This window comes from Xyrauchen texanus, chromosome 10 (genome assembly GCF_025860055.1).
Source record: "Xyrauchen texanus isolate HMW12.3.18 chromosome 10, RBS_HiC_50CHRs, whole genome shotgun sequence".
NCBI lineage: Eukaryota > Metazoa > Chordata > Actinopteri > Cypriniformes > Catostomidae > Xyrauchen > Xyrauchen texanus.
The window spans coordinates 42557624-42701802 of NC_068285.1; the positions used below are offsets into that span (position 1 = coordinate 42557624).

Sequence of the window (144179 nt, forward strand, 5' to 3'; positions counted from 1 at the left end):
GAAATATAATACGACCCAATAGATTATTGTTTCTCTAGCCTGGTCCTGCAGTATTCCAATACTGCAAATTTTGGTGGGTTCCCTTTAAGATGCACTCTTTCTTATTTATCTTGGACTTACAGTGACACCTGGCAGTGTGGATGCAGAATAATTTAAAATGAATAGTTATTAGTTACAGATGACATTGTAGAAATTATTTATTCACAGTCAACCATTATTTAATTCAAGAGTGAAAGTGTCTTATAACAGAATGGTTACTGAAATTAAGTGAGTAGCATTTCGCTGGTCATGTGATCCTAATATGGCAGCCCCCATGAAATCCCAGTAGAATAAAACTGCTTTTATAAGATAACTGACATTACTGGAGTCTTCATTTCTAGTGAGTGTTCATGATCTTTGTAAATATGTTTCAAAATTACAATTATATATATATTTTTATAGGATTTGAGTAGCCAGGCAGAAGGAAATTAAGAAGAATTAAGACAGAATTACACAAAGATGGCCTATAATTCTGGAAAATTCCTCTAAGCATTAAGAAGCTAGAAATTTGGACAGGCACCAAGGAGTCTGCACTGACATGCATCTGGCCAATGTAATTGTCACAAAACATGGGAGGGTTTCCAGAAAAACACAAATTTACCCAAAACTGGCAAGCACATTCTAGAGAAAGAACTGTGACCATGGAAGCTTGGGGTTTCCAGAAATCAAAAGAAGCTCCTTTGTTCATACGTTCATTCAGTCAGAACACACAAACTCTTAAAATTATATACTGAATGACCATCATGTGACAGTCAGCCGTTATACCATCACATGGCTAAAACTTACTGATCAAGACACAGAGATTGAACAGACACACACTGGATCTGAACCGTCGAAAGTTGCCAAGATTCATAATCGAATTTACATATAATTTCTTACATATTATTGGTGATGAATGCTGGTAGTTGTAAATATTCCCTGCCACAAAGTCACAGATTGCCTACATTTTTTAAGGAGAAAAACCTTTTAAATAGGACACCTTTAACTTACACACCCAATCCAGGTTTTGTAGTTTCTGCCAATGAGTTAATCTCAGGTGTGTTGAATAAGGGAGACATGCAAAATGTGCAGAATCTCTTTTCAGAACAGTTCATATACTAATATGCTCATTTGAAATTTGCAAGTTCTGTGTATAACTGATCAGCAGTGATCAGTGGCAGGTGCATGCCGGTTAGAAATCTGTTTGACTTTCTGTGATGTCATGGTAACATATGCCAAAAAAGACTTGTGAGAGCAAGGCACACACAGTTGTTGTAACGTATGACCTTGTCCTGTTTTACTGTTTCCCTTTTGTCTCCCATTTTGATACTTTCGTCACTCCATAGTTTTCACTTTTGAACCTTCTGTACCTCCATAGTCTTGTTAGCCATTGTGTTCATTGTTCATTGTTCTCACCTGTCCTCGTTAGTTTCCCATTGGTTTCTGTTCATCACCTCATCATGTAATTTTGAGTTCTGGTTGTTCATTGGTCCTGTCTTGTATTTATACCCTGCCCGTTTGTTCAGTCCCTGTCGATTGTTGAATGTTGGTAATGTTTGTTAAGCCTGCTCTGTGTTTCCTTCCCGAGTTCCCTGCTTATGTTTGTTTCCCCATCATGGGTTTTCCTTTGTTTGTCCATTTATTTCAATAAAGTTAAAACTGCGTTTGGATCCGCACCTCCTCGTCTGTCTTCACTCCAGCCTCATTCATAACAGTTGTAGTGATTTTAAAGTATTGCAACTGAAGAAAAAATGTACTTCAGTACAAGTACAAGAACTGATATATTTACTCTTACTTGAGTCATAATACAAGTAGTTTTCTGAAAACTACACAAGTAATTAAGTTACTTATAGTTCCTTTATGAAAATTAAATTCTATATAGTACAGTATATGCTTCCATTTTTAGAACACAAAGACATTTTTGTTCTTGAAAGAAATGTATGCTTCATTTCATAAAGGATGCATTCAATTTATCAAAATAAATAAAAAATGGTTCGCTACTATGCGGAAATCACAATAAAGCAGGTTTTCCCCCATTTGCTGAGATATTGAGTTCTTACAAGTTGCTTTACACTTTTAAGTCAAATTTTGGTTTTAAAAATAGGCAAAAAGAAACTTCCCTTGAGATTCTATTTTCTCCTAAAGGCTATTGTCTTAGAGAGATGAAGACTATTCCATGCATTACTGTTTTTTCATAAAACCCGGAAAATTCCGTGTTTGGAAGGGAAAGAGTTAATATAATTATCATTTAATTATTTTTAAACCATTAAAATCAAATTTTGTCTAAATTACACAATGATGATTAATCGACTTTATGGACGTTGCAGTTTTTGTCGTCTGTTAATGCTGATGTTCTGTGAAGCTGCTTTGAAACGATGTGTGTTGTGAAAGGCGCTATACAAATAAAATTGAATTGAATTGAAAAAAAGAATCTCTAACCAGGATAGAGAGGGAAGTGCATGGCCTGATGCACAACATAAAGACAAGAAAATCACAGTCTCTATTTGGATAAACAGACTCCTCACAGGTCCAATAGCAGCATCTAAATGCCAAAGTCCTGCATTGCTGTAAGACGATTCTTGGACTAACAGAACATTTTAATAATACAATATTTATTTAAATAGAAAAAGCCATTTGTAACATTCTAAGTGTCTCTAATCATCTCTAAACTATATAATGTTCATAGTGACTGAAACACATTCCTATTTCAGGTTTATTCTCATTCACATTTGTCAAAGTGTTTTGGCTATTATATTAACATACTGTACAAAACTAATATAACGCAAGATCATAGAGGAGGAAATGTATTCCTCTATTGCAGCAATTATCCAGATATGGAATGAGATGATTAAGCAAACTGTAATCAACTCCGTTGTATGGTGCACTGGTTGTTTAGATCAGTTTTACTTTCAGATATAACTAATAATTCATGTTTATTAATTATTAATTAATAATTCAATTCAATAATAGAATTTAACTAATTAAATTCTATCCTCGGGGCACCACTCTTTGACAAGAGAAAAATGATAGTAAGTGACTGATCAAGTCTCATAAAACTCTACCCTGAAGATATTTTGATTAATAATCAAAATAATCAAAAAGGGAAGAAGCTAGTCAAATTATTGCTGTACGAATCCAACAGTAATCTGGTTACAGTTGGCTTCTAACAACAACAATTTACAGTACTGAAGTAATACTGGAGTTCTTGACGTGGCAGAGGCTGGCTTCAACACAAATATTCAAACAAACAACCAGGAGTATTCTTATTATAATATAACAAGATTTATTATAATCAAACAGCACTGAACACCGCCAATACTATATGAATATAACACAAAAACATAACATGGAAGTCCTAACTAAATTGTGGAGCTATATGCTAGTGTATGGATGTATGTGTGTGGGTGTGTGTCTAGATTCGGTAACAAAGACACAAAATGGCGGATTAAACTCCACGTGGGGAACTAGTTTCAAAATGGAGGATCAGTTTCAACATTGAGAACTAGGTTCAAAATGACGAACTGAATTCAAAATGGAAACTAGTTCAGAATGGAGGATTATATCGTAAAGGGCGGAGCCAATGATTCTTTTAATGTGTAGGGAAAGAAAGATGGCTGGCTCAGTTCCAGAGCAACAGAGCTAATATCATGTGTGGTAATGAGCTGAATGAAACAGGCGGGAGAATTTGAAAACACCAGCCTGATTCAGACATAAACCACAGTGCTGCTCGCTCCACGAATTTCAGTGTGTGTGAGAGAGAGCGAACAAACAGGGGTTCATGCAATTTAACAGAGGATACGTGCTGGTAACAGCGTGATTGAATCGTTAGTTCAGATCACTCAATAAAATAACATTTCCCCAAAAATGAAGATCTCACAAATCAAAACATCAATCAGTGATCGTAGTTAACGTACAATTACAAACAAAACATCAAACATTCAGCAACAAAATTGATTTAGTTGTACAAGAAAAGTCACAGTTTCTAAACTAAATCTGTCCTGATATCAAGCCTTACTTGGGAAATCCTGTGTGATTTCAGCAGGGTTGTCCGTTTGAATTCCTGTTGCGTTGAGCGGTCAGGAGAAAACAATCTGGATTTGGTGCTTTGTCTTACACTCGTCAGCGAAAAGACGCGTCTCTTTTCTCGGGTCTGGTGCAGGAGGTAGTCAACGTTGATAGAAAACGATTGTGAAGGGAAGCTGGTCGCCTTTTCCATTTTCTAAATAAATTCACTGTTGTCTCGCAGTGAAAATGAACTGAACCAGTTGTAATAAGTATACTACACAACTGGCCGCTTTTGACCAATGACGTTTGAGATTGGGTCCATGGGCGGGACTTCCCATCTGGCTGTGAAGCATTCTAGGAAACCGAGTTCAATGTCTCACCTTTGATCATAGAACAAAGAGCCATGCTGTCTCCGCTGCCATTTTGAGTGGGGCAAGGCCCTACCCCTTTATGCCAACTGAAAAATTAAGGCAAAAATAAACACAGTGTTTAGTGAGAGATTTGATTGATTCAAACACTAAAAGTGGTTGTTTTGTATATGTATTATTGTATTACAGTTGTAATAATAAAATCTTAATTAGCATTATGGTTATTTAACATATTGGGATATTATTCTTAAGTACATTTTAGCATTTGGTTAAATTATGTTTTGTGATTTCTCATACCTTGTTTATATCACATCCATCCCTTGCGCTCTCTTGGCCTCTAGCAGGTGAAGCTTTTCAGACAGATAAACAGCAGAACAGGGAAAGGAAGTACAGTACAGCACTGTGAGCGAGAGTGTTACCCACTAGGACAGTTTTGAACAAGAGGGGCGAACGCTTATGGAATTTAACGCTGGAGTACAATACCGAAATTATGAGGATTGATTGAAGCAGAGAGCTCGTCTGTGCGTGTGATGGTGCGAGGAACAGGATGGTGGGAAAATAATTATGTTCAGTGAAAACTCAAAAGAAGGTCGCGATGTACGTAATTGTAACTATATCAGATATTACTAATAAAACATGGGAACTCATTGTATGGGCAATGCCCCCATATTTTGAATTTTGGGGCATTGGCATTGTATCTTTCTAAGGTATATAAAAAGTTTGTTTTAGACATATAGTAGCAATGAAACAAGATATCCCACAGGTATGTCAAACTGCATTTGACACAGTTAAAACATTGCCTACCTTAAAAACAAGTCAAGTTTGATCAGTGGTTAAACGTGTTCATACAGTTCCCTTGTACCTGAATGAATGGCTCCATTCCAGAATAATTTGAAATATGCAGAAAATCACCGTATTACAGTTCTTGTATAGTGACAGGGCAGAAAGTCTTGGAGAAACTAGAGAAGAGAGGACAGTTTATGCAAGCTGCTAATGTGCTTTTGATGCTTTTTTGTACTTTGTAATTGTGTCGAAAAATTATTGTAGTGAAACTGAATACTTCATTTTTAATCAACTCAAGTATAATTAAAAGTACTATTAATCATTTATACTTAAAAAAAGTTTAAAAAGTACTCAAGTACTGTAACAAGAGTAGTTGTAATTCAATACTTTCGATCTCTGAGGAAAAGTACATCTCTCTCAAAATATAATATTTTGAGAATATTTCATAAGTTAACATAAATGTAACATATGGTATGCATAATCTATGCTATTTTACTACATTGATGGTTGGGAAATACACAAAATGTTATAATAACAGCATGCGCCACCAGCTGAACTCAGAACAGCATGCAAAAAGGACATCTGATGAGAGAGTTTTTGTTTTCTGAGGTAAGGCACTTATTAATTCACAACAAAACTGCTCATATAAAAATGTACTACAATAATGTGTGTGTACAGTTCCTTGAGCTTTGAAAAGGCTAAGTAAAACCTGTTTGTATTATACTAGACAGTACTGGTGTCATTGGAGTTGCCATGGCAACTAACCAACCTAGAGAAGACAGCAATAGACATCTACATCTCCGTGTCTGGTCAATTATATCTGCACAAAAGTTCAACAACCACATCAGAATGGTTAAGTAAATTGACTCACATTCTAGCTGAAGTGTTGGTATTTTTGCATCTGTGACTTTCTGGCAGCTTTGTCCATCTGAAATGTCCACTAGCATTATGCCAAATGTTTAGTGTTTGTTTTGGGAGTGTATTATCAAGGATAAGCTTTTATGTAAATATATTTGATGTTATTTGTTAATATACTGTAAATGTATATATGCTTATAATATAATAGGAATGTTATATAAATGTGAAGATATTTGTATTTTTTTGCTGTTATAATAAAAAAAATATTTATTGAAAAATATTATGCAGATATTATGAAAATAATATTGTAATTTTTTCTGTCGTCGACGTTGAGTCAAATAAAGTGACACAAGGGGTCTTCCTGGGATGCCAAACGTACCTCTGAACCTGAGAAAAGGCCAATGTCAAGTTGGCAGACAGAATTTGCTTGCCCCGCCCTGGACATACGGGTTTTCCAACTACAGTTTCGCCTTCCAAAACGGTCAGAAATCTAGGGGTAACCATTGATGATGAGCTAAATTTCACAGACCACATTTCAAAAACTGCAAGATCTTGTAGATTTACACTCTACAATATCAGGAAGATAAGACCCTTCCTCTCTGTACATGCCACACAACTGCTCGTTCAGTCCCTTGTCATAACTAGACTGGACTACTGTAATGCTCTCATTGCAGGCCTTCCTGCATGTGCTATTAGACCTCTCCAAATGATCCAGAATGCAGCAGCACGTCTGGTCTTTAATGAACCTAAGAGAGCACATGTTACACCACTCTTTGTCTCTCTCCACTGGCTGCCGGTTCATGCACGTGATTAAATTCAAGGCCCTGATGCTGGCATATAAAACAGTCACTGGGTCTGCTCCAGCATACCTAAAAACATTTATGCAGAGCTACGTTCCCACCAGAAGCCTGCGGTCGGCTAAGGAACGTCGCCTTGTCGTACCAAAACAAAGAGGCACCAAAACACTTTCCCGGACTTTCAGTTTCATCATACCACGGTGGTGGAATGACCTTCCCAACTCAATCCGGAAGCTAACTCACTCTCTATCTTCAAAAAACGGCTAAAAACACATCTTTTCCAAAAGCACTTAACCGGTCAATAATAAAAAAAAATAAAAAAAAAAAAATATATATATATATATTTACATTTCTTGTTGCACTTAAATCTGTTTTGTATACTATTATGATGATAGTGAAACTTTGTAATATGGCACTTTTTGTACCACTGTCTCCCTAAGATGATTCGCTGATGTTCTTCCTCTTTTGTAAGTCGCTTTGGATAAAAGCGTCTGCCAAATGAATAAATGTAAATGTAAATGTAAATGTATATGCCCCAGCACCTGATTGGAAAGCTGAACCTGCTGGGCCTGGACACCTCCCTCTGCAACTGGATCCTGGACTTCCTGACTGGGAGACCTCAGTCAGTCCGGATCGGGAACAGCATCTCCACCACCACCACACTGAGCACTGGGGCCCCCCAGGGCTGTGTGCTCAGTCCACTGCTGTTCACTCTGCTGACTCACGACTGTGCAGCAATGCACAGCTCGAATCACATCATCAAGTTCGCTGATGACACGACCGTGGTGGGTCTCATCAGCAAGAACGACGAGTCAGCATACAGAGAGGAGGTGCAGCGGCTGACGAACTGGTGTAGAGCCAACAACCTGTCCCTGAATGTCGACAAAACAAAAGAGATGGTTGTTGACTTTAGGAGAGCACAAGGTGAACACACTCCGCTGAACATCGACGGCTCCTCTGTGGAGATCGTCAAAAGCACCAAATTCCTTGGTGTTCACTTGGCGGAGAACCTCACCTGGTCCCTCAACACCAGCTCTATCACCAAGAAAGCCCAGCAGCGTCTCTACTTTCTTCGAAGGCTGAGGAAAGCACATCTCCCAACCCCCATCCTCACTACATTCTATAGAGGGACTATTGAGAGCATCCTGAGCAGCTGCATCACTGCCTGGTTTGGGACTTGCACCGTTTCGGACCGCAAAGCCCTGCAGAGGATAGTGAGGACAGCTGAGAAGATCATTGGGGTCTCTTCCCTCCATCAAAGACATTTACAAAAAACACTGTATCCACAAAGCAACCAGCATTGTGGACGACCCCACACACCCCTCACACAAACTCTTTACCCTCCTCCCGCCTGGCAAGAGGTACCGAAGCATTCAGGCCCTCACGGCCAGACTGTGTAACAGCTTCTTCCCCAAGCCATCAGACTTCTCAATACTCAGAGTCTGGTTTGACACACACGTGTCCTGAGTTGCACTTTAATTACTGTCACTTTATAACTGTCTGCTACCTCAATAACTGCTATGTGCATAGAACATTATCTCATAGTATGTTATGTTTACATTTTTAGAAACTGTCATCTTTTTGCACTACTGAGTACTGGTCGGCGCTGCACTGTCTATTGTCCTGTTCATTGTCAGAAATTTGTTGTACTGTCCTGTACTTTTTGCACATGTTTGCACGTGCACTTTATATAGGTATATATAGGTTTTTTATATAGGTATTTTATTTCGCTGTGTTGTCTCATGTGGTCCTGTGTTGGTCCTTTGTTGTTTTTATGTAGCACCTTGGTCCTGGAGGAACATTGTCTCGTTTTGCTGTGTACTGTACTAACTGTATATGGTTGAAACGACAATAAAAACCACTTGACTTGACTTGACTATAAAGGGAAGCGGGGCAGGGAGTTCCAATCAGAATTTTTCTTCGGAGCCGAACGGTTGTGCAACAAGCAAGCTGAAGTTCACCACTGTTTCATTCACCTCTGTCAGTGAAAAGCATTGCTGTTGGATCTATGGTGCATTTCCAGCTGCCGTTCTTGCTCTGCACGCTATGCAGTCTACGCCCCTGGGTGCTTCGACAGCGCTTTTCACTGTTAAAAGAGTGTTCTCCTCCTAAAAGAGTTTTGATTTCTCTAAAAGAGTTTGAGTTTTCCACTCACAAAAGAGCAATACACAGCGGCGTTGAACGTCCTTTTCAGGACGCGTCTTTTTCAAGATGCCTTTCCGCCCCTGTGTTGTTCCTGGATGCATTCGATTTCTCTCCAAGTCCGACGTCCACAGACGCTGCCTCATGTGCCTGGGCAGCGATCACACTGAGGCAGCGTTCGTGGATGGCTCATGTACTCATTGCGAGAACATGACCATGGCAGCGTTGCGGTCACGGCTCTCCTTCCTCAACGACTTCAGCCACCCCCCGCGTCGCTCCTTCTTCCCACGGGATTGCGGACGACCCGGCTGGCGATGAAGGCGATATGGGGATAATGACGGGCTCAGTTTTGCCGGGTAAATCCCCACGAACTACCCACCCCCGACACGCTCGCTCGCTTCCGTCCAAGCTCGGGATGAGTTCGACTCGTCTCACAGCCAGCCGGCATTCTACCTTGAGCCCCTGGACTTGGATGATGACATCGGCGCTGCATCGGAGAGCGTCCAGGCGTCTGACGCGGAAGACTCGACTGGGCAGTCTGAGGAGGATGAGCAGATGGCCGACATGCTTGACCGGGCTGCTGTGAGCGTGGACTTGGACTGGAACCTTCTGTCCTCCCCACAGCCTTCACGGCTTGACGACTGGTACCTCGGCTCTGGGCGGCGCTCACAGCCACGCCCCCCCAGTACCGTTCTTCCCGGAAGTGCATGACTAGCTGACGCGGTTGTGGAGGGCAACTTTTACTGCCCGTAACCGACCCCTCTGCTCGTCCGCTCTCACTACCCTGGATGGCGGGATGGTCCACGGGTACACGGAAGTCCCACAGGTGGATAGACGGTTGCGATCCACCTGTGTCCCGAGAACGGCGCCACCTGGCGGGACCGCCCGGTACTCCCCTCCAGAGCCTGTAGGGTGACGTCATCATTGACCTACAAAGCCTACAGCACCACCGGACAGGCTGCCTCCGCCCTGCATGCCATGGCTCTCCTGAAGGTCCATCAAGCCAATGCACTTAAAGATCTGCACTTGGGTAGTCCCGACCCCGACGTGCTGCAGGATCTGCGCTCTGCCACCGACCTCGCTCTCAGAGCCACGAAGGTCACAGAGCAGGCACTCGGACGGGCAATGGCCACCCTCGTGGTCCAGGAGCACCACCTTGCGCGACGTTGACAAGTCACGATTTCTCAACGCCCCCGTCTCGGAGGTTACAACAGTAACCATGACGATCCCTGACATTGCCACAATGTCACAATGATTGACTGGCACCATCACAAAGTTGCATTGTGGCTATGAATCCAGTTACGTTGCCACAATGAAAGTTTAGTCTTCATATTATGTTATAGTTGCATAACGAATATGTAGTTAGGCTAGCAGAGACCCCCCACCCAAATTTTGTTGTTCTGAGTCTGCTAGTGTGGATCCAGGTTTACTGATCACTGAATACAGTGACTACTGCTAACTACCAATCTAAAGTGGGATCTTTCAGGACATCCTTGCAGCAATCTGAGCAATCATATTTGTACAAATCAGGGCCTCCTTTCTCAAAAGCAATTTAAACCTAAGTAGATCGTAAAAATTATTGAATGAATCATCTTAGACTTATGGACTGTTTCCCAATACTATTGAAACTTAAGTACTGCAGCACATAAAAAGTGCTTTTGAGTAATTGTAGGAAGCTAAGTGCATAGTAAAGAGACGGACTTATGCAGACACCTGCAGGCTGAATGGGTGGGTTTACCCGTCTCTTCGGCCATTTGATGAGTTAAATACATTCACTTGTAATTGTTTTAATCAAAAGGTAATCAAAGCTTTTTAATCATGTGCATTTATTCTGTTATGTTGCAGGTCATTTTTGTATTTGATCTCTGAGAGTTTTAATGTGTTTAAGTTTTAGATAATTAATTACTGACACAAATACATTCTAATTCATCACGAAAAGTATATTTCTGCATAAATTTGCTTTGTTGCATTTTGACATATTGTTCATCATGTTTGTTCCAGCTGATAAAGCCTGTGTCCCAGTGTGGTTCTTGAGAGAAATGTTCTGTCTAATGATGTCCTTGCAGTGATTGTTAATCATGTGACTAAATCAGAGGAACTGGACACCAGTTTATCTAAAGTGAAGACTCAACACTGAACCATTTCTGCTTACCAACTTGACTTAGTGTTTTAAAAATATAATTTTGAATGCATTCACGTAATTAAACAAACACTTTGGTGGCAAGATTTCTAGAATTGTCTGTACTGTTCACCTATCAGATCTCTGTACTTGTAAAAGATGATGTCAATTCATATAAATATGCCTATAACTAAAGTTAGTTTGAGGTTAGATCCTCAACTCATTTTCACTTTCTGTCTTTGCCTTTGGAAATGTGGAGAACTGTGTCTTCAGTAAACTCTCTCTCTCTCTCTCTCTCTCTCTCTCTCTTTTGATTGAACTTAATCTTTGACTCCTGTCATCATTGTTCATACTGGTCTCTTTACTGGGTTATAAATGTATTTCCTTACGAACTTTAAATATTTTTGTCACAATGCTTACAGTGGGTACAATGTGAATCAGAATTTTCTTTATTCACTTTATTTGAATTTGAACATGATAGAAATGGAAGTCTCTGCAATAGTTCCGGCAGAGGATTTGTAATAAGCATTATGTCATTCATTCAATTCAGGCATCTCATCCAATAATGATTCAGCCTCTGCCTTAATTGCTGAGCACAGCTCTCCCTCATTGCTTTCTTTCATCATATGCCTTGATAAACACCAGTTTAGGTCCCGTCCTGCCATAAGAGGTAAGCTTCTCTTCCCTGCCGTCATCACATTCCGGCAGGATCAGAAGGTTAAAGTGAGAATTGCTGAACCGTAGGATGGGGCTTGCACCAAAATATTACTATTCTTCCACTAAATGTCTGTCGTAACGTCCTTGTCGAAACGAGACGTTGTGCCGTTGTACTGACACTAGGGGTCACTCTTTGGAGCCCCAAAACACTTTCAAATCTTTTAGAAATGACCAATGAAAATTGGCGAATTGAATTTGCATGCCACTCCCCTGGACATACGCTTTTGTGCCCAGGAGCCGAGACAAGGTCCCGGACATTTCAGCGGGTAGTACGCATTGTGGCAAGAGGGACACAACGTCTTGTTCCCTCCATCATGGAACAGAGGTTACGACAGTAACCGAGATGTTCCCCTTCTGTCACTAACTCGACACTGTGTCGATGTAGTGAAACTAGGGATCCCTATACGAAACGGTGCAACAGCTGAACTGTGTTACTGCCAATGCATGTGTAAGCATGCACTCAGGTTGCACTCAGGGGGTGAGAAGTATCTAGTATGGGAGCAGGCCATACCGCTGCCTTTTCTCTCTAAGTTTTTCTCTCTACAGAGTATTAGATTTGGCTGGGGCCTTTTGTTGCTCATTAAATGTGCCGGGGAAGGTGTTCTTTTCCTTTCCTATTCTTTCAGGGGGAAAAGACCCCAAGGAGACCACACCCTGCCCCGAAGGGTGAATTAACATGTGGCAAGTACCTCATATGAGCTCCTGGTCGCACATGGAAGGGGCGCCGTGATAGGTCCAGCCTTTAGAAGGGGAGGAGCTCTATAAACACAGCGACCGGGACAGAGAGGGCTCTGCTAAAGGGAGAAGTGCAGTCTGACCTGGAAGGGTACGTGCGGTCTGACACAGCCAGTCACTTTGGCACGTAAAATACCTGCCTGCTCTTGTGTCAGCAGTACACGCACGTACACGCGGCTCAGTGCATTGCGTGATTTAAATTTGTCCCCTAGTGTCGCTTCGCACATTGTTGTTACGGATGTAATCTCCATTCCCTGATGGAGGGAACGTGACGTTGTATCCTCCCGGCCACGTCGCTGAACCGAGCCACTGTTGCGGCCGAACCTCATTGTCGGCTCCTCAGAAAAATCCTGAATGAAACAGACGCTCCTTACAATAGAAATTGTGAGCGGATACAACAAGACGTTGGATTACGATTTTAATGGTGCAGAATTTTATTCAGACAAATAATTAATTATTTGTCATTTACCTTTCTTATAATTGTTGTTGAACGCAACTAACTCCATTATAAACTTCCTACATAATAATGAAGTAGAATGAGGACAGTTACATTTATTTCCTAACACACATACTGTTCCTACATTGTGATGTCAAGTCAAGTGGTTTTTATTGTCGTTTCAACCATATACAGTTAGTACAGTACACAGCAAAAATGAGACAACGTTCCTCCAGGACCAAGGTGCTACATAAAAACAACAAAGGACCAACACAGGACCACATGAGACTACACAACTAAATAAAATACCTATATAAAAAAACCTACATATACCTATATAAAGTGCACGTGCAAACATGTGCAAAAAGTACAGGACAGTACAAGAAATTTCTGACAATGCACAGGACAATAGGCACAGTGAGAGACAGTGCCGACCAGTACTCAGTAGTGCAAAAAGATAACAGTTTCTAAAAATGTAAACATAACATACTATGAGATAATGTTCTATGCACATAGCAGTTATTGAGGTAGCAGACAGTTATAAAGTGACAGTAATTAAAGTGCAACTCAGGACACGTGTGTGTATCAGACCAGTCTCTGAGTATTGAGAAGTCTGATGGCTTGGGGGAAGAAGCTGTTACACAGTCTGGCCGTGAGGGCCCGAATGCTTCTGTGGCAAGAGAAGGTACCGCAATAGACTGGCACTAAGGCCTAACTACTTATAATAGAAAAATACAGATTTAAGAAAACGGACTACGCCACTCTGATATCACACAGCGAATAATTGGTACCTTTATCCAAAGGCACACAAGTTGGTTGCACTAGTAAGGAACAGAGACGTGAATGTTGTACAAAAATAATTCTTTATTACTAAAAACACATTAAAATAAACAGAGCGTACCAGGCAAGACACACCGCAACCGCAACATCTGCCAATAAAAACGGGTTGTTATGTTGTCAGAAGTACAGTCACTCAAAAATCAGTCACTACAAATCAAATATAATCAAACATTACACTCAGAAGCCGTTTTGGCTGAGGGCTAAAGAACAAGGAATAGTACCACACACACTTTGGAGTAAACTCTTATCACTCACACAAAATCCGTGCGTCTCACTGCACACAGCACCCAGTGTTCAAACCACCACCAACACGCGGAGAAAACCAGGGAGGATTCCTGGCTGAAGCCCTCAGCATCTAGCAAAAGTACAATTGCTCACACACACACACACACAACAAAAATCAAAATATAATTGGGTTGTAAATCAAAACAATATAACCACCAAAACAAACAATGATAACAAATCACAAAACACTATAATTCACACAGCAAATAATCTCAAAGCAAATAAACACATTAATAACAGTCATTCAACTCACATCTAATAAACCATGCATATCAAACTAAAGAACACACAAAAACGTAGGTAGTAGGACAACGGCGATTCCTCGCATTAAAGACTGGCAGAAGGCAAAGAAAGATCACGAACTCCTTAGAAGGGAAACACAATGGTTAAACGCCACGACGCATGCCCAATGTTCTCAACCCAATCAGGAAAAGACTTACCCGATGATAGAATCGCGTCAGTCTCAATCACAAACCACCGTTGCGCCGCACTGAACTGGTTTGCCTATGCCTGAAATGAGCTAAAAATCACACCCACTTTCCCAATCAATGCCTAAGGACACAGTACCCGTAACTTCCTATGATGATGACTTACCTGACAATAGAATCAGTCAATCTTTTGATCGCTTGATCTTGTTTTGATCCCGCAGCGTTGCATAAACGGATTTACATATGCCTGAAACAAGCTAAAAATCATACCCACTCGTCAGATTAATGCCCAAACACAGTTTTCTACAACTTACTGCAGTAACAGCTTACCAAAAGAAAGATTGCCGTTTCGGAAGCAAGCGAAAGCTGGTGTACAGCCGCAGTCAAATAATCCACACGTTGGGAACAAATGGGAACCCCCGGGTCAGTCGGAAATTACGCGTCTCGACAGAAATAGGAATAGGCTATTTATAGCCGATCGGAAATGACGTGTCAACGATTAAAGAAAATTTGTAGGCGGTGAGCTCTTATTAACTTAATTTATTAATAAACAACATGGGAGGAGAGCATCCGGTCACACTTCGGTACCTCTTGCCAGACGGCAGGAGGGTAAAGAGTTTGTGTGAGGGGTGTGTGGGGTCATCCACAATGCTGGTTGCTTTGCGGATACAGTGTTTTTTGTAAATGTCTATGATGGAGGGAAGAGAGACCCCAATGATCTTGTCAGCTGTCCTCACTATCCTCTGCAGGGCTTTGCGGTCCGAAACGGTGCAAGTCCCAAACCAGGCAGTGATGCAGCTGCTCAGGATGCTCTCAATAGTCCCTCTATAGAATGTAGTGAGGATGGGGGTTGGGAGATGTGTTTTAGTCATGTGGTTTCCTGTTTCCCTCATGATTCATGTGTCTTGTTCTGATTGGTCTTTGGTTTATTTGTCTTGTTCTCTTGTTATCAGTTCAGTTCTGCCATTGGTTATTATTTTATTAGTTAAGTCTTGTGATTGGTTATAATGTTACCCCAGTCTGTGTATTTAACCTGTTGATACGCAATTCCCCATATGCGGTGGTGACGTCACTCTGCTTACGTTTAATATATAATTTACCATCTATAAATGTAATGAATGTTAACAAATGATACATCTTTTCAAAGATCCAAGGGTTCAACATTGATATCCGATCTCTGTTTCACAATAGCAATGCTCCAGAAACAGCAATTTAGTTATTTGTGCCAGGAGTACAAGCAGGGCTGGACTGGTATTCTGGCATACCGGGCATTTTCCCGGTGGGCCGACACTCTTTGGGGCCGATCAGGGGCAGACTGGCCATTGGCAGAACTGAGCGGGCCAGTGGAACGTCCACGAAACGGGCCGAATGGGCCACTATAAGATAAAATGTGCCACCGCGTTATGCAGAACGGACCACAAAACGGCTCCACGTTATGCAGAAAAGGACAGCGAACACTGCCAAGTTTTGGGCCAGTTGCCATGTAAAATCCTGGGCCGATTTGTCTTCCTAGTCCAGCCTTAAGTATAAATGAAAACATGCCATATCAAAAGGGACATCATACCTTTGTTATGAAAACGCGATCGCCAGATGAATCCAGTTCGCCACACTTGGGTCAATTGTCCATCGCAAGCGTTCATTGATAAACATCCAATAGCACATTTTGTCCATAAAAGTGATACATCTGAGAAATATTCATATATTCTCCATTGTTTACGTGAGATCTTGCCTAAAAGGATTACCCTTCATCATCGTTCTTCAACAAACTATGCAATCTAAGCAGCATTCATGTTGTAAAACTGTTTATTATCTTATATATTAGAGTCTCGTAAACAAAATGAGCGTGTCTCCAAAGTCTGTTTTAAAAAATGTGGCGTAGTTTTATTCATAATAGCAGAGCAGTGCAGTCAGATTTTGTGTTGTCTTGAAAGGCGGAGCCTTAATTTTACTCTGTATGCTTCCAGCGATTTACAGAGAAAAAAGCTGCAGGAACCTCATTTTTTGTTAGATGTTAGATGCTGTTGTTCTTGTCTGGTAATTTTTGTGGTAACTTTGTAATCAAGTCTTACTCAAGTCAAGTCTTAGTGAAGTCAAAGATAAATTCATGTTTTGTTTTCACTTTGTAGTTATTTCACATTTGGATTTCACATTCTGGAATATATTCACTAAACTGCACTTGAGTTCCTCACATCATTGTCTCCTGTCTGCAATGTTACAGTTACATATTTCATTCTGATGTTTTACTAAAGACTATTAACAAGGAATCACCATTAACAACATTGTTATTGTGATAATGATTTCAGTCAGATGATAAATGCAGTAACTGCATCTGTGGCAGTGATTTGTTTGGTCTATCTGGCAGATTAGGTTAACATTTCCACATAGTGTGCAGCTATTTATTTTTTCCAGTCTGAGAGAGTGTACATAATTAAGCATTCCAACCACATAAAAAACAGAAACACGCATACTGTACATCTACATAGACAGGTGAGTTATGCATGATTGTGTATGTATGTACTGTATTGCACGTATGTATGAATATGTATTTTTATTATGCCTTCATTTATTATGAAGAATTATATTTTTTCAACAATCATAGATTGGAATTTTTATTTTTGAAAAAATAAATAGATCGTGAGTAAATTAAAAAAATACAAATAAAAAATTGTGTGCCTAGTAATAAATCACACATTATTATTATTATTAAAAACCAATGACATTTCTCTTTCAAATCATATTTTGTAACATTCCTGTTATATTCAAATTGTTTTGGGGTTGAATGTCTAATAAAAGCCATAGCTAACAAATATCATTGCTCCAAACCACCTCATTTCCAGTGAGTATTTGTGTGCTTAATTGTGCCAAGAACAATATTATTTCCTGAATAAAAAATACATAAAAATAAAGACTAATGACAATGACTATTGTTCTCATAACAGATAACTTTTTATCTTGACAAGGCCAATACAAGTGTAAACATATTGAAAAACACATCTCTATTGAAACCAAGTGCGCACATTTTTATGATTTTACTCCCTCAAATGTAATGTCAGAGAGATCAAACCATTATTTAAAGGGGTAATCGTCACAGTGTTATGGGATTAAACAGAAAGGGCAGATATTAAGACAAATGCTACATTTTCACATAAAAAGCATAAAGTATTCAATCCTGGGTAGATTACTACTAAATTGTAGTCAGGTTCTGATTAAAAATGTATAACTAAAGCAAAAGTGCATTCATTTATATTTTTGTAGCAGAAAACAAAAGCAATTCACAAAAATGGCGCTGATGCAGTTGGTTTACATTGTGAATATGAAAGTATGTGTATTTGGGCATTTTGATTGACAAAACACTTCCAAACACAGCTAATGATGAGTATCAAGTCTGTGTGCAATTTCACAACCCCCTTCCCCTCTCCCTCTCTTCTGAAAACACTATACCATAGGTAGGCTGATTTAGAGTGAAACATTTAAAAGATTTTTAAAATTATGCTGATCAATAAATTATGTACAGTTTACTGCCATTGCCTAATTAACATGTAATCATGTAATCCATAAAAAAGATTGTTGTTTGATTACGAGCATTTAAAATGTTTAATTTAATCCAATTACAAGTACTTGATTATCATAATCTGATTATGTAATCCAGAATACATGTTATCTGATACTAGCCATCGCTGAAAGTATTTTAGAAAAAAAACAGGCACTGAAATCATTATATTTTAATTTCTATAAAGCAATATTTATGTAGAATAATTGTTTTATTCTATACAGCTCAATAAAATATAACCAAGCAATTTGTTTCAATTCCAACTAAACACAAAGTTTATAAAATACAATTATTGAATTATAATTGTTTTTTAGCAATTCACACAACAAAGAGTCAAATTTCTCAAAGTTCCATATCCTATTAAAGGGATAGAAAAAAAAATACACTTCTGTCATAATTTAATCCAAACCTGTCTGACATTCTTTCTTTTGAGAACATTAAAATTAGATGTTTCAGTGAATAGCAATACAATCACAGACTCACTCACTAAGCTTACAAAAGGACTCTCAGAATGTTGTACAAACAACTCCTGGGACATATTCCAAGGCTTTTGGAGGCATATGATAGGCTTTTGGTTAGAAACAACCAAAATGTATTTATTTATTTTCAGTGAAAATGTGATGTAAATTTTACGTTCATGAGTGCTATGAAAGAAGCTTGTTCACAGCGGCATGCATGTTCACGCAAGATTATTATTATTTATTTTTTTTGCTTGTGAAAATATCGAAATATAGTACAAGCAACTCCTGGGTCATATTCCAAGACTTTTGAAGGCATATGATAGGCTTTTGGCTAGAAAAAAATATATTAGTAGTAGTTTTTTTTTTCTGTGAAAATGTGGTCAATTGCACATGAAAGAAAGAAGCTTGTTCAGAGTGGTTCACGCAAGAATTTACTTTTTTAGCTTGTGATACTTTTTTAAGTTTTAAAGTGAGTCATTATCAACTGCAATTTTATTAGAATAGACAGACTGAAATATTAACATCTCTACCACATACGACACAGTCATACAGATGGGTGTAAGACCGTGCCATTTTTTGGTGAACTATCCCTTTCATTATTTCAGTAGTAAGCCTTGGAGACACACAAATCACATAAATGGCTCTATTTCCTGCAAATGGCCCAAGGTTTGTATATGCTTTAAATAAAAAGCAGACTGAAAGGTGAAAGACTAAACATTTTTCAGTCTTTCACCATTACAAATACATACAAACAACGTGATCAAACCTCATATTAGATTCTAAACCCATGCTAGAATCCCAATCCAGTGGATGTGCTTCTAAAGGCTGGGGTTGCTGCCGTTACAGAGCAGAGTTTGTTGGTAAAGGCTGAATTAAAGTGTTGTATTGTTTCTCCCATTGCCTCAAACTGTCAGATGAAAAGAACTTGCACTGCTCCATTGCTCTGGTTATGATTAATTCCAAAGTTAAGTGCCACAATTACTAAATCGTTACTGAACAGAAAATGCTTTCATGTTACCGTGGCAGCAAAAAATGGCTTTTGAGAGGTAAATGTACAAAACAAAAACTGTGAAAGATCAATATGTAAAACAAATATAATAAATAGACTCATTAGCATGTTTGTCAATTCTTGTACATCAGGACATTAAAAAACAACAGCAGCTTGTAGGCCAATTGCTTTTGCCTCCATAGTGGTGTTGCTGATGTAAACAACGCTATTCTTATTGCTTATTTACTATTACTATTGCATCTGGTTATGGATTAAACAAATCAGTATTAAATATTAAGTAGAACTATTAAACTTCGCCAAGCAGGACAAAGCCAAACCACTTATTTCAAGTGCATGACTGTGTAAGCAGAGAGTATGGTGCTAAATGATCATGTCTGCATTCCTGATCTGTCTCCACTTGAGAATATGTGGCACATTATGAAGTGCGCGAAACGGCAACGTAGGCCCTGTACAATTGTACAGATGACGACCTGCATAATGGATGAATGGAGGAAAATCATGCTTGCTAAACTTAACAAACATGTGTTTTCAGTGCCCAAACACTTAATAAGTGTTAGAAAAACTGTGATGTTATACAGTGGTAAACAATCGACTGTCTCAAAATGTTTGGGTCGTGCTGCAATGGTCTGATTTGAAATGAGTGAATATTAACAACAACAACAACAAAACATCCATTCACATGTACAGTCAATTATCAAATAATGTGTTGTTAGAGTGCTTTCAATATGAATAGAATTACAAATCACTCTTTTTATTAGCATTTTCCATACTGTACAAACTATTTCAGAATTGAGGTTGTACTTTACCATGAGATAATGAATGTACTGTGTATGTGTTGAATGCAAAGAGATAAATCTCTGCAGTCTATGATCTGTATCAAGGTTTGCTTCATTGTTGCAATCTTATTTTTAACAGTCTAATCCACTTATATTTGTTTTTATTTACCTTGTCCACAGAGAGGTGGTCTGGGCAGTTAGCTTTGGTCTTGCGATTTCTTAGAGAAAATCAATACAATTATTCTGGAGGTCATTAAATGTGAATGCTAATGACAAGCAACATGGAGGTTAATGCAATTGCTCAATGAATTGCTCTTTAATCGCACTTGGTCAATGTTACTGAAGTCTTGAATGCATACAAGTAGTCACTTAATTGTCAGAGTCCCGTTGAGCACCATAGAGAATCTTTCTTTTTGTCAAAAAGCCCAAACTCAATCATTTTCCCTGCTACTTATGTCTCTTTTATTGGATTCTCGTTAAGTTGCTACACAGCTTAGCAACATTTTAAAAGCCTCAGAATCAAACTTTAGACATTGCACACAATGATCTCCTGGATCAAGAATATTTTGCAGTGCATATAGTGACCAAGCGGTGTTTAGGAAGGTGCTGTGGTTGTGGTTTGTGGCTAGTTAGTATATCAAAAGTGTCCTTTAACCCAGATGCCCTTAGCCCCTTTGTACCCAGACGTTTAATAAATGAACATTGTACACTGTATAGTGTTATCTTCTTACCAACCTGCCTACCTTGCATATCTAATAAACTAATATATCTACCTAATCGATCTACATTACATACTTACTAGCCTACCTACCTCCCTGCATACCTATGTCTTTCTACCTAAGATATCTAAATGACTCAGTTTCTGTAATGAGGAGAATCAGTCTGTAAACTGTATTACGTTTATGTCCAGGCAGATGACCTGTGGATTATAGGATAAACATTCCAGTTATTGCTACTTTCAACAAAATCTCTTGTACCTGAAAAAAAATCAAACGTTCATATGACACACAAACACAGGTGCATGAGCGTAAATACTCTGTCCTGCTGTGATGTGTGTTCCCAGAAGTGTGCGAGAAGTCAACTGTGGCAAATCTGTCTTGATGTTCCGTTAATCTTAACTCAGTTTGGCTGTTTGTGTGTGCTGATGGCATAAGGAACAGTCCTGGATAGCACACACTTTCTCTCTCTTATACACACACATGCGGACGCATGCGCGCACACAAACATGCACACGCACATGCGCACGCACACACAGTCCAGTACCTGAAGATATTGACATCACCCAAACCATATGAATTTTTCAATAATTGTATGTTCCATCATACATCTCTTCCCTTCAAATCTTCCACTCTCCCCAACTCTATTTTTATGCAAAAGGACATTTACACTCCGGAGCATCACGGAGTACCTTGGCAACAGTAGGTCAAAATGTAGTGCAGCCGATAGAGTTCTTAAATCATCTTCTCAGTTTCATGCAGTTATAACGGAAGCCAGCTGGTAGATAGCTGTGCAGTGTGTAAACCTCACTCTCCTGACCTCAAGAGGTGCACTAGCGACTGACGCTAAAGGCTGTAGCCTTTAGTCTCCTTGTTAGAGCACCCGCCTCCCACGCCGGAAAGTTGGTTCCCATATGGAGCGGGTAGAATAGGAGTGTCACAATGGTGCCATGACCCGGATGGGAGTGAGGTTTAGGGGGGTGAGTGTAACGGGAGCCAGCTGGTAGATAGCTGTGCAGTGTGTAAACCTCACTCTCCTGACCTCAAGAGGTGCACTAGCGACTGATGCTAGAGGTTGTAGCCTTTAGCCTCCTTGTTAGAGCACCCGCCTCCCACGCCGGAATCACACAATATCGATCTCATTTTTACTCTCTCTATTGCTTCTGTACCTCTTCTCCAATGACATCCATACTTCCAGCTACACTCCATAACTCTCTGTCCCTCTCTATGACCCGAATATTCTCTCTGTGGTCTCCAGAAGGTTCCTGCATGGCATAAGAGGTGTACTGTATGTCTTGATAAAACTGGCAGAGGTGACCATCAGTTGGATTATATCTCACCTGCACTGAGAGGGAGACAGAGTGACTAGCCCATTGCATTAATACCTTCTTATGAAGTATGTTTGTGTAATTGTTGGCTTTTTTTTTGTCAGGATAATGAAATAATGGATAGAAGATGTGGAATTATATTTTCATCTTTTGCATACTCCACCACTAGAAATTATACTTAAAGTGATGCTTTTTGTTTGATTATTTTTTTTAAAAAAAAATTTTATGGTAAAATACCTTTTATTCCATTGCTCTGTTTGTTTGAGCATCACAACCAGCCACACAGCAACAGAAATGTCACACTTTAAAATGCAGTATAATAAATTCTTTGTAATATTTTGGGGTTCTCTTACTCTTAACTCTAATCTAAAATGATCTGATGTATAGAAGCACAACAGATATATCTTGTGATGTATTTCTTATAAATATATCAATCCATTAAACCACACAATCCATAAAAACTTTAAAATGTACTCTGTGTGTGCGTGTAAAGACTGAAATCAAAGCTTGTAAAATGCAATTCTTCTGTGTATTTGTTTGAAGTTCAGTAGTAATCGATTACAGAAAGACAGTGAAAGTAAGATGGGAGTCAAGCCCTTTGCCTTAAACATCTACATTTCACAGTAGATTTGCATAAAATTGGTTTGATGTTACATTGGTAGATGGGTCGTTCTGTGAAACAGGTGCAATTGTTGGTGTAATATTTTAAACATTCTATTAAACAAAGCATATCTTGAAGTGTTAATAAATACATTGTGACATCTCAAGTTTAATAAATAAACTTGCATAGGCTGCTCATTGGGGTCATTCACGCCTTTAAAAATGTAATAGGGTTTCAGAGAGTTTTACAGTTTTAAATTGGCATTACTAGCTTTGTACAAAATGCCATAAACTTTTTATTAGAAAGATCATTTTGAATATTTCTAGAATTATCCACTTTCAATTATAAATTGTTTAGCTACTATACAACAACAGCTGACATTTTCAGATGTCTATCTGTCTGTCTATCTATCTATCTATCTATCTATCTATCTATCTATCTATCTATCTATCTATCTATCTATCTATCTATCTATCTATCTATCTATCTATCTATCTATCTATCTGTCTGTCTGTATGTCTGTCTGTCTGTTTGTGCATGTGTATTTGATAAAACAGTAAGGAGAATTTGGAAACACAGGGCTAAAAGGGCATCCTCAAGAAGAAAATACAGAAAGAACATTTGAAATAAATGATAATAAATACGTTTTTAAAGCTCTCCTATTATACCACGCAGTAAAAGCTGGCATAATCTTTTCATTGTTCAAGTCATTATTTACATGTTAATAAGGGCTGAACGCAGCCCGTTAGTCGGTCATTATGCTGCATGTTAAACATTAAATGTGACTGGTGATTACAATGACATATTTAACAGTGAATTAAATGAACAATCTCCTTTCAGACAGCTTGCCTTTATTTGTCATTAATCTCATGGGGAGATACTGTATAATTCATGTGTATGTTCGCAATCCAGATATAAGGCAGGTTGACGTGGTCGATTCTCCCCTCATCTCCACCCCCTCACATAAGAAGACAGAAGTTTCTTCAGCCTTTGAGCAGATCCGTTCAGAGAGCAGAGACACTAAGAGCTCCACCGGAGGATCGCGCCTTCATCTCACACCTGTAGATGATTCTTATTCTCTCTTACCCTTGTTGGATTAGTTGTTGTTTGTTTTTTTAATAGCGTGTAACTGTGTTTTCCTGCACAGAACTGAGCTGATATTATAGTCTACGTTTATAGTTCTCCGCTGAGATCGAAAAGTTAAACGGCGTAAAGCGCAACTTTTCAGCACCACTGTGAACGGACAGCGATCACTGACCCGATGGAGCCGTCCGTGATCCCCGGAGACGAAATGCCCGACATTTACTCCATTAACCCGTATAATATCACTTTTCCTGACGAGCTGATGGGGTTCGTTCCCGACGAGAGAAACTACACCGAGCCCAACCCGGTAAAGAGCCCCGCGGGGATCATCGTCGCCATTTCCATAACGGCCCTGTACTCTGTCATCTGCGTGGTAGGACTCCTGGGAAATATCCTGGTGATGTACGGGGTGGTCAGGTAAGCAACACTAAACCTTATAATGGAAAAATTATATGTATGAATAAGTTTCAATTGCTAATATAAAATATATCAATCTATCATCTATCTATCCATAATGATCTGTCTGTTTCTCTCTCTCTTCATGCATTCAAATCTGTCAGAGAGAACAACTGATTATTTTGAATTATATTTTTCTTATATATATATATATATATATAAGAAAAATATAATTCAAAATAATCAGTTGTTCTCTCTGACAGATTTGAATATATATATATATTGTATAATATGTCTGAATCAACTTGAGTACAAACAATTAAACCAACAAATCTACAGTAATTAAAATCAGGTAGAAATGTGCAAAATATGCTAGATCTTATATTTATATATATATAGAGCCTAGGCCTATATATAAATATTTATACAAAATATATTCAACTTTAGGCCTGTGACAGATTTGAAATGCATGTTTAAAACGAACATGCAAAGTCATTGCTAAAGAAAATGCACATTTGTGTTTAAACTTTTGTCTTAATTAATGTGATACATGTATACGTCTTTTAATTCATTTTTAGTAGTTACTAGGTTTTCTACCCTATTTTATTATTTTATGTGTCGATGTATTAAATTAAATGAATCAAGAAGCAGATATTCTAGACATTGTGAAAAATAAACTAAAAGAGCAAATCCATCACCATTTTCAATGCAACTTGCATTACCTACCTGTGAACCCAAAGGAGGGTCAATTACAGAATTTAGATCATGCATCACATTACTATTGTAATTATTTTTGGTATTAGACCCCTGGGATCAACAATCACAGGTGATTGCCTTAGTCTTCTCGTTGAACAAACTGTGATGACTGGGTGGGGTGGGGGAACAAAACGACATATCATCAGGTATGGATTGGTACTTCAGTCCCTGAGAGCATGAATTGACATTATAACAGATGTACATCTCCCCTGGTGTTAATTGGGCTGTCTGCAGATCTGATGAGTGGCTGTGCTATTGGTCATCCTGTTGAGAAGTAATCAACAGTGTTGTGGTGCTGGTGAAAACTAGAGGTTAACCCTCTGGGGTCTGAGGGTATTTTGGGCCCTGGGGAGGTTGTGACATGCCTTGACATTTGTGTTTTTAATCAGTTGCTTAAAATATATTAATGGCTAAAGTCTGATAACAATGTATTCAGCACAAACTGGGCTACAATAATGTGTACATGTTTGTATTTTTGAGAAAATAACGTTTATGCCTGGTTTTTGAAAAATCAAAAAATTTAAGTAATTGAAATAAGGCCAGATAACACATAATAAACATTTGTCCACAAGACTTTTGAGAACTGGATCTTGTAGCCTAGAATCTTTGCTACAAAATGATGTGAAAATCACCCTGATCACTCATTCATACAAAACAATATAGTAATTGAACTTTTGTAAGACACTTTTAGTGTTAGAAATTTAATGTGCGAGGAGGCGTGAACTATCACGAATATTGATGTGATTCCCTCCTGAGGAGATAAAAGACCCCTCCCCTGGGCCTATCAAAGAGGAATGTGACAGAAAGAGAATGAATGTGAGGAGACATAATGATCAAAATTATGATTTAAGTTAAAATAAGTCATCTGACTATACATTTTCATTACATGAAGACTTTTCTTAATTTTAGACCTACGCTACTGTTAAAAGAAGTCTCTTCTGCTCACCAAGGCTGCATTTATGTGATCCAAAATACAGTAAAAAACGTTGATATTGTGAACTATTTTTACAATTTAAAAGAACAGTTTTCTATTTGAATATATTGTAAAATGCAAATTGTGATCAAAGCTGAATTTTCACCATCATTACTGCAGTCTTCAGCGTCACATGATCCTTCAGAAATCATTATAATAGGCTGATTTTCTAATATGGGCATATTTAAAGTGCATTTTACTAATTTAACCTGAACACATATTTGCAAGCACAAGCTTCGTTGATGATAATGAGGCAGAATAAACACTAGATAAAATATATTCTAAACGTTCATATTATTTTTATATCATATTACATCATATTTTTATAGCTACCCCTGCTGGTAGAGGGTCAGAACTACATCAATTGCTTGGAGAAAAAAACTTTTTTCTCAATTGAAAAAGTAGCTGTGCATTCTGACGGTATTACATTTTTATGCAAGGAACTTATACTTTTGCATATATGTTATTATATTATAGTAATTGTTTTACCAGTGTTCTTAATTTAATTTTAAAAGCATGAAATTGACTAATTTTGTCCTGTCTACTGATTTTGACATCACAGTTTATTCACTAGTGAGGGGCTTGGGACTGTGCTCGTTCTTGTGATTAGTCACATGACACCTATGTCTCCAGAACTGAGTGCCCATTAGCAAAGAGGAGAGCAAGCAAGTTCTTTGAGGAGGTTCATGCATCAGCAGAGCAGCTGCCATTGAGATAAATGGGAATACGAACTGATATCTCCTTCCAGATTTTATAGATCTACTTGTGTGGAACAACTAAGCCAGTCAGAGAGAGCTAAGGCAGGCAGTGACCTCATTTTGGTACCATTTGATCAAAAAGCATTATGCATCACCAAGGATATCTCCAGAGAAGACTCATCTCATATTTGGTGCTTACCCTGATCCATTTAATTCCAGAGCTTGGCATTCAGATGTGATGAATATCTGACAGTTAGGTAATGTGCTCCACTTTTTTGAGCCTGTGAGTGGAGATGAAGAGTATGTGCCGGCTGAAATCTGGAACTTCATCATCTTCCAATAAACAATCTGTCAAACATCTCTGTAGGTCATCACTTGCATTCTAAAAAAGAATATTCCTGGTTCAATACAATTTAAACTGAATTTGTGGCATAATGTTGATTACCACAAAAAATTATTTAGACTCATCCCCATTTATTTATTTATTAAGCAAAAAATCACGGATACAGCAGGGCATTTACAATGGAAAATAATGGAGCCAATACATTCCAAATAAATACAAACTGTTGTAAAGGTAGAGCCACAAGATGTAGAAATTACTGCATGTATTAACATGAATTTAGTGTGATAAAATCGCTTACTGTAATAGCAATTTTAAAATGTTTTTAAAAAGTTGTGTAAATGTGATATACATTTACACAGAAAGCACTGAAAGTATGTTAACACTTGAAATAAAATTTGTCCTGTGGCTATGTTTTTGACAGCATATGTATTTCAATGAATTTTATGGATTGTCTCATTCACTTGTAAGTGTCTCATTATAGTATATATAATATATATATATAAATATATAAATTAAGGAAGAGTCACAAATGCAGATGCCACAAATGAGGTTGATGCTAATCTAAATTGTAATAATTTTTTTTTTCACTGAAAATATTGCCCTCTGCTGTACTATCTCTCAAATCAAATATGTTTGCAGAGACATGTGCTGCGTTTAGTAATGAGATGCACAAGAACCAATGGTGTTTGGTTGTAATTCTGTAGTCCAAACAACTTTTGTTGTTCATTTCAGAACTTCTGCAACTGGTATGTTTATGTGGTAACAATTTACAATAAGATTCAATTTGTTAAAATTAATTAAAAACATTAGTTAATTTTATTTTATTTTATTTTATTTATTTTTATTCAACCTTTATTTAACCAGGAAAGTCTAATTGAGGTTAAAAACCTCTTTTTCAAGGGAGTCCTGGCCAAGAGGCAGCAAAAACACAATCAATTACATTTATAAAGGTTATACAACACAAATAATTAAAAACATTTACAATTTAAACAAGTCATTTCAGGTTCTCTCAATCTGGACTTAAAAGCATTTAAGGAAATGAGTTCAGATAATTTCAAGTCTTTTTGCAAAAAGTTCCATGCAGAAGGAGCGGAGTAGACAAAAGCCCTTTTCCCCAGTTCTGTTTGGGCAAATGGAACAAAGAGCAGCAAGTGATCATTTGAACGCAATGAATACGAACCAACACTTCTCCATGTGATTAAACTACTGATGTAGGATGATAACAGACCAAGCATGGCCTTATAGATAAAAATATGCCAATGCCCTGATCTCCTGTTGGACAACGATGGCCATCCCACTCTGGAATATAATTCACAATGATGGGTCAAATTTTTACAATTCGTAATAAATCTCAGACACACATGATAAACAGTGTCAATCTTATGCAGACATTGTGCTGAAGCGGTCCTATACACCATGTCACCATAATCTAAGACAGATAAAAATGTTGCAGTGACTAGCTGCTTTTTTGCTTTAAAAGAAAAACAAAATTTATTTCGAAAGAAAAAAGACAGTTTAAGTTTGAGTTTCTTCACAAGGTTGTCTATATGAGGTTTAAAAGTGAGAGCATCATCAAGCCAAATGCCAAGGTACTTATAAAAATGAACCACCTCTATGACACTTCCAGTCAAAGTGAACACAGAAGGAGGAACTTTAGAAACCTTCTTAGTATTTCTAAACAGCATCAGCTTGGTCTTATCAGCATTGAGAACAAGTTTAAGCTGCATAAGCGTGTGTTGAACCGCATCAAAAGCTTTCTGCAAAGACTCAACCGCTTTAGCTGGGGACGATCCAAAACAATAAATAATCGTGTCATCAGCATAGAAATGCATATTAGCATCCGACACATTTTGGCCCAATATATTTTATTATATACATAATAAACAGGAGAGGACCCAATATTGAGCCTTGTGGTACCCCCTTGTGGACCTTCACTAATGCAGAACATAGACCATCACATTTAACACACTGAGTCCTGTCACTCAGATAATTCATGAACCATGAAACTGCACATTCAGACAATCCCAAACAAAGAAGCCTATGCTTTAAAACAGCATGGTCCACTGTGTCAAAAGCTTTCGACAGATCAAGAAAAAGTGATGCACAGAATTGCTTTCTATCAAGGGCGACAAGTATGTCATTAATAACTTTTGTAACAGCAGTGATGGTACTGTGCTTTTTCCTGAAGCCTGATTGCAGTTTAGAGAGAAGTTCATTTGAGTATATTGTTTGGTCTGAAACAAGGGATTCTAAAATTTTTGACAAAACACATAAATTAGATATAGGCCGATAGTTAGTTAAAACTGCTGGATCACCTACTTTAAACAAGTAGTAACAAAAGCTGACTTCCAAACTGATGGTATTTCATTATTTTGAATTGACAAATTAAAAAGAATTGTAAGGGGCTCAGCAACAAAATCAGCCACCGTATTCAAAAAATAAGGCTCTATTAAATCTGGTCCAGGAGGTTTTCTGAGATCTAACGCTTTAAGAGCTCCATGCACCTGCTGCACAGTAAAAGAAACAAAATTAAAAAGCTCTCCAGAAAACACTGGGGAGTATGTGCATGGAGTGACAGCGACTACTCCTGTCGACTCAGACAGAGAACCAACTGATACAAAATGCTCATTAAAGCAATTTAAAACATCAACTCTGTCGTAGACTGGAAGAGAGGTTTTTAAGACAAATTTTGGGAGGGCTTCATTACTTTTATTCACAGATAGAGACTTGATGACTTTCCAAAATGTCTGTGGATTATTGAGATTTTCACTTGTGACTGATAAATAATATTCTGATTTAGCCTTTTTAATAAGAGAGGTACATTTGTTTCTTAGTTGTCTGAAAATGGACCAGTCAGTAGCAGAATCACCATTTCTAGCTTTAGCCCATGCCACATTTCGCTGATGGATAATGTCTGACAACTCTGGAGAAAACCAAGGGTTTTCCCGTCCCTTCACTCTGTGCTTTGTCCAAGGAGCATGTTTATTTACAATATTCTCAAAATTCTCCTTAAAAAGTGTCCAGGCAAGTTCAACATCAGGCAACAGGCCAAGCTGTCCCCAGTTAATCAAAGATAAATCATGATTATAGGCTTGTTCATTAAAATTTTTTCAAATTTCTCTTTCTTTTGTGATTTACATTTGGGTATTTTACTGCCTCTCCAAGTAGCAATAACACAATGATCACTCAGATCATTACAAAAGACACCCATAGATAAAAATTTATGAGGGACATTTGTTAAAATCAAGTCAATTAAAGTAGATTTGTCAGGATTTAACATGTTAATGAACATGTTAATGAACAATTAGAAATACAGTTACAGCATTTCTTAATCTTGGTTAGTGTTCATTTCTATTTTTAAAACCAAAAGTTGAATTTGTTAATATTAGTTAATGCACTAGTATGAACTAACATGAACTAACAAGTAACAATTGTATTTTTATGAACTAGCCTTAACAAAGAATAATAAATGCTGTAAAAATGATATTGTTCATTGTTTGTTCATGATACATAATGCATTATCTAATGTTAACAAATGGAATATTTTTGTAAAGGTTATGTTTCTATCTGTTCTATTGGATTGGTGGTGGTGTAGTGGGCTAAATGCATAAAAAAAAATCTGTTACTCACACAAAGCTATGAGATGTCTTTTGAAGTCTTGGCATATATCACAATAGTCAAAATGAAATGGTCTCTATTCCCCATTTACCTTCATTGAATGGAAAACAGCAGCTAGAATACTCTTTAAAAAAATCACATTTTGTGTTGCACAAAGAGAGAAATTTTTATACAGGTGTAGAGCAAGATATTGGGTCTGTAAATTATGACGGATTTGTATTGAGAACTGTTACTTTAATTGGTTTCACTTTCTATAAAAAAAAACCACTCGACGCAAACTTTTTTGTGCAAGGTGGTACCCGTTTGTAGTTCTACCTGTAAGAGTAATTTTTCCGGTTACTGGGTTGTCTGGAAAAGGACATTGTGTGAAAAGTAACTGCACCAGCTGTGGTTGTCATTTGTTCTTTCCTCCTGGTTCTGAGGTGCTTCTTCACATACAGCTTTAATCAACATACTAATTGAGCGTTCATGCTCAGCCGCCTGTGTGTTAGCCTTTGAGTGGAGCAGCGTTAACTGAATGTGCTTCCACTTTTAATAATTAGAAAATTATAAGTTGCACATTGATCAAGGCATATTATAGTCCAGTGAATGTGTAAGCCACATCTGTGATAAACTCCTTATTAATGCATGTAATTGGTTGATTGGGGAAAACATGCTCTCCGAATTAGATCCTATCAGTGGTTACAAAGCACAATATTGTGTACATGTTAAACATAAAAACACAGAGTAATTGCATCATCTCCATAAAAACTTGGCCCAAAGCAAACTTCTTACGTCAGCAGCACGACCTGACCACCTTCTTTATGTGCTCAAACCATTAATCTTATGCCGTTGTTCACACAAAGCATCAGAAGTTATCTTTCTGTTGAAATCTCACATGACCTCTGAACCCAAAAAATGCAGTTACTTTCCAGAAAAGGCTGTATGTGTGAAAGCGCCACAGTTACAATCAACGCTGGACTTTCACCTGTTGAAATTTGTATTATATATGCATTATATATTTCTTCATGTTTAATAAATTTACTTTCATTTTTGGGGCAACTGTGGCTCAGGTGGTAGAGCGGGTTGGCCAATAATCACAGGGTTGGTGGTTCGATTCCTGGCCCATATGACTCCACATGTCGAAGTGTCCTTGGGCAAGACACTGAACCTCAAGTTGCTCCCAATGGCAGGCTAGCGCCTTGCATGGCAGCTCTTCTGTCATTGGTGTGTGAGTGTGTGTGTGCAAAAACAGCTAAGGTTAAAAAAATGCTATATAAGTGCAGACCATTTACCATTATTTTATGGGGGAAGAACACTTCATTTTCCAGAATTTTCCAATTTACCCCAAAAGTCTTCAAAATGGAGCCAGCAACACAAAACAGCTCACAAGGTGTAAAGCTTTAACAGAACAACTAAGACACTACCAATTTGGAATGCCCAATTCCCACTACTTACTAGGTTTTTGTGGTGGCGCGGTTACTCACCTCAGTCCGGGTGGCGGTGGACAAGTCTCAGTTGCCTCCGCTTCTGAGACAGTCAATCCACATCTTATCACATGGCTCGTTGTGCATGACACCATGGAGACTCCGCATGTGGAGGCTCATGCTACTCTCCGTGATCCATGCACAACTTACCACATGCCCCATTGAGAGCGAGAACAACTAATCACAACCATGAGGAGGTTACCCCATGTGACTCTACCCTCACTAGCAACTGGGCCAATTTGGTTGCTTATCAGACCTGGCAGGAATTACTCGGCACACCCTAGATTAAAACATGTGACTCCAGGAGTGATAGTCAGCGTCAATACATGCTGAGCTACCCAGGCACCTGACGCTATCTGTTCTTGTGTTTGACTAATAAAATTCTAGTGGTTTTAATTACTAAATTAATACATACTTTAGGGTGTAAATTAATCTAGTTGATCTAGTTATGTTTATATGCCTATAATATAGCGGCCTAATATCTATAGCAGTAATTTCATTAATATGCAAACATTTTCAAGTATTAAACACACTATCACTCCGTTTGGAAAGAAGTAAGAGAAAACACACTGGAACCAGGTTTTCCCTCAAATGTCCCCAGACACCCTGATGCAGTCTGACATCAGAGGAGGGTGGGCTTCAGCACTATGAGGCTGATAATGATGCCAGATCACACAATTGAGTTGAAGCTCAGGGGCTTGTCAGTGGTCTGTCAAAGGGTCTTTTCATCACTCGTCACAGAGCTCTGCAAATGTGGAACCCTGTGCCTTGTTGTTATTGAGTTGAAACAGGACTAGAAAGCCTGAAGTGCTGCTACAATCGTTAAAACAACAACAACAGCAACACAATTCTAACCAACAAATAAATGTATCCTGTACTAGCACATAATCACTTTCTACAGGTTATAGGTAAAAGGTTGGAAGGGGCAGAGAGGCAGGCTTTGGGATAGAAAGTGTCTGGACTGTAATTGGTGTCCATTGTGTGTGTGTGTGTGTGTGTGTGTGTGTGTGTGTGTGTGTGTGTGTGTGTGTGTGTGTGTGTACGTGCATGCATGTGTGTGCGTGTAATTGCTTTCTGTTGTTGTTCTACCATATAGTGGTGGAAATTTGGAGCAGAAATCCACTGGCTGATTTGCTACATTATATGTAAGAAAATTACATGATTTTCAAAGAGGATGAACATTAACATTATAATTTTTGCTGGAAACAAAATAGGCATTATCTGTTAAAGCAGTAGATGTAGTTTTGCTTCAGGATAGATTTTACATTGACACAGACATTTAGTGGTGACCCAAAACAGCAATTTCAGTGGTCCATGCTCTCAACAGCCAACAATTCATGGCACAAAATTCATTGTGTATGGCACAAACCTTGTGTATCCTTGATGCATGTGAACTTCTGGTTTGTATTGCATCCACCTTCTGTAGTTTTGTTCTTGGTTTTCGAGGATTAGTAGAGAACTGCATGGGCCATAAGTTGAAGCCCCAACCCAGCTCATACCAGAGACTGGGTGACCCGACCCGACCGGTTTTATCAAATTTAAGCCTGAACCCACAATTGCACACTGCCTTTATAATTTCTTCACCAAGTAAGTACATTTGTTGCAATATCCTGTTTTTATTTTAGCATCTTAAGCAAAATATGTAACGGTATAGTAACAGGACCCAGTGATAAAGTAGATCATCAATGATCATATTATAACATAAAGAAGCATTTCAGATGATTTGTCCATGGTTTTTGTTTTGAAGTGAGTCAAGCTGGCTGTTGTCTTATTAATACTATAACTATATTGCATACTGTATATCATAAAAAAATGATTATCATGCTTCATTATAGTGTTTCTAGAGACCTCAGAATATGGCAAGTCATAATGAGTTTCTGTAAAGGAAGGGGTATGATTATACACCCCCCTTTCAACTTCAAAAATCAAACGCACTACATATAATTATATGAGTAAATAACTCATATATGCGTACAAATCTAACGATATGTGACTAAAAATAATGAATGTTATTAGACACTGGTTTGTCAATTATCAGATTTAACTCACCAGTAATACAGTCGTTTAATATTGAAGAAATTCAAGAGACAGTTGATTTTAGCACTTGTTCTACACATTGATGTTAACAGTACAAATAGAACAAATTATGCATGTTAACATTAAACATGTGTCAAAAATATGTATGCAATATAATTATGCAATTTCAAACCTGGTCTTGTAGAACAACATTACTATAACAATATTATTGCAAAATGATTTGTACATGCTATGTTCGATGAATCAATGCAGTTTAAACAATAGAGGCACAACAACAGTGCATTTTATTCACTTTCACAAAAATCTGTAGATTTACACTTTATAACAAATTAACACTTTATAAAACAGATTATTTTGCCCTGTTCCCTACACAATACAGTTTTATGATATCATAACACTTTTACTATAACGTGTGATTTAAAAACGATATATTTTAAAGCTTGATTACATAACCAGCTATGTTTACAATCTTATTTAAGTGTGACTGGCTTGTTTGTGGTGCAACTAATAGAGCTTTGGACTTTTTGAGTCCAGCAATGCGTGTGAGCTGAAAGTGTCATAGAAGCGACACTTGCTTAAAATGACATGGTTGCTTCAAATTTAGCGTTTTTCATGTCACATTTGTTTTCATGAGTCGGGTTTAAGGTAGGGATGTCTGTTTTGTTCACCTTACATTTGCTTTCATGAAACTGTATGTTAGGTTTAGATGTATTATTTACAATAGGGATGCCAGTTTTGTTTATTTAAAACTAGTAAAATAGATGAGGTTTCTAAGGTTCGTTCTCTATCATCTCACATCTGGTTTTTATTATACTAATGGTTTGGTTTATGTTATAGGTTTATAACCCATAACAAAAATGTTGCCACAGTCACATACATTTCATGAGATCAGGCTAGCAATTTCAGGACATGATAATTATCGATGGAATACATAGAATTTGTACATTATAAAAAAAGCTAAGTTTGACCAAAATGATGAAAAACTAATCAAATAAAATTTATGTTTTTATTCTTTACGAAGTTAGAAGGTCCACTGTAGCGTTAGCTGAGAGAGAGTATCTTTTATATGTAAGCAAAATGGAAATTATATATATATATATATATATATATATATATATATATATATATATATATATATATATATATATAAATGCCCTTATATGGAGATGGTTTGTCTATGTTTCATGCAAATTACTAACTGCAGGCAATGCTCTCTCATTTAGAATAATTTGGATTCGTCAACATTTGAAGGGAGGTAAGAACAAAATTATCTGCAAACTCACCTTTTTTAAATCCAATGGATATTTTGAATGAGAACCTTTTCTGGGAACATGAGTCAGAACATCTGAATGCAGTGTAGGGTATTGGGAATTAGGTTAGAAATTAAATGTACCTTCTCATGTTTTATCTGGTTTAAAGGGATAGTTCATCATTTACTCACCCTCATGATATTCCAGGTGTGCATGACTTTCTTCACCAGAACACATTTGAATCTCCAAAAATTACAGACAGTCAGCATAAACATCATTGATATGACTCCAGTGGTTAAATTAATGTCCTCTAAAGCGACACTATTGCTTTTGGTGTGAAAAAGATCAATATTACGTACTTTTTAACAATAAACCAAGGCTTCCGTAAACTTAACAAGAGGGCAGAGTCCAAACGTCTCTATTACTGTTGCCATGATACGGATGTAATCTCACGTTCTCCCCTCAGTTGAGACATCCAAGATAAGCACACAAACACACCATTGTGAGTAAAAAAACAGATAATAACACATCTAACCCAAAACCAATGAAGCATCTATACAGCATTCAACCTTGTCACTTGTAAACAGTGATGCTGTGACTGTGTTTGTAGCTTGCTAGCCTGCGTAGCATTGCTTATTCTTATACATTCATTGTTTTATCCTTTGCCATTTTAACGCATGCTTAATTTTTTACTTTTTCAACTGCGTGTATTTTACTGCACGCACCCGTTTCTCTTCTTTTTTTCAGCTTGTCTACATCTCACGTCTCTACTGCATGCATTAGTTTTCTTCTATATGTTTTAAATGCATTATTGTATCAGTCTCAGACATCTGCTGATCAGGAACCACATCGAACCACATCAATCACAAACCCTCGCCGCTCAAGAACAACCATAACATCAACAACAAACATTTGCGGTAAGTCATGGCATTCGCTCGCGTTATTACTTCCTGCATTGCATTCCACATGTTTACTATAGCTTTGGCTTCAGAACTATAGAGTAGTCCCCCTAATACTGTTCAAGATGCAGACACACTCACTGATATTAAGTCTAGACTAAACACACATCTATATAGCCAGGCACACCTAATGTCTCCATCAATTCACAATTAGGCTGCTTTAGTTAGGTCTGCCAGAACCAGAAACATTTCTCTTAATCTATAACTCTGCAATAAATTGAATGGCATCTACGCTAATATTATTCTATTTGTTTCCCTATCTCAACCTTGGGATTCATATCCTGAGGTTACCAGATCTGGCCTGATCCAACTCAGTTCCTGCTAGGTGTCGGACTCCCCTGCTACATGTCACTGTATGATCGCAACAAACTACAGCTGGTGCTAGCCAAACATAACTTCAGTCTTTTATGACGAACTTCAGATGATGATGCCATCTCCAACTGTAAGTCACCGGATACTTCATATGCCACTGCCTGAAACTTGGACTTAGGATGGACCCCACCAAACCTCATCGAAATGACCTGCCGGTTGAACTGCGATGCACCTCACTGGTCTCTGCAAGCATCACCTTTGTTTATTGATGGACTACACTCTTGAAATGGAATACACAGACTATCAATTAATTGCCAACAAAAGCCTTCATCAGTCAACTAACAAAGGACAATGCATCTATGTGAACTTCTACAGTTAATCCAGGATGGACTTCAAAGACATTAGTCATTAATCTTACAATTAATACAAAATCTTTGTTTAAACACTGGCCCTTACCCATTACTAATTTGATCAACTTTAAACCATGACTTGCACTATACATAAGTAATATTGGCATTATATTCATGATGTTAGCCAGAGGGGAACTGGCTCCACATTGAGTCTGTTTCTCCCAAGGTTATTTTTATCCATTAACCAACATATTATGGAGTTTTGTGTCCCTTGCAACAGTTGAATTCGGCTTGCTCCCCGTCTGTCGCTCACTTCGATGTTGTGTCGAATAAGCGACACTAGGGGTCTCTCGAGTGCCGAATATGCCTCTGATCTATGAAAAAAGGCCAATGAGAAGTTGGCAGACAGTATTTGCATACCCCGCCCCCGGACATACAGGTATAAAGGTGGGGAAATACGTCTAGTTCATTCAGAAATTTTCTTCCGAGCAGATGGTCGTGTATGCAGTGAGCTGCGAGTCACACACCTGTTCCTCTTCCTCTGAGCTGATTCTGCTGTTGGATCTATGGCGCACTTCAGCGGCTTTCTCCTTCTCTGCATGGCAGTGCAGTTTGCCCCTGGGCGCTTTGACAGCGCAAAACTTAAAAGAGTTTATTGTTAAAAGAGCGATTTTCTCAGTAAAAGAGTATTTTCCTCTAAAAGAGCAATACACAGCGGCGTTGAACGTACTTTTCAGGACTCGTCTTTATGAAGATGCCCTTCCACCCCTGTGTAGTTCCTAGATGTGGTAGAGTGCTCTCCGCATCAGATGGCCACAGGCGTTGTCTCGTGTGTCTAGGCTGAGATCACACCGAGGCAGCGTTTGTGGATGGTTCATGTTCAACCGAAGGAATGCCACTCCAGCCACCCCCTGTGTCACTCCTTCTTCCACCCCCGGCATGCACGTTGACTCCCGTCCATGCTCGAGGCAACAGCGGCTTGCCTCACGGCCAGCTTGCCTATCCTCTAGAGCTCGAGGTGGATGAGCTCGCCGCTGCATCGGAGAGCGGTCCGGCGTCTGACGTGGACGAATCCCTTGGGCTGCCACCTTTGGGCCAGCATGCCCAGGCTGAGGCTGATGCGCAGATGTCCAAGATGCTTTCCTGGGCCGCTGCCAGCGTGGGGCTGGATTGGAATCCTCCGTCCTCCCCACAGCCGTCACGGCTGGATGACTGGTTCCTGGGGTCTGCGCGCCAATCACAGGGTACCACTCTCCACTCGTTACAAAGCCATGCGCTCATCTGCTCTCACTACCCTCGACGGTGCAGCGGCCCTAGGGTACACGGCCATCTGGCGGGGTCGCCCTGTGCTCCCCTCCAAGGCCTGTAGGACAATGTCGTCACTGACATTCAAAGCCTACAGCACCACCGGACAGGCCACTTCCACCCTGCATGCCATGGCCCTCCTGCAAGTCCACCAGGCCAAGGCACTTAAAGAGCTGCACGTGGGTAGTTTCCAACGTGCTGCAGGAATTGCGCTCAGCAACCGACCTCGCCCTCGGGGTCACGAAGGCCACAGCGCAGTCATTCGGGCAGGCGATGGCCACACTTGTGGTTCAGAAACGTCATTTGTGGCTGAACTTGGTCGAGATGCGTGAGATGGAAAAGACACCCTTCTCTGTCCTGCCCCTGTCTCCCAGTTCAGCCTCTTCGACGACACTGTTGAGGACTTCGCCCAGCAGTTCTCAGTGGTGAAGAAGCAGACGGAGGCCATTTCAAACATCCTGCACATCCGCAAACCTGCCACCACGGGCCATGCCCTGTCTGCTCGCCGAGGGCATCCTCATGCGGCTAAGAAACACCCTGCTCCGCCTCAAGCTTCGAGCACCCCGAAGGAAGCACACGCCTCCCATCTCACGGACCCCCTCGAGGACCCGGAAGGCTCCCAGACGCTCCTGAGACGATCGACCCGGGGACCAAGACGTTAGCTCTGGAGCTGGTAAGCAGAACACTCCGTCCCCTGGTGAAGGGCAGGGAGGAGAATCTTTTGTTGAATTCATTTAATTTGCCATTCTCAGTAAAAGAGCTATTTCCTTTGTCTCTGGGTCACCTGGCCTGCAAATGCCATTCTCAACAGTCCCAGCACACTGGATGCGGACCCCCCGCCCTCAGTCTCACGACTGTTCCCCGGCCGGCCGGTTCTGACGAGTCTAGAGGACGCCTCCACCGGACCTCCTCCTCAGTCACTAACCCGCCCCCTGCCGGGTGTGCGGAGCAAGGTAAGTGCTTTGAGTCTTTTCTCAGCATCAGAGCCTCGGGACGCACCCTTGCCTCCCGACGCCGTATTACCTGCTCCGCCCCACTGCGAAGCCCCGCCGGGTACTTCAAAGATAATCGTCCCCTTATGCCCTTAACGCGGAGTTTGGACGTGTGGCTTTCACTTCCCAACCCGTCACGCTGGCTGGCCAGGACCATTCGACACGGTTACAAAATTCAGATTGCCAGAAGGGTTTCTGCAGCCCTTACTTCATCTTACCCAAGAAAGGTGGCGGCTTACGACCGATCTTGGACTTGCGAGTTTTCGACCAGGCTTTGCACAAAATGCTCACGCAAAAAACACATCTTAACTTGCTTCCGGCATCTAGATTGGTTCGCAGCGGTAGACCTGAAGGATGCGTACTTCCACGTCTCAATTCTGCCTCGACACCGACCCTTCCTACGGTTCGCGTTCGACGGCCAGGCGTATCAGTACAAAATCCTCCCCTTCGGTATGTCCCTGTCCCCTCACGTCTTCATGTTACTATGCACTCACAGGGACCAGGTGCTCAGGCACCTCAGCCATTTGGGGCTTTGGGTCAACTCGACCCGGTTCAGAGCATCTCTTTTCTTGGCATGGAGTTAGACTCAGTCTCAGTGTCAGCGCACCTCACCAACGAGCGTGCGTAGTCAGTGATGAAACCTCATTGATCTCTGCCAGCATCACCTTTGTTTATGGCATCATTTATAGCATCACCTTCATCAGTCAACTAACAAAGGACAATGCATTTATGGGCACAGCGGTCCCTTTAAAACTCCTGGGGCATATGGCATCCTCCGCTGGGGTTGATGCATATGAGACCCCCCCGCCAGTCCGAGTACACTCAACAAGGAGTGTTGCGTCCTCGTGGGCACTGGCCAGAGGCACCTCCCTGGAAGACATATGCAGAGCAGCGGGTTGGGAAACACCTAATACCTTTGCGAGATTCTACAATCACAGGGTTGAGTCAGTATCGTCCTGTGTTTTCTCAGGTCCGAGCCGGTAGAACTCGGTACACGCTGACGGACTGCCTGGGTGGATCGCTTGCACCTAGCGCCCTTTCCCTCGGCCGCGGTAAAACTGTGCGCTTTCTCTCCCAGGAGATTCCACTAATTCGGATCAATGGATGACTCCTCCCTAGCCCTTTGTGTCCGCAGTTCAGCAGAGGAACTCACCGACCCAATCCACTGCTGGTACTTAATCTATCCTGTACTGGAATTGGTGCTCCACAGCTCAGGACTCCTACATGGACTCCCCCTGTATGTATTTTCTGTGGTACAGTCCCCTTACGAGCGGTCCCATGGTTGCCGTGTTTGTAACAACTCCTCCAGAGGTGGGATCTACCACCACGCCACTTTCCACATGTTGCCTAAAAACCCATGTGATGTATTCGCCACTCTTACCTCTCCCTCTCTGGGCAGGTGTGGTCTCCGCAGGGTCTTGTCCCCCTGAAAAAAAGGAAACCGGGTAAGACCGCCTTCCCACGATGCATGTAAAGGCCCCAGCCGTTTGGCTCTGTGCGAGAAACATAGAGAGAAAAGAGGCCTTGCTAGACTCGGCCCGTCCCCTGTCTAGGGTAACCAGTTCGATTCCGATGACTTTTTTGGGGCATTGGGGAAGGGTACGTGCAGTCTGATGCAGCTGGTCGCTTTTGCATGTCAAGTACCTGCCCGCTCCTGTGTCAGCAGTACACGTACATGGCTCAGCGCATGGCATGATTTTGTCTTGTTCCCTCCATCAGGGAATGGAGGTTACATACGTAACCTAGACGTTCCTTGTCTGTCGCTCACTTTGATGTTGTGTCGAAGAAGCAACCCTAGGGGTCCAATTTAAATCACGCCATGATGGAGGGAATGAGACTTTGTGTCCTCCCAGCCACGTCGTTGAGCCGAGCCACTGTTGTGGCCGGACCATTTCCGGCTCCTCAGAAAAATCCTGAATGAACTAGACGTATTTCCCCGACTTTATACCCATATGTCTGGGGGTGGGGTATGCAAATACTGTCTTCAAACTTCTCATTGGCCTTTTTTCATAGATCAGAGGCATATTCGGCACTCAAGAGAGACCCCTAGTATCGCTTCTTCGACACAACGTCTCGTTCCCTCCATCAGGAAATGGAGGTTACATACGTAACATAGACATTCTCAATACAATTATTATTTAACTATTTAATTATTTATTTTATACACAATTTACAATCATGCAATGATGACCAAGACTTTATAGATATTAAAATAGTATTTTCTGTTAAACCATGATATTCTGTAAAGCTGTGTGTTGTGTAATAATGTGTGTTGTGAAAAGCGCTATACAAATAAAAAACACTTGTGTGTTTCAAATGCCAATGCAAATACATAGCACGCACATACGCTGCAGAACGGAAGGATGATTTAGTGCTAAAAAAGTACTTAAATATTTATCTTTTTTGCACCAAAAGTGATCGTATCGCTTTATAATACAATAATTTAACTACTGGCATTTATGCTGACTCTGTGATTTTTTGAGCTTCAAAGATAAATCTTCATTCACTTGCATTTTAAGGACCTACTGAGCCATTTTCTTCGAATGTGTTCTGTTGAAGCAAGAAAGTCATACACACCTGGGATATCATGAGTGTGAGTAAATCATGAGAGAATTGTAATATTTTGGGTGAACTATCCCTTTAATTTGTGTTGGGTACTACAAACAGTGTGACTCAGGACTTGAAAAAATAACATGCTTTAATATATGTGGCATTGTCTCCCAGGGACACAGAAAGTAATTTACAGCATTATTGCTTAGAACTGATGTATCTGCATTTCACAGTTCCTACATTTGGCAGACAATGGACATGTTCTGTTACTGTACATACCAGAAATAATTAGTTAATTTTGTACTCTGACAATAAATTGGTTTGCACAAATAAACATGCAATTGAACAATGAACAAATGTAAAAGTATGTCCTTGACATGCAACAATCTTTTCACTAAAACCTCTTACAATTTATACTAGTAATTATAAATATATACCTCAAGTAATGATAAATAAATGTGAGGTAAAGTCATGCTATAGGAAGCTGCTTTGAGTAATAATCAAACAAAGAAAATCCCTTTATAAAAAAAATAACAGCTCAAACATGTCTTTTAACCTTTAAAAACATTTACAGGAGATCTTATTATGCATCATACTGTTCTCACCTGAAGCACAAACATGTTTGTATCCCATGCTGTCAGATTATTTTCAGGTTCTCTGTGATAACAGTAAAACAACAATGTGATTGTGCAGTGTAATTAATGCTGAATTCTGATGGATTTACTCACAGGAGAGTCAAGCTGAACAAACCACATGTTGAGCTAATTCTGCACAAAAAAAAAAAAAAATGTTTTTGTCTCATTCATCCTAACACACGCAGTGTGTACACAGACATCAGGAGGTTTATTCATCTGTCGCTGTCCTGCTGGGGCTAAAATGAAACCGGATTTGTGCAGCAAAGGGTGACAATCCAAAGTCCAAAATAACATTCATAGTGATTTTGAATCACAAACAAATACTGCTGTAGAAATGTAAGCTAATTTATTTGAACTCTTAAATTCTGGGACAAATTCATTAAACAGCTTAATCTACAGCACAAGAAATGTGTATGTACGTAAGTGGGGATTTACACTTGGTCAGTCACTTCATGCTTTTTTACTGACTGGATTGCTATGCACCAGTATTTCATCAAATGATAGAGAAGAGGGATATAAACAGCCAAAAATCCAGATACACAGTGTAATCAAGCACACTTTCGACATTAAAAGCTGAATCAGGTGTCTGGAAAACAGTGGTGGGTTGATGCTGTACAGTTCCAGTAAAGTATGTCAAGATTGTAGCAGTCAGCAGAATTCTCCCCATCCTAGCACTCTAAACCAGCCTACAAGATGCGGAATTGCTCCATCCAAATTGTTTTCAGCACAGATTGTTTTTTGTGTGTGGGATTTCATGATTTGCATGACTACTTAAGCTAATCAGATGCTAAAATAACAGACAGCATGTGCAGTTAGCAATGATATATGAATGGCCTCAACTCATTAAGAGTGAATTTCTCACAATGTTCAGTGAGGACTATTTGAGTTGTAATTCTGTGAAATGTGAAAACCATACAAGTAATCACTAACACAGAAGGAAACTTTGTGAAATGTATGCAGGTGTCCTCAGACCACAGGTCATCCAAACCCCTTTATCCTGCGAGTGTTCAGAAGAACTGCTCAATTGAATCTAAGCTGAATGATTGAGAAGCGAGTGGATGAATTTTTTCTCACCACTGGGTCAACACAATGGCACAGAGTGAGGTTGTTTTCAGCTGTTGTAAGTGACCGAAAATAACATCAATGAAATAACATTGATAATGTTATAACATAGCCCCCCTTTAGGGACCCACTTTATATTATGTCTTTAACTACTATGTACTTAATTGTTTGATGCAATTGGCCTGGTTAATGAAACTTTCATAAATATATGAGTAAATTCTGAGTAATTTGCGCATAAGACGGACCTTCCCGAAAACTTTTCGTCGGTTTCACAACTGCTGCGTACTCCCCAGATTTGTTAGTTAAACCTGTGTATGTTAGTGAATTCCAAACATTCTTACACAGGGGGCATGTGCATGTTCATTCACAATTATTATAATCTAAGCCCATGGACACGCCATATAAGGAAGTCACCAGACTCACTAGTAAATGCTGTTAACATCTATGTGGAACAGTAATGAACTTGTTTTTAGGAATGATGTGCATTCACATCGTAAAATTTGGATTTATCAAACACAATAGCCTCTCACAATAGCTGTCATTGCATGCTTTGCTGACATCGGAGGCTCTTTTGTCAAGAAGTAAATAAAAATGTTTTTAAATGAGTGTAACAAATGTTCTGTTCACATCAGGAACATAACCTTCGCCGGTTCAGTTTACAGCGCATCACCAGGATCATAAATTAATAGAGTTGAATTTGCATGCCATTCCCCCCGACATACGGGTATAAAGGGTGGCCAGCAGACAAGTTCATTCAGGTTTTGCACTGAGGGGCCAAGACAAGGTCCCGGTTTCAGCGGTAAAGTTCTGTCTGTGGCAAGAGGGACACAACATCTCATTCCCTCCATCAGGGAACAGAGGTTACGACAGTAACTGAGACATACCCCTTCTGTCACTTACTCTACATTGTGTCGATGTCGATGACATATACGAAATGCCACAATGACTGAACTGGTCACGTGAACTGCAGATGTAGATATAGGCAAGCTATAGGTGTAGGAGTGTAGGAACAGATGCACTCGGGCCTCCCCAGACACCCCAAGACATCATGTGCCAGGCGCTTTCTTTTCTCTCTAAGTTTTTCTCTCCATAGGATTCAGCTGGGGCCTAAAATGCTAATAAAATGCACCGGGGAAGCCGTTCTTTTCCATTCCTATTCTTTCAGGGGGAAATGGCCCCATGGAGGCCGCACCCTGCCCTGGAGAGAAGGGGAGGGTAAAAAGTGGCAAATATACCATATGGGCCAAATGGCCGGACATGGGAGAAAAAGTGGCAAATATACCATATGGGCCAAATGGCTGGACATGGGAGAGGCGCAGTGGTAAGTCCTGCCCTATGTAGGGGGGAGAGTCTACAAACACAGCGACCGGCGCAGAGAGGGCCAAGAGAGTGCCGTGGAAAATACATCACAGTAGGTTAATAAGGAAACTGAAAACCTGTGCGGACAGCTGCCCATCCAACTTCTCTTGCAGGAAGGAAAGCACTGACCTGACTGCACAGCTCTGGTGGTCTTCACTCCAGGAAGAACACCACTTAGCAAAGATACAGCATTCAGGGAGTAGAGCTGCCTTGTTGAAGGGGTTCTGGCCTGAGTGATCATGTTAACTACAGCGGGCAGGAGACCATAAGTGTGGACATCGTCTGTCCGATGGCTTGCGCTGTGACCTTCGACACTCAGAGGGCGAGAACGGTCATTGAGCACAGTTCTTGTAACATACTAGAATTAGAACTACCCTCGTGTAACTCTTTCAGAGCTTTGGTCTGATGGACCTGTGAGAGGGCCATGGCATGAAGGGTGTAAGCGGCCTGCCCGGCAGCATTGTAGGGTTTTTATTGTCAGGGACGACGTTGCCCTACAGGCTCAGGAAGGGAGTGACAGGCAAGACCACCTGGTGGTAGCGCTCAGCGGGCACAGGTGTGCCGTGATCGCTTTGTCCACTTGGGGCATCGCGGCATAACCCTTGGCTGTCCCCCAATCAAGTTTAGTGGGAGCAGACAAGCCAAAGGACCAGGTTCGGGCAGTAAAAAGGCGCCCTCCGCGATCGTGTCAGCTCGTCATGCTCTTCCGGGAAGAACAAGACTGGAGGGGGGCGTGGCTGCGAGCGACATGCCGAACCCAACCCAGTCATCAATGGCAAGCATGGCGGTCAGCTCCGCGTCAGCCTCAGACTGTGCTGCCACACCCGAAGGCGGCAGCCCGGTTGAGTCCTCGGCGTCTGACATCACAAAGGCGCTCTCCGATGCAGTGATTGAAGAGATGAAGAGACATAAGGTTGGCGGTGAGGCAAGATTGTCTCATCCCATGCTAGACGGATGCAAACAAGCGTGAGTGGGCGGTCCATGGGGAATTCACCCAGCGACACCGTACTCACAGAAGCCCCCGAATCGCCTCCAGCATCAACCAAAGCGGTCTCTCGGGACAGCCGAAGTGGTTTTACCTATAAAGAAGGAAAGCTGCGACCGCAACGTTGCCATGGTTACGCTCTCGCAGTGAGAACATAAACCATCCACTAACGCTTCCTGAATGTGCTTATAGCCCAGGCATGTGAGGGAGTGATCGTAACCATCAGAGGTGGAGAGGTAACGACCGCGGAATGACATCTTTAAAAAGACGTGTCTGGAATGCACCATATATCCAACAGCAATGGATGAGGTGAATGGACAGCAGTAGTATTCAGCTTGCTGTTAATACAACTGCTCGGCTCCGAAGAAAAAGTCTGAATGAACTTGCCTGCTGGCCTCCCTTTATACCCCTATGTCGGGGGGAGTGGCATGCAAATTCAACTTGCCAATTCGGCCTTTCCTCAAAGATCTGAAGGTGAATCGGGCTCCCAAGAGAGAACCATAGTGTCACTTCATCAACACAACGTCGAGTGAGTGACAGAAGGGGAACTTCCTGTTCAATACAAAATCAGGGAGGGGGTCTCTCAGGTGGAAGTGACCAATGAGCCAAATGTCTGAGACCAAATGCATAATAATAAAACAAAATCTTGGGTAGGCCTAGCCCACCATTGTCTAACGGCATATGTAATTTACTGAAGTGTAATCTGGTACGTTTACCATTCCAAATGAAGGACTTCGCTATGCTATCAAATTGCTTGACATAAGAGAGGGGGACATCTATAGGGAGAGACTATAGCAGGTAGTTGAATTTTGGAATTCAATTCATTTTAAGAACATTAACCTTCCCAGTTATAAAAAAATTTGTTGAAGCCCACCTGCCCACATCACTCAAAAATCTTTTTATTAAAGGGACAAAATGAACTCTAAAAATTCATAAATTTACTAGGAATAAAATACCCAAATACTGAAATGCTGTTACCAGGCAGTACTCTGTCAGCACCAAAGGTTTGGATTTAGACCAATTAACCCTGAGCCCAAAATTCTGAAAATTCCATTCAGTGCCAGAATATGATATTTATATCCAAATTCATATTATATTTTTATTCATATAACATCACACACCTGAATTGTATATACTATATTGAAGAGAAGAACAAAGGCTTTCAAATTGTATGAATATATTTATGATTATTTAAGGCTAATCATCCGTTACTTAATTTGGTAGAAAATAACCTTGGGAGAAACCAGACTCACTGTGGGGGCCAGTTCCCCTCTGGCTAACATCATGAATATAATGTCAATATTACTTATGTATAGTGCAATTCATGGTTTAAAATTATTAAACTAAGTAAGTGTTAAGGGTCAGTGTTTAAACATAGATTTTGTTTGAACTGTAAGATTAATGACCAATGTCTTTGAAGTCCATTCTGGATTAACTGCAGAAGTTCACATAGATGCAATTGTCCTTGTTAATTGGCTGATGAAGGCTTTTGTTGGCAATTGATAGTCTATGTATTCCATTTCAAGAGTGTAGTCCAGCAATAGACTGAGGTGATGCATGCTGAGATCAGTGAGGTGCATCGCAGTTCAACCTGCCAGGTAATTTCGGTGAGGTTCGGTGTGGTTCATCCTAAATTCAAGGTTCAGACAATGGCATATGAAGTACCCCATGTCTTGTGGTTGGAGTTGGCATCAGTTCATCCAATGAAGTCCATCATAATAGACTGAAGTGATGTTTGGCTGGCACCGGCTGCATTTAGTCCAACAAGAAACAGGGATGGAGCTGGATCCAGCCGGTTCTGGTGACCTCAGGAAAGGAGTCACGAGGTTGAGACAGGGAAACAAATAATATAATATAAGCATAGATGCCATTAAATTTATTGCAGAGTTAAAAATCATGATCAATGTTTCTGGTTTCTGGTTCCGGCAGACTAAACTAAAGCAGCCTAATTGTGAGTTGATGGATACATTAGGAGTATCCCTGGCTAAGTAGATGTGTGTTTAGTCTAGACTTAAACTGAGGGAGTGTGTCAGCATCTCAAACTGTGTTATGGAGACTATTCCATAGTTTAGGAGCCAAATATGAAAAGGATCTTCCTCCTTTTGTGGATTTTGATATTCTAGGAACTATTAACAGGCCAGAATTTTGTGATCGTAATGAACATGATGGAATATAGTGTGTTAGAAGGTCACTTAAGGATTGCGGAGCTAGACCATTCAAAGCTTTGTATGTAGTTAACAGAATTTTGTAAATTAATATGAAATTTAACAGGTAGCCAATGTAATGATGATAAAATGGGGCTAATATGATCATATTTCTTGGTTCTCGTTAGCACTCTGGCTGCTGCATTTTTAACCAATTGAAGTTTATTTATTGATATTGCTGGACATCCTCCCAGTAATGCATTACAATATCTAGTCTTGAGGTCATGAACGCATGAAATAGTTTTTCGGCATCAGCAACAGAGAGCATGTGCCGTGATTTTGCAATATTTCTTAGGTGGAAGAATGCTGTTCTACAAACATTGGTAAGAAAGGTGCGTTTCTTGAAGAAACACTATATCATACTGTATTTCTTATGCTTAAGAAGAGAAATAACCTTCCTTCTTTTTATGGGGTGCCCCAACACATTCACATACCACTTGGAGAGACAATCCACTCATATTAACATTTGACATTTTGATATACAAGAGCAAATTGATCATGTGTGAAAGACAAGTTTATAAAGACCACATTCCAACATTAGTGCAACAATCAAACTCTGAACATCCCCTAGTACAAAACATAAACAGAAAAAAAAACGTGTGCATTAACCCCGTGCACGACAGTGCCAATTGGCATCCATCCCACCAAACTCAAACAGTCCATGCACTCCTACGAGAGCCCCCGTGACAACCATATCATCGGATTGCTCAAGTCCAGTGTTTCTATACACATTTTGTAAAACAGAATTATACAGCTAAAGATAATCTATAAAACAAACTCCAGCCATTAGGCAGAATAACCACAAAGAGCATGTAGATTCATCTACAAAACCGTCCAGAATGTGTGTTGCTCTACAAAACAAACTCCAGCCGTTAGGTAGACCCAGCACAAAAAGAGTGTGCAGAATCTTCAAACAGTCAAGCTAATGTTCAGTGAGCCGGTTTATTCGGCTGTATGTGAGTACCACAAGCTGGCTTCCTCACTCCATGTGAATGTTTTACGGCCATCCTTGGCACCTATTCTCAATTTGGCTGGGAATATCAGTGCAAAAGCGACCTTCCGTTGATGTAAAAGTTTCTTGCATTCCTTGAATCGATCAAGTTTCTCACTCTTGTAGAGTTTGCAAAGTCAAATGCTGTGGTTCTTCAAAGAAAGCCTTCCTTTTCTCCTTGCCTCGCATAATACAAGATCTTTATCGGATGATCTCAGAAATTTGGCCAGAATTTATCGGGGCCTGTCTCCTTCTGTGGATCATCTAGCCGGAACCCTGTGAGCTTGCTTGATTTCCAGCTTATGGCATGTTATGTCAAGTAGATTTGGAAAGAGCCCATCCAGGAATTTCACCATATCCTGTCCTTCTTCGCCCTCAGGAATTCCAACAATTCGGACGCTATTCCGCCGTCTACGGTTTTCCATGTCCACCAACTTCTCCCAGACATGCTCCAAATCCACCTTAGTTGCTAGCGGATTAGCAGATTATTCCCTCTCCGATGACTCCAGATAATCCGTTTCTCGACATCCCCCACTGTTGTGACCACATTAGTAAATTTTGCCTCCATGGCAGTGATTGATCGACATATCACAGCAAGATCCTCCAAGTCAGCAACGACCTTCTTCAGCATTGTTGACATGTTCAGCATCTCTCCCCGCATTTCTCGCACTTCCCCAACTAAATCGACTCACGGGCTCGGGGCCTGCTTAGGGGTGTCAGCTTGAGCATGTAAGTGTCTTTTAATGGCTCCAGAGCCAGAGAATTTGGAATTCTTTGAAATATTGTCGTCCTAGAACAGTTATGGAAAAGAGTGTATCGAATTTCACCGGTTTATGTCATAAAAGGTAATAAAACTAGCAAAGTGCGCAGAGCTCGCAGTTCACACGTCCGATGCTCGCATGGCGTTACGTGACCGTCTGTGTGTGGGCTTTTTCAATTTTTTCCCCCATTGTATTTTTGTGTCCGCACCTTCCTGCGATGTGTTTATTTATTTAACATCATTAGCATTGACCATACATTATTAACTGTACACGATTTGTAGAGGTGGAAAGTAACGAATTACAACTACTCTGGTTACTGTACTTGAGTACATTATTTTAATTTTCTACTTTTTTAAGTATAAATAAATAATAGTACTTGTTGCAATATAATAGACGATACATTTCTTCTGTGATATTGCATTATATTACAACTACTATCGTTACAGTACTTGTACTGTACCATTTCTCAAACTAGAGACTGTGATTTACTTGTCTTTTTGTTGTGCATCTGGCCATCCACTTCCCTCTCTATCCAGGTTAGAGATTCTTTTTTCAAACAGTAATGCATGGAATAACCTTCATCTATCTAAAACAACAGACTTCAAATAGAAAATAGAATTTCAGGAGAAATGTGTTTCTTTTTGCCTATTTTTTAAACCAAAATTTTACTTGCAAGTGTAAAGCAACTTGTAAGAACTCAATATCTCAGCAAATGGGAAAAAACTCACTGTATTGTGATTTCCACATGGTAGCGCAGCTATTTCCAATTGTTCTAATAATTAGAAAAAATATTTGAGTGCCAAATTAGCACTTTTTTAAGGCTTTTTGTAAGGAATAGGTGACACAGTATGTGTTTGCCATCATGGATAAAGAAACAATGTAATAAATTCCACTTAAGACAATTACTACAAACTATAATGATAATTTGCAATTAATGATTTTGACAGTATTTTTGATCAAGTTTATGCATCCTTGGTGAATGGAAGTATCAATTTCTTTCAAGAACAAAAATGTCTTTGTGTTCTAAAAACAGAAGTGTACACTATATATAATGTCATTTTCATAAAGTAACTTGTAATGTAATTACTTGAGTACTATTTTGACAAACTACTTATTTACTCTTACTTGAGTCATAATATTTCTCAGTACTACTACTTGTAATCAAGTGAATTATTTCTTCGGTAGCAGTACTTTTACTTATTAAAAAAAAAATATCAGTACTCTTTCCACCACTGGCAATTTGCCGATGCCTATACTAAATTATGAAACATAAACCTCTACCTGCAGTGGCAGATGTGAATCTTGTGTTAATTTTGCAGAACATCATGTAGTTACATGATAAATACATCGTATTGTATGTACTTTAATGGTACATAGTAGTTAAAGACACCTAATATAAAGTTGGACCCCCTTTAGCTTCCACTTACTGGATGTTTTTGTTTTTCGTACCATTCTCTTTACACTCTAGAGACAGTTTTACATGAAAATCCCAGGAGATCAGCAGTTACAGAAATACTCAAACCAGCCCATCTGGCACAAACAATAATGCTCAGTCAATCACTGAGATCAGTTTTTTTCCCCATTCTGATGGTTGATTTGAACATCAACTGAAGCTCCTTACCCATATCTACATGATTTTATGCATTGGACTAGTGCACACGATTGGCTGATTAGATGATCACATGAAGAAGTAGGTGTGCAGGTGTACCTAATAAAGTGCTCAGTGAGTGTATATTTACAATATAATACAGCAACCTATATTTCTTATGCAAGGTAAATCCAATATGGTGTTATTTTATCTGAGCCCTTATATACACTAAAAAGCCTATTACTAAATGCATAAAACATTTTATAATGTGAAAGTTCTTATTGAGCAAATGTGCTTCAGTGAAGAGCTGTAAATGAAGACATTTCTAGAACAATGGTAAAACCAGAAAGCACAAATTAACATCTGTTGATCTTTTAAATCAATTGAATTACATGCTAAAGGTATCACAGACTGTCTTCTCATGTTTTATCCATCAATGTTCAGAGTCTGTAATCATCTACTGCTTGAGCAACACCTCATAATGATATAAAACGTCACCCTTTGTCTGTTTTTCAGATGTCACTTTGATGATCTAATCCACTAATTTCAGAGGATTTCAGTATTTTACCTACCTGTTTAAATGAAATTAATTGAATAAAGAATTATGTCATAATTTTCTTATTGCTTTGTTTATTAATTGCTTATTTGCTCATTGTTTTGTTTGTCAGGGGTGGCAAAGTGAGTTTCTGAATGTCTGGGTTGCAGCTCAAAAAATGAGAAAAGTACCACAAATCACAAAATAATTTAATTTGTGCACAGTATTAAGGATCTTCCAATGGCTTTATGTGAGGAAAATATCCAAATTTAAGCATCTATGCAGCCATCAACATATCATATCTCAATCATATCTCAGACATGCTCTTCTCTGGGCCAGCTACCAAATCCTGCAAATGATCAGGCTTGCACTGATTACTACAGATAAAGATAGCAAGATGGAGAACGCAAGAGCCCATTGCATAGCCAATTGTTCTGGACAATTGCTCAGGGAATATGAGATGGATTTTCTCTAGCTCTCTGTATAGACTAAATGAGATCCATGTGATTTACATAACTGCCAATTACCTGGGAAAAAAATCTCAGGGAAGACATAAATTTAGTTTCAATGAGTTTACCCCATTTTTATTTTTCATGAGCACATTACATAGAAATAGGGTAACCAGATTCCTTCTTGTGGAAAACGGGACCGCCCCCTCCCAGCAAAAATGTAATTGATGTATCCTCACCTAGGCACAGATCAATGCAAAATCGAGGGAGATCCGCATCTGTCACCTTGTACTTTTCTCTGGCAGCAATTTTTCTCAGTGTGTGCTTGTCTTTCAAGAGTTTATTGTAAAATGCAGAGCAGTCCAGTCCAAAATTAAGATCAAAAGAGCAAAAGTACAAAGAGCATTGCCTTCATGACTATTACTGCTCCAGAGGGTATAAAAAAATTATTCCTCCAGCATCACCTGCAAGACTTTTCTCAGGTCATGAATGGCCAAGCACAACAGAATGATAAGCAAAAAGTCCTTCACTTGCATGCACCTTGTCAGATTCAGAACTTTGCTTCAACATAAATCACTAACACTTGGTGTGGCACACTACTTCAATTAACACAGTGTGATTTTATTGGTTTTAAAAGCTTGGCTATCTTTGATTAGAATACTCAAGTGACTGAGAAAGCCGCATAGGCGATAAATACATTTGAGGATGGGGAAATACCGAACTTATAGGATGGGGAAATAAGAAAAAAAAAAAATATATAAAATTCAGAATAAGTCTGGACACTAGAAAAAGTGCTTGAATACATGACTATCCCGGGAAAATCAGGACATCTGGCCACCCTACATAGAAACATTTTGTTGTTGGGCAAAAAGAGAATTTTCATTAAGTCTTGATGCATCCATTCATGGGCCTCCAAAGACCAAAATTAAGCAATTATACCCTCAAATCCCCAAAAATTAAAAAGCTTTTCTGGGAGCTTTTAGGGTTTAGCTTTATATCAACCAGAGGCACAGCCTGGAGAAATACAGAGCTGTGAAAAAGTATTTGCCCCTGATTTCTTCTGTTTTTGTGTATATCTCCTACTAAATTGTTAAAAAATTAAAACAAAGCATAAAACAAAGGCAATATGAGTAAACACAAAATACAGTTTTTAGATATATTTTAAGGGTTGCAAGGCTATTTAAAAGACTCTGGGACTCAAAAAAAACCACAGTGAGAGGCATCATCTCCAAATGGAGAAAACTTGGCACAGTAGTGAACCTACCCAGAAATGGCCCACCATCCAAAATTCCCTCCAAGATCCCAGCGACGACTCATCCAGGAAGTCACAAAAAAGTCAAGGACAACATCCAAGCAACTTCAGGCCTCTCTCGCATCAATAAAGATCACAGTCATGACTCCACTATCAGAAAGACAATGGCCAAAAATGCCACCTGTGGAAGAGTGGCTGGGCGAAAACCACTGCTAACCCAGAAGAACATTAAGGCTCACCTTGAATTTTCCCAAAACACGCCTTGATGATCCTCAAACCTTTTGGGAGAATGTTTTTGGACTGATGAGTAGAAAGTGGAATTGATTGGAAGATGGGGGTCCTTTTACTTCTGGCATAAATAAAACATAGAATTCCACAAAAAGAATAATATACATACAGTCAAGCATGATGGTGGTAGTGTGATGGTGTGGGGATGCTTTCCTGCTTCAGACTTGCAATAATTAAGGGAAATGTCTTGGTTACTGTTGTAACTTCCATTCCCTGATGGAGGGAACGAGACATTGTGTCGATGTAGTGACACTAGGGGTTGCCCTTGGGAGCCCCAGACACCTGTGATCTTTGAGAAAAGGCCAATGGGAATTTGCGAGTGGAATTTGCATGCAACTCCCCGTACATAGGGGTATAAAAGGAGCTGGAATGCCACCACTCATTCAGGTTTTGTGCCGAGGAGCCGAGACAAGGTCCCGGTAGTTCAGTGTTTTGGCATCAGGGACACAACATCTCATTCCCTCCATCAGGGAACGGAGGTTACAACAGTAACCGAGACATTCTTCTTCTGTCACTCACTCGATGTTGTGTCGATTTAGTGACACTAGGGTTCCCTATACAAAATGCCATGACTAACTGAACCATGTAACGTGGACTGGTGGTGCGAGACAGGCAGACCTCTGTGTGCCTCGTAGCCAGCGCACTCGGCAGTCACGTAACCTCCCCCAATGCTCTTATAGGCGTCAAAACTGTCCCCTGCTCCTCGGGGACGAGTCAACTGCCCAACAAATGACCCAGCCACAGCCTCTTCCCTTTTTCTCCCCAAAAGGAATGAACTCATTCAGCTGGGGGCCATATAGGGTTCGTGCCACTCTTTTAGAAGTAAATATATTCTTCTATAGGTAGAATATATACTCTTTGTTTGCTGCTGAAGCCCCAAGGGGCATTCTCTGCACAATGCTGGTTCAAGAGGGGGAGAACTGCTGTAATGCACTGTAAAATCCAACAGCTTTACTGGAGTTTAGAGGGAAATGGATTGGCAGAGTAATTCAGCTCGCTGAACTCATCTGCTCAGCTCCGAAGAAAAAAATCTGAATGAGTGGTTGCATTCCAGCCCCTTTTATACCCGTATGTCTGGTGGAGTGTCATGCAAATTCCCATTGGCCTGTTCCAATGGGAAAGATCAGAGGTGTCTGGGGATCCCAAGGGCAACCCCTAGTGTCACAACATTGACACAACTTCAAGTGAGTGACAGAAGGGGAACACAATTCTGCTCGCTACCAGAAAATCCTAAAGGAGAACGTCCGTTCATCAGTCAATGAGTTGAAGCTCAAGCGCAACTGGATAATGCAGCAATACAATGATCCAAAGAATAGAAGTAAGTCCACATCTGAATGACTCAAAAGAAGCTAAATGAATGTTTTGGAGTGGCCTAGTCAAAGTCCTGACTTGAACCTGATTGAGATGCTGTGGCATCTTAAACAGGCAGTTCATGCTCAAAAGCCTTCCAGTGTGGCTGACCTAAAGCAGATCTGCAAAGAAGAGTGGGCCAAAATTCCACCGCAGTGTTGTAAAAGACTGATCTACAGTTATCAGAAGCATTTGGTTGTTGTTGCTAAAAGTGGCACAACCAGCTATTAAATTTAAGGGGGTAGTTATTTTTTCACATGGGTGATATAGGTGTTGAATAACTTTGATTTGCTTTAATAACATTATATAATAATAATATTTGAAAACTGTATTTTGTGTTTATTCAGGTTGCCTTTGTTATATGTTATATCTTGTTTGAATATCTAAAATAATTTAGAATGAAAAATACACAAAATCAGAAGAAATCAGGATGAGGCAAATGCATTTACACAGCAATGTATTTGAAGCTGTAATAATTGCAGTGTGTGAGAATTGTTCAATCCTTTGGGAAATTGCTCCAGTATTCCTCAAAAACACCACTGTGATCCGCTCCACAAATCAATGTGTGATCAGCAAGACATACAATCTGCTCTTGCATAACAATTATACAATATGAGCTGTGTACCACAAGTAAAGATTTCATATGACTCTTTTACCTGTACCAAACTATATTAAATGAAGTGTCAACAGAAGATGAAGCATCTCTCTATTGTGAGTCTGACTGTCCTGCTCAAATAAAACAGGATGAATCCCCCTTTTTTTTTCTCTAAAAATTATAAAATTGTAAATTGCATTACGAAAACAATAATTACATAGTGGGTTCTTTTTTCCACTGTATGTTTATTTGTATTTTTTTTATTGTGATGCTGTGTATGATGATGTAAATATAATGATAAAGTGTTAAAAGAAAATCCTCAGTGAGGGCCTCCATCCATCATATGACTGTATACTGTATGTGTAACATAAGAAATATACAAATGGAGATGTTTGAGCTCTGACAAAAGTGCTAAAAGCATTATATTTACATTCACGGTTTTGCTCTTAGCAAAACACTTTTAAGCTCTTCTTCTGCTCACTTGAACCAACATTTGGAACAAAACAATAAAGCTAAGAAATTAATTGTTATTCTATGTTGATCTCATCTGCATCCAGAAATGTCATAGACAATACAAATAGTAAAAAAAAGTCCCTGAAGTAGGGGCCAAACAGCCTGAAGGAGGACCTGCCTTATGTTGATCATGACGGCGGTGGTGATGTTGCAGAAAACATCCATAATACGAGTGAAAAATTTGTCTGGCCATTTCCCTGCAATTCATGTTCCTATACAGTAGCCTCAAGGCCTTCGGAGGGCATGCATCCATGAAAAAGGACGTGCCATCTAAGGTTTCAAATTTCTTTATGGAAAAGAGAAATTCAGTTCCGGTGATTAGCTACAGGGACCAAATTTGAGGTCCGATCAGCAGCGGTCGTCAATAGATACGTTGTCAGAGTGTTATCGACAAAATGGCGGTAGTTGCGGTAGATGTGGTGGCACGATTGAGGAAAGTCTCCTATGTGACTGAGATACGGATGAAGATCCGTATTTGCTGATCCTTTACACCACATAGGTTTGATGCGGGGCAGAAAGTTGAGATGAAGCGGCGGTATCGTTGGGGAGGGGAGGCGGGCTTCCCAAGATGTTTAGTAAAGTGGTTCAACCTGTGGCCTGAAGAGATCGGAGTTGACGGAGATGCCGTTAACATGTCTATTATCATTCCAAGAGGGCAATCTGATAGATTGTAAGCAGACTTATAAAGCGATGGCTGTCGCATGATTGGCTAGGAGTTACCTAGCTAATGGTGCAATAATTTACAGCTGCGAGTCTTCCTGCTAGTACTACGCTGCACTTACATTTCAAAGAAAGGTTACACACTGGTGTGCAGGAGAGGTAGAAAAGAAAATTCTCATAATCTGTATTCTATGTTCTTACATTTACATTCTGAACAAAACATTGTTTAATCATCAAATTTATTGTCATCAATTGTAATTCACTGATTCTTGAAATAGGTTTCAAAATGCATCATCATCATCATAATAATAATAATAATAATAATAATAATAATGAATAGTTAAATCTAAAGGAAATGTGTACACTCAGGTGTCATGTTTTCATGTTTTTGTTCGTGTCTTTTATTTTGAAAACTAAGTTCCATGTTCCTGTATTTATTAGTATTTATACAAGGGTATATTGTGCATATTATGTTGTGACTGAGATGTGTATTGTAAAGCACTTTTGGTCAACTGCTGTTGTTATAAATGTGCTATATAAATAAAGGTTGAGTTGAGTATATACACATCATTTACCTTCCTCATGATGCCATCTATTTTGTGAAGTGCACTATTCCCTCCTGCAGCAAAGCACCCCACAACATGATGCTGCCACCCCCATGCTTCACAGCTGGGATAGTGTTCTTCAGCTCGCAAGCCTCACCGTGTTTTTCCTCCAAACATAATTATGGTCATTATGCGCATCTTATTGTATGGCTTGTTGAGCATGTTACCATGGAGATGTAGCACGTGTGGTGGCCCATGCTATACTCTACCACAACCACGCACAATTCACCACATGCCCCACCGAGAGCGAGAACCACACATTATAGCAACCACGAAGAGGTTACCCCATGTGACTCTTCCCTCCCTAGCAACCGGGCCAATTTGGTTGCTTAGGAGACCTGGCTGGAGTCACTCAGCATGCCCTGGATTCGAAATTGTGACTCCAGGGGTGGTAGTCAGCATAAATACTCGCTGAGCTACCCAGGCCCCCAAAAAAAGAGTTTTAATGACTTCAACCTAAGTGTATATAAACTGTATATACTGTATTATAATAATAATTCTATCACTGCTCACAATAACGCACAGATGATGAGAAGCAAAATAAACATATACAGAACAGAAACTAATACTTCAAAGCGCAATAATAACTTTTTTGAATTATTTTATTTTAAATAGTAAAGGTAAATATGCTGTTGTGTTATCTATTAAGAAAAGTGTCTGAAACAGTCTTTGTTTCATAGAATATAATGATGTTCTTTTATCATTTTCAGATATACCCGCCCCTGTACATCTTGTAAAAGTAAACAAACTCTGGTTGCTCTCTTTATATCACCATCAGACAATCTCTTCTTATCCAAGTAAATCGTAATAAGCAGCCAGTAGATGGCACTATTTTAGTTTTTGATCTGCCATTACAAAAGAAGAAGAAGAAAGACAGTGAGCAGCAGTAAGAATACGCTGTTAAGGTCCAGGTATACTTCACTTTGCACAATCTTGTGAACCATTGTGTGCACAGCTTTGAAAGTATACTTGCAGAACAATTGCTTTCTATACGCTACTAGACGTTAGTGGGCAGCACCAAGTTGTGTCAGTTACAGCAGTACACGGACAGGCAAAGTATACTTTGGGCTTAAGTTTTTCAGATGTTTTGTCGATAGAAGTTTGGCTTCTATGCAATAAAGAAGGCTATTAGTTATACACTGACCAAAACATGATGTAGCGTTTAGTCGTGCTACACTGCTACTTGCTGAAAAATTTAGTTTGTTACAGGAAAAGCTACTCTGTTTTAAAAGCAGCTGAGATACTGTCAAGCTACTGAAAAATATATTTAATTTAGTAGCGTTGCTACTTGTAGTTAGCTACTCCCCAACACTGACTTCAGCTTTGACACTGGAACCACACATGAAGTTTTCAAAAGCTGGGGCACCTTGCCCTGTACAAGAAAGCGGGAGAAGAGATTCTGCAGTACTCCAGAGAGCTGGTCACCTGCTGGTCAGGGGCTTATTGCATCAGGCCTCACTTTGTCTTTGTTAGGCTGAGTTGAATGTGGCATTCCTTCATCCCATATCTGAGATGTCTGAAATGCTTGCAGAGATTTGTGCAGAGAACATAGGTTTGTCAGGCTGAACCACAGGTAGAGTTGCATATCATTTGTGTATCAGTAGGAGGAAAAGCTATGTGCCTAAAGACTGGGCCAAGTGAAGTTCTGTTAAAGAAGAAGAAGAAGGGGCCAAGCACTGTTGGTTAACTGATGTGACTTGGACACCCCTCAGTTCCAAAATAGGAAGGACTTCTAAACTTTCCAATTTCAAGAGAGTGGATTGAAAGATCTGGTATTTTACTGTGTTGAAAATTACTGATAGGTTTTGCAGAATGAGTATAAGTCTGCATTATAGTCACCCCACACATACAATCTATTCTATCAAAATGACCTCTCCTCTCTCTCTCTGTGCAGATACACCAAGCTGAAAACTGCCACCAATATCTACATCTTCAATATGGCTCTGGCAGATGCCCTGGCCACCAGTACACTTCCATTCCAGAGTGCCAAGTACCTAATGAACACCTGGCCCTTTGGAGAGTTTCTGTGTAAAGTGGTTATAGCCATTGACTACTATAACATGTTTACCAGTATCTTCACCCTCACAATGATGAGTGTGGACCGTTACATCGCAGTGTGCCACCCTGTGAGGGCACTGGAGTTTCGGACCCCAATTAAGGCCAAAATCATCAACGTGTGCATCTGGATGCTCTCCTCTGCTGTTGGAGTGCCAATCATGATCATGGCTGTTACTAAAGTGACGAACCAAGGTGAATAAGCATATTTAAAAGATCCTTCCTCTAAATGTTTTTATCAACTAATTGAATTTGTTGGAATACACTTAATATGTTTTGTTTCCATACATGTTTATGGAAGTTCACCTGTTTAAATGTATTCCCTAACAGGGACAACTATCTGCATGCTGAAATTCCCTGATCCCGAATGGTACTGGGACACAGTGACGAAAATCTGTGTGTTTATCTTTGCATTTGTGGTACCGGTGCTAGTCATCACGATCTGCTATGGTCTGATGATCCTACGCTTGAGGAGTGTCCGTCTCCTCTCAGGCACAAAGGAGAAGGACAGGAACATGCGTCGTATCACTCGAATGGTCTTGGTAGTGGTGGCTGCTTTCATCATCTGCTGGACACCTATCCAAATCTTTATCATTGTCAAAACACTCGTAGACATCAACCAGAAGAACCCCTTCGTGATTGCCAGCTGGCACCTGTGCATCGCGCTTGGCTATACTAACAGCAGCCTTAATCCAGTCCTCTATGCTTTCTTGGATGAGAACTTCAAGAGATGCTTCAGAGATTTCTGTCCACCGTTCCGAGCCAAAGCTGGCCAGAATACTAACAACCAAGCCAGGAATGCCACAAGGGAGCCTGTATCCGTTTGTGCTCCTTCAGAGGCAGAGAAGAAGCCGGTATGACTAGGCCTGGAGAGGATCCCACGGGGGTCCCAGTCCAGAAGAGTTCAGCAGGACCTACAGTCTGAGGTCACCCAAATCTCTACAACTGAATTCTAACAAAATGGAAGAGCCATTTCCAACACAAGGGAATTATGCAACTGAATAGTCTCAATGCTATCTTGTTGTACGTTATTACTTTAGAAGTTTGCCAGGGAGGTATGAAGCTCCTCTTTCACACCGTTCGTTACTTACTTTAGATTGTGGATTGGCCCCCAATATTCTGTTGTAATTTGACCTTTATCAACCTTTATCAACAATATTGAGGCCAATATTCTCCTATGAGGCCAATGTTCTTCGACAATACGTTAAAACAGGGCACATTTTCTTACCTTTAGTGTCTGGTGGACTTTAAGGGACTGACATCCTACTGGCACTGAGGAAATAACTTTTATGTGAATGAAGGACCATGCATTGAAAGGGTCTGCAAACAATGTTTCAATTTATTCATAAACAGTAAAAAAGAAATAAGTGCAGATACATCAGAAAATGAAATCTGGCCCAGGATACAAAAGCAAATAGTGGAGAAGTGATCCAATTGGAGGATGCTCATGCTGAAATGGAAAAGTATTTTCAGCAGTTCATTATATATTTCATTTCTTCTATATCTAAGAGTCTGGACTGGCAGAGGACTAGCCTTGTGGAATTAAAATATGTAAAAACTTAACTAAATTCTCAACTAATTCTCAAAACTCAACTTTGAAAGAATTCTCTATTAACCCCCAGTGACTGTAACTGTAGGGAATGATGGGCGAATATGTGTTGTGATATGCAGATCAGAGAGTGTATGGCAGTTTGTCTGAACTTCATTCAACTTCATTGACTAACCATTTATGGAAAGATAATCGCTGTGGATAATATTGCTGAAAGGCTCATGATAACAAACTCTGCATCAACTGTGGCCTCCTACCAAACCTACTCCATCCTCCATTGCTCTATTCAGTGAACACATTTTCAGACAAACTGACACTCGTTTTTTAAATGATCCATTCCTCCTTTTGCACTTTTTACAGTGAGGAGGGGTGCATGAAAAAACTGCTAAAATCCCCATAATTCCCTGGACATTCTAAAATATACCAAAGGTTTACTTCCAAGAAAATTTAACTCACGTGAAGGAACAATGGAAAAGTTTTATTTCTATTTTGTGCATTAAAATAAATTGCCCATTATCTGGGCAAGAGTAAATGTCCTCTAACAAACAACATTAGATTGGCTTAGCTTAGCTTAACCTTAACTGAAATATTGATTGTCTTCATGAAGCAAGATCTAAACTGACCAATAGTTTTTGTCTAATAGGCAGCAGTTCAAAACTTGGTAAGCTGCTTCCACAGGGAGAATTTTAAGGAATCATAGGCATCAGATCATATATTCAATAATAAACAATTATAGTCAATTATAAACATACTTATAGTTCACAAACTACAAAAATGTATCAATAAAAATTGTGTAATATTATAAAAGAAATACTGTTTTACCTATTATTTGTGTGTGCAACACATATTCAAGAGAATTGCATAATTTGCTTAGCACAAGCTAACATCAAACTTTTTTTAAATCAGTTGAGTCAAGTCTCCTGTGTGCTTTACTTGAGGAGTGCTACTTGTATGATGCACAAGATGCTGCCTAAATGGAGGGATCCAAATTGGTCAGACATTAAATGTGCTGTAAGTGATTTTAGCCGTTTTACATCCACAAGACTAAATCGTTGAATTAGTCACGCTCCCTCTTCCCAAAACCCAGCACTCCAAAAGATACCAAATGAGCTTTATTGAGAGTAGAAACAGTTGTTAAAAACGACAGCAGCAAAATAGTGCCCTCAACTGAATATGTTGTGAACAGCATGGCATAACAATTATGTAAAGCGTCAATAATTCACTGCAACTACAAAACTATGAGAACACCAAAAATTATTGACAGGCAGAAAGCGCAAGTGACCGCTGTCTGTGGACACATTTTTGTTTGCTGTTTACAAAGTCTATAGCTGTCACAGAGACTGATGAGATATCTCAGGACTCTTATTTCATTAATATATTGAAGGAAATAGGAAAAGTTTTTGCATACCATACCATGAAAAAAATAGCTTACAGCACCTTTAAATGCTATTTCAGTTAGGATGATGCGCCAGTAGAACTTTCAATATAGGGAGCGAGGCAGCTCACTAGGTTTCAGAACTGATTTCAGGATGTCTTGAATTTGGTCTGTAAAAAATGAAATGAGTCAATTAATATATATATATATATATATAGATATGGGTGGTTTTATGGGGCGAGGGGGATTTAAATTTCACTACATCTCCTGAGTTGGCTAACTGGAATGGCTTTTGATCTTAACCTAAAATAACATACTAGATGAAACACTAATTGGTTTTGATGCTTTGCCTCTGGAGTATTTTCGATTTTGTACAAACTCACGAGTCACATGTTTTAATACTGATATGTTTTAATACTTAAGGTACGTACACACTGCCAGCGACATCGCGCTCGACAGCGACTCAATACCATTTATTTTCAATGCGAGCACAGCGACTTCCGGCGACACGAGCTGTCGCGACCGTTGGCACTAGATGTGGGCGTGTCCAGCGACGCGACAAAGTTGAGAAAAGTTCAACTTTGGAGCGACTAACGGAAGCGACAGCCAATAGGAGAGACGACGGGAGAGCTCACGTGATCCTTCTCTCTCTCTCTCTCTCTCTCTCTCTCCTGCAGTAACAGAAAGATGGATGAAAGGCTAATTCTTGCTGTTAGAAATTTTCCAGTGCTCTATGATATGTCTCTTCCCACGTACAAGGACATTTTAAAGAAAAATATTGCGTGGAAAGGTGTATCTGAGATCGCGGGGATTTTATGGACCCAGACAGACCGACATTTGCATTTTCGCTGCAGATAAACAGCCACTCTGGCAAACAGCATGATTTGTTTCTCATTCATCTTTGATATAAAGCATTTTATGTACTGATTCCATTTATATTTAGTCTTTTCCCTCCAAAATGTTTGTTTTTAGTGGCAAGAAAAGAGATTTGCTGTCAACAGCAATGGAATGACATCCGTGAATGTCATTTATAAACGTTACTAGGCAACCAGTAGTGGGAACACCCACTAGCGACTTCACCGCCAGCCACTGGCGACCTGCAGCGATAAAGTCGCTGGCAGTGTGTACGCAGCTTTATAATTGTACTGAGCTGTAGTTTTGGTCATGCAAAGTGATTTTTGTCAAATCGTGTTTGTGTTGCATTTTGAAGAATGAAAGACACATTTTTTTTTAATAAACTATGAACTGTAGAGGACAGAAAAAGTTGGGAATATCGGAAGATTATGATCGGATCTGTTCATGAAGAATAGAAGGTGCTAAAGTGGCAATGCTCTCAAAGAGAAAAACATAAAAACATCATAATCTTTATCAGAAGAATTATGAAATCATGATACCGTATATTCAGTCCTGTTTACTTTTTTCTTGGCAGTTAATAGAATATTCAGTCTTATTGCTGGGTTTGTTACATTTTTGAGTAGTTGCTTTCAAATGCTAATTTTTTTAAATTAATTTTTAATTTATCCAAATATAACAAAGAATCCCATTTCTTTTATCTCTGCTAGGGTCTGCTGGCTGTACAGAGGACATTTGTATCATTATGCTTCTCGAGACTGGTTGTGTTTCAGTGTTTCAGTGCATATACTGTAAATGTAAAATTTCTTATTAGTTTCCAGAAGACTTGGTTATATTGTATAAATCATTGTAAAGGTAAATATTCAATAAAATAAAAGCCTCTGCTAATATTCTTTTGACTAGAAATAGTTAGTAACTCTGTCAATGAAAGTTCCTGCTTCTAAATATTCATTGTTTCTCACTTAGACAAGCTTCACTTAATGTTAAAAGAAATGAAACTTAGGAATGATTTTGAGATTTTATTCATGGTGTTATGAACAAATCTGCATGATGCTTTTTATTAGATTGTATGTTGTACGTTGATGTGCACATTTGTCTTCACTGATATTTCTGCTGTTGAAATTGCCTTATCAATCCTACATGGGCTGAAATGTTTTGTGACATTGCAAAATATATTTTATCTTCCATTTTATGCTATTAAATGCAGCGACTGCAAATCAAGGAAATCCCTTATCACAGTCAACAGAAAAGAAAAAGCCTCATAAGTGATAACTTCCTGTCAACACTACTATGACTATGTAGAAATATTTAAATGAATTGAAAATATGTTAGCAACATTCATTTACTTTGGATAAAATGTAGGTATCTTTAGTGATGTTTTACATGTTCAGTTGCATGACACATTGTTAAGTCCACAGAATCCACTTAAAAATTAAAAATTAAATAAAAAAGGTGAAAAAATAACACACCGTCAATCTGGTTTCCTATGATTTCCCTATTTTACTGTATTTAAACAACTTCTACACTAGACTTTTGTACACTATTATACTAAGTTTTTAACCCTTTAAAGCCTGACAGAAATAGTAATAGTCTGAAAATTCTTTTTTTTTTTAATTCATTTAAAATATATATTTTTTTAATTATTGACCTGTTCTTTGGACCTTCAGACACATAATAAAAATGTTAATTAAAATGATCTAAGCCCATACTTACCACATTCGTAAATCTTGAGATATCTTAAGAGCAGTACCTGGGCTTTTCAGAGATTTCAAAATGTTTGAGAATTTAGCCATGACAACACTCTCCTTGGTCAATATATACTGTGTGTATACATACATACGTACATATATATATATATATATATATATATATATATATATATACAGTCGGGTCCATAAATATTGGGACATCGACACAATTCTAATCTTTTTGGCTCTTCAAGCAGGAACTGAAGACAGTTGCAGTAGAGGCCTGGCAGAGCATCACCAGGGATGAAACCCAGCGTCTGGTGATGTCTATGCGTTCCAGACTTCAGGCTGTAATTGACTGCAAAGGATTTGCAACCAAGTATTAAAAAGTGAAAGTTTGATTTATGATTGTTAATCTGTCCCATTATTTTTGGTCCCTTAAAAAGTGGGAGGCACATATACAAACTGTTGTATTTCCTACACCGTGAACCTGATGTGGATGTAAATACCCTCAAATTAAAGCTGAAAGTCTGCAGTTAAAGCACATCTTGTTCGTTTCATTTCAAATCCATTGTGGTGGTGTATAGAAACAAAAAGATTATAATTGTGTCGATGTCCCAATATTTATCGACCTGACTGTATATATATATATATATATATATATATATATATATATATATATATATATATATATATATATATATACACTGGTATCGGGTCCGATACCATACTCATGTACTGGTACCTGTACTCGTAAAAATGCTCCAATACCAAAAACCGATGCCATCTGGCATACTGAATGTCAGTGCATACAGTAGACATTCAGCCCACAAGTTAAAATCACATTTTGTCCTTGTGAGATCAGTGTTGCCAATTTAGCAACTTTGTCACTAATTTGGCATTTGAGTGTATATATATATCTCAGTATATATATATATATATATATATATATATATATATATATATATATATATATATATATATTTAGGAGTCAGTGATTGTATTCATAAATTTTTTCTTACTGAACATTTATATAGAAAACAATTCACAGTTTTAGCATCATTCTGACCACCCCCATTGGCAGCTGCCCATGTTGCCCATGCCTAAATCCACCCCTGTCTGTTATGTAGCACTTTATTTGACAAAATATAACTACAATGTTGTATTTTTGATTGTGCTGTGAGGTTCTGTATACAAGCACTTCATTTGATTAAAAAAATTATGCAATATTATGTTGAAAATGTATTGTTATATTTTCATTTGATTCAAGTTTTAATAATTCATTTATTTAAACACCATCGCGATGATAAAATTGAAATAAACTTTTGATACGGATTTAAAAAAAATAAAAAAATAAAACAGGTATTGGAAAAAAGATGTCACGTGACACCATGCAAGGAGCGGGTGTGTGAGCTACCAGGTCTGCACACTTCGCTAGTTTTTAAATTATTTTCATGTTGTAATCCAGTACACCCAGTTACACATTTGCTATTTGAGGTAAACATGGCAAAGAAGTCAAAATCCTTGGGCTCTGTAGACATTAAAAGACACTTACATGCTCAAGATGAAACCTCTGACGGGCCTGCAGACTGGGGACTTGATTTGGATGGCGCAGCCAAGAAAATTCAGCGTCAACTGTCCAACGACACGGTGATACTGACGAAGGTTGTTGCTGACTTGGAGGATCACGCTGTAATAAGTCGATCGATTTCGTTTATGGAAACAAAATTCTCAAAACAAAAGTTGGTTACAAGAGTGGCAGATGTTGAGAAATGGATCGATTATCTGGAGTCATCGGAAAGAGAATTTTCCGCTAATCCGCCCGTGACCAAAATAGACCTGGAAGTCATTTTGGGAAAACTGGAAGATCTCGAATATAGGAGCTGAAGGAACAACTTATGGATTGTTGAAATTTCTGAGTATGAAGAAGGCAGAGATATGGTGAAATTCCTGGACAAGCTCTTCCTGAGTCTGCTCGACATAACAGGCCATAAGCTGGAAATCAAGTGAGCTCACAGAGTCCTGGGTCGCAGATAAAGTTCTTGTGTTGCACCATGTGAGGAGCAAAGGAAAGCTTTCTTGGAAGAATCACAATATTTTCTCAAGTCTTTGTTGACTTTGCAAATTCGACAAGAGAGAAACTCGATCGGTTCAAGGAATGCAAGAAACCCTTGCTTCAATGAAAGATCGATATTTCACTGATGTTTCCGGACAAACTGAGAATAGACAACAAGGATGGCCGCAAAATATTTTTATGCCCCAAACAAGCACTGTCATTCATAGAAACAATTAGACCATTGGGTGTTTATCATGTGAGTGGATTGACTCGATGTACATTGACTCGACTGTCTGAGGAAGCTAGGTGCCATTTTTATTTCTTTTTGTGTAGGCTCCTCCTAGCGGCTGAAGTTTTTTTTATGGATTAACACTTTTCCTTAAAGAAACTTTTGCATTGATGGAAGATTGCTTTTACACTGAAGGTCTCGGCCAGATTGAGAATGGACACTATGGACGACTGCAAAATATCTACATGCCCACACAAAGGATGTGTTTTATAAAGTTGACAGACTGGTGTATTATTATTTTAGTTTTTTTTATGCAGCCTCAGAGTGAATTTGTTCTTTTTGTGTTGGTTCCAGCTAGCGGCTTGAACTTGTTTTGTTGAATAACACTGCTTCAGGACAGTTGTGGATGAATCTGTTCTTTGTGTTTATGCCTCCTGTTGGATAGAGTTTGTTTTGTGGAGTATTTTTGCCAGACATTGCAATGATTACGTCATCTGCTGCACTCATAAACAGCCGGCTCACTGAACACTTGTTTGTCTGTCCAAGGAAATTGAGCGGCTTTTTATCAGTTAGAATTTGTTTTGTGGAGAAAAACACCTCTGAGACAGTTCTGTGAATGAATCTACATGTTATTGGCTGGGGTTTGTTTTACAAAGTATTTTCTGTTATGTAATTTGTAAATTGAGCAATCCGAGTTGTCGTGTGGGCTCGCGTAGGCATACATAGAACTTTCGAGTTCCCCTTCTGTCACTCACTCGACGTTTTGTCGAATGAAGTGACACAAGGGGTCTTCCTGGGATGCCAAACGTACCTATGAACTTGAGAAAAGGCCAATGTCAAGTTGGCAGACAGAATTTGCATGCCCCACCTCGGACATACGGGTATAAAGGGAAGTGGGGAAGCGACTGTCAGTCAGAATTTTTCTTCGGAGCTGAACGGTTGTGCAACAGCAAGCTGAGTTCACCACTGTTCCACTCACCTCAGTTGACAAAAAGCACTGCTGTTGGATCTACGGCATGTTTCCAGACGGCGTTCTCTCTCTATCTGCATGCTGTGCAGTCCATGCCCCTGGGCACTTTGACATCGCTTTCATTGCCTGAAAGAGTGTTTCTCCTCCTAAAAAGAGTTTATTTCCTCTAAAAGAGTTGAGTTCCCACTCATAAAAGAGCAATACACAGCAGGCGTTGAACGTCCTTTTCAGGATGCATCTTTTTAAAGATGTCTTTCCGCCTCTGTGTAGTTCCTGGATGCGGTTGATTTCTCTCCACTTCTGACGGTCATAAAAGCTGCCTCGCGTGCCTGGACTGCGATCCCACGCAGGCAGCATTTTATGAATGTTCACGTTCTCAGTGCGAGAACAGAGCCATGGCAACATTGCAGTCATGGCTTTCTTTTCTCATGAGAGAAAGCCACTTCAGCCGCCCCCCGCATCGTTCCTCCTTCCCATGGGATTGAGGACGACCCGGCCAGCCGGCATTCTCCCTTGAGCCCCGGAGAGCGCCACAGCAGCTTCTGATGCCAATGACTCGTCTGGGCTGACACTTTCTGGTATGATGTGCAGATGTCAGCTATGCTTTCCGAGGCCGCCGTGAGCACAATGCTGGACTGGAAACCTCCGTCCCCCCTCACGGCTACTCGATCGGTTCCTCGGGGAAGGGCAGCTGACAACACTCTCCTTGATCAACCCATGCCCAACCCCCCCACCCCCGGTTCCTTTCTTCCCGAAAGTGCATGACAAGCTGACGCGGTCGTAGAGGGCACCTTTTACTTCACGGAACCGACCCCTCCGCTCTCACTACCCAGGATGGCGGGGCGGCCCATGGGAACACAGAGGTACTCCCCTTCTGCCTGTCTCTGTCTTCTTGCATCTTCACGAAGGTCGTACGCATACTCAACTACCTCAATGACTGGCTCACTCTAGAGAGTTACTATGCACTCACAGGGAACAGGTGCTCAGGTACCTCAGCTGTCTAGGGCTTCAGATCAACTGGGAAAAGAGCAAGCTTGCCCCGGTTCAGAGCATCTCTTTTCTCGGCATGGAGTTAGACTCAGTCTCAATGATGGCGTTACCAATGAGCGCAGCCCAGCATGGCGGTCCATCTGAAACAATTCCAGAGGCTCCTGGGGCATTTGGCATCCTCAGCCACAGCCGTGCTGCTCGGGATGATGCATATGAGACCACTTCAGCACTGGCTACAGACTCGAGTCCAGAGATGGGCATGACGGCACATACCGTGTGACAATCACCCCTTCTTGCCGTCAGACATTCAACCCTTGGACAGACCTCTGTCTTCATGCAGACCGGAGTCCCCTTGCAGTAGGTGGCCAGGCGTGTCGTGGTCACCACAGATGCCTCTCAACAGGGTTGGAGCGCCATGTACAATGGGCACGCTGCCGCTGGCTCCTGGACAGGACCCTGGCTGCATTGGCACATAAACTGCCTAGAGTTGCTGGCTGTATATCTTGCCCTATGGAGGTTTCTCCCACTAATCCGGGGCAAGCACAACTTGATCCGTTCAGACAGCACCGCGACGGTAGCGTACATAAATTGCGGTACAAAAGGCGGCGTGCGCTCTCGTCATATGTCACAACTCGCCCGCAATCTCCTCCTTTGGAGTCAGCCGCGACTCAGGTCTCTGCGCACCATTCACATCCCTGGAATCCGCAACATGATGGCAGACGAGCTGTCGTGGTAGGTTTCTTTCAGCCGGAGAGTGGAGGCTCAACCCCAAGATGGTCCAGCTGATCTAGAACTGATTTGGCATGGCACTGATAGATCTCTTTGCCTCCCAGGACAAATCCCACTTCCCACTCTGGTACTCCCTGACAGACGCTCCTCTCGGGACAGACGCACTGGCACACAGCTGACCCCGGGGGCTGTGCAAGTACACATTTCCACCAGTGAGCCTCCTTACACTGGTGCTGTGCAAGATCATGAGGAACAGGTCACCCTGGTGGCCCCTTACTGGCCCTCCCGGACCTGGTTCCCGGATCTTACGCTCCTCGCGACAGCACCTGCCTGGAAAATTCCCCTGAGGAAGGACCTTCTATCTCAGGGATGGGGGACCCTCTGGCACCCGTGCCCAGACCTCTGGAACCTCCACGTCTGGCCCATGGACGGGATGTGGAAGATCTAGTGGATCTACCACCTGCATTCATAGACACAATCAACCAAGCCAGAGCTCCCTCCACCAGGCAACTTTATGCCTTTTATCCCAGGTTAGCCACTACTCGTCGCTTTCTGGATGTTCTCCTCCCTAGCCTTCTGGCCTGCGAATTCAGCAGAGCAATTCACGTCCGGACCCACTACGAGTCACAGGTGCTCTGTACTGGGGTACGGGCTTAGTTCCCTTCTCAGGCAAAGTGATGTATTTCCCACGGTACGGTCCCCTTGTCAGCGGACCCGCGTTTCCCTTGGGCAGCCCCGCTGCCCCGGTCGCCGTGCTTGTAGAGTCCCCCCTTATTAGGATAGATCTACCACCGCGCCACTCCCACGTACGACTTCACAACACTCGTGGTGTATTTGCCACATGTTATCTCCCCCTATATTGGGCAGGATGTGGCCTCCGCAGAGTCTTTTCCCCCTGAAAGAATAGGACTGGGGAAGACCGCCTTCCCCAACGCATCTGATAGCGTTAAGATAGCCCCAGCCGCTCATGTCCTATGTGAGAGACATAGTGAGAGAAAAGGCTACGGCTGCCAGGCTTGATCCTGTGCTAGTCATGTATCACAGGGCTGCGGGGAACCTAAGGTCTGTATGTGATATCTCTTTGGCGGCGTTGGGGAGGGCTACATGCAGCCAACACAGTTGCCTCTAGCACGTAGTAGCCTGCTTGGACCTGTCTCGACAGTTAATGTAACATGGTCAGTGTGTGACGTTTTTAGATGGGACCCCTTGTGCCACTTAATTTGACACAACGTCGACTGACAGAAGGGGAACATCATGGTTACTGTTGTAACCTCCGTTTCCTGAGGGAGGGAACGAGACGTTGTGTCCCTTCTGCCACAGCACTAGACCTACCACTGTAAATGGCCGTACCTTATTCTCGGTTCCTTAGTGCAAAATCCTGACTGACAGTCGCTGCCCCGCTTCCCTTTTTACCCATATGTCCGGGGCGTGGCATGCAAATTCTGTCTGCCAACTTGACATTGGCCTTTTATCAAGTTCAGAGGTACGTTTGGCGTCCCAGGAAGACCCCTCGTGTCACTTCATTGCGTCTCGTTCCCTCCCTCAGGGAACGGAGGTTACGACAGTAACCATGACGTTTAGAAGGATTGACGCTGGTTGGCACTGTCGTGCATGGGGTTTATGCGCATGTTTTTCTTTTTTTTCTGTTTGTTTGGTTCGAGGGGGAGTTTGAGGTTTGATTGTTGCACTAATGGGGAATGTGGTCTGTATAATCTTGTTTTTGACACACAATATATTTTTTCAATTATATCAAAATAATATATAATTGAAAAAATATATTTGGGTGGACATGTTTTCTTTAGTGCTGGCTCAAGTAAGTGCATTATATTGATAAATAAACATCTACAATTCAAATATCTCAAACAAATTAAAGATAAATTAAGCAGAGTCGTTATTCTTTTAGCAGACATTCAAGGGCAAATGTTGATTTTAGCTAATATATATATACACCTAATGCTGATGACTTTAATCTTTTGATGGACTCAGTCCTTGATCGTAGTGAAGCAAAAGTGTGTAACCCCCGTAGAGCAACATTGACGCTCACAGGATGTGTAAGAAATGTAGAAAAATCTTGGTCTTACAGATATTTGCAGACTTTTGAACACGTTATTTTTTTTATAGCTAAGTCACTCATGTCATCTGTTGTGGATTGCTCAATTGGAAACATCTTAGGCTCATATCACGCCCTGGTGAGTTTAGAGATGTTGCCACATACAGAGAAAAATAAATCATATAGTTGGTACTTTAATGTATCCCTTTTGCAAAATCCTGATTTCCAACAAATGTTAAAGACTGAAATCAATGTTTATATGGAGACCAACTGGTCCTCAGTATCCTCTGTGCGCGTGGCTTGGGAGGCCCTTAAGGGAGTTCTTAGGTGTCGTATCATACAGTATGCTTCATTCATCAAAACATCCAAAGCACGAGAACTTGTGGAGTTCGAAGGGAATATTAAAAGTACAGAGGTAGAGCTGAAGCACCGAATGTCGTCTGATGGCCTCAGGAAATTGACCCGACTGCAATACAGATACAATACTATTCTGTCGTGGATGGTGGAGTTTTGGTTATTTGGGGCAGTCATACTTGGAGTTGGGGACAAAGCAGGGAAGCTTTTGGCTAGATATTTAAAACAGAGAGAGTCTTTTTCTACCATTCCCTCAGTAAAATCTGCTGTTGGTGAAATATTTACCTCGTTATTATATTAATAATTCTTTTAAAGAATTATATCTTGATCTTTATAATTCCACATCTTCATCTACTGATGAAGATATCAGAAAATTTGTGAAACCATTAGAACTCCACAAAAAAATTATCTTGATTCTGAGATAACCTTGGAGGAGCTTGACAAGGTAATTAAGGCCTACAGGCAAGGCTCCGGGGCCCGATGGTTTTGCCGCAAAAAAATTTAAGATCATATGGCTCGACATTTGTTAGAAGTTTATACGGAATTCTAAAAGAATGCTTCCCCAAACCATGACACAAGCCCGGATCAGTCTGATTCTTAAAAAGGACAAAGATCCAAGCGAGTGTAAAAGTTACCGTCCAATTTCCCTGATCCAGCTAGATGTAAAGGTTTTGTCTAAAAAAAGTTTGGCTAACCGATTAAGTTATGGAATCTCTTATTCATATAGATCAGGTGGGGTTTATTTGAGGCTGTAGCTCTTCTGATAAAATTAGGCATTTCATCAATATCATGTGGTCAGTAGCGAATGATCAGTCTCCGGTCGCTGCCATCTATATTGATGCCAAAAATGCATTTGATATGGTAAAATGGGATTATCATTTTAAGATTTTGGAAAAATATGGGTTCGGGAGTACATTTATTGGTTGGATTAACTTTATAGACTTTATTACTTTATAGACACCCTGTAGCAGCAGTACAAACAAAAGGACACATTTCTGATTATTTTACTCTGTTATTTCAAGCAATTTGATAACATAGTGAAGTCCTTCATTTGGAATGGTAAATGTCCCAGACTGCATTTCAACAAATTACATAGGCTGATGGACGGGGTGGGAAAAAGGTGGGTTAGACCTTTTTTTTTATAATGTGTTCGGTCTCAGGCATTTGGCTCATTGGTCGCTTCCACCTGAACGAGCCCCTCCCTGGTTTCGTATTGAACAAGAAGTCCTTGCCTCTATTTCACTATTGCAAAGCCTTTCTATCAAACTAACCGGAGAAGCTAAGTTACACACATTTGCACTCGGTATGGATAAAAGTGTCTAGAATGTTTAATTCAGACATTTATTTGAATACTGCCTCGAGCATATGACTGAAACCAAAACGATGTATTGATAAGTACCCTTTCTGCTGGTCAAAGTGGATTGTTAGGGGGGTTACTACACTCTGTGATCTATATGAGAGTGGAGTGTTGAGATCCTTTGGTAATTTGGCTCAACATTTTGGGAATTCCAGATATCTGCACTGCTCTCTACTATTTTTGGGAGTAGCATACACCCACCTAATGTGGCAGATACTTTGGGAGAGGTGATTACTGCTTTTGGAAAAGGTCATGAGGCATCAGTGTATTACTCCCTGCTAGTTCAGAGTCTGGGGGATGGAGCTTTAACCTCGATCAAGAAATTATGGGAGAAAGATTTTAATTTGATATTGGAGGATGGAGTGTGGGCTGGGATTCTAAAAAACATCAAGTCTGTATCTAGAGATGCAAGGTTGCAACTTATACAATTCAAGATTCTACATAGATGCTATTGGACCCCCTCTAGACTGTAAAGGCTTGGTCTTAAAGACACACCCGCCTGCTGGCTTTGCAAATCAGACGATGGAGACGTGGCCCATGTGTTATGAATAGAGGAAGAGGCAAACGGGAGGTGTGGATCCAAACGCAGAACTTTATTACAGGCAACTAAAAATAACATAAAAACACAGCAACAAAAGAAAACATCCACAATGGGAAAACAGAGACTGAACCTTGAAAGGACATGGGGACACCTACAAGGGGCACAGGAACCTCGAACGAGTGAGTAATCAGAGGAACACGGGCAGGAAACAAGGAGCTAACACATACAACGATCGACAAGGAGTGGAAAACACACAGGGTTTATATACACAGACACAGGAGGATCACAAACGACAAACAGGTGCGAACAATGACACAATAATGGCAGTGAGAAGATCTGGGAATTGTGGGAAGTGTAGTTTTTCACAAGGACAGTGAGACTCGGGGCGGACAACAGGGAAAACGTGACATGGAATATGAACGGTGAAACGGAAAACACGGGGTGGATATATATATATACACTCACCTAAAGGATTATTAGGAACACCTGTTCAATTTCTCTAGGGTTTACAAAGAATGGTGTGAAAAGGGAAAAACATCCAGTATGCGGCAGTCCTGTGGGCGAAAATGCCTTGTTGATGCTAGAGGTCAGAGGAGAATGGGCCGACTGATTCAAGCTGATAGAAGAGCAACTTTGCCTGAAATAACCACTCGTTACAACCGAGGTATGCAGCAAAGCATTTGTGAAGCCACAACACGCACAACCTTGAGGCGGATGGGCTACAACAGCAGAAGACCCCACCGGGTACCACTCATCTCCACTACAAATAGGAAAAAGAGGCTACAATTTGCAAGAGCTCACCAAAATTGGACAGTTGAAGACTGGAAAAATGTTGCCTGGTCTGATGAGTCTTGATTTCTGTTGAGACATTCAGATGGTAGAGTCAGAATTTGGCATAAACAGAATGAGAACATGGATCCATCATGCCTTTTTACCACTGTGCAGGCTGGTGGTGGTGGTGTAATGGTGTGGGGATGTTTTCTTGGCACACTTTAGGCCCCTTAGTGCCAATTGGGCATCGTTAAATGCCACGGCCTACCTGAGCATTGTTTCTGACCATGTCCATCCCTTTATGGCCACCATGTACCCATCCTCTGATGGCTACTTCCAGCAGGATAATGCACCATGTCACAAAGCTCGAATCATTTCAAATTGGTTTCTTGAACATGACAATGAGTTCACTGTACTAAAATGGCCCCCACAGTCACCAGATCTCAACCCAATAGAGCATCTTTGGGATGTGGTGGAACGGGAGCTTCGTGCCCTGGATGTGCATCCCACAAATCTCCATCAACTGCAAGATGCTATCCTATCAATATGGGCCAACATTTCTAAAGAATGATTTCAGCACCTTGTTGAATCAATGCCACGTAGAATTAAGGCAGTTCTGAAGGCTAAAGGGGGTCAAACACAGTATTAGTATGGTGTTCCTAATAATCCTTTAGGTGAGTGTATATATATATATATATATATATATATATATATATATATATATAATTTTATTTTCTTTATTATTCTCTGTATATGTGTGTACTTATGTAAGGCCACTGGCATGTTTGTTTGGGTTCGGGTGGGGTTCTTGATTGGGGAAGGGTAGAAGTGGGAGTTAATGTCGATTCATTGTATATATGTTTTGTTTTCTTTGCTTAGAAAAATCAATAAAATTGTTAATCACAAAATGTAATAAAAAAAAAAACAGATATCGGACTCTGTAATGGTAAGTACAAAAAGGAGGTATTAGTACTCATCCTCATACTTGTGAATCGTGACATCCCTATTAAAAAGTGTTATTTTTTCTTTCTTTTTTTACATTGGTCATGTTAATTTTGCCTATGCCATCAAGTGAGTCAGAACTGCAAAAATAAAAGGTTAATGACACCTCTGATCATACTGTAAGCTATTTTGATGCTTTAATTGTGTGAACAAATCGAAAAGCAAAAGCAAAGAACATGAAGCTCTCTGTGCAATTACATCATGATGGAAGGCACGACTGTTTTCAAACACTTGTCTTAGTGTTTCTATATTAATTGTGAGGGGCACTTTCTTCTATTACTTTAAAGTTGCTTCCAGCTTATTAATTAGGACTTCACTCAAGTGGATGAGACCATGAATTAAATGAGGCTTATTTACACAGAAGAATAAGATAAATGAAATGAACAAACACTTGAGCATTATCTTAAAACAACACAACTTCTAGACAAAACAATTGCATCATCCATTGTGCACTTCACATCAAAGTGCAATTCTGAGAGTATACATATATTACTTCATTTGATTGAATAATGAGGCCAGTCTAACAGGAGAAATCTCTATGAAGATAAATGAGCATGTGATCATTAGCAGCATGCAGATATGTTCATTGTCTGGGGCCAGCAGCACTACATGAAACATGTTTCAATGTTCCATGAGAGGACACATCTTTAACAGAATGATGAAAAATGCATAATGTTCTTCTCCTATTCTTCAAAGTTCATGAACAAAAGAATGACTGGAGATTGAATGAAGAGGGGATGGCTGGACAATGCAAAAAAGAGAGAAAAAGGGAATCAAGCTGTATAGTGTGTGTATATATATATATATTAGGGCTGTCAATCGATTAACATTTTTAATCGAATTAATTACATGGTGTCCCGATTAATTAATCTCGATTAATCGCATATACAAATATTTGCTGAGAAAGCCCCTCATATAACAATAATTCAGTATATAATGATGAAATAATTATACATAGTTATCTTTAAATATAAAAAAAATGATATATATATAAAATAAAAAAAATTCCGATAATTAAAATGCATTACATTCTTGTAGCAGAAGAGTTAATCATTGATAAAACAATATAAAAGTGGTTTTAGAATACAATGTATTGTTTACTACCATATTATTGATCATAAGTCAATGATTGACACACAGTTCACAGAAATCCATTTCACAAGTGAATTTGTCAATCAGTCAAAGATTTATTATGAGGGCTTGTTTAAGGACCCGTCAATGAACACCTGCGTCAGATATTTTTTATTTTTATTTTTTAGAAACAAGCCAGGGGTATACATAGGTTGACCACCTGGCTATTGCTCTGTTGCAGGTCAGCAGACCTGATTTTGCGGGACACGAGGGTGAGATAACTTACTATTATTGTACTAGGTGAATAAATATTGATTTTATATTAGATGTATTTTTGCAGTGATGTTAAATATTAATGATGTCGCTGTGAACGTCACTCAGTTTGGCATAAGGTCTACGATACAAACTCATTTGAACAGCTCAGACCTACTCAATGTAAATATAATGAAGTGAAAATAATAATCTAATCGTTAAAAAGCACATTTCCAAATAAGCACATCAATTCCTTTATTAAAGACTAGAAAGATGAAATGTGATCTTACCAGATTTAGTGCATCTTGAATAAAATTTTTTTGTCTGATCTGGCAGTTTTGAGTTGGGCCTTCTCATTCATTATGACTGTAGAACTCCTGGCAGGTGTAGCTGTAGTTCACTTTCACCAGGAGTTCACTTTTGATGAGGTCTCTGTCCATCCAGCAGTCATCAGAGAAAACACCCTCTCCACGAACGCGTTGGTTTCAGGAATGCTCAAAGCCAAAGATATCAGAGCTGTCATGTTTGGGGCACTGAACTGCTTCAGTGGAAACTTCGGTGGCATACCCTGCACTCTCCTTTTTAGGGTCACCTGTAACTGGTTTTAACCATGTATATATTTTCTCCAATTCTTTATTATACGAACAAAGACACTTTTTCTTCTCGGGAGCTCCGGACAGACCCATTTTTCTGTTGCAGTTTTTTTTTCCAGTGTTTTCCCGCTCTGGCAAGAAAAAAGGCTGCGCTGCACATGTTCAGTGTTTTCTTATTAACTTTTTTTTTATAGTGATTTTGTAATTAAAGGACGATGAAATAAAATGATGCCGAAATAATAATGAAGATAAAAAATTATACAGACAAAATTGAAATGCAGGACATACGGGACAGGTGGTCACCCTACCATACGACCTGCGTCACACATGCTTGTGTCGAGTCTCGGGTGTGTTGCGTCATAAAAATAAAATGTTTAGGTCACTGTGCCAAGTTAAATATAGTTTAATACTCAATCTTTAAACACATATTGAGATCCCTTAGTTCGCATTTGAACCCTTAGTAATGCATATCTGTGTTGTTTTCTTCACTGTATAAACTGTGTGTTGCTCACACAGCTGAAATTTGACTTACTGCACTCTGGAGTATACAAGCATGCGGTTAAATGCGTTAATTATTTTAACACGTTATTTTTGGTATAATTAATCGCGTATTAATGCGTTAACTCGACAGCCCTAATATATATATATATATATATATATATATATATATATATATATATATATATATATATTCCCTTATGCCAACATAGACATGGTGTTTTTAAATATTTCTCAACTATGCAACTAACCTGTCATTGTTGCCATTAAGGGATAGTTCACCTGGAAGTGAAAAATCTCTCATCATTTACCCTCATGCCATCCCAGATTTTTATGACCTTTTTCTTCTGCTGAACATAAATGAAGATATTTAGAAGAACATTTCAGCTCTGTTGGTCTTTTGATACAATGTACTTATAATGTACATACAAGTTGTTGCATTGTAATTACATTTAAAGTACTTCCATTTAATTACAATTGTAGTTACGCTGTTAACTTTATCCTAACCCAACCCTTAACCCAAAACCTAAATCTAAACCCTAATCCTAAGCCTAACCCTACCCTTACTCCTAAACCTACCCGTACCTCAACCTCTGTAGCAGCAAATGTGGGAAGTTTGCAGAACAACATGTAGTTACACTGTAAATATATAGTCTTGTATGCATTTAATGTTAGTACATAGTATTTAAGGCCACCTAAAATAAAGTGTTACCGAGATTTATAGTAAAAAAGTACTTAAATATTTATCTATTTCTCACCCACGCCAATAATATTACTTCATAAGACATGGATTTAATCACATGAGTCTTATGGCTTACTTTTATGCTGCCTTTACATGTTTTTGGAGCTTCAAAGTGTTGGTACCCATTTACTTGCACTGTATGGACCTTCAGAGCTGACATATTTTTCTAAAAATCTTTTTTTGCTAAAGAAAGAGAGTCATACACATGGGTGATGGCATGAGGGTGAGTAAATGATGAGACAATAATGTTTTTTGGTGAACTATCCCTTTAAGGAGCTATTTGTACCTGATCTAACACTTTATTTTGGTGTGACCTAATGCATTCAGGTTTAGATTCAGATGTTTTGTCTTGATTAAAAACAGTTAATATAGATGTTACCACATAGATCAAATTTTTAGGTTAACATTTTTTGATTTATCATGCGACATGGTGAGATGTTTGAGCATAATACAATGTTATATGAATTTGGTATTCATTCAGTACCATGATATTAGCCTACTAACTGATATCATCTCCATCTGATACTATGGTTCTGCTACAGCAGTGTTTCCCAAACTGGAGTATGCGGTACGCATGTACCTGGGGGTACGTGAGGTCACAATGGGGGTACGTGAATGACATTCTGAGGTTTACTGTTCTTTCAATTTCATCACAGGCTAAAATACCCGATATTTCACGGTTAAAAAATGCATCTACTCATGCATCGTGCGTCACACAAGTATCTTTTTACATCAGCCCAGCCCAGTGCTAGATGACGTAGCTTAGTGATAGCAAGTAAAACACTTCACTGTTTTACCAGACTCGCACATGTCAGTCATCCACGATTTTTGTTTAGTTTTAGGTTTTTTTTCACAGTTTAAAACATAATTTGTATTTAAGGTTAGATGCATAGGGAGTTTTGATTCTGATGGTATAAGTTCATAAGTTTTGATGACAGGTGTCAGACATTCAGCAGCACCAAATCATTTTCCACATTCACATGCTGTAATTTTCAATCACATTTGCTCGCAAGGTAGAGACCTGTTTTTAAATTGTTGCATGATGTTTTTTCAGCAAATGAGCTCAACCTTGCTAACAGTGTCAAATGTGACATAAAAATGATTTGCAATTCAATTCCAGAATATGCAAGAATAGCGTTTGGTTCTGAGACTGGAATTGAATTGCAAATAATTTTTATGTCACATTTGACACTGTGTTGGACCGAGACGGCTGCTACCTCAAAAGCACTACCCTCGACCCTACATAGGACAAGCTGCAATAGAAAATGGATGAATGGATGGATGGATTATAATATGACATTATACCTCATTTCTGACAGAAGGATAACAAATTCAGGCCATCTGTGTCCACACAAGGAAATAGTTTATTGGTTACCCTGGGTTTGTCCATGACAGCAGAGTCTTAAAACATAGCCCTGTCTACTATCAAAGACTCTATCCACCACCAGGCTGGTGTATAATAGATGATGGTGGATTCCACTGTCTGTCCCAGCACAATCAAAACCCTTTACACTTTCAGGTTCAGCAATCTTTTAACCACCACTGTCAAAGGCATTCAGTGTTGTGAAGAGGGCATTTGGTGTGCTGAAAACGAGGTGGCGGTCCATCTTCCTCAAAGCAAAATCTTTAAATTAGCTTTGTATATGTATATGTTTGTTGTTTAAACATGTTCTATATATTTGCAAAATGTAAAAATAAATAAATAAAAATAAAAGATACAGGTAAAAATAGCATGTGTATAAATGTATATACAGTACAAGGTGTCGGCAACCTATGGAACACGTGTCAGCATTGGCACGCAGAGAGGTAACCACTGGGATGCCAGCTAGGGCGACAGAGGAGTAGACAATTTTATTTATATAAATTCCGCACCTGCATTCTAATCTACATCTTTATGTAATCATTCCTCATGATCATGCAGCATGCTTTCATGAGCTGAATGGGAGGATAAACAAAAAGTTAAAATGTGACAAGACTGCAGTTCACCAACAGACTCGTCACATTCACACATCACGAGCTGGCTGCGCCTCACATCCGCTTAATCACGCGAGTGAACGAGCCTGCTGGATGACAGCCTACATTCCATGTTTCATTGGTTTCTAATTGCTTTAAAAAAAACACATGATTTAAAGTGGAAAACACCACTGTTAATCCTTGAGGTTTCCAACCCAGCATACAGGTACACCCTCCTTAAAACATAGTCACATTCAAAATTACATTAAAAGAATAAAAGAGAAAACAAACCCACATCGTCGGGTTACAAAATTGGTAGGATTCACTGAAATGGGCAAAATAGTTGATCGGCTTGTTATGCGTGAATGGCATGCATGCACAGCACGAGTCTCGTCACATTTTAATAGTGTTTATTCTCCCATTCATCTGATGAAATCGCACTGCGTGATCATGAGGAAGGATTACATCTAGATGTAGATTGGAATGCAGGTGCGAGAAACCAGCCTCCCCTCTTGCTGTTGATTGCGTACTAGTGATTACATTATTACAATGACATTAGAATTCCACACAATTTTGTGATCAGTAATCAAATAAGCAAATTTGTGACATTAACTGTTAACTCGTTTATTTACAGAAGGACAGGTTTTCTTTCATTGGCACTTAAGATGCTCTGTGAAAATTCACATGCAGGATAATGATTATATTATAATCATTGGGTTTTGCACAAAATGTTCACTCAAACTGTTATGCTGATAATATGAATTGTGATGAAAAATAAACGATTAAATTTGACCAGGAAAATGGAATTTATGTAAAAAAGGTTTCTGACAACTGGTATATGCAAATACCCCCTCCCTCCCTCCCTCTCTCTCTATCTCTCATACAGTATATATACACAATGCAAATATCAACAGATATCCTTATGCACATTTTCTTTAATGGGTCTTAATGTTATGATTCAGACGAGGAGTGAGGACCTAAATGTAGCATTTATTAAATAAACAAGAAAACACAGAATAAATCAAAACACAGGAAACAAACAAAACATCCACGAGGGGATAACATCGCCGAAGGGCACGGCAGGAACACAGTCAAAGACAACCATAACATACATTTGAAGACTGACAATGAATGAACAAACAACAGGGTTTAAATACAGAAGGGTGATGATGATTAAATTACATACAGGTGAGAACAATGACACTGGCAGTGATGAGGGCAGGGGATTATGGGAAGTGTAGTTCGGGACAGGTGACAGGGGAGAAACACAGAGCAGACAACAGGGAATCGCGACACTTAAACACATTTTCAGTAACAATAAATTATAAACAACGAACAATGAAAGAAAATTTGTACATTAAAATGTAATACTCATTACTCTAGCGCTAACCCATGTACCTAGATATTATTAATTAATCTTACACAAACTAATTTCTTCACTAACTCACTAATGTAACACCAATTTATTTACTAAATACTTAAACGCTCCTCCCACGCACCCATCTCCCTGCCTCTCCTCTCTTTCCCTCATCTCTCTCTCTCTCTCTCTCTCTCTCTCTCTCTCCATTCTTCCCTCTCCATCGCTTCTCGTGCTCCTCTTTCATCCCTCTCTCTCTTGCCTCCAGGTCTTTTCTGTCCTCCCTTTCCATTAACTCTGTCTCCAGCCTCTCTTCCCTCTCCTGCAACTCCCTGAAGACCTCACATATGTTACTCCTGACCTCCATCTTCCTCCTCCTTCTAGGTGTGACCAATGTGTCACTTTTATCATGAGTCACCACAGAGGGAGGTGACACTACTGCTGGGTCCTGGGAAGATGAGGCAATGAGTGTAGGTGATGTTATAGATGGCCTGCCCTCAGTTGCCTCATCCATCTAACTGTACCACTTCCAGGAAACGGTAGTAGTCTCACACCCCTCTGTGCCGACACCTGTTTTAGGACACTTCAGGTCCTGCATATACAAATGAGAATTACATCAAAAGGAACATGTTACTCAAAGGAACAAGGCTAAAATACAAATAAAACCTGATGTTGCTGTCCAGGCCCAAATGGGAAATGACCATCATAAATGACCTCTCAAAACACAACGTATTGGGTTTGATTTACACCTTATACCATGTAATGCTACTATGTAACTTCCTCTTTGCCTTTAGTCGCATCATTCTGGCGGCCCATTAACAAGTAATCGTTTGCAGTGCGCCATATAATTAGATTGTGGATATCCTCATCAGTTCCTAACAAAATGAGGCATTTAAGAAAATTCTTTATTAATACACTTACAAAGAAATGAGAAGTGCAACAACCAACTGAACACAAACATTAAAATAGAAGAATTCAAAACGTGAAGCACTTTAGTTTGCTAGAAATAGTTAGCTGCATAAATAAAAAGCAATACAAAACCTTAACCTTCATTTCGTGAAATTTACAAATATTAAAACACAAAGTGAGTGTGGCAGGGCGGAGGGCGGGGCCGGGTCGTGATCCTACACACCCGGTCCCGTATTAGGCTAATCAAGCCTTCGAGAGGGATAAAGGTCGACTGCAGAGGGCCGTGCGGGAGAGAGAGATCGTTTACGGACATGTCTGTCATGTGTGTGTTTGTGTCTTCTGTTTTAGTTTGTAATGTATTATATTGATTTATATTGAAAAGCCGGTTCTCGTCTCCTCCTTTCCATTGATCCCTTTACAATGGTGCTGGAAACCCGGAAAGGAGGAGGGATACGCCATAGTAGAGTTCTCGCCAGTACTGTCCACCCCAACGGAGCAGCCGCGGCCAACTGCCGGGGGACAAGGAGCCCATCCGCCTTGAAGAGGACGATGGCCGCCGATTGCGAGGGGAGAAGGTGCTCCTAACCGACCGCCTGGAGCGGTCAGGGCCACTGCCAGGGGCGCAGGAGTCGCCTACCGGCCTCTGAAACACTGCAGGGTTTGAGAATGCCGACCTCGAGAAGGGAGGGGCTCGCTGCCGACCGCCTGGAGCGGGAGAACCACTGCCAGGGGCGGGGGAGACCCCTTCTGTTCCCCGAGAACGTGGCGGGGCGTTCTGTCATGCCAGGGGCTGGAGGTCTGCCTCTGATCCACCCGGAGAGGAGCGGCTGTCATCCGATAGAGGGTGGAGGAGTGGCCGAGGAACAAGCTGCGGCGTATCGGAGAACTGGCAAGTGTTTTTTTTTTATCTCTCTCTACTCTCTCTCTCTCACTACCGCTCTGCGTTGGCCTTTTCCCTCTCTTTTAAATGTTACAGTGTTTTTTGTCCCCTCAGGTAGACAGGGATGACCTGCCAGCAGACGGGGCTTAGGGCATGCCCTCCCCCAGGGAAAGAGGAGGGGGCTCCCCAGCCCGAGAGAACGAGGGAGGAATGTGGCAGGGCGGAGGGTGGGGCCGGGTTGTGACTCTACACACCTGGTCCAGTATTAGGCTAATCAAGCCTTCGAGAGGGAGATAGGTGAACTGCAGAGGATCGTGCGGGAGAGAGAGATCGTTAACGGACATGTCCGTCATGTGTGTGTTTGTGTCTTCTGTTTTAGTTTGAAATGTATTATATTGATTTATATTGAAAAGCCGGTTATCGTCTCCTCCTTTCCATTGATCCCTTTACAATGGTGCCGGAAACCCGGGAAGGAGGAGGGATACGCCATAGTAGAGTTCTCGCCAGTACTGTCCACCCCAACAGAGCAGCCGCGGCCAACTGCCGGGGGACAAGGAGCCCATCCGCCTTGAAGAGGACGATGGCCGCCGACTGCGAGGGGAGAAGGTGCTCCTAACTGACCGCCTGGAGCGGTCAGGGCCACTGCCAGGGGCGCAGGAGTCGCCTACCGGCCGCTGAAACACTGCAGGGTTTGAGACCGCCGACCTGGAGAAGGGAGGGGCTCGCTGCCGACCGCCTGGAGTGGGAGAACCACTGCCAGGGGCGGGGGAGACCCCTTCTGTTCCCCGAGAACGTGGCGGGGCATTCTGTCCGCCAGGGGCTGGAGGTCTGCCTCTGATCCGCCCGGAGAGGTGCGGCTGTCATCCGATAGAGGGTGGAGGAGTGGCCGAGGAACAAGCTGCGGCGTATCGGAGAACTGGCAAGTGTTTTTTTTATCTCTCTCTCCTCTCTCTCTCTCACTACCACTCTGCGTTGGCCTTTTCCTTCTCTTTTAAATGTTACAGTGTTTTTTTGTCCCCTCAGGTAGACAGGGATGACCTGCCAGCAGACGGGGCTTAGGGCACGCCCTCCCCCAGGGAAAGAGGGGGGGGCTCCCCAGCCCGAGAGAACGAGGGTTGTGATTCTACACACCCGGTCCCGTATTAGGCTAATCAAGCCTTCGAGAGGGAGATAGGTGAACTGCATAGGATCGTGCGGGAGAGAGATGGTTAACGGACATGTCCGTCATGTGTGTGTTTGTGTCTTCTGTTTTAGTTTGAAATTAAACTATTATTTATATTGAAAAGCCAGTTCTCGCCTCCTCCCTTTACAGTGGGATAATGGTTAAGCAATGAGTTTTCTCCACAAGAGTCTCAATGGGCTCCTATTCCGACCACCATTTTGATAATTTTTGTGTCAGGCCAGATCGCCCCACCCCTTCCGCTACACGAGGTAAGCATGACACTGGCGCGAGTAATGAGAGCATGAAGTGTCCAACATTCCACACTCCATTTTGACAGTTGAAGAAGCGCATCATCCGGGTACTTGTAGTACACTTCTTTTTGTTGCATTTTCAGTGTAAACATACATATCGCACTACAAAATTACATAAATAGCACAGAAGTGTATGGTTTGGGACACACCTTTGATGTAAGTAAAACAGTACTTGTTTTACTTTAGGCTGTCTAAAATTAAAAATTAAAATAAACAGATCTACAACTACAGACATTCCAGGGCTAGTCGGATTATTAAGAACAGCTTTGGAATTTTGTTGGCAAGGTGAAGAATCCTCAGCCAGTCAGAGGAGTTGATGTCCTGAAGGCTTGTTGTCATGGTTCACAGCTTCCTGGCTTACACCACTGAGGTCAACATGCTTAGAAATAGATGTACATACCCCAACATGGAGGTGATATTTGATCCACCAACATCATTGTTGCAGAGAACTGTGATGAGAACTGCGATTAACTTTTGTGGGTGTGTCAACAACTCAAGTGCTGGACATGTTGCTGCTGCAGGACTCATTTTTGTCCTGGAAATGTTAAGAAAACTGCTAAATGTTCAGTTGTTTAAATGGCAGATACTCTTACATAAACAATGAATGTATATATTGATAATACAAACTGTATTTACATGGTCATATACTGCTAACATCATTGCTATCGAATGGTGAAAATATTGATGAAAGAAGCATTTATTTTAATTCAGTTTGTCAGACGTCGATAATTGTTTGAACCGTGTAGCTAGGTAGTCAATAAACAACAGCATGAGTTCAAGCCATTACCAAACAAGCGTCCTTTGCTTACAACAAAGAGCTTAAGATACAAACAATAAGCATGATGGCTATATTTACCTCCTTGTCGTCATAATTTGACTCTGTATCTCAATGTGTGACATGTAATGACAGCAAAGAAAGTGGCAAAAATAGCTGGCAATTTTTTGCCATATGGGTCGTCAATTCTCAACTATTTACTATTATATTCCGAAGTAAAAATCGCTGTTTAGGTTTTACTTCTTTGTAAATTATCAGAACTACTTTGCCGTTGTCATGACAGTCGGCTGCACACAAAAATCAAAACAGAATGTGGGTTTCCAAGCAATTGTTTTAAAAAATGTATCATTTAAAATTTGACTAAAGAAAATGTGAATCATTGGGCTTTTTAATCCACTATGTCATGCAAATTATATTAAGAGAGCCTCCTTGTCATGATGGAGCAGTTGAATAACCTACTTGCTGAGGGGAGAATTGTATTTGTGGTATTGTACCACATTTTATTCATTTCAGCAAGGAGAAGCTGCAGAATGAGTGTAATATCTCATATGAGAGCTGAAATGTCTGCTATGCCCACACACCACCAGCCTCCATAAACCTGGGAGTGCCCACGTTCAAAACTGTTCTGGCATATCGTGAGTACCTGCTTTAACAACCAGCTGTGGTTAAAGCACTTCTGAATGTCAAAGGCTATGTTCGAAGACTTGTTTGCGAAGGAAAGACCTTTCATTGGGCCAGTCGGCACCAGGAAGACAGTATGTGGGGGCATATTACATTTCTGAGGGTACACATTTGGAAACTAAATAAATGTACTTTTTGACTCAATGGGTATGATTATTTATTTTTTTATTTTTTAGAAAAAGAAAATGTAATAAGAAACCACGTTAGTGTATATAGGCACAGGGATTTTATTTTGTCATTTTATTGTCTTTACCTGTACTGTACAGAGCAGTTATAATCAATTCACCTTTTATAAATATTGGATTTTTACTTACAGTAAGAGACCATCTGAAAAGTCCACCCTAATGTACTAAAATGTTAGTGGTAGAAATGTGGTCAAAGTGGGGGCCCAGTCGTGATAGTGAGGGGGAACAAACCCCCAAATCAACCTCAGTTTGCGAGTTCTGTTGGTGTTTACTTTGTAAAAATGACCATCTGACTCCTCATTATCCAGCCTATTACAAGACTACTTGCCAAATAAATAAAAGGACATAACATTTTATTTATTATTATTTTATTAGCTTACGCAGTGATCCATAGTGATCCAAGAAGCAGGAAAGATGGCTAGCAGAACCTGGATGAGCAGTCTGATATGTCTAAATCCTGAATGTGTGATTGGTACAGAGCAATATCTGATAGCTGGATTGCACCATTGACCAATCAGTATTGAGTATTCCATAGAACCACGTAATAAATTATTATATGAGACTCACGCCTTGTTCTGAAGGCATATAGAAAGGTTTGGTGAGAAACAAAGCGAAATATAATGTATTATTTAGTTTAAATCTTGATCAACCATTGCTCTCCTTTGCTCATTCGCGAGAGTGCACGAGAGCAGCAGTTTATACAGCTCCAGCATTCTCACCTCTAGGTGTCAGTGTAATTCCAATGACACCTAGACAAACACAAAAATGCACCTTTAAAAGTGCATGTGGCAGGGCGGAGGGCAGGGCCGGGTCGTGATCATACACACCCGGTCCCGCTCTCTGCCCTACCACAGTGCACCTTTAAAATGAAAAGGTATATTAGAACCAGGAACCCATTGTACTCAAAATAAAAACATCACCGCATGAGTCTAGACCAACAAATCAACGATTATAAATAGTTGTGGATCCATGCATTTATTCACTGACTCAAAAACTGGCATTGGCAAGAGTATAAATGTATAGAAAAATAGAATGAATAGAAGTTATTCAATTAAATATCAAGTGTGCACTGGAGCACTTGAACTAGTCAGCAACCATGATATTGTATTTTAATTGTTTATTTATTTTTTACATTTCAAATCGTAATGTTAATGTTTACATTTCAGTTTTGACTTGAAAATTAGCAAATACTCTACTACAGACCTAATCTCTCTAGATCAATACATGGACTACTTATCAAACAGTATATGATTATTTTTAAATAAACATGTCTGTCTTGCAAGCACCGTAATTAATTTTTTGAGCAGTGCATATTAAAATCAACAATTAGAATGCAGTGAAAAGTGACAAAATATAAATCATATGAATCCATTTGTTCTGGTTCTGCTTTTGTTTTGAAATTCCAAGCACCTCTGACCCAGGCAATTTTAATAAAATGCCAATGATCATTTGCTGTCTCACTCTGTGTTTATTATGATATGTGGGATATAGACTACTAGTCAACTGCATCTGCTCTGCTCAAAATAATATCCTTTGAGAGGGGAAAAGTCAGTTCAGGTCCCGCCTTTATGGGTGTTTATCAAAGCAGACATTGAACGGGCAAGCTTGGAAAGGCATTAAAAAAAAAAAAAATACTGAACAGCAAAAGATCTTAGTTCATTCAATCGACCCTCAAGCTCTTTTAGTGATGCAGTCATGCTGAATTACTTAATAAGTGCTTTTGGTTTCCAAGTTCCACGCAGCCCCTTATGGCCTATTATGTGACAATATTTGAACTACTATATGCAGAGCTTCAGTGCACCAATATTGAAAACTCTTTTGACATCAACATGTGTTTATGCTGGGGTCATTTGCACCAAAGCATCAGCTGTTTGCTAAATTGCTGGTAGGAGCTGGTGTACAATGCTTCTTAAAGTCTTTTAGTATGTGTGTAGTCAGAATGGCTGGATCATTATCATCAAGCCGTTTCTTCATTGGAGTGGCTGATTGCATAGTGTTCACTTTCTTGAGCATTCAGAACAGTGTGATGTAAAATGTGTGCATGTGGGTAAAGGATTTGAATGATCAAGTCCTTCAGTAGGGAAGCTTTCTTGTTGTCAAGTTCAGGGACATGACTTATCAAGTAATGCAAATGTTACTATGACAAGAAAGCTTTTTATTTATAGTGTTACGTCTCTCAGGACGTATATTATATCATTGTTAATGTGGTTTATTGTGTGTTGTGTCTCCCTGTGTATTTCCTTGTCACTTTCGCTCTCCATTTAAGCAAGATAATGAGGCCCACCTGTTGCTCATCACCCATGATTGACTTAGCCCAGGAATGGAGACTATAAGAGGCCCACAACTCTCTTCACCAGGGAGAGAGACACACAGAGAATATTTTCTTCTGCACTAGTCATTCTATCTCTTGGTCCCAGATTTGCAATTGTTGTGTGCTAATGTGAGTAAGACAACAGTCTTGTCAGTTGTCTTTAAAGTGGAGTTGATTAACAGAATTCTCATTTGCAGTTGTTTACTGTTGTTCTCATTTGTAGTTGAATGTGCAACTTCAACAAGTTTATTACCCCAGTTTTATCTAAAACTTTTATCTTTGAAGTTGTTTGTGTTGTGGGACTATTTAGTAGGGAGGTGGACGCCATTTACTTTAAAGCATTCTGTTTTCTCTTGGTTATTTATAGAGTGAGTTAGGCAAGTGATTTGTGTTTTCTTTTACTTTTTCATAGGTAAGTCACTCTCTAAAACCCTTTAGGAAGAATGGAGACCTGGAGACAGGATCACTTTTGCACTCTCTCCAAAAACAATTGTTACACACCTTCCCATACCCCTAGACCAAGGAAGGTGTGCCATAACAATAGTGTAGGAATGTGATGATAGTTTAGGAGACTTATAGTCTTCCCTGAAATTTTCTAACAGCCATTAATATGTCTTTTGATGACGAATATTTAGAATATGAGATCTCATCAAGGTATCATTTCCATGTTTTTAGACATACTGAATATACAAATTTGAAATATAAACCACTGCAACTCTAATTGCGCATGTGATAATAGATATCATACAGAATTTTATTGCAAGGATTTTCAACATTTAATCATATGGGAATAAGAACGTCTACGTTAAGTATGTAACCTCCGTTCCCTGATGGAGTGAATGAGATGTTGTTTCAAAGAAGCAACATTAGGGGTCTCTCTTGAGTGCCGAATATACCTCTGATCTATGAAAAAAAGGCCAATGAGAAGTTGGGGGACAGAATTTGCATGTCCCGCCCCAGACATACGGGTATAAAGGCGGGGAAATTCATGATTTTTCTGATGAGCCAGAAATGGTATGGCCATGACAGTGGCTCGACTCAGCTACGTGGCCGGGAGGACACAACGTCTCGTTCCCTCCATCAGGGAACGGAGGTTACATACGTATCCTAGACGTTCCCTGTCTGTCGCTCACTTCGACGTTGTGTCGAAGAAGCGACTCTAGGGGTCCAATTTAAATAACGCCATGCGCTGAGCCGTGTTCGTGTACTGCTGACACAGGAGCGGGCAGGTACTTGACGTGCCAAAACTAACAGTTCTATCAGACTGCATGTACCCTAATCCTAATCCTAATAGTTACCCTAGGCAGGGGAACAAGGCGACACTTGCCAACCTGGGAACGGGCCAAGCCTAGCCGGGCCTCTTTTCTCTCTATGTTTCTCGCATAGAGCAAAACGGCTGGGCCCCTTACACGCATCGTGGGAAGGGGGTCTTACCTAATTTCCTATTTTTTCAGGGGGAAAAGACCCTGCGGAGAACACATGCCCAGAGAGGGGGAGGTAAAAGTGGCGAAATACACCACATGGGCTTTTAGGTCACATGTGGGAAGTGGCGTGGAGTGACCGTGGAAATACACACGGGGGAAGTCCACGTAGGAGCCCTGACCTGTGGAGCACCTATTCCAGTACAGGGTAGATTGAGTACCTGCAGTGGATTTGGTTGGCGAATTCCTCCGCTGAATTGCGAACCCCGAGGGCTAGGGAGGAGTCATCCAGGGAGCCAAGTGAGTGGGATCTCCTGGGAGAAAAAGTGCCCGGTTTTACCTCAACCGAGGGAAAGGGCGCTAGGTGCAAGCGATCCACCTGGTCAGTCCGTCAGCGTGTTACCGAATTCTACCGGCCCGGACCTGAGAAAACACGGGACGAAACTGACTCAACCCTTTGATTGTAGAATCTCGCAAAGGTATTAGGTGTTTCCCAAACCGCTGCTCTGCATATGTCTGCCAGGGAGGTGCCTCTGGCCAGTGCCCATGAGGACGCAACACTCCTTGTTGAGTGTGCTTGGACCGGCAGGGGGGGGGTCTCATATGCATCAACCCCAGTGGCGTGACCGCCACGGAGGATGCCATATGCCCCAGAAGTTTTAAAGGGACCGCTGTGCCCGGCCTGAAGGCGGCGAGGCATTCCAGCACTGACTGTTCACGCTTGTTGGTGAGGCGCGCTGACATTGAGACTGAGTCTTACTCCATGCCGAGAAAAAAGATGCTCTGAACCGGGGTGAGCTTGCTCTTTTTCCAGTTGATCTGAAGCCCTAAGTGGCTGAGGTGCCTGAGCACCTGGTCCCTGTGGGCGCATAGTAACTCTCGGAAGTGGGCCAAGATGAGCCAGCCGTCGTGGTTGTTGAGTATGCAGATGCCAGATTTTCGACCATCCAGAGGGCTACCTCTGCGACCTTCATAAAGACGCGAGTGGACAGGAACATGCCGAAGGGGAGGACCTTGTACTGATATTCCTGGCCGGCGAACGCAAACCGTAGAAAGGGTCGATGTCGAGGCAATATTGAGACGTGGAAGTACACGTCCTTCAGGTCTACCGCTGCGAACCAATCTAGATGCCGGTACGCAAGTTAAGGTGTGTTTTTGCGTCAGCATTTTGAACGGAAGTTTGTGCAAAGCCTGGTTGAAAACTCGCAAGTCCAAGATCGGTCATAAACCGCAGCCTTTCTTGGGTACGATGAAGTGCTGTAGAAACCATTCTTCATCTCGGTTGGAGGTACAGGCTCTATCGTTTCTTTGAGTAAGAGAGTTGTGATTTCCGCGGGCAGAGATTTGGCATGTTTGCAGTGTACTTCGGTAAAGCGGACGGGGGATGCCTGGCAAACTGAATTGCGTAACCGAGTCAGATGGTCCTGGCCAGCCAGCGTGACGGGTTGGGAAGTGAAAGCCACGCATCTAAGCTCCATGCTAGTGGCACTAACGGGACAATTATTTTTGACAATTTTCAGTTTTGTCCAGAACTGAGCAACTATGACCCAAAACAAAGACAGCAGCATGCAGGTTGTGTACTTCCTGGGTTTCATGTACTGGCCAAGCAAAGTTTTCTCCAGGTTTTATTTACACTGGAGGTCAGAAGTTTTGAATAATGTACAGATTTTTATGTTTCGGAAGGAAATTGGTACTTTAGTTCTACAAAGTGTCATTCAACTGATCACAATGTATAGTCAGGACATTAATAACGTGAAAAATTACTATTACAATTAAAAAATTTTATCAGGCTACAATCAAAGAGTTCTCATCAAAAAAATCTTCTAAGTGCAGCAATGACAGATTTGCAGATCCTTGACATTCTAGCTGTCAGTTTGTCCAGATACTCAGGTGACATTTCACCCCACACTTCCTGTAGCACTTGCCATAGATGTTGCTGTCTTGTTGGACACTTCTCATGCACCTTACAGTCTAACTGATCCCACAAAAGCTCAATGGGGTTAAGATCCATAACACTGTTTTCCAATTATCTGTTGCCCAATGTCTCTTTCTTTGCCCACTCAAACCTTTTTTCTTTTTCTGTTTCAAAAGTGTCTTTTTCTTTGCAATTCTTCCCATCAGGCCTGCACCCCTGAGTCTTCTTTTTATTGTTGTACATGAAACTGGTGTTGACCTAAGGGTTGTTCCATAAAACAAGATTAGAAAATAAGCCAGGCTTATTTTGGTTAGTCAGACTTATTGTCTGTGAATTTTGTTTCATAAAGCAAACTTAAAATAGTTCAAACTCAGTTACCCTGGAAACTTATGCTGGGAAACTAGCCTGGTCCGGGGCAGGCTAACTGTCAGGCTAAGCCTGAAATGATGCTTAACCAGAATACCGTTTTAACACTGACCCACTGGGAATGTGATGATATTACATCGGAATCTCTGGCATGCTGCCATTTTATTTCATGTAACCACTATCAGTCCAACAATGAAAACAAATGCACTTTAAAAATAAATGTAATACATTCGAACATACAAAAAGTGAAACAAATGTAAAGAAGTAAAGGTAGGCCTATTTGTTTAGTTGGTGTGATTTTTGTAATGAATCAATTAAATGTCTATAAATAGGGAGCTCCACCCATATGTGTAGGAGGACGCATAGTCATGGCGTGTCCTTTCATTGACGAGGTGGTGGATGAGGGAGCGATAATCATACGCAGGGCATTTCAAAGAGAACGTACTTTCAGGGACAGGGCAGACCCGTTGGCTTTTTCTGACTACTACCTGCATGAGCGGTATAGATTCTCGAGGGAAGGGATAGCATATATTTGTAGATTACTGAGCCCACACATCGCAAATAGCACACGGCGCAATAAAGCACTCACAGTCCCACAGACTGTGTGCATTGCACTTCACTTTTTTGCCAGCGGAACATTTTTGTACACAGTTGGAAATGCAGAGACTATCAGCAAAGCATCGATTTGCCACTCTGTACGAATTGTGTAGGCCTACCTGTCTTTAAAAAAAATACTTAATGTGTTCATCACCTTCCCTGGCCACAGAGCGATTCACAGTATTAAACAGGCATTTTATGGAATCGCTGGTAAGTTCAAATAAGAACTATATAGAAAATGGAAATATTTATTGTCTGTTAATGTAAGACAGACAATTGACAGACAAATACTAAACTTTTGTAGCTTTCCCAAATGTTATCGGAGCTCTGGACTGCACCCACATGCGCATAAAGCGCCCGTCTGGTCCGCATGAAGCAGACTTCGTTAATAGGAAATCATTACACAGCATCAATGTACAGGTACAGTCCCACTGAGATTATATAGGCTAGAAGCGATTGTTCTTTACAATAAGCTGGGCACCAGTGTTCTATTCATTGCAAATGCATTAACAATTCTATTTATATATATCTATGTAAGTCCAACGTAGTGACCTACATTTTTAATTATTTAGATGATTTGTGATGCAGATTGCATCATCACAAATGTAGAGGCAAAATGGCCTGGCTCAGTGCATGATTCCAGAATCTTTCAGGCCTCTTCTCTTTCCCACCAACTGGCACAAGGTATGTTAGTCACTTAACATATAGCAAAAACTACAGCTTTAAAATACCTTCACCAAATTCAATGCTTACATTTTTTTTTATATATTTTTTTTTTGATTCAGGTCAATTCTCAGGAGTTTTGCTTGGAGACAAGGGATATGCATGCCTGCCTTATCTCTTGACTCCCTATCAGGAGACGCAGACTGAGGCACAGCACAACTACAATATTGCCCATGCACGCACAAGAGCTCGTATAGAGATGGCATTTGGGTTCATCAAGTCAAGGTTCCAGTGCCTGAATTACCTCAGAGTGATTCCACAAAGGGCATGTGACATTGTAGTTGCATGTGTTGTGCTACATAACATTGCCTGTCTGAGGAGAGAGAGGCAACCAAGGATGGTTGTCGAGCAAGACTGGGACATTGAAGGCATCTTTGATGACAATGAAATAGGCAGGGTTATAAGAGACAGTTATGCCAATAATTATTTTGGTTAATACTGTCCAAACCATGTTAAAAGTTTTCAATTTCCCCTTAATTTACCAGACACACAAGTCATATTACATTTTTTATTTTATTTAGGTTGAAGCTGGCTGTTGGGGGTGAAAACATACAATTAAATGTGGTCAAAAAACAAAAAGGTCATGTGTCACTGTTTTAATTATGGCAGTTCTACTTGCATTTTTCTCAAGCTGTTGGATTTCCAGCTTCAACTTTCTCATCTTGAGTTTTTTATATTGGATGTCAGTATCTATGGCCTCCATTTGTTTCAGGAGATACCTTTTCTAGACTCCCTTTATGTTCTGGGTTTTGTAGGAACAGAAATTTAAGTTTTTTCAATTTGATCTAGTGCTCTTGGCACTTTTTTTGTAATTTTTTAATACTCACTTGGTCACATGTGGTCCCAGACTGAGAGGGCTCTAGAAGGGTGTCAGCATCCTGTTGCCAATAATGGAAATACACACAATTTAGCACCTCACAGGTAGGCTTTTAAATATATAATGTGCAAATCTGTGCCTAGCTCAGGCCTCCTTGAACATACTGACACAGTCTCCTCATCCTCCTCAACTGTAGATGGGCCTTCAACCTAAAACAATTAATTAAACTTGGTTTAATAAATCACCACTTGACAAATCAATGCTTTAAAATCATACTGTCATACTCACAGGGTTCAGCATGATGTCTGGTGGATCCAGAACGCACACAGAATTTGGCATCACTATAAAACAAAAAGATTTAGTTAGGAATGCAAGAATAAAAATAAATAAAATAAACAAAATACCTTTTAAGTAGTGATCTCTTATACTGGATGGAATGGATCCAGATGCTGTTCCCCCCTCTATTCCCTCAATGACAGGCCTCCCTTTATTCATGTCTAATGCCAGCTCCTCTGCAGGTGTAAAGTTGGCTGTTGGTGGCCCTCCCCCAATGCCAGCAACCTCACTATTCTTTTTGGCAGCTGCAATTATTAAACATCATGAGACTGGACAGTTGTAACATCAAGCTGGTTATGCTTAAGTACTTACATAGATTTATACTTTATAATTAATACTTACCATTCTGAACAATATTTTTATATTTTATATTCACCTGCTGCCATGTTCTTTTTTCTTCACTTAATTTGCTGCTGTAAAAGTTACACACACACACTTCAATGTAATGTGACAAACATTTAATTTAACTTTAATAAAATATAGTAATGTAGGCCTATATTAATTGCTACTTTTGCATTGAGACGATCAGCAATTTGATGTCATGCATCTTTCATGAGAGTATGTAGCTGCATAGGAAACTAGGGAGAAGAAAAAAGAGAAAACAACTGACCTGCAGTCCACCAGGGATAGAGAGACCCTGTGAGTGAGAGATGGCAAACATCAGAAAAACACCACATGCTGCAATCCCATACTGGTACATACACACACACACATACACACCTAAACAAAACCTGAAAGACAGCAAGAATGAGGCGATGCTAAAAGAGAGCCAGCTGTAGTTCAGCTCAAAGACAGCTTATCTCTGACAAGGAAGACAGGCTCATATCCATGAGAAATGAGTGTTCTCAGTTCTCAGAGCCTGCAATAATCAATGATTTGTCATGTATGTGTACCACTGTGGCCAAATTCTTTGAAGAACCCACTCCCATTTACATCAGTCTACAGAATACAAGAATGGCTCGTTGTGCTTCTAGAAGCATTTTTGATATGGTGGTGGAACATTTATAACTGATTATCTGAACTCAGAATCACCTTGTTATGGAATCGGTAAACCACATAATTCATTTGTAGACATTTATGTAAAGACACAAGCATAGTACACAGTTGAAAATAAAAGGCAGAGGTAAAACCAGAACTCAGTAGAGCTAATCAAGTAATGTGAAGCAAAAAAAGACAAAACTGGGAAAAACAGGCAGGAATTAAGAAGTGACTGAACCTTTATTTTTGCAATCAAACAGGAAATATGCAACCAATGAGGCAGACTGATTTCACTGTAGGTCAAAAGTTAAAATTAGTCTATACTTACACTATCATTTGAGAGCAGCGGCACAGGTGCCACCAAGTTGTACAGTTGGTTTCATCAGCACCTCTTTTGGTAGCACCGGTGGGGGGGTGGTCGTGCCAAACTTCTCACTGGTTCTCACACGCTGTAATGATTTATGCTGGATGAATAAGAGCTCGAGACCAGATACGCAAGTAAACACACTCTCACTGCTATGTCCATTGAGCCATGCTGAAAATTAATCCAGGTATCAGATAGAGCTGTTTTGTTCAGCGCTTTTCGTGCATTTTCTGTTTGATATTGCTGCTTAACAGAAAATGGCTGCGCATAAACAGAGAAAGCGAGAGAGAGAGTTGCCCAATTCTGTATTCAAACCAGTGCAACCAGGGACGGGTTTACGATTTCTGAGGCCACAATAATTAAATAATAATTGTATTTACAATCCCTGTGAGCAAGCTGAAGGTGACTGTGTCAAGGAACGCAAAACTCCATAAGATGTTGGTTAATGGAGAAAAATAACCTTGAGAGACATCAGACTCACTGTGGGAGCCAGTTCCCCTCTGGCTAACAGCATGAATCTAATGACAATATTAGTTATTTGTGTGCAATGCAAGTCATGGTTTAAATTTGTAAATTAAGTAAGCGTCAAGTGTTTAAACAAACAAAAAAAAAGATTTTATGAACTTTATGATAAATGATTAATGTCATTGAATTCCATCCTGGATTAACTGCAGAAGTTCACATAGATGCAATTGTCCTTAGTTAATTGGTTGATGAAGGCTTTTGTTGTCAATTAATTGATAGTCTATGTATTCCATTTCAAGAGTGTAGTCCATCAATAAACAAAGGTGATGCTGGCAGAGATCAATGAGGTGCATCGCAGTTCAACCGGCAGGTCATTTCGGTGAGGATCAGTGGGATCCATCCTAAATCCATGGATCAGGCAATGGCATATGAAGTATCCGATGACTTACAGTTGGAGTTCAGTTAATCCTCTCAAGTCAAAAGACTGAAGTAGTGTCTGGCTAGCACCGGCTGTAGTTTGTCATCATCACTCAGCGACACGTAGCAGTGGAGTCTGACACCAAGCAGGAACAGAGCTGAATCTGGCTGGCTCTGGTAACCTCGGAATATGAATCCCAATCCCAGATGCCATTATATTGTATGCAGAGTTATAGCTCATGATAGATGTTTCTGGTTCTGGCATACCTAACTAAAACCTAATTGATGAGTTGATGGATGAATTGGGTGTATGCCTGGCTAAATAGATTAGTCTAGTCTAGACTTAGTTTAGGAGCCAAATGTGAAAAGGATCTACCGCCTTTTGTGGATTTTGATATTCTTGGAATTATTAACAAGCCAGAATTTTGTGATCGTAATGAACATGAAGGAATATAGCATGTCAGAAGTAACTTAGCAATAATTCGGAGGTAGAAGAACGTACATTTCTTACCAAGTACATTGAGCAAACTAGAGGTAGTGGTAGAGCCATGGGTCAGGAGGTAATAAAATGGGAGCTCAAGGAGGTATGTGGCTGTAAAGTTGTCTCAGAATTTTAAAAGAAGAGACTCAAGTGCAGCCCCACACTTTGAGTTTACTTGGATGAGACTGTCTTCTTCCATGGACCTAAATTATCTGCCTTATGATGGCCCTTTGCCACCACAAATAAACTGCATTCTACCTTCTATGACTCTTCTGCATCCAATCATCAACCACTGGCATCTCAGAAGGCTCTCTGGACCAGGGAAACAGGGGTGGCTGATGTCCCAAACACACAGTGGAAGTGAGTAAGCCCAGTAGAGGGGTGTGTATGTGAATTATATGCCATCGCAGCCCAAGTTAAAAACCTACTTCACTATTCTTGTTTCATGCTACGGGTCTGTAGGAATGGAAGAAACACTTGACCTGTTTAAAACTACCTACTTTGAGGGTGATGATACCCTGACACTCAATGAACTGTAAGATTTTCACAGAATGTTCATCAAACCTTTGAAATCAGATTCCACATCCAAAGATTTTTCCTGATTAAATAAGGTCTTAGCTGTTATAATGTTACCGGGAAGAAACCGCAAAGATACCAGCCTGCATGCCTTATAAAAAGGCTGTCTATCATAGCCATGATGGTAGTCAAATATAGATTTACAGAGAGTGGTTCCTAACTGCACAGAAGTACATAACTGGGAACATGCAGAGACTTAAAAACGTAAAATATTGCCACTAGTGAGAACTAAATGACCAGTATAAAAAATTAGCATTTTAGTAGTTGTAATTGTTGCAGTTGTTGATATTAGGAGTGGACATTTGCACTAGTGAAAATGTAATTATTAAAATTATCAAAAACAATAATTTTTACTAATACGTTGAACATTGCTGATAAGTGAGATTGCGGTTTCACTTAAAAAGAAATTCATTATAGATATAAGTGTGTCATGTTCCTGGTTGAACTGCCTCTGTTTTGGTGTTTTGGTTAATTGTCATTACCTGTTCCACATGTGCTTTCCCTCTATATAATGTTCTCTCTTACCTTTTGTGTTTGTCAGATCGTTTTGTGATTTCTCGTGTCTAGTCTTGCTCAGTCTGTTCCTGTTCTTCTTCGGTCGGTATTGTTCCTTTCTCTGTCTTGTTGGTTTTCTTGGTTTTGTTGTTTTCTCCCTTGTGAGAGTTTGTTTTCCTGTTTTATTTTTATGGTTAATAAAGTCTACTTATTTTACATTCCTGCATTTGGGTCCTCATTCCTGTTTCATGACACTGTGTTTTGAACAGGAATGAATGACAGCTCATTGTGAAATTCTACTATTTAAAATTGAGTTAAAGATATCAGTAATTGTTTTTTACTGGTTGAAATTCCATTTATGATATCAAGAATGGTTATTTCCATGAGAGATGACAAGAAGTGCAATTGTAATTACTGAAATTAAGAACTTACATTTTAACTACAAAATTGTGGATGCGCAAGCCATCTCTTCGCTCTCCGGGATTTTCAAATATTTCAAATTTCTATTTTAAACTCTGATATGGATTTTTAAGATCTGATATCTGGTTGAAACACAGAAAATGAATCTGTTTTGTTTTTTTTTAGCCTGGTGGCTAGGCTACACGGTCACCCTTACTTTGGATTTTAAGTAATTTTATTTTTGGATTTTACTTTTTGGGCATGGACACTCTCTCTAGATGCTTAATAAAAAAAAACATTGCACCCTTGGATTTTGTTGAATTTTATCTGTGAGGAAATCTCTGCTATCTAATCCGTTTACTGGTGGTTTACACATCGCAGCAGGCTCAGTCTTTTGGGCCTGTGTCGCGACTACCACTGGACCTTAAAAGTCATGCCTTCACCATCCGTATACGACAGCTATCTCTGCCTGACCCAGAAAATCGCAGTGCTGGAAGGGAGACAATCCATCTTGTACCCGAGCAGAAAATAAGAACGGATCCTCGACTCTTTTGTCACTGTGGACCCCGCCGTCACAACTGCAGCCACTGGAGGACTTGACTCGACTGCCCCTTTGCTGGATTGCCGCCACTGCAGACAGGCAAAGAGGTGGGGACGGTGGTGTGGGTCTCCGATATCCAGCAGGCTGCCCCCAATCGGGCTTGAGCGTACCGAATTCCGGTAAGAATCAAGGGGGGTACTTACCAAGCATTGCTGGATACAGGGTGTAATCAGACCACCATCCACCAACGCTTGGTTCAACCCGGGGCTTTGGGCACAGGTAAACTGGTGAGGGTGAGATGTGTGCATGGGCATGTTCACAAGTATCCTATGGTGACCTTGGTGATCAAATTCCTGGGGAAAAACATAGAATGGAGGCAGCGGTTAGTTCCCGCAGGGGGATTTCCCTTTGTAGCAGTCGAGGGACGAAAACCTTAAGCACGCCTTTGACCAAGTGAGAGTAATCGATGGTCAACAACTCTGGCCGGGCATTGCCATTTCATACCCTTATTTTACCATTATAAATGACCAGTTATATAGAGTGACGCAGGACGCTCAAACAAAGGAAAATGTAACAGCTGTTAATTCCACGGAGCCGCCGGGAAATGGTTTTCCAGGCGGCTCACTATAATCCCATGGCGGGTCACCTAGGAGAAAGGAAGACACTGCTCCATCTAATAGCCCGTTTCTATTGGCCGGGCATTGGCGGCGACGTCTGCAGGTGGTGTGCGGCGTGCCGCGAATGTCAGCTGGTTAACCCACCGGCCACCCCAAAAGCGCCATTGTGCCCCCTTCCACTGATCGAGGTCCCCTTTGAAAGAATTGGAATGGACCTCGTCGGGCTATTAGAATGGACAGTACGCGGACATCGCTTTGTATTAGTCCTGGTGGATTATGCAACGCGATATCCGGAAGCAGTGCCCCTAAGCAACATCTCAGCACGTAGTGTTGCAGGGGCACTCTTCAAGATAATCTCCCGGGTGGGGATTCCGAAAGAAATCCTCACCGATCAGGGCACAACGTTTATGTCACGTACACTTCGCAAACTTTACGAACTGTTGGGCATTAAGTCGATTCGCACTAGCGTGTACCATCCGCAGACCGATGGCCTAGTGGAGCAATTTAATAAAATGCTCAAAAATATGATTCGTAAGTTTGTACACGAAGACGCTAGGAATTGGGAAAAGTGGCTCGACCCCCTGTTATTCGCAGTACGAGAGGTCCCGCAAGCCTCCACTGGCTTCTCACCATTCGAGCTACTGTATGGGTGGCGCCCGCATGGAGTGCTTGACGTCATCCGCGAAGTGTGGGAGGAGGGACCTTCGAATAGTAAGAATGAAATTCAGTACTTGAATCTTGATCTTCGAGCAAAACTCCACACACTGGGGCAATTAATACAGGAGAATTTGCTCCAGGCTCAAGAACGCCAACACCGGCTTTATGACATGGGAACTCAACTAAGGGAATTTGCACCAGGAGATAAGGTACTCGTATTGCTCCCAACATTGAGCTCTAAATTACTCGCCAAGTGGCAAGGACCCTTTGAGGTCACACGACGAGTTGGGGATCTCGATTATGAGGTTAAACGAACCGATGGGGGGGGCGCGCGTCAAATATATCACCTCAACCTCCTGAAATTGTGGAGGGAGGAGGTCCCTGTGACATTGGCCACGGTAGTTCCGGGGAGGGCGGAGCTCTGACCGGAGGTAAATAAAAAGCGTAATCATAGCACCCCGGTTACTTGCGGAGACCACCTCTCACTGTGTCAACTCACAGAGGTTTCTGAATTAAAAAAGGAGTTAGCAGATGTGTTTTCCCCTCTACTGGGTCGTACAAACATCATCCAGCACCACATCGAGACCGAGCCGGGAGTGGTGGTACGTAGCCGCCCCTATCGCTTGCCCGAACATAAAAAGAAAATCGTGCGGGAGGAATTAGATGCGATGCTCGATATGGGCGTAATAGAGGAATCCCACAGTGAATGGTCCAGCCCAGTTGTTCTTGTTCCCAAGAGCGACGGGTCTGTACGGTTCTGTGTGGATTATAGAAAAGTCAGCGCGGTGTCTAAATTTGACCCAATGCCCCGTGTTGATGAGTTGCTCGATCGGTTGGGTACTGCTCGGTTTTATTCGACCTTGGATTTAACAAAGGGTTATTGGCAGATCCCCTTGACACCAATTTCCCGTGAGAAAACCACCTTCTCCACGCCGTTTGGATTAGACCAATTCGTGACACTTCCGTTCGGTTTGTTTGGAGCCCCGGCCATGTTTCAACGCCTCATGAATAGGGTCCTCAGACCTCACACCGCCTACACCGCTGCCTATTTAGATGACATCATTATTTATAGTAATGATTGACAGCGGCACATGCAACATCTGAGGGCGGTCCTGAGGTTGCTGGAGTGCGCGATTGGGCGTATGGAGGTACGGTATCTGGGTTTCCACTTGGGTCATGGCCGGGTGCGTCCCCAAATTGACAAGACCGTGGCGATTGCGACTTGCCCTAGACCCAAGACCAAAAAGAGGGTGAGGCAGTTCCTGGGGCTGGCTGGCTATTATAGGAGGTTTGTGCCTAATTATTCGGACGTCACCAGCCCGCTGACTGACCTCACTAAAAAGGGGGCTCCAGACCCGGTCCAGTGGTCTGAGCAGTGCCAACAGGCGTTTACGCAGGTTAAAGCCGCACTTTGTGGGAGGCTGCTTTTACATGCACCTAATTTCTCTCTCCCTTTCTTATTGCAGACGGACACTTCAGACAGAGGCCTGGGGGCCGTACTCTCGCAGGTGGTGGAGGGGGAGGAGCGCCCGGTGCTGTACATCAGCCGAAAGCTCTCCTTGAGGGAAACAAAGTACAGCACCGTGGAGAAGGAGTGTCTGGCCATCAAGTGGGCGGTCCTCACGCTCTGATACTACCTGCTGGGGAGGGCCTTCACTCTCTGCTCGGATCACGCCCCACTCCAGTGGCTCCACCGCATGAAGGATACTAACGCCCGGATCACCCATTGGTATCTTGCCCTCCAGCCCTTTAAGTTCAAGGTGGTCCACAGACCGGGGGTGCAGATGGCTGTCGCTGACTTCCTCTCCAGAAATGGTTGGTAGGCAGGCTGGACGGCGCCCTGGCCCGAGTTGGGCGGTGGGGGTATGTGGCAGCGGGGGCGTGGTCAAGTGCCCGTCCAGGAGAGGAAGCGGTAAGGGCACTTGCACCTGAGCTAAATTATGTCTAACACCTGTCTCTAATTTCAGTGAGCACGGGGAGAGCGGCCTAAGAGAGCAGCCACAGAGCCTCCAAGGGAGAGAGACAGACAGATATGAGATGTGGTGTAGATAAATGACCACTAAGAATGGACAATTTGAAATATGTGTGAAGCTGAAGGCTCAGTGCTGTTTTGTATGTCATTGAAGCTGTTTGTGTGACATTGAGGAAAACATTAAAAGTTGACTGACCTGAACTGCCTTATTAGTAGATCTCTTACATCAGTCTAATAGAGTTTTTAAATACTGGTAAACACTGCATAATTTCAGGCTCACTGCCCTCCCCCCATTTTGGCGACGTAAAGTTAAGCAGACTAAGGCAACTTCAAATCTGGCTTAAGGGCTACTGCTGTAACAAAAACATCCAATATGTTGACAGTTTCACTACGTTCTATAACAGATTGGATCTTTTAAAATATGATCGCCTTCATCTAAATCATGCAGGAACTCATCTTCTATCAATGAACATCAAACTCGCACAACATTCCTGCAAAGCATTTACCAGATGATGGTTAAGACATTCAGAATGTATTTTGTCCTTTATTCTTACTCTCTGCTCCTGTGTTTGACATTCTTGCTCTGATTACTAATGGCCCCCGTAAACACCGCCAGCCTATTTCCTGTACAAGTTGTTATAACCCTGAAAATGTAATACTCATAAAACCCAAACAAGTTCTAGGTTGGCATTGGCAAAGAAGCCCTCTTTTATATCCAGAAATTGCCTGGGGTTGATGCATTTAAATATTAGAAGTCTGTGTAATCAATTCAAATTGGATTACCCAAGAATTCATGTATCTCAAACTGACCCAACTATACTAGTTCTGATAGAAACCTGACTTAAATAGAGTATAGATAATTCTGAGGTTTCTATACATAACTATAATTTAATAGAGAGAATAGACAGAGTTGGAAAATGGGGTAGTGTAGATATATGGGAAGTCATGTTTATCTGTTACTGGTTTTATATGCTGTCACTGTACCTCATTCTTTTGAATTTATTGCTCTGAAAATGTATTTATCTATTAAGAATTCAACTAATGTGGTGGGTGTATACAGACCACCCTCAGCTGTCTCTAGTGCAATTCATGAATTAGCGGCTGTATTTGTGCAGTACAGTAACTCAGAGGTGCTGGTTTTAGGTGACTTAAACCTAAATTGGTTAGCAAACATTTCAAATAGTCTAAAAGAAATGTGTGACCATCTCAATCTATCACAGATTATTGATTAGCCGACCAGACCTAATCCTTCAAAATCAAGATTGATAGATTTGATACTGTCCAACAGGAGAGACAAAATTACTGCTTCTGGAGTTTTTGCGCTTGGCCCAAGTAATCATTGGCCTCTAGCCTGTGTTAGAAGTGCTAGATTGAAAAGATCAAGCTCTAGGATTGTTATTAAAAGAAATTAAATACTTTTACTGAGCAGGCTTTCCTCAGTGTCCTCACTTATAGTTATATACATCACACTTCTGAAATACCAGATGTAGAATTACCATTCGAATATTTTACAAATTCATTACTTGCAATCATTGATAAACATGCACCTTTTAAAAAGTTTTTGATTAAAGATAGATCAAGCCCTTTGTTCTTCACTGAATTATCAATGATGTTCAAGGCAAGGGACAAAGCCTGGTCTTTAGCAAGACATACTGGTGAAGCAGCCCATTGGCTGACTTTTAGAGAACTCAGAAATAAATGTACATCATCCTTGAGAAAAGCAAAATCCAATTATCACATAGAATTAATCTCGAACACATTTACAAACCTGTCAACATTTTGGAAAGCAGTAAACATAAATAAAAACAAATCTTCTATATCGATTCCTTCTTATGTTACATTAAATGACTGCTTAATAAATACACCATCAGAAATCTGTCATGCATTTAACACATTTTGCTGCTGCAAGTATAGTAAGCCTTTGGCTCACGAGCCCTCATACCATACCACACAATTCACTTTACAAGCCTTTACTCGTTCAGATACTAGAGAGACACTTCAAGCTATCAACTGTAGGAAAGCATCAACCCTTATTTTTTAAAGCTTTGTGTTCCTTTTATTGATGAACAAATTACTTAAATCTCTTAAATCTCTCAGTTTCTACTGGAGTTATTCCTCGGGTCTGGAAATCTGCACATATAATCCCTCTGAGGGTGGTGATAAAAATTATCTTAATAACTATCGTCCAATTTCCAAATTGTCCTGTCTTGCTAAAGTCCTGGAGTCATTAGTTAATAATGTCATGTCTTGTCCTGTCTTGTCATGTTATGTCTCACTTCTGTTCTTTCCCTCTACTCTGTCTCCCTCTGTTGGTCGTTCTATGTTACGTCCCTCTCCTTTACTCCGCTCCCAGCTGTTTCTTATTTTCCCTGAGTTCCTCGTTAATCCTCTGCCCACCTGTTCCCTCTTTCCTCTGATTAACTCTCTATTTCTCTCCTCGCTCTCGCTACATTCTCTGTCGGATTCTCCACTCAGTTATACTACCCCTTAGAAGCAACTACTGCCCTGTCTGTCTCTGTCCAGAGTCCTGTCCTGCTGGCGTATACTATTGTTATACTGTTCTCCACTAAGGACCTTCTCCGATCTCTGTGCCCAGTTACCTGACGCCACGAGCTAGTGGCACTCTACAGCTACCCGCTGCCTTGGGAGAGACCCGCTGGCTGTTATCGCTTCTCCACTCACCCTGTCTACTACCTGTGGACCACCACCGCTCGAAGGGAGCGTTTGTTTGCTGTTTTTGTTATCGTCCTCTCTGCGGACTGTTTTATTTGTATTCCTCTCAAGGAAAGTATTCCTCTTTTTGTATTCCTCAAAAGTCAAGACCCTGTGTTGACTTTTTACTGAGCTTCATTAAAGACTCTGTTTGTTTCTTACATCGCGTTTGGGTCCTCACTTACCTTCATAACAAATAATCAACTCAAATCATTCCTCTCAAGATATTCTGTGTTAAATCCATATCAGTCTGGTTTCAGAGCTAAACATAGTACTGCCAATGCTATTACCTTGGTTACAAATTATATTTTATCTGCTATTGACAAAGGGAAATATTGTGCTGTACTCGTTGTTGACTTATCAAAAGCATTTGACACTGTTGATCATGCTATGCTCCTACAGAAGCTATGTGATATTTGTTTGGATTTCAAGTTCTCTAAATGTTTTCAGGACTAATAGACAGCAAAGTGTGATGTTGAGCAATTGTGCACCTCTTTATTTTTACCATTGCTGAAGGGGGTTCCACAAGGTTCAATATTAGGTCCTGTCTTGTTCACAATTTATATTAATAATATCACATCCTTTGTGACAAATTGTAATACCCATCTCTATGTATATGACACTGTTTTGTATTGATTTGCCAATACTGCACATTTAGCCAGTGAAATCCTATAACAAGTTTTCAACAAATTGCAAGAAGCACTCTGTAATTTGAAATAAGACCTGACTCCTGAATGTGAAAAATACTAAATATATGCTATTCTCTAGAGCAAGAGACACTGTGAACAATAGTTGGCATATTACCACTCTGAATGGACATATTATTGAGAGGGTTACAGAGTATAAATATCTGGGTATCTGGTTGGATCAAAAACTCACATTTAATTTCCACATTGACACATTAGTAATTAAGCTACAACAACAAAAAATATATATTTCTACAGAAACAGTGCTAATTTCCCTCTGCTTAGTAGGAAGTGGATAATTGAAGCCATCTTCTTTTCTCTCCTGGATTATGGTGAGGTTATCTATAGACATGCCTCTGCCTCCACTCTTAAACCCTTAGATTCGGTCTATCACTCCGCCCTAAATTTCATTACAGGCAACACTTTTTCTACTTATCAGTGCATTCTATATGAAAAGGTTGGATGGTACCTCTCACAGTAAGATGGGACAGGCATTTGTTTCTATTTATTTATAATCACTAAATGTCAACTTGCCATCCTATTTCACTTCCTTATTAAACTGGTCCCATAATCATTATTTGACTCATTCAAGTGATTGGCTTTTGCTCAAAGTACCACTAAACTTGGGAAAACTGCTCTAGTTTCTGTGCTGCACATACTTGGAACATTTTACAACACATTAAAACTTAACACACTTGTACCTACAGGTCCATTCAAAACCATGATTACAAACTTAATTGTAATTGTTTTTAACTGCCTTTGTTGTTGTCTGTTTGTTTTCTCATTTGTGTGTAATTCTGTTTTTATTGTAATCACAACATTATGGAAAATGAGGGCATGCCCTCAATTAATTGTCGAAAAAATATGAATTAATGAAATATCCTGCATTTGATTACATTTAAAAAGGGCTTGTTTTATGACCAGTCCAGAACAGCATTTGATTGTGACTCATCCATCTATCAGTTGGCAGTTTAACCCAATTTAAGAGATCATTTAGCTTAAGCTTCACTCATAAGCAATGGTCTAGAAATATTTGGAGGGTGTGCCTTTGGCTTACACCCTCCTCAGTGAGGAGTAGATCAGAATGCCATTATTATATGCTATACGGGTTGATCATGTCTTGGAGTGTTTCATTTATAAAAGATTGGAAGACAGCTGGGGCATTAACTAACCCATAGGGCATTACAAGTATCCAGAGGGCAGCACAAGGTATTCTTAGTCCCCTTGGTGGGGATAAATACAGCCTACTCAACACCTTTTAAATACAAAAGATGTTAAAGGCTTGTTCTAATACTATGTTCCAGAAAACTCGGAACTCAGGATTTTCCCACCTCTGATTTGAAATTATTGACTGGAATGCCGCTTGAAGTCGGACATCCGACATGCGAACACGGGGTAGATCGATGAACCCCAACTTCAACAATGCGACCTCCGAGCATAAACCAGAGCTAGGATTGTTGAAGCAAATGTGTGGCAGCACTGCAATGCATAAAACCATGCAGATATGGGTCAGAAGCTTCAGTTAATGTTCACATCAACCATTAGAATGGGGAGAAAATGTGATCTCAGTGATTTCGATTGTGGCATGATTGTTGGTGCCAGACAGGCTGGTTTGAGTATTTCTGTAACTGCTGATCTTCTGGGATTTTCACACACAACAGTCTCTAGAATTTACTCCAAAAACATCCAGTGCCAAAAAACATCCAGTGAACAGCAGTTCTGTGGACAAAAACACCTTGTTGATGAGAGAGGTCAACGGAAAATGACCAGATTTGTGCGAGCTGACAGAAAGGCTACGGTGAGTCAGATAACCCCTCTGTAGCTGAGGCTGTAGTGGGCACAAACTCACTAAAACTGGACAGTTAAAGACTGGAAAACATTGCCTGGTCTGACGAATCTCAATTTCTGCTGCGACATGCAGATGGTAGGCCCACTGCAGCCTCAGCTCTCTGTTCTTGGTTGACAGAAGTGGAATCCGACGTGGTCTTCTGCTGTTTTAACCCATCTGCCTCAAGGTTTGACATGTTGTGCGTTCAGAGAAGCTATTCTGCTCACTGCAACTGTACAGAGCATTCATCTGGGTTACCTCAGCCTTTCTGTCAGCTCTAAACAGTCTGGCCATTCACCTCTGGACTTTGCATTGCTGAAAAAATCTATTGGTCATGGTACTCATCAGAAATGGTGGTCACCATTCAACATCTACTTTGTTACTTTCAATAATGTTGATTTGCATAAAAAGTCAGTCTGAGAATCAATTCAGAAAGCAGTAATGAAAATGCTGCTTTATTCATCCCCGTATTGCCATACTCTGCGAGGTTCATTTAGCATCAGCCAGGGAAATCTTAATGTAGTAGGAAAATAAGGTGAAATTTCAGCATGGAAAGGACCTATTTGCATTTTCAGAAATACTTTTCCACAGAAAAACCACCACAAAGCCCATTTTTAGATGTACATTCACAATCTATAAAATCCTTTCATTCTTTTTAGGATCCTTGTTTCCACAACTAACAAGATCAATGTGAATTCTAAGCTTCACATTTAACAATGAATACACATTTAATAACTGGTTACTGGAAATGAGTGCTTTGGCCGTCATCCACATTATTAGGAAGGTCATGAATGACGAATCCTAAAGGTGGGCCAACACAGCGAAAGGCTTTATACCTCTGCATCAAACCTATGGCGTAGGCTCTGTGAAGTGGCCAACGCTATGATTCGTATAGTTTTGTAGTGGTTTATCTGCGTAGTTCTGTATGTACACAGCCAAGTGCAAGTTTTAGAGAAATGTCTTAATTTCTATAATAATTATACACTTCATATTTTAACAAAAGCAATGCAATTTGTGGATTTTAAAGCATATTTATTAAATTATTATAGTATTAAAAACAAATTAATAAAATGACGTGAACATGTTAAATTTCAGTTTTATCTACTATGTTGTCTGCTATGCAGAGTAAAAATAAATGTTCGATATGCTTGCTCTTACTTAGCTTAAGCTTGCTAAAAATAATAAATATATGTTCTGGGATACTTTTGATGTTCCTTGCTGGGGGGGAAAATCATAAAATTAATTAATAACTACTTGCATAACAAACACATAATGGGTGTCAATTAAAGCTTTAAAGCTGGACTTTGCAATTCATAAAAGCAAAATAACCAACTCTTAACAGGTGATTTTTTTTTTTTTTTATTTGCTGACAAATTAGAAGTGTTCCATTTTCATAACTTATGAAATTGTATTATTTACTGTACACTATACTGTCAAATGTATGCTCAAAACATTGTTCAGATTGGAAAAATATTTAGTAGAATACAACAATACTGTCACTAACATAGTAAATATTATGACTGTCAACTAAACTTTTTAATTACATTTATTACATGGTATGCTGATTAATTTAATTAATCACATACTGTATATACTATATACATTGCTGAGAAAGCCTTTCAATTAACAATTCAACATGTTTTTCAACAATTATAAATAGTTATAAAGAAAACATATACAGTATATTATAAAATAATGGTAAAACTATCTATGAATCCCATATTTATAATGCATTGTAAAGGCATTATACATGCATTATAATACATTCATAATGTCTCATAATGCACCTTATAATAAGTTATAACTTCTCATAAATATGTATAACCTCAGATATAATACATTATAAGACTTCCCCTATGCTTAGTTCAGCGTATAATGCATTATAACACAATCATTATATCCAGCAGAAGATAATAAAGCTAATCGTATAAGTGCTGTCATGCAAAAGCAGCATAGTGTTTTATTTATTTTACGAGACCGGTTCTGCCACAAGAATGTAAAGCATTTTAATTATCTGAATATTTATATATATATATATAGTGTACCTTTGACAGGAGAGCTGCTGTCCCAGGATCAGTGTACAATTGACTTGAGAGCTGCTGTCCCGGGATCAGCATACTGTTGACTCAAGAACTGCTGCGAGCTACTCAATGTACTGTTGACGTGAGAGCTGCTGTCCCCTGATCAGTGTACTGTTAACTCAAGAACTGTTGCGACTGGAGCTTTCATTTCGATTTGTGAAATATATGGAGCGGTTTATTGCCAAGAAGATTTAGGAAAAGTGGATATCACCAGTTCTAAGATTGCCTATTTTTCCTGGCTTATTTCGAGTCGGAGTGTCAGGCACATCCGAGAGAGAGAAAAAGAATTTGTGGATCAGTGCTGACTCGAGACACAAACTGTTTCAAATGATTCAGTCCTGTTTGGTGAACTGGTCAACTCCTTCACTAAAAAAAAACCTGTTCAATTGAACGTTCAATTGGACATCACTAGCCTCCGGATCAAACCCTTCTCTGCACTCCCCGGCATTCACTGTGACTAAATCACTGCGTTGAAATCAACCTTTATATTAATTTGTATTTATTATTGTAAGTAGCATTAAAGAAATATTAAGAGTGGAAACAGGAAATCGGATGATAAATAAAGTGGGTCAAAAGGTGCAATCAAACCAAAGTTGCAATGACAACACTACAGATTCACACCGTTTTTACACCCCATGCCACTGCAGCACACACCTATTGTCTAGTTTGTTGTATATTCCTGTGGTTTCACCAGACTGTTGGGGTGCAAATAACTGCACTGTGTGGCAGAATAAAATATCAGATGCTACCGATTAAAAAAGTCCAAATCAAAGTGTCCAAATACAATATGATATGATGCATAGATCTTAAAATATGTATATATAATGTATATAAACAGCAAGCATGTTAAACATGTTCCGATAGATCTTAATATATTCTTGGAAAAAATGCGATACTACCACAGATATTTTTTTGTTATCCTGGGGGATGGTCTCTGGTTACAAAGCAGGCCAAACACAGCTATTGTGGTCTACATTTGACATGATGTGATGCTACATTCAGTTCAAAGCCTAAGTATAAATTGCCCTTGAAAGATCCCACATGTTATTGCACTGCAGGGGCTTCACAGTGTAACACTTTATCTAACCTACAACTTCAACACTGATGTCTGACACATCTCATTAATCTACACATGCTTTTGGTGTGGGAAATGTTTGATTGGCAGCTGTCAGAAGTTTTAGAAGAAAAAAAAACAAGGCTTAATGGAGAATAATACAAGAAAGTGTAAGGTGGGCTTTCTTTTTTTTCTAAGATGTGTAGGAAACCCTCAAAGCTATTATGGAAATAATAAATACGTTTTCTCTAGAAATAATCACAATCGTCAGGATTATTTGGTTTTGTTCATTGAACAAAACATGTTTAAAATATTAGTTTTTATTTTTTAATACTAAATTAATTTGAAATGGATATATTTGTAGATAAAGGTCTTGGCTAACAAGGCATGTAAGGGAACAGGTTTCTATAAAAATGCCTTTCTTTGAAAATTGAATTTTTTTCACTTCATTACTGTAAGATATTTGGTGTAGAAGAGCAAACAATTGCTGGCAGCAATAAATGGCACCATTTATGATGTTGAAGAATTCCAGGATTAAAAGTTTGGTTTTCTAGATTCAAGTCATATTGGCAATATGACTTGAATCTAGAAAACCAACCTTTTAATCCTGGAATTCCTCAACATCATAAATTAAAAGCTTCAGCTCCCTAGTTGCTAAGAAGCCTAGCTGAAGCTCACATCTGGCCAATAAAATGAACAAGAGGCCATTGGCCAGAGGCCCCTCAACCCATGGGATAGTGACATGGAGCAGACTCAGCATGACCTTCTGAACTTCCACACAGAGCTAAAGCAGGCATTCTTTGAAAGGTTTCCTTGTTTAAGTCCCTCGTGTTTGCACGATCCTAATATGAAGACATCTCATCTTAATCCATAAACATCTCACTGTACTTCACTGATTTAACCCTCTAAAATTTACAGAATGCATTTGGACCCAAAATGTACACAATACCTAGCCTTGCTAAATAAGTTTTATAAACAAATTAATGATTATAGCCTGATATACCTTTTAAAATATGTGTAGTGATTTGTAATCACTTATAACTGACAAATTGTGATTATAATCTTTAATCTTGTATTATTCATCTCATTCTACTAAGAATAGTAACTATTCAAGGCTTAACCTAATAATATACCCTGACAATCAGGTTTCTCATAACATGTAAAGTATTATCCATGTTGTAAAACCAATTAATTAACCAGTATGATTTTTAATCAGGGATTTTCACATTTTGTTACTTACACATATAATATTCATGAAAGTACATCATATTTAGTATGTAAATGATTTATGTAAATGTTTACATAAAGAATGTTGATGACAACGAATGTCTCTTGCACCATTTTCAAGATATAAAAGTTCATGATTAAACATGCACTATTACGAGCAGGAAGATTGTAAGAATCCTCCACACAAAGGATTGTAAATCAAATTTAAAAAGGACAGACAAGTTGACCATGTGACTCTGAAAAGCTACTTCTGATTGGCTCAGAACACCTTTGGGGTGCAGCCAAATTCAGCTCAAGTTCAAGGAAGTGAAGATCAATTCTTGATCTTCACTTCCTCTTCAGCTCCTCATTCACAGCCTCCGTGCCATGTAGAGTTAAAGGAAACTCGGGACCCAAAGTCCCAAAGAAGCCTCTCATTCTCTGCTTTACGGTTCACAAACACATAAAGGAAGTCGTGTGTCCTCCTTGCGGAAGGCCTTGCTTAAAATCCCACCTCATCATTCATCGACACAACAGATATCGCAATCTAACACAGGTCCAAGACATCGATGGAACAGACTTTCTACAAAGAGACAAAGAGCAAAGTCATAGCAAGGAAATGCAATGCAAGAAAATGCAATGACACAAAAGTATATCTCCAGACTTTTGCTCAAAGTTCTGGTGTATGAAACAGTTGGGTAAGCTGATTACAAATCGATTTAGACTCAAAGAAGGATAAATGGTTCTTATGGCATTGTTAACAGACTCCATAAAGTTCATTTTCTCTGTATTGATAATTTATTTCACATTCTGTCACTTTATTCACCAACTTGTCTCATGTATATATGTGTTAGATTAGATTTATGTTTAGAATAGCAATAAAGTTTTTCTGTATTCAAAGATAATTTGACTGTGGTATATTTTGATAAATAATCTCATCCCTGTTTTTAAAAGATTTCGCTTCAAAGCTGTACCTAAATATGTGTGATATTATTTTCAAGAAGCCATGAGAATAATATTACTCCAATTAGTGAATTCCTTACAATAGAAATTGTGAGGGGATACAATGAGACGTTGTATTACGATTTTAATGGTGGACAATTTTATTCAGACAAATAATCTCTTTATTTCTCATTTATCTTTCTTATAATGATTGTCAAACGCGACTAATTCCAATATAAATTTCCTTACTTAATAATGTAGAATCAGGACAGTTTAATTTAATTCCTAGATAACATACTGTTCCTACATGTAATACTGTTCCTACTTAACTTACGGTCATTTGTGTCAACTACGTCATACACTCTATACACAAGCTATTTTAATTTGATCCATCCAACAAGAGTGTAAAGTCTTTAATTATCTAATAATAGTGTTCAGTAAAGGTGTTAAATGATAAAATATATTAAATGTTTTCTGTTTTAAAATTTTTGGTATTCAGAGTTGACAAAAATATAAATTCTCTCATCATATACTCACCCTCATGCCATCCCAGATGTGTATGACTTTCTTTCTTCAGCAGAACACAAACAAAGAAAAATAGAGCTCTGTAGGTCCATACAATGTACAGCAAGTGAATGGGTGCCAAGATTTTGAAGCTCCAAAATCAACATAAAGGGCAACATAGTTCTCCAGATGACTCCAGATGGTGGTTAAATCCATATCTTCTGAAGCGATATGATAGGTGTGGGTGAGAAACATGTAGCGAAAATTAACTAAATAAAATGGTTTGCATATTCTAAGAGTGTTTTTTCTCCATAACAAAGTTTATCCATGAATATGGCCACACAATGCACTATAGAGGGAATTTTTTTAATTTATTATTATTACTATTGCAACTAAGCTGAGTAACACAACATAATGGTAAAGGAGGAAAAAAAGAAGAGAAAAAGAGAGAAAAAAATATAATACATTCTTTTTGTAAACCAAAGTTAGGTAATTCCAAAAAATATATATTTGAATGGCATTCTTCTTCCTAATACATATCAATGAACTAAAAAAACAAATGTACTTCATTCAAAAAATATTGAAAACAGATTGGGCGGCTGTGACTCAATTGGTAGAGCAGGTCGGCCACTAATTGCAGCGTTGGTGGTTCGAATCCCGGCCCACACGACTCCACATGCCAAAGTGTCCTTGGGCAAGACACTGAACCCCACTGAACCCCATACAGAAGACTTTGCAATAGCAAACGTTTTTTATTTGCAAGCATAAAAATTCAAAAATCAGAACCAATAGATAATCTTGACCAACCGTTTTGGAGATTTTGGCCTTTACCCATTCAAGCAGATAGGAGCTGCACCGTTATGACGACGCTTGTTTACATAGAAAAATAGCTGCCCAACAGCCGCTGAGTGGACTGTCTTACCTTGAAAAAGAGGCTGTTGAAAGGATCTGGAAATACGTTTGGACCATTCTAATACATTTGTTTTTGTTTACATTCTTGAAATGGTCTATACAATTAGGGTTTAGCTTAAAAATCAACATTTTATACAAATGAGTGGGTTGAGGAAATGGGCAAAACCCATACAAGCAAATGTAAGCATCTTATATGTGATGGACTCTACAGCAGTTCAGTGGAAATGGAGAACAAAAGATTTGTTATTGCACATGGGTTATTCACATTTATATTCTAAGCTGTATAATTGACTGCTGTGCAGTTTCCTACATAGATTCAACAAATCAATATTCCATTTATATATTTACTTTATTATATTTACCTTATTTATTCTGCAAGTAATAAAATTTGTATCTGGATCCTGACAACCCTGTAGAGGTTTTTTATGTGGTAATGATCAGCTGACTGTACATGACTGTATCTTACACATTTATTTTTAATGTTCTACAGCACAAAATTATAACAGATCTGACCTCGCTCTTTCAAATGTGGTTAGTCAATGTGTTGTAAAGCAATTACAACCAAGACTGTCTCAATGTCAACAAACCCCCTCAAAAGGGTTTTAAACGGCTTAATGTCTAAATCTGCATCATGTTGTATATAATATTATTTCCCACTGAATTCAGCACAGCACAAATCTATCGTAGATGATAAATAGCTACAGTGAACAAAATGTAATTAGTTAAATGTAGAAGACAAGTGATTAAAATCCTCCCTGACTATTAACGCTGCCAATAAAAAATGCATACATGTCTATATAGTGCAACCAAGCAGTATCTTTCATTAGTGAATGTATGTTAACATGCTCCAGAAAATATAATATCAGCTGCTCACATCTTGATTGTTGTAACCGTCTCACCAAAACAATTAAAAGATGTTGCTATTGGCAACACCTGCATCGAAGAGACCTGTGGGCGGCAGGAGGATGCTTGTGGGTTTTGGATGGACCCCTGAGATGGTGTTCAACAGAAGCAGCACAGCAGAGCAGGTTTTGTGCCTGTTCAACCATCATGCACTCTTGATAGTGCGTTTCTCTGTGCTGGCAGATGTTGAGGCTAGCAGGGGCTTCTAATAACTTGTTACAGTGCCACGCACATAAATCACATATAAACCACTGAAAAAAAGATAGCACTCAGCGGGGACTTTTCAAAGAACAATAAGCCTTTTTCACACTTCCATGTTTCGCGCCAGCCCCGCCGATAGCTGGGTAAACTTAGCTCTGGACACAACAAAGGCCAGTCAAACAAGAGTAAGATCTTCTGCAATCAAAGTTAAATAGTGGGGAAATGCTTGATTGGCAAGACGTCTCTTATTGAGATTTTAATTATGGGACAAGTACATCCTGACAACTTTGAAGAAGGCATATCATGACAGAATCCTGCATATTCACTGATATATTCAAGCTGCTATAGCAGCGCCTTTGGTCTAGTCCTAGACTACACCAGTAATAAACAACTAATGCATTCATTTCACTCTCTGTGTCTGTTAGGGTCGGCTCTGCATTATCACAAGTGTAAAGAACATTGTGTGATGTGCAGAGAAAATCATCAACAGCCAGCTCTGCTCCCTCACACTTGTTTAGCTCCAGAATGAGAATCAGGACAGGAAAAATCACACCTGATTTCTTGCACCCTGGACACTTTCATAAACAGGGAATCTTCTGTCATCTCTCTCTCTTTTTCTCCAAAATTTCTAAATGCAGTACAGCTAATGGTTGACATTGGGGAATTGGAATAATATCCATTAAAACGAAATCATAATGTCAAACCATCTCAGATATACCGTACATCTACTGTATCTATTGCATCCCTGAATGGCTCTTATGGTTGCTCATCATCTCAAAGTGCGCTGTAATATCCACCATAAAAATATGTTACTTCGCACATGTTAATATTGGCAGACTGTGACTATCTGCTTTGTTACAGCATTTGTGAAGCCACATTTACGATTCGTATCAGATCATCAATGCCAGAGGCAAGCGCTGCTTTGAACTATACTTAAAAAGCAATGGCAGACACTAAGCACGTTTACATGTACGTTCTCACACCAATTATGCCTAATAAGCCAACAATGTGTGTGGTCATGTGAACGCAATAAACCGTGTTTCTTTATTGTCATAAAGGCCATAAACGGCTTATGAATAACCCGGTTGACACAGGCAGATTTTTGGCCATTACGCCAATTTTGTATGTCATGTAAACACCTTAACCATCTTTCTTACTGGCTTATCCAATGGAACGTGTCGCTCTGATAGACTGAGTTTAAAACTTTCCGTTGTGGTCTATTTTTTTCCATCATACTTGTTTTCATCTAATTGATACCTATTCAGGGGCATAGCATCCACTACAATGGCATATACAGTACAAGACAGTGTACTGTCAATCAACCGCTGCTCAAAAACAAGAAAAGGAAATAACCGTCTGGTCGGAAAATTTGAAAAAGTGCTTGCTCTCATGCACAAGACTTCATGAAACTTCAGTCTGTCTAATATCAACTTGATATCAACAAGACATATGTGACCTGCAGAATAGCAATTTTCTGTTTTTGTGTACTATTTCCTGCTGGACACGATCAGTGCATACTTGTTAGTAAAGGTACGAGCTAGGCTCAATTCTTTATTGAGAGCACGCGTGTTCAATTGCTGTGATTAGCACACACTAATGATTGGATCAGCAGTGACGTTATGAAGGGAAAGCATGGTTTCAGTGTGGTTGCTTCTGTCTCCTTGTGAGCTGTTTGCTCCCTGAGAGCCATGTGGTCTGAGCTGTTTAATGCTTTTCATGTGTGTTATTTTCACAAGAAGCAGGATTAACCTGGCAGCTTTAGGCACTCTTTCCCTATCCTGTGTTCCGCCTCTTGGCTGATTTCATTTATTAGTGTGCCGCATATACTCATTTTAATATAAGATTTGATCGAGGTGCCTCAATGTGGTGAGTCTGACAACGTGTGGCACAAGCCTTCTCTTTAATGGTAAGGGTGTTTTTATTATAGGGTATTTGGGCAAAACTGTTAAGGGTCTCCATTTAGATTTCATGGTTGATCGAAATTATTTATTTTCTTTTTTTCAATAAAGTTGTAGTCCGGCCTCGTGTGTAGAACGCTAGCTGCCGTTTAACTTCTGTTGTTTTCTACTGTTCTTTTCCTATTTCTGTGTTTTGCCTGCTGCTCTTTGGTACGGCCGGCTCATAAAACTGTTGGTTATGTTTGAATGAAAATGCTCTATGAACAGATTTTATGTGATTAAATACTATACAATACAGTTTACACCGCTATTGTCTAAACATTATTGCAGTGCTTTTGTCTTTGATTCTATTTGTATTTTGTTTTGATACCTTTTTGGTTTAAATTGTGCTGATCATCTTCATACTTACTGGTTTTCATTTCTTCAGTACATTATTTGTAACAGAAGGGAATATGACTTTTGCCTTTGTGTGTTTTTGAGCACTTTGCTATTTGAGGTTGTTTTACAGATGGTGTGAAGTGTCTGCACTGAAAGTCTTGGGGAGGTGTTTGCAATACGGGTCCCCCTTCCTTACTCCCTTGGTGTTTTATACATTGTTTTGATTGATCATTTTGCAATTTCTCTATAAAGTCTGATAGATTGTTATGGCAACTAATTGGTAAACTGTGTTACCTATTTTTGGTGCAACCGCTTAATCAAGTCTCTTACCACCTGATAAACTGTGTTGGTATTTAACTGGTAGGTTGTGGTTATTTTTACACTGTTTAATAAACTCTGCTATTTTATTTTTGTAAGTCACGCATCAGTCTCTTATTTAAATAACGTACCAAGGGGCACTATTTTGTTTGTAACTTTCCTGGGCTTACTTTAAAAGTTTGTTCCTTGGTTGTAATTCCAAGGTGGCGTAGTCTGGTTCTTGTATACCCAAGATCTGGTCACACATAGATGAGATGCAAGCACGTCGGATTAGCTACAACAGGTAATAACAGAGAATTCTGTCTAAATGTTATGTTTGTGCAAAGATTAAATGCAAGTAGCCTAATAATTGGAAGAAATGGTGATCAGATTTTTTCTTTTTGTCCTTGTAGTGTGACCATATGTCCTCTTAAATGTCCTCTTACATGTACTTTTTTCTTTTTCTTTTATATTGGACCAGAAAAAAAACATCTGGCTGGGATTTCAAAATTGGCTATAAATGTCCAGGATTTGGCTTTCTTCATATTGTCTTAATTGCACAGTTAGGACTCATACGTCTGTGTATTTGATACTGCACACCAGTTTCTATGTTTACGTGTCCTTGCGAGATTATTCTGCCTTTCAAAAGAAAAAAAAATCTCTCTCTCTCTCGTCCGCCCGTCTGCATGCGCTGCCAATAACTGTATGTGTGTAGGCACCAGACAGGGTTGATGCAGAGTTTTTAAAATTTAAATTTAAGAACTTTTTCAAGACCTGAACAAATAAAATAAATACTATATCCCCATACCAAAACAAACCCAAACAATTTCAAAATAAATCATGTATCAAAGTCTCTTGCTTATACAGGCAGGGGCACACATTCATCATGGCCTTAACAAGATCACCCTTATATATAAATAAATAGAAGTCGACCAATTTTGGAACCACGCATTGCCCAAGCCCTCATATTTGCATAAAGTATGTTTCAGCCAAAATTAACTTTAAAGGCTGAAATACGCCAGGGACACTTTTTTCTGAAATGTTTGCGCTTCTCTACTATCCAGCTGCTCATTCAAACAGATAAGGGACATAAAATGTGGACTCCTACAATAATCTAATAAATATAACAAAATAAACAATTCAAAGTAAACATGTCATATTTAATCAACACTATATCATCATCATCATCAACAGTTCATCATTAGTAACAGCTTGTCAAAAAATGTTGATATGGCCTAATGATTGCAAACAGCTCTGCAACAGCTGGAAACACTCACAAGCCCCCCGCATGCTTGGAGAAAATACAACAATGGCGCATTTTCACTCTGAAGGACGCAGCACATGCATTTATTTAATTAATTTGTATTGTTTTGAAGTTTCATAATCACATTAGGTCATATCACGATTCCTGTCTTTCCGATCCCAAATTTAAGACCTCTTTAAATGATAATTAAGACTTTTGTATCATTTAAGACATTTTAAGACTTTTTAAGGATCCACGGGAACCCTGCCAGTGCTCTGCCACCCTCAACCAGAAGTATGTTTCCCAACTTTGTGAATTATTAAATATAACACCTGTTTAACCAGACTTATGCTTGCCAAGCTAAAAACAAATGTTGACTCTGAAGTTACATTTACATTCATTAAATACAATTTTCTGTGTTCAAGTGTCATTTACATGCGTTTGTAACAGTTCAAGGACGGCAAGGAGGAGGCGGGAACCGGCTGTACAGTAAACATAAACTTTAATGATATAAATTAACTTAAAATGAACATAAAAAAAGGACATAGACACACATGCAATGTGTCCGCCTCTCTCTCAAACCTACCCTTATCTCGCTCTCCCGCTGATCAGCTGATTCAGTGCAGGCCGTGCTCATCATGGCCCGGCCATGCACTCCTCCTTGTCACAATCCTCCCTCACCCGATTCAGGCTGGGACGCAACTGGTCTGACGACCGCCCCCATCTCTGGAGGGGGAGATGCTGCCCTTCCGGCCATTCTGTCAGCCGGTGGCCCACCCCACCTCCTATGAACCTGGGGGAGAGACGAGGGGAGGTGTGGAAAGAGGGAAATGGCGAGCGGAGACACAGAGAGAGAGAGGAGAGGGAGAAGAACTTGCTCGCCGGCTCCCTGATGACCTGTCGACCAGTCCTCACCTGCCTCCTCCTCCCTCTGGTGGATGCCAGCTTGCTCCTCCCCTGGCGGCCGGCTGGGAGTCCTCCGGCCCCTGGCGGACAGAACCTCCCTCCCAGAACTCCTCCCCTTCTTGGCAAACAGGCTCATTTCCTCCAGCTCTCGGCAGCGACCCCTCCATCCCCAGGCCACAGTAAACATAAACTTTAATGAAATTAATAAACATAAGGACACAGATACACATGCAATGCAGCTGCGTGCATATCTCTCTCGAACCGGGATCTCCGGCTGCCCTTTATCTCGCTCTACCACTGATCAGCTGATTCAGCACTGGCTGTGCTCCATCACGGCCCGGTCACACCCTCCTCCTCGTCACAGAATTTTTATTACGTTGTCAGCTTTTTGGAATAAACACATTTTTGGTAGTAACCCGCAAATTGCTGTGCATGTAAACATGCTCAATGTCTCATTCTGTGTTTTCATGATAGTTAAGACTTGACTAAATTGCACCTTACACAGGCATATCACAAGTCCCATCTTGGCTTGTTTTGTACAATAGACAGTGTTAAGAGGTACTTTCTCCATACAAAAAACCCTACAGGAATCCTGTAGGATTTAAATTCTGTCTGTATGTATCCTGCAAGGACACATGGAAAAACTTGGCAGGATATTCCTACAGGTTTTAGCATGGAACCTTAAAAAGCACAGAGACATTCAGGAGTAACCAGCACATCTGCAGGACACCTGCTTTTTTTCTAATTAAATATACAGTGTGAATTCCAAACGAAAGTGAGCATCCCTGTGCCCTACTCCCTCTGAAATGCTGAGCCCTTGAAGTGGAAACTCTAGAGGGAGCAGGGCACTCAAGCCTCATGTATGGCCATTTGGAACACCCTTGATGAAGGGGGTAATGAAAGACTTTTCATTAAAAGCCACTTGAACTTTATCTTCTTTATCTTATATCACTTGCTTGAGCGTTTGAACATGTAATATGTTCTGACCGACAACCTTGCTTTAAAATATATCCCGAGGACATGCCACCCAAGGTCACATGACAATAAATGGTAAATTACTTCCTTGAAGTGATCATCGCCTGTACCCTTCACTAACGGCCTTGTGGAAGGGTCCTTCGTGGAGGGCTTGAGTTGACCACTTTCGTTTGGAACATTTCTTTGTGTGGCGTCCCCTTCACACAGTGCTCTTCAAGGGTGCAAAAATGCCATTTGGAATTCACCTACAGTAGGCTATCCTACAGTATACCTGTTAAAGAGTACACAACATGGATGTAATAACTGTAATAGCATATACAACACTGCTGTTATATATAAAAGTCATATACTGTATTTTCAAACTTTAAGACAATTATTTACTTACAAAAAGAGACACCATTTAAAGTAAACAAATATGTTTTACTATATTTAAAACAAATATTGAAAATGGCAAATTATGTGTTATGCCAGGAGGTATTAAAAGATGATACCCCAGACAGGGTCGCAGTCCAGGGACTCAATTTGGATGGTGCGGCGGGAGAGATTCAACATCTACCATCCAGCATGTCTGTAATGCTGGCAAAGGTCGTGGCGGAATTGGAGGATCTTGCTGTAATACCTCGATCGATTACTGTGATGGAGACGAAAATGAGTTGGTTACAAGAATCGGGGGCATTGAGAAATGGATCAATTATCTGGAGTCATCGGAATGGGAATTAGCTGCTAATCCACTAGCGGCCAAAGTAGATTTGGAACGCATTTGGGAAAAGTTGGAAGACCTTGAGAATCAAATCAATTGGCAAAACAACATCCGAATTGTTGGAATTCCTGAGCATGAGGAAGGCCAAGATATGGCGAAAGTCAGAGTCTGCTCGACATAACAGGCTGTAAACTGTAAATCAAGTGAGCTCACAGGGTCTGAGGCAAGGAGTAAAGGAAGACTTTCTTGGAAGAACCACAACATTTTCTTGTTTCCAGACTTTACAAATTCAACAAGAGAGAAACATGATTGATTCAAGGAATGCAAGAATCTCTTACATCAACAGAAGTTCTATTTTGTATTGACGAATCTGGCTAAATTGAGAATAGATATTAAGTATGGTCACAAAATATTTACATGCCCACAGTAAGCATTGTCTTTCATAGAGACAATGGGGTGAGTAAGCCATTTGGTGATTTTCATGTTGCCCCCAATTTAGCTTGACTCACTGAATATTCACTTGACTTTCTGAGGAAGCTGGACACCTATTTTGTTTCTTTATTTGTTGGTACAGCCTAGCAGTTGGAGTTTGTTTTGGGTAGTAACACTCCTTCAAGTTTGTTTTTGACTGTTGCACTAATGTTGAAATGTGGTCTTTATAATTGATTACTTTGATAAGTAAATATCTACAATTCAAATGTCTCAAATAGAGTAAAGATAAATAAGGAAGAGTCATTGTTTTAGCAGAAATTCAGGGGCAAAGGTTGATTTTGGCTAATATTTAAACACCTAACGCTGATGATCAGGGCTTTTTATACAGTAGATCTTGAAGGGATGTTGCAAGCCATTGGCACCTCTCATGATATAATATTGGGAGGAGACTTTAATCTATTGATGGATTCAGTCCTTGTAATGGAGTGTAAGCCCCCTAGAGCAACATTGATGCTTCACAGGATGTGTAACATTCTTGGTCCTACAGATATTTGGAGAATTTTAAACCCATTTGGGAGTGACTACATTTTTTTTCATCAGTCCATAAGATTTATTCTAGAATATATATTTTTTATATCTAAGTTCCTCATTTCATCTGTTGTTGATTGTAAACATCTTAGTCTCAGATCACGCCCTGGTCAGTTTAGAGGTGTTGCCACATATGGAGAAAAAGAAATCATATAGTTGGCGCTTTAATGTATCATGTAAAATTTTATGTAAAATCCTGATTTCCAACAAATGTTAAAGGCTGAAATCAATGTTTATATGGAGACCAATTTGTTCTCAGTATCATCTGTGGGTGTGGCTTGGGAGGCACTTTAGGCAGTTCTTAGGGGTCGGATCAAAAAATCCAAAGCACGAGAACTAGTGGAGTTGGAGGAGAAAAGTCAAAGTGCCAAAGCAGGGCTAAAGTGCCAAATGTTATCTGATGGCCTAAGAGAATTGACCCAATTGAAATACAGATATAATACTATTTTGTCACGGAAGGTGGAGTTTTGGTTATTACGGGCAAGACAGTCATATTTTGAGTTGGGGACAAAGCAGGGAAGATTTTTCTCTATATATAAAGCAGAGAGAGTCTTTTTCTACCATTCCCTCAATAAAATCTGCTGGTGGTGAATTTCTTTTGAAAAGTCCTTCATTTGGAATAGTAAACATCCCAGATTACATTTCAATAAGTTACATTGACCGATTGACAAAGGTGGGCTAGGCCTACCCAATATTTAGTTTTATTATTATGCATTCGGTCTCAGACATTTGTCTCATTGGTTGCTTCCACCTGAGAGAGCCCCTCCCTGGTTTTGTATTGAACAAGAAGTTCTTGCCCCTATTTCACCATTGCAAAGCCTTTCTATCAAACTAATTTGAGAAGTTACACCCTGTTATCTCGCATTTGCACATGGTATGGACAAAAGTGTCCAGAATGTTTAACTTGGACGTTTATTAAAATTTCTGCTGGTCAGAGTGGATTGTGTGGGAGGTTAATACGCTCAGTGTCCTACCGGAGAGTGGAGTGTTTAGATCTCTTAAAAATTCGGTTCAATATTTTGAGATTCCCAGATCTCAGTTTTATAGGTATTTCCAACTGCACCAACCTGCTCTGTACTATTTTTGGGAGTAGCATACACCCCCCTCAAGCGGCAGATACTCTGGGAATGGTGATTACTGCTTTTGGAAAAGGTCATAAGGCATCAGTGTATTACTCCCTGCTAATTCAGAGTCTATGGGACGGAGATTTAACTTATATTACGAGATTATGGGAGAACAATTACAACTTGGTAATGGAGGAGGGAGTGTGGGCTAGGATTCTAAAAAACATCTGTCTGCATCTAGAGATGCATAGGTGTGCCTTATGCAATTCAAGATTTTACATAGATTTTATTGGACCACCTCTAGACACAGCCACATGCTAGCGATGCCAATCAGAGGATGGAGATATGGCCCATGTTTTTTGGTGGTGTATTGAGATCCAGAAATTCTGGATGAGGGTTCAGAGTTTTGTGTGTGACATGATGGGCACTTGGGTTTCGTTTTGCCCCAGACTCTGTGTTTTGGGTGATGGGGTGGTCATCACTGTGGGGAATAGTCACATAGAGAATGAATTTCCGGAAGCTATGTCGATTTCCAGAGCTGTCCAACCAAAAAAAATGATAAAAATGAGGCATCATTTTAAAGTGTTACATGGCTAGGTTGGCATTTTCAACAAATTATCAATTTGCACAACTATTTCAAAAGCCATGTTTTTGATGGTTTCAGTTGACATTTGTTACTAACTGTACTGACATCTGAATACATTACAGTCTTGTGTAACTCCTGACAGGGTACAGTCATGTTGGTTTCTGAAGTAATAAGTCAAGTCAAGTCAAGTGGTTTTTATTGTCGTTTCAACCATATACAGTTAGTACAGTACACAGCAAAACGAGACAACGTTCCTCCAGGACCATGGTGCTACATAAAAACAACAAGGACCAACACAGGACCACATGAGACTACACAACGAAATAAAATACCTATATAAAATACCTATGTATACCTATATAAAGTGCACGTGCAAACATGTGCAAAAAGTAAGAGACAGTACAACAAATTTCTGACAATGAATAGGACAATAGACAAAGTGCAGCGCCGACCAGTACACAGTAGTTCAAAAAGATGACAGTTTCTAAAAAAAATAAAATAAAAAAAATCTTAACAAGCAGATGAACCCTAAATATGATCCATATTTGTTTCATGTGAAACATCTCTGGAGAACAGCAAGGGATATGTTTTGTCTACTGCATGTCCAGTCAGTCATCCAGCATCCATTTATGGCCAACAGCACCCTATCTCTATTCTTGAACCAATCATTACCCGGCTCTTGTTTTCCCTTTTTGTTCATTTGTTTTCATGTCTTTGTTTTCATTTTTCATTATATGCTGGTTTATGCACCAAGGTGAACACTTAATAGATTGTGGTCTACTTCAAAGCACTCCACCTGAAAGGCCATCATTCACCAGCACTGAATTAGCATTAGCGAGATAGTGTGCGTGATTATGCAATGCGCTCCTCCCCATGCAAACAGAGGAGGTAATAGAGCTCTTCAGCGCTACACAAATCAGAGTTGGATGCAACAGAGCTTAGCATGTGATGGATTAATTGATGGAAAGGTTTATGCAGGAGATTAATGACAGAATAACTAATTGTAATGTCAACTTGATTAGCCTGAAACATCTGTAAATGTGTTTGTCTTCTGGGCAAGAGCAAGTATTAAAGATGCTTGCGTTAAATGCTTGTTTGCTTGAATCAAAAGCAGTTCTGAAACAATACTAGCTATTTAGTTTGACAAATAAATATATATTTTTTTTAAACCTTATCAAAAATTACTGATGTAGTTCAGTCCCACACTAAAGAAAAATCACAAATGGGATACCATTCAAACACCAGTAGTTTTTAGTTTTTAGTTCTGTTTCTCAGATTTTTCTCCTTAGAACGCTCACACGTTTCCTCTACACTTTTCAGCCTTATCTCATGAAAATTACATGACTGTAGTGACATTTTTGCAAAACGTTATTACATAGATTAATAACATGTATCGTGGCAGTTCTGGGTTTAAATGCCCATTGAGTGGCACTAAAAGTGAGTTATATATTCTTCTTAACAGATGAGGTTTTTAATGTTAATGAAATTTTTCAGCAAATTTTTTAAATCAGCCAGTTTTAAATCAGCAAAACCTACCTGCTTACCCTTAAACTAACCGATAGTGTAATAAAAGAAAATTTGAAATAAAAAGGCCAATCCCGTGAGTGCCCCAAAAAGGACAGGATACATTCCCCATTCATTTTCTCCATTGTCATTTCAATATTAACAAATTTGGCAATTATGTGACAAATTAAATATTCCAGAAGGTTGCAGGCTACAGTATCTTTCAAACACACCCTCTGATGCCCATTCATGACCACCCACCCCCCCGCTATAAATTGGAGAGAGCATTGTTCGATCCATTTGAATGGTAAGCTACAGCAATCCGTCACACAAAGTATTAACGAGCATTAAAGCAACATTTGTCATTTGAAGAAACACAATTTTTTGTCCCGGTGGACAGAACACGCCTCCGCGTTCCCGGCCACTCGTGGGGACACTCCTCCGCCCCTGGCAGTAACCCTACCACTCCAGGCGGTCGGGGAGTCGCTTCCCTCCTCACCTCGTGGACAGCGGTCTTCTCGACCCCTCCGCGTTTCTGGGGGATGGCAGGGCACTCCTCTGTCCCTGGCAGCGGCTCCATCGCTCCAGGCGGTCGGGGAGTCCAATCCCCGCTCGCCTCACGGACGGCGACAATTCCCCGCGTCCGAGCAGTCGGGCTACTCTGTCACCCGGCGGATGGCAGCTGCGCTTCCCTGGGTGGACGGCAGTGTCAAGAACTCCGCGCCAGGCATCCCTCCTCATTCCTGGGTTTCGGCACCAATGTAAAGTTTTAAGGATGACAAGGAGGAAACGAAAGGCAAGTTGCAGTTCCTGCATTTGCAGTTTAGAGATTCACATTTTTCAGGGGTAATTGCTTAAGATTTGTATCAATCTTTCTAGAAGCCATGGTTTATTTCTTTCAATTATTTGTATTATTATTTTTATTGATATGTTTACTTGTATGTCTATTTACAATTTTCAATATTCATGATTTAATTTGAAGCCTACTAGTAATTTTCCACTTGTTGTTGAGATTGATAAGTCACTGCAAATGGGGCCAGTGGAACAAGGAGAGATTCAATGTTTGGATTGGGTATGATTTTGATTTTCATATAGTTTAAAGTGTAATTTGAATTTAGGAATATTTATTTATTTATTTGTTAATACTACCCATAATATGTGTATCAGTAGATGAAAATGATTAATATTACTTACAATCTCTATAATATAACATCCAAATTCAGAAGAGCATCACATTTTCTATGCGTGTAAAAGGAGCGTGTCACTGTCTAATATGCCTGGCATTCATTAAGGACGCAGTTAATGTACATTTTCTATTCTTCTAATTCATTGCAATACAGTCCATTTACACTACCAACATCTTATGAATGTGCTGTCGTTGTTTATATCTCTGGTGCCTGAAAGGGTATGGACTATAATAGGATGCAGAAGGTGGAAATCCCAGAGAAGAACCTCAGAATTCAATTGCACTTAGTCCAGCACATTTGCACATTACGCAGGCTATTTTTGCACCTAAACCTACTTGCGCCTAGACTTAAAATACTAAAATGTCATAATCATGCCCACTTTGCACTTATGACTTATGGCATAGATCTGCACTTAACACTAGCAATCTTAAAATAGGGCCCACAGTCTACATGCACTTTGGGAAAAAAAGAAAGCTATGTTTGTGATTTCTGGGATAGTCCATTTATTTCCAATGAACTTCAGTATATTTGGGCTGTGGGGGTTCTGATGAACTGTGCAGTCCATAGATGTCATCACTGGATTATTGCATGGCATATATCCAACGATTTACCACATATTGTATTTTTCCACCATATTGTGCACCCCTAATCTCAACAATGTCTCAAGCTGTGCTCAGATTTGCCAAGACAGCGTAAGATTTCAATATGAAACATTTCACATCAAATGTTTTTTTACCAAATGATCATAGCAATGCGACTGACTTATTTGTCTAATTTAGATTAATTAAGTAAGAAACTTCTGAGACAAAATAAACATCTTGATCTTAAATCAGGGCTGTTACTATGATGTAATCTTTGGTAGCAATGTTAATTGTTTAGCCATCAGTCCAGGGGGGCCGAGAGCATTTTGATCATTTCGCTGTCAGTCAGGGCGCTGGCATCAGAAGCATCTGGACGGGCTCAAGGGAAATCTAGGAAACCTGTCTTAATTTAAATATGACTGACAACACCAGTTTCAAAATCCTTTGGGATGGGACAGTGATTAATGTACCATTTTATTCACATTGTACTCAGAGGAATCTTAAGGAATACAGTGGCACCAACAGGGTATGGACATGTGGAGAAATAATTTTTGGATCTCTTTTTGCACTTAAATAATGGTATTTTGAAACTTCCTATTGAAACACAAGATCCCTTCTTGTATATCATTAGGACAAATACTTGCAAAAAACTTTCCCCTGGTGGACTAAACAAAAAAATTAAATACATTGAAATCAAGCAGTAAATTTATAAAAAATGGAAAAAATTTTAAATGTTTTTTTAATGATGTTCCATCCAGTCTGATTACTTCTTGCCAGAATACTTAATAATTCTAAAAGCACAACAACTTTGGATCCGAAATTGAAACCTATTTGGCGAGTAAGGCGAGAAGCTCGTAGTGACAAAATGGAAAATAAAGAGATGTGCTACACTGTAAGATATGGGAAGCAAGTTTAGTCCCAGGAATCTGTGATGTATGGACAGATGGGAGGACATGCAGGGATCAAGAGCACGGAAGACGGTAGAGAGATGCATTTGAGAGACAGCCCAGCGTGTGCTGGAAAACACACAGAAATACCCAGCAGGCAAAACTCATTCCAGTCTGTCGTGTCCTTTGAGAATTACTCACGCTCGGGTCAGTCTGTCCATCCTGTCGCTCTGATCTGCCTGTGCTCATGTTTGTTATCTCAGTTCCCGTCTGTCTGTCTTTGAACTGTACAGGAAACCAGACGCTAGACTGTGGAGTCATTCAACGGTCTCAAATGCACAGATGGATGTAGAGGGTGCCTTTTAAGTGTGTTTCAGCATGGGGCTGGTGGGTGATGAAAGGGGGTCACGTCTTTGCTTCCTGTGGGGTCAGTGTATGGCACAAACTAACTGTCTGCAGAACATAAACAGGCCAAGAGTCTGCATGTACTGTCTGTTAATTTCTGCCTTTTTCAGTGCTAAAATAATCAGAGATGAATTTAACCCTTAATTAGTCTTAATTAAATCTGATGAATATAAACTAATACAGGAGGACATTTCATTCAAATTCTTGTCCATGTCTGCAATGATGAGCAATTTTAAGTTTGAGCTGAAATTAGATACTGTTTGAGACATTTGTTATTTTATGCATATGAAGCTAAAACAATGACGGAAGTATTTGAATCTGAAATGTTTGTCATATTTTAAAACAGATTTTTTGTTTAAAATATTTTAAGAGGTGGAATTAGCTATAAAATTCAGATTAGGGGTGTAAATAGTATCATCTCTGGTTACTTAACTGTAACCCCTGTTCCCTGATAAAAGTGGAACGAGATGCTGCGCTGATTTAGCGCTTTGGGAACAAATTTAGGTGTGACCAGCTGTGAATATGAGTGCAACATGTAAATTAAATTGACATGAATTTATAGTCTCTGCTGGTGACATCATTGGATGCACCTGTAGCAGGGCTATAAATAGATCCGTCACAGGTGCATCGTCAGGTATTTTGTCTGAAGAGCAGTCCTGGGGCATCCCAGTGCAGCAATGAAGTGCAGAATCTCGTTCCACTTTTATTAGGGAACAGGGGTTACAGTTAAGTAAACCGAGACGCTCCCTATCAAAAAGCTACACTTTGATGCTGCGCTGATTCAGGGTTTTGGGAATGAGAATTCCCACGCCGCCGCACTGTGGATGTCCGGACCCCTTACGGTTGTGTAGTTGTGCTCACAAGTGCACGAGAGTTCTCAGACATGAGCTTGTGATGTTGACATAAGAGGCATGAACATCCAAACTATAAAATCTTATGAATGTGTGCAGAGAGGACCAGCCTGCCGCATCACAAACATGCTGCAGAGGCACACCTATAGCCAAGGCTTTAGAGGAGGCGACACCTCTTGTAGAGTGAGCCCTGATACCTACTGGCGAAGCTTGACCGCATACCTCATAGGCCAGGGCAATAGCGTCCCTCACCCAATGCAACAGTTTGCTTTGTGACGGCCGCACCTTTGTTGCGGCCCCATGGCAGGTAGTCAGGATGAGGGTGCAAAATTGCTTTAGCCATTCCTGGGGCAAAATCTAAGCAAATTTTTCCTGCAGAAAGTCCAGAACTGAAACAATCTGGCAATTAACTGGATCTGCATGATGTCCTCTGCACAATCTTTCAAAGACACCCCATTTATTGGCGTAACATCTTCTAGTAGAGGGAGCCCTAGCACTTAGAATGGTCTCGATAACTTCAAGTGAAAGCCCAGTGTCCCTCAGTTGGTACCATTCAGGGGCCCAACATGAAGGTTCCAAACCTCTCAAATGCTGGAGGAAGTATTTCAGGGCCAGAAATACAGCCATCAACTCGAAGCAGTTGAAACGGTCTCATGTGCAGAAGGCCCAAAGGGATCACCGAGGACGCAGATGCCATGAGACCTAGTATTCGTTGATACTGACGAAAAGTGCAACCTTGGCTTAGCCTGACTTTGCTCAGGGTGTTCGGAATGGACATGACTTGAGCGGGAGACAATTGTGCATGCATCGTGATCGAATTCCATATGATCCCCAGATAGATAGTTTTCAGTGTGGGAGAGAGGACGCTTTTCTTGGCGTTGAGCCTCAACTCCATAGAAACCAGATGAGCTAAGACGATATTCCTGTGCTGTAATGTCAGTTCTTGTGACTGTGCTAGTATCAGCCAGTCGTCTATGTATTTCAGAATGTGGAAGCACCGGAGTCACAAAGGAGCCAGTGCTGCATCCATGCATTCCGTGAATGTGCGGGGTGATAAAGCTAGACCGAATGGAAGAACCCGATATGGGAAAGCTTCGTCGACCGTGGTGCCCACACTCAGGTCCTTCAACTGATCAGCCTGGTACGCCTGTAACACAGCCATAGTGTGCAGGGCAGCATCAGCCTGACCTGCTGCCTGATAAGCCTTCCCCACAAGCGTGGAGGTGGTCCTGCATGGCTTTGTGGGGAGAGTTGGTCTCTTTAGTGATGATGCCAATCCAGGCGAGATAACCCGCAATTGTCTCTTCTACCGGCGGCATCACTGAAAACCCACATGCCTCTGCACGCACAATAGTAGAATATTTTGACGTCGAGGGCACGAAGACATGGGAAGTATAAGGTTTCCTCCATGAACTAGAGAGAGCTCTTCAGGGAGGTCATCAAAGAAAGGAAGGGACTGATATAGCGTTCCCTTCCCTTTTTTTTTTTTTTTTGGCCACCAAACAAAAATCTGCCTTCTAATTTGAAGCGTTTGGGGGTCTCTTTTTCGTGTGGCCAGTCTAACTGTAGCCTGTCCACAGCCCGAGTAACCACCTAGAGTAATTCTTCAGCCGCTTTATTATTGTGCGTGGAATGTTCAGCGTACCCCTCGTGAACCAAAGAGACGCCGTAGCGCGCTTCAGGCTTACGAGAAGGATCAGCTGGATCTGGGGAGAGAGCGAGCGATAGGTACAGACCCGTCTCTCGCTCCTCAGCCAAATCTATGCGAGAGCCCCACAATGAAAGAGTGGGAGCGGTCTCTTGGAAGTAAGCGAGATGAGTGCAAAGTATTTTGACTGTAAACAGATCGCAATGCTCGCACCCACCCCGCCCCAACACAACAGCAGCATGCTCTTCCCCCAAACACACAAAACAAAACTGGTGTGTGTCCGTTTCAGCCATAGAGCGTAAACATGGGAACACACAAAGCTTGCTTTGTTTATCAGTCATTCTTTTTTTTTTTAAAGAAAAGACAAAGGTTTCTGCACACTGCCTAACAATTCTAACTCCTAACAGAGGATAGTAGAAAGTTCTGACAGTCAAGAAGCACAACACACACAGAATGTGACAAAAGATCTGACGAATGCACCTGTGACGCATCTATTTATAGCCCTGCTATAGGTGCATCCAATGATGTCACCAGCAGAGGCTATAAATTCTGGTCAATTTCATTGACGTGTTGCACACGTATTCACAGCATTTCACACCTAAAGTTGTTCCCAAAGTGCTAAATCAGCGCAGCATCAAAGTGTAGCTTTTTGATAGGGAACTGCAGCCTTTTGCGATATTTACACTCAGTACAGATAGCATCTGCCTAAAAGTGATCAAAGCAAGTGGCATCTGCAAACACAAGATGCAAGAGGTTTTCTCAGAACAATTTCACTTCTCAAAGCCATTTTTTACAATAAATTTTATCATCTGGAGCCACAGTGATTTTTAGTATATGTATGAAGTCAGTTCCCCTCAAGCTTACAGATGTACCAGCAGAGTAACCACAGGTGGAGTTTATCACAATAACTATGGACAAGCCTGACAAACTTCTTTTTGTTAATTGCTTTGCTTGAAAAGTTCTTTCAAATAAACAAAAATTGGTTTGATATTTTCATTTTGCTATCCAATGCAATGACATTAAGATATTTTAAGTGTTTATTTATTGTGGAAATTAATATTGCTACTGTACATTTTTCATCAGGTGTAAAGGAAAAACTGTTGGAAATGATAAACAACACCATTACTAGAAGCAATTGCTTGTGCCCTTCAAAGAAAAACACTTCCCCTAAAATGAACATGCAAAATGTCACATTCATCTGGAATTGAATTTGCACACTTGTTTGCATTTGGTATTGCTTTATTCATGTCTTTTGCTTCAAACACGTGGCCATCAAATCGGTCAAATATGTTTCCCGTTGAATATCCACAGTCACCCAATGGGTTTTGTTTCAGAAACAGTGAACAAAAGCTACTAGGATGAGACACAGAAACACATGCAATCACTGCTTGAGCAAAAGCATGAAAACAAACCTCTCGCTGTGATTATCAGTGCATCTTCTCTCTAATGCTCTATTAACCACCTGCGTTTACATGCAGCACTGCCAAAACTCACATCAAGAAAACAGCAGACTTTCCCTGAATGCATTCCTGCCTTTTTGTGATGAGACATAATTATAACACCATATCATTTAGCACAAGCAGTGGCAAATTCTCAGACATGCCAAATAAATAAATATTTTTCATCCTTTCATTCTCCATCACATTTTTGCCTTTGTATTTTTAATCGCTTTTCACTCTTAATTAATCTACAAACAAATAGAGACAAACGAAAAGTTTATCTAGTCAGAATGTATTTCTTGATGCTTAAAAGCGAAGTGTGATAACTGTGTCACAAATCACACGAATCACATCCACCTCGTCAGACCTTCAGAATTTCTACAGAATCCCTCAACAGTGCAAATCAATGAGCAACTAAAGTCAGGTTGTCAGATTCATCAGCCAATCAGATTGATTTATTTGTTCTTGGTGGGTGTGATCTTTAGGATATATCCCAGTCGAGACCTTCTAGCTGGCCTTGAGTTAGGCAATCACGCTTTAAGTGATGTAATTTGAAAGCTAGCGTGAGATCTTGCTGACGAGTCGACTGTCATCACTGCCGCTATCGCCGTTGAGAAAGAGATCCTTATGGATTTAAAAACACGAGATGTTCTGCATGACTGTGCGATTGATTTATTGAACAGGAAATGAGGACTGAATTTCACTTTAAGTTAAGTGGTAAGTGCTTTTTCATTGTTATAGCAACATCAGGAGTTTTGTAAGTGTAAATTATGCTGCTTGAGCATTCAGTGTCGGATCAAGTTTTGGAAAGTAGTGCTGCGTTCCATTCAACACAGAAAGTCGGATTTTACAACTTCCTACCAGGAAAAGCGCAATGGATGCATCTTGAAGTCAGAATTACAACTTGTAGGCTCGTGCAGAAATTCTCAACTCAGGGAGGAATACAAATTAAAAGATTAACATTCACTTTCATAAGTAATATCGATAAATGAGTTTGTTTCCATATTACACGATATAAAATCTTGTTTAACAAACGCCTGCAGAAACAGCTGTATAAAACATTATAATCTCTTTTGATAATCGTTCACCTGAAGCACAAATGCTAGCGCTGCTGCATTGTGTATCAGTTGAGTTGCTAGGAGACATAGCGCTCTAGCATTGTTTATCAGTTGGGTTGCTAGGAGACATCTCTAATGAGAGTCAAACCCCTCTTAAACTAAAGGGAGTGTTGCAGTTCCGAATATCGGGGAATGGAATGCATTTATGGTCGGAGATATAAAGTAGGAATATCCCTCATCCAACTTGAATGAACGCAGCATAACCGTGTACCCTGACGAAACTAAATTTATTGCAATATTTAAATCGCAAATATTATTAGATCGATTTTTCCAGGTATTATACTGCCCTGCAAAAGCAAAAGACCTTAACTCACTAGAGTGTGAAACTGAGAAAAATGACTTTAAAGTTTCTGTTTTGTCCAGACAAAAGTATTATAGGTAGGACTCCCAAAATTTCACAACTAGTTGCTATACTGAAGAAATGTTTGTATGCAAAAAATCTTGAGCTCAAAATTGACCTTTGACCCTTGTTTGGCAGTTACTGTACTCTGCCTTTGTATCATGTGCCAAAAATCAGGAGTCATGCAAAGGCAAAAGGCCGTAACTGACATATAATCAATATTTACTTGCTGTTCACCATACTTACATCCATTATAAGAACACCTAACCAAGGTCTAGTCATCATGGTATTTGTTTTAAATTATATAGAAGACCTTTGGTTGTTCCTATTTAGTGCTATAATGATCAGGATAGTGCGGCAACACTAACACAGTTAAACAGTATAACAGATAAGTTACTTTGCAGTACAGTATGTACAGTATGAATAAATGCAATACATATTTTCACAATAAAGATAATTTAATTATAATTGAATACAAAGGTATATGTATTTAAATGCAAGATATAGAGTAATAATTAATTAAACATTGGACCAATACATTAGAGATTAGAGACTGCTCATTCCAAGTTTTTTACTGCTCCAAATAAAATCTTACTGAAAGCTAATTTTTTGAGATATCAACCTAAAATTTGGAACACAACTTGTCCATAGGTATATATGACAAAGCATTCTTGACATACAACCATTTAAGTTTGGATAGTGATTTTCATGTCTATGTGAAAAAAGGGGGAGGGGTGACAGTTAAAGGGTTAAGGGCCACCAAACTGCTCAAGATGCTCAGTCAACGAACTCGACTTGGATTACTACTTTTTAATTCTGAGATAATATAGACAGAGTATACCGAAAAAAAGTTGGAATTACTTTTACTATTTAGGTTAGCCTACTTTGTACGGACGTTAGCGATAACCAGCTGTAAAATCTGACGTGAACACCTGCAAGAAGGAAATATGGCTCAAACACGTATGGATTGTTGTGGATACAGCAGATGACGTGCATTGCTATGGATTATATCTTCTATGGATTATATCGGATTGCATGGAAAGGTAGGATGCCTCTGTATTTAATATTTGGTTTTCAGCATCTGATGTGAGGCGAGTGTCAGCGTCAACGTTAGCGCTAATTTACGTGACACAGATAAAATTTAGCAAGCTCCGGGCTGTCACTGACGTTGACAGATCTGAACCATCGCCCTATCACAGAGTAATAATACAAACAAGCAGTCGGCAGTGTACACTTTATTTCAAAGATATGTCGTGTGTATGTTACGCGGTTTGGTGACAATAAAAGAGCGGTAATCTTTGACAGTATGACAAAGCCAGAGTACAGTAACATCACAGCGGCACCGTAACATCTCTCTTGATGCCAGGCGAAACAAAGTCAGAACACCTTAACTCAACTTCAGCGTGCCGGAACAAAGGCTAAGAGCCGTAACAACTGTTGCGGCGTTCTGCTGTGGTTTCTCGTATGGTTTTGGATGTTACGGTTGTCATAGCCCTTTAATTTCTCGTTAAAACAATCAAATTGACTCACGATATTTATTCACATGATAAAGGAGGTCTTGAATACCACAAAAATGATATTAACTCATTTCTGACCAAACATGATGTTACGGCGTTTTGCCTTTGTAGGGCAGTATAGACCTCCTTGGTAGATTCATATGAAATATTATGATTTTTGAATGTCTGTTCGGGAGACGTTCATTTCACAAAACAGTCATGCTGCAGTTAATATTAGGCTTGCTTGAGCATTAAGTGTCATTTCAAGTTCTGGCTTTCATGTGTGAATGTGTTTTTAAAATGTCAGTTGGTATTATTAGTTAGCTGCGACATAATGTATGATGCCCAAAGGCATAGGGTGTTTTATTCATTGTGAAACTGTTTTCTTAATGGCATGAATCACACTGAAGGCCTAGACTTTAAAGTCACGGCCTGCCACTGAGCACAAGACAGATGCAATTCAAAACAAACACTTTTATCAATGGAAATCGTTTTCTTGTTGAAAATGATATCCATTCCAGATGGACAGTGCACAGCATGCTTGAAACCATCTGTATAGGTTTTCCAAATGAATGCATGATTTAAATGAGCCTCATAAGATCTGTTTTTCTCACAAATGAGCGAAGTTGTTTAAAAAAATAAACTATTGGAATTAGGACCATCTCTGAGAAGAAGAATTTCTGAAGTCTCTGAATTTCTTTGTTTGCTTCAGTCTCTTGAAGTAGTGTTGAACATCATTTTGTTTTCCAACTATCCTGACAGATTGAATCTTGATCTTTGAAAATACAAGTTTTGAAAATGTGTGATAGTAAGTGCTGTACATTACATCTAATCATATTTTTCACAGCTAATAACCACACCCAGAATAGTAGATTCATCCCATCCACACAGCATGCTTCTGGTCACACCACAAGGGAAGTTGAACCCTTGTGCAACCTTCAGGACATATTTTCATTATCATTATTGTTTTTTTGATCATTTTGGCTGTGTTAATGCTAACGGGTTACATTTTGAGAAAGGTGTGTATTTTTGGGGGAATTTTGATATTTCAACCTCAGTTGCTATAATACATCTATAATACACTGTGTACACAAAATAGTTACACTCAGGACCTTCATGACAAACATATCCCCTTTGAAACCCATTCAAACTGCAATATTTGATCCCAGTGCCATTAAAGCAGAAAATCATGAAATCAATGATGTTATGCTTTCATTCTGGAGCCCTTGCTTCAAAATTTATATTTTTAATATTTTCCACCAGATGGCGACATGATGCAAGATTTCACATGTTTAGCCTATGGAGCAAATACATGCTTTTTTCCTATTTTCTGTTTGCTGTATTATAGAGCACTGCAGGCCAGTTGAATAAATAATGCATGTGTGTATTGAGAAATTTGTGTGTGTGTAAAAAAACTAAAATGCTATTATATAAACAAACTGGTATTTAAAGGGTTAATCCTGAAAATGTATGAATATTTGGTATGATCAAGACTAAACAATTAACTCACTGAAAGTGGAAAATAATATTATTATTATGGCAATTTATTGATGTGGACATTTTTGCCCTTGAAGAAATAGTTTTTTTTTTTATTGACGCACAAGAGTTAAGATGCTTAAGCTGATGTAAAAATGTTATGACCAGTACCAACATGTACATACAAATGGCAATGACCTCACTCCATGATATTTGTCTACCTAACTGATGCATGACTTTATTTAGAAAACATTCTTAACACATTTAATATTTAAATAAGGAACCTAAATACAGTACAATCATTTTTTAAGCCTGAATGGGGAAGTGGATTCACACATAAAACAGTATGTATAAGTCAGAGTGAAAACTTTATCATTAAACTGTGCCATTGATTTTAAGCATCATGACTTCAAAAGCTTTTAAAATCTTGTTTCTATTGATGAATAGTGAGATTAAACTGTCAGATGTTTTGGTGAAAGACATACATCTCTCTTGAGATGATAATGTGGCTTGGAGAAGAATACCAGAGGGAAACACTGAAGCCCAGAGACAGGGTCGATCAGCAGCCGGTAATTCAATGGCTTGTTGCATGGTCAGCAAGTGATGAGTAATGCTTTTCTCGATAGGTAATGAATGGTGGTTGGCCTCTCAACACCTCAGGTCAGCACATTTGCTGTGTGTTTGGCATGAACATTAAAAAACTCAATGAACATGGTTTGTCCTGTAGTTTTTCTCAAGGGAACACTGTGTTTTCGAGATAAACATTTGGTCTACAACCTACAGTGATAGCAAATAATCTTTATCAACCGGTATCTTATACAGTAGTTTGTTGATTGTATATTTTTGTTGTTTTATATCTTTTATTCCATTCTGAAGACTTTAAGATACATTGTAAGTTAAGTAGACAGTTTTGGGTGAAAGTCTAAAAAAGCCTGTAGAACAGAAATATGGACAATTTCCATGCTTGGTGGTAAAATGTGAAATGTCTCAACAACTCTACTCACAAAAACACATACATAGGGTAAGATGGGGGAAGACGCAGACGCCCCATTTCAAGTTTAAGAGTCAAATTGTAATAGTAATTTTTCATGTTATTAATGTCCTGACTATACATTGTGATCAGTTGAATGCCACTTTGGTGAATAAAAGTACCAATTTCATTCCATATGAGCAAAATCTGTACATTACAGCCATAAACTTTTGGCTGCCAGTGTATGTTACAATTTAAAAGTAAATGAACATTGTTCTTAAGGGGAGCATCTTACCCTATAAGTACAATGGATTTTTTTATTTATTGTCCTAAACTGGTAAAATTACAACCTTATGTACTCTATATTGCCATATGACACAATATTTATATATTACTCTACAATCAATCAATATATAATTTTTTTTACAAGTGTTAAATGCATTGAATACTATAAGACAGGGGTCAGGAACCACAAACAAATAATTTACTATTTTGAAAAACAAAGTTTTTCAATCAAATAAAATGTTTATATTGCCCATAGACTACTCAAAAACAAACAAATATGCAAATATTAATAGGTAACATGTTGCAATATGGAATCGAGTACAATATTTGTGTGGGACTCAAATAACGATATGTAAAAAACATTTTAATGATAATCGCATTTAAAATATCAATATTGGATTATATGATCAATCTTTAAGATCAGGGAATATTTTAGCTTTATTGATTTTGCTTTAAAAAAAATTATTCATTTATTGAAACACGAAAAACGTAAACAAAAGACATTTCTAAATTCCAATTGCACTTTATATGAAACGAAAAAGCAATACAAATAACGAAGTGATAAAAACATCCTTTATATAACCACCTCCCCAAATCCAAACATTTACCGTCTTGGCTCCATTTACCATCATGCAAGTATCAGTATGCAGCAACAGGTGAAAAATACTAGCATACAACTTAAAAACTAAAGACAATTATAAATGTAAAGATAATTATAATAATCATCATAATAATTAAGCCTAATAAATCCCCTTGTGTTCCCAAAAAATGCTGCCAAATGTGTGTTCTTATCGAATATGTTTGCATTGCGTTTTGGTAATAAAGTTAATGCTGCCTAAATAAAATAAAACAGCATTCAATTTTAGGTTCAAGGTGAACGTGTCTTGTATTATTTTATGATTTAATCACTTTCGCCTTTGTTTTATTAATACAAAGATACCTGTAGCCTATACATTACTGAACCTACAGAGTTGCGTTCACAATGTGTAAGAGCGAACTGCTCTGTGGAAATAAAGCGATACTAAACTCACAGCACCTCATGAGATGATCGGAGATCATTTGCAGCATTCTCATAGACTACATTATTCTTGCAAACTGTTTTCAGTCGAATGAAACAGAGAAAAAGGAGTGATAAATCTTTACATGCTGCACACCTCTGAAAAACAGCAAATCAGACACGAGCATTGACGCCGTTTCATTTGTCTGTTCTTACAAATATAATAAAATGTGTTTCTTCAAACAGCATTTCTTGTCATGTGTCACTCCGAGACACCTTTTGCAGGTAGATGAGCAAAATTACTTGTGCATGACATTTCTGACCAACATACAGTGTTCTAGGGTTGAATAAATATTTAAAAAATAAAACATCCAATATTTACATTAGAAAAACAGATTACAATTTTAGTTAATTCTATTAAGTGCATTATTATTTACATTTTTTAAACTAAAATTTGTTTTTAGTGTCTCTTATTGAATGAGCAATCATGATTATGTTCATGTTTATTATTAATAATAACCATTAATGGAACGAAATTGTATAGGTTGCAATAAGATAAGGGGCCCAAAAATCCTTACGCTGCCCCTGGCCATAACTCTGACGGTCCACAAATCAACAAAGGCATCATAAAAGTATTCAGTATGACTGCATTGGTTTAACCCATCTCCTCTGAATTGATGAAGTCATCAGTTTTAGGTACAACCAAAGTGTAACTCCTTTTTCCTGGGGGTCTTACTGGGGAAACGAATGTTGGTGGGACATCTGCCGAAAGTCGTTCTATAGCATTCCCTAGCACTAGTCATTTAAAATCAGTTTACAGCTGGTAATAAGACATGTATCAAATGGTCAACGCTAAATATAGTTGTAAATGGGGTGCAAAATTTTACAATTTTCATATCTCATATGGACCTGTATTTTTCTTAATTACTATCTTTTATTTTGATCAAGTCTGATGGTGCACGTGTTCAGTCACTTGCGTCCCTGCAAGGCACAAATGTAATATATGCAGTAATGTACTGACTACTGTACATTTCTTTGCAGATATTTGATTATACATGTTTATTTATTTTTCCATGTTGTTAGTCATATTCTTCTTTGAAATGTATTTTGGGTGTATGTTAAAACAACAAATGAGCAAATATGTGAGAAGGTGCTTCCTTTAATGTGCCAATATTACACTGATCACACTGAGAGATTATCACACTGATTGGTTTTACAGTCAATACAAAGATAAAATTGTTTATTTTATTTGTTCATCTGCGGGGATTCATTTGAACACTTTTCACCAGCATGTTATAGTTTGTGCGGTCTGTGCGGGAATCCCCACATTACGAATTCAGAGCCTGCTATAAAATATATAATAATATAACTTTAGAACATAAATAGCTAGTATGTGCCTTACCTTGAGGTTTATAACAATGATGATAATTCTCTTCAATTGCCTAGTCCAGTCATTAATGACAAAACTGGCCCTGACCAAATAATCAGTGAAGGAAGACGAATGAATTGAAGTTGCTATAGTGAGCAGCCCCCTCTGTTGGTCAAAATAAACAGCACAGGGTAGGCTTTGGTGCTTGGGCTAAGTTTCTTGCCATGTAATATTTTACTATGCGGGCTGTTTTGAACACTTAGGAAAAACTGGGACGTTTCCAGGGACGGCTCCAGTCGGGGACAGACCACCAAAACCGGGACTGTCCCTGGGAAACGGGGACATGTGTTCACACTAAAATACACACATTTCTGCTTTGTCTTAAGCCTGAGATGCTGAAAACCTCTACGTTACTGTTTTCACAATCACAGAATAACATACAAATCACGTACTGTACATGACATATTTGTCGTTAATGTGGATATCTTTGTGTTTGCAGGCTAATCAAATTGCTGTAGACAAACTCACAGCCACGCCACACTTCATGCTTATTGTGTGTGTCTTTATTCTCAAACCACCTCATTTAAGAGGACCATGTGATCATACACACATGAAACTCATTACACACAACATCATATTACAATATTTAAATTAAAAACGTCTAATTTCGGCAAACGGTGAATAGTTTGTACCCTTGGAATTTAATGTTGGTCGTACAATATTTCAACCATAAAACAGTGGTAAAATATTGCATGTTTGGTTAGATACTTACATCTCACATTACACAACTACTCTTAACTGCTTGCTGATGCACAACGCCGCGATAATCCACGAGGTTCCCCGCAGCATCTTAAACTTTAGTCCTGCATTTATCGATTTGATTGGCTATCTGAAATTACATTGTGGTGTTAATACAACAGGGTGTGGTTTTTTTAAACCAATGTTATACCTGCAACAACTTAATGACAAATAGACAGTGGTGCATAATAGACTGCAGCAGAACAGCAACAAGGATATCAATTATTATGGGGGACAATCTGGCCATATCTGATTACTGGGGGTGACTTATCCCCCTCAAAGTATATTGTGGTTAAGGCCCTGATTGGATCACAAAAACACGCATGTTTAAAATGCCGTCCTGATGCATCCTGGACAGCAGCGAAGCACCACCACTCACCTGTCAATCACCCACCGAACAAAAGTTTAAACTTATGTGTGGATTTAAAAGTAAATTACCGTCCGATCGGAAAACTT

The 144179-nt window shown here is 39.8% G+C and overlaps 1 protein-coding gene across 1 annotated transcript; it reads left to right on the forward strand.

The window, feature by feature from the left end:
* The first annotated feature begins 23990 nt into the window (after positions 1-23990).
* Positions 23991-65892, forward strand: LOC127650029 (delta-type opioid receptor-like). The gene is made up of 3 exons (XM_052135146.1): positions 23991-24472; positions 59787-60142; positions 60278-65892. The coding sequence occupies exons 1-3, from the start codon at positions 24234-24236 to the stop codon at positions 60805-60807; spliced, it is 1125 nt and encodes a 374-aa protein (XP_051991106.1). The 5' UTR covers positions 23991-24233; the 3' UTR covers positions 60808-65892.
* The last annotated feature ends 78287 nt before the right edge of the window (positions 65893-144179 follow it).

What these genes read in the sequence shown, in the direction of transcription:
- LOC127650029 (XM_052135146.1), top strand. Translation starts at nt 24,234, where the DNA reads ATGGAGCCGTCCGTGATCCCCGGAGACGAAATGCCCGACATTTACTCC. An exon ending in GTGATGTACGGGGTGGTCAG is followed by an intron (nt 24,473 to 59,786) that starts GTAAGCAACACT and finishes CTCTCTGTGCAG; the next exon opens with ATACACCAAGCTGAAAACTG. An exon ending in TACTAAAGTGACGAACCAAG is followed by an intron (nt 60,143 to 60,277) that starts GTGAATAAGCAT and finishes ATTCCCTAACAG; the next exon opens with GGACAACTATCTGCATGCTG.